Below are 143,092 nucleotides of genomic sequence, written 5' to 3'. Positions count from 1 at the left end.
GCCATCAGCTCACCCACCCACCACCCACCACAGCCAACAGCTCACCCACCCACCCACCCACCACCCATCACAGCCAACAACTCACCCATCCACCCACCACCACCACAGCCAACAGCTCACCCACCCTCCCACCACCACAGCCATCAGCTCACCCACCCACTTAGTCTCAAGCCTCACCTTACCATATTAATAATAAGTATGCGGCCCTTGCCCCACCACCTTCTCCAACCATTATATAAACGGAGTGGTAGCACCTGCAATCTCTCATTTACTTGATACAGCTGTCGTGGCTGTGACGGTACCACCTGAAGACGGAAGCTTGTGTTGCCTCCGAAACGTCGTGATTTTTATTTTATTTTTTAATGTTTTTTACCTACGTGACTTTATCGAAAAAACCTAAGAATATGAATCATTGCAGTCACGAAAGCTTCAAATCTAGAAACAATCACTTCCGGTAGGCACAAAGACAGTGGCAGATGAAAACATTGTCCATTGTCTACTGCCCATGCGTCTTGAGCCGCCAATGTATTTGTTAGAAACGAGGCAATTTGAAAGGGGTGACTCATTGTCTAATAATGCCACGAACACTCCGCGTTCTCACCGTCCCACTCCTGCGGTCCTCCCCATTCCCCTCCTCCTCTGCCTCACTCCTTATCCATCTCCTTCTCATTCGACGCCCCCGCTCGCTCATCTCAATAGGGGCCCTCTTGTGAGTCACGCAGCCTTGGGGCTTGAAGCGGGCCCATTGCTTCAAAGTTCTCCCTCCAGCACGTGCCAGTTCGGAGACCTCTCCTCGGCAGATTGATGTTGTTTAAAAAAGAAAAGCAAACTAAAGAACACCCCAAGCGATAAACAATCTCTGGACGGCTCGAGGGGCATCTTGCCAAGTCCCCGCTGAACGGACCATCAGCATTCCATGGATTTTTATTTGTCGGCCGGCGAAATAGCCCCCGAAATATTTGTGGACATCGCTGAAGGTGCCGCCGGTGCGCGCGCACGCGCGGGCGTGATCGTCGGCGTGGGGTCGCGCCGCGATGGTTCACGGCCCCCTCGTGCCGCTCTCCCCGCCGCTAAATCGATCGGCACTTCGGTCCCCGACTGTGCGAGTAGCCGGAGCGAGTGAACGCCGCGACGGAGGAGGCGGAGGAGGGAAGAACGCCGTGAAACTTTCCGATTGGCTCCACGCTGGGCGCTAACGGCGCCGCGTTCCGCGGGTCTCCACGGGCGTCTCGGGGCACTGCGCCAGCGCTCGGGAGCCCTTGGCGGGGTCGGAAGGCGTTCCTCTCAAACTGTTCTCGACAATGGCCCAGCGATAGTGAATCTTTCCGCTGGTTGTAGAGGGTCGTGGTTAGATTCCGGCTGGCTGCCCTGGTTAATACTGGGGACGGGTGTATTAACTGTACCGCCTACAAGAGGTGTACGGCCAGGCCTGGCGTGTGACCTGGCGTGCCGTGCGAGCTTTAGCATGAAATACATTTCTGTATTTTCCTCCCCACCCTCCCACACACCCACTCTCTCCTAACTTTCCTTGTTTGCCTTCAGTGGCCTCACACGAGGGTTATTAACATTGTAAAATGTGATTAGCGTTCGCGTTACCATCTGTCCACGCCGCAGCATCTCATCCGCCAACCATTAAACAAGCGGCACGTCTACTTTATTCCACCGACTGTAAACTGCACAAAGAAAACCATTATTAACCCGGCACCGCTGATTCTATCAAACGCTCCTTTGCGCAGTGGTAATAATTTGTCAATTTTAATGACTGCCCTCGGAGTGCACTCTGCGTGATTAGCAAAACACCGACAGCTCCGTGCCAGTTTAAATGTTGGTAGGAGAATCAATAACGGAATGGATCACCAAGGGAGGGAAGCGGGGACACGGGCCCGCCCGGCTCTCGTCACGGCGGCCGTCGGGAAGCGACGGGCGAGGGAATTCGGTTCGCCACGGGGAGGGTGTCAGACCCAAGCCGCCAGCTCTTTCTCAACGCTGTCATTTCCCACCTACAAACACCGCGGTCTGAAAGCGCAACACGAGATTTTTACTCGCCGCCGGTCACGATATCGCGCCGTCATTAGCGGGTCGAGGTGTGGATAGCTGCTCACATCTTCCTGAGCTGGCCGCAACCAGCTGAGGCAGCCGGGCGAATGGCCAACGGGTGAAGGGTTCTGCATGCACGCGGACACGTGCGACCCTAGCGAATGGCCTCCTCATACCGCGCAAGCTGTGGGGGTTACTGAGCGACCATACCTCACCACTCTGGTCACCGCAGCTGGGTGAAGGAGGAGTGGGCGGGCAGGGCTGGCTCAGGCTCCACTCGCTACTCATCGTATCCGTGGTTGGGAATCAAACGCAGTTCACCGGGTCACAGGCGCATTGCAGTGCTACCCACCGTGACAGCAGTGCACCCCAGATTATCCTGACAGCACATGGCAGGTAAAGGTGCAGCGCTGAAATGACTGACACCACTGCTGGTGGAAGGGCCTTCATGAGGGAGAGCTCTGGAGAGCTCCCTCAAGTTAGTATTTGGCCTACTATTCCATGCTGGTGATTCATCTTGGAAAAGGTGTAAGTGCGCACACCACGCGTGACTTGCCGAGTGACTGTGCTGAGCCTACTCACACCCCAACGGCCGTGCCGGAGATCAAATGAAACTGGCGACCTCTGGGTAACAAGTCCGGTGTGATAACCATTCTGAACTTGGCAGTTCTAGCAGTAAAACTAATTTGAGTGCGGACACTCAGAGGCACGCAGTCAAGCCCGTGGAGAATGGGGATAGAGAAAAAAGGCGATTTGCTAATTGCCGTAATGTCTCCAACAGCTGAGGGATCGTCCGTCTCGCTCGATGGAGACGAAGCAGCAATGTTGCCCACACAGCAGTGACGAACGCTTCCAGATCCCAGGCTCGCGTTCCTCACACGAACGCGAGCGCCGTTTTACGAGATGAATGCGGCGCTTGCGGGAACGTTGTTAACACAGCGATGCGTTCTTTAAGAGCCGTGCGTGTGCGACTGTGTTCGATCGAGCGAGCGATGCAGCAAAAACTTCAAAATCCGCAATATTGTAGAACGCCTGCACAAGCCACTCATCGTGGATTTTGCAAAAATTGGTTTTCTGTCAAGTTGAGAAAAATTGCGTTTTTTCCCCTCTCTTCTCACTGTCATCATGCGTTGCCTATTTATTTATTTGTTTTCCTTGAGCAATACCGCTCACCGCGCATCCATAATTTTCAATCGTGGGTCGCGAGCTGTGAGCGTGTGTGTGCCACCGTGTGTGCCAGCGTGTGTTCCAGCGTGTGTGTCACCGTGTGTGCCACCGTGTGTGCCACCGTGTGTGCCAGCGTGTGTGTGCCACCGTGTGTGCCACCGTGTGTGCCACCGTGTGTGCCAGCGTGTGTTCCAGCGTGTGTGTCACCGTGTGTGCCACCGTGTGTGCCACCGTGTGTGCCAGCGTGTGTGTGCCACCGTGTGTGTCACCGTGTGTGCCAGCGTGTGTGCCACCGTGTGTGCCACCGTGTATTCCACCGTGTGTGTCACCGTGTGCGCCAGCGTGTGTGCCAGCGTGTGTTCCACCGTGTGTGTGTCACCGTGTGTGCCACCGTGTATGCCACCGTGTGTGTGCCACCGTGTGTTCCAGCGTGTGTGCCACCGTGTGTGCCACCGTGTGTGTGTCACCGTGTGTGCCACCGTGTGTGCCACCGTGTGTGCCACCGTGTGTGTGTCACCGTGTGTGCCATCGTGTGTGCCATCGTGTGTGCCAGCGTGTGTGCCACCGTGTGTGTGTCACCGTGTGTGCCAGCGTGTGTGCCACCGTGTGTGCCACCGTGTGTGCCACCGTGTGCCACCGTGTGTGCCACCGTGTGTGCCATCGTGTGTGCCAGCGTGTGTGCCACCGTGTGTGCCACCGTGTGTGCCAGCGTGTGTGCCAGCCGCTCGCAATGACCTGGCACACGTCTGCAGGCGAGTTTCGCGTCTCCTCTTGCACTATTCTTGGGAGAGAGAAAAAAAATCAATGTTTACAATAACAATCCAAGGCATGTGTCAATACAACCGTGGCCATAAAAGGTAAAAAAATATTTAGTGAACAACGTTTTGGGCAATGAGAGAGAAATTGCGCAAATAATAATTGGAGACTGCACTCTACGCCATGTACACCAGTGGGTCTTCATAGAAGTCGAAGTTTAATGTTTCCAGATAAACAGTCTTATAATGGTATATACGCAGTTACCCTCCAGTAGATATTTGTTAACAGCTCCTTTAAAAGTAAAAAGATGAATGCATACACTCTTTATTAACATGGTCAATGGTGGCTTTACCTCTGACCGTTCTATTCCGGTCTGACCTACGAACCGAGCGGCTCTGCAATGAGGTTATCAGCCACCACGCGCCCCCCTCTCCATTCATCAAGGGTCGCCCAAACGCGCACGGACACACTGTCACACGGACAGACACACGGACACACTGTGACACGGACACACTGACACACGGACAGACACTATCACACGGACACACTGTCACACGGACAGACACACGGACAGACACACGGACAGACTGTCACACGGACAGACTGACACACGGACCGACACACTGTGACACGGACACACTGACACACGGACAGACACACTGTCACACGGACAGACACACGGACAGACTGTCACACGGACACACTGTCACACGGACACACTGTGACACTGACACGCGGACAGACACACTGTCACATGGACACACTGCCACACGGACAGACACACTGTCACACTGTCACACTGCCACGCGGACAGACACACGGACACACGGACGAGGGAGCTGGACCCTTGTAAAATGAAGACCCACCCACCCCGCTCCCCCGTGTGGGAAACTGCCGTGGATTTTATACAACTTCAGCCCAGGCAAGACAACGCGTTCTTGTCCGAGTGGCCTGCTGCCGTAGCACGGACAATATTTAACATTTTCTGATGAGCTATTTTGCCATTAATCATTTGGCTGAGCATGGCGCGGGGCGGCTGCTGCTGCTGCTGGTGTGTGTGACGGGCGGGTGTGGAATTTGCCCGATTTGCTGGATGAGTAATTGCGAGCCGTGAGGCATGGCGATCCCATCTGCCGAGCCCGAGTGGGGAGGAAGCCTCGGAGCGGCGTGGGGCGGAGGGGGGCTGATGAAGGGGGCTGTAGCTTTCAGCTCATCACAAATCCTGCATAAAAATATATATTTACATTAAAAAAAATGCAAAATGATTCCTACGTTTAGAATGTTGATGCCACATTTTTAAGAGATCTCCCGTCCTGTCTAATCTCATTGCATGTTCAATTAGATTTGCTGAACCCCATGGCTGCTGTTGTTTTATTTGCGCTAAGCGCGCTCTTGCGCCCTCCCCGACGGCCCTGCATATAAATAACAGTCTTGTTACATCCAAAAGATCATCCGTGCTTTATTTACCCATGAGTTCATAGCATTAACCTTTTACGATATTTTTATTCAAATTGATGACATTTCATAATTGCACCAAAACAAAGTGGCTGGTTTTTTTAATGTCCCCGCGAACAATTCGCCGTCGGCGCTGCATGTTAGAGATTTAGGACGGCGCGTGCACGTCTCTCTCCTGCTGCACCGCGCACCTCCGTCGCGTTTACAAGATCAACAACAACAACAACACACACATATATTTAATTATAACCACAACTCGTATACATTAAAACGACGACACGGCGAGGAGGATTAGGCGAGGCGGGGCGTGCGTGGCGGCCCCTTTGGTCCGCTCCGCGGACACGGCGAGAGGGAGACAGAGGGACGCGAACCGCGGCCGCTTCTTTCGTGGTTACGACGTCCGCGGCACATTTAGGCTCAATTAAGCGAAGCAGATCGGGCGTAAGCACACAGCCGCCGACATCGAGTTCCGCGAGGGAGGGGGCGAGGGAGGGAGGGAGGGACGGGGGAAGGAGGGAGGGAGGTCGTCCCAATTTGTTGCGCTACAGATGGATTACCGCCTAAAATGATGGAGTTTTCGGCGAGCGACGTGTCTCGGAGCTAATTGTACAGAGAGCATGAAAGCCGCCGCGTTTTTTTTACTTCACAGAATCGTTTGGCCGGGAGTTTTTTTTTGTAAATCAATCCGACAAAAAAATTGAACATGATTGGATTGGCAGCATGCCAGAGGATCCATTTCTAAATAGCTTTCCCACCAAACAGCAATCTCTGGCCTCGGAGAAGACGGGTTATCGCTCGTCCCGGTCCCAGGTAAATCAGCACGGATCGATGACAAAGCCGCAACGGTATCATGCGGTCTCGCGTCAGTGTCCTGGGCAATTAAATCAAACTTCACTGATGCGATGGCATCCTTTTTATGAAACCGCCAAAATTACACACATCGCAGAAATGTGCTGAACCCGTGCAACGAACAATTTTATATTTATCAGCCACTTTAATCTCTCAAGGCTGAGGCTTTGAACGAGGATAAGAGTGAGGCATTAACATTCCAATTTATGAAGTGCATCCAATTTTGATGCGTATGTAAATTGTATTTACGGCTTTCTCGGGTCAGCGTACGAAGCCACGCAAAAGCAGATTACCGCGGCAGATAGATAAATGATGGCACGCTAGTAAAACCACCATTCCTGCATCACACGCCTCTTAAATCTAGCCTGTCAATGTAAACACAGATAATGCTAGTCCTTGAGCTGCACAATGCTTCATTTACAGGAGAGGGGGAGGGAGGTAAATCATAATTACACATCGAGCTGTGGCAATTACATGTTTCCTTGACTGCAAACTCAAAAACACCCAAACACAAAAGACCGATTCAAGAGATCTTTCCGCAACGGTAGCAATTACTGCGACAATATTGCTCGTCTCGCGACCCAGGAATGAGGCCCCTTTTGTTCCGTGCGTCGCGTGTAGCGGGGAGGGATTCGATGGCTATTTGTTGCGATACAGCGCGATGGAGGGGCCGGTGCACGGCACATCAGCGCAGGGAAGCCTCCACGCATGGGCCAACGGCCACCGAGGCCACACGCGCGAAACTAGTAATACAAATAATAACAAATATATTTGTACCGCGAGCACATTCATCTAGAAGGACACACCGCGGTTCGATGGTGGACTCGGAGGCACGGATCGCAGGGGTCACGGTCCCTCGTGTGCCACGCAGAGCGAGCGTGTGGCCGGTCTCCAACGCACCGCCGGAGGCGGGGAGGGTTTGAACGCCTCGCGTGCGGAGCGGGGGAGAGTTCCAGGTGACGCGAGCGGGAGAGGAGAATCGCCGCCCAGCAAGCACGGCCCCGCCTCTGGGGACGTTCAAGAGACATTGAGACGAGCTCCGAGGAACACGACGCTGCTCGGTGTGGTCAGAGGCTCAAGGAGAGCGAAGAGACCAGGCAGCCCACGGCACGAGGGACGACAAGAGCCGCGTCCTCCTTGACGCTCCCAGTACCACGCGTCCACCCGCTGCCCAGAGACCTCGCACGGTGGTGTTGTGCTGGCACACTGCGGGACCAAAGCAGAACTTGTCTTTGGAGGCACCCCTTCCGATTTGTAAATTACAAGTGAGACGAATAGAGAGAGAGAGATAGACAAGATGAAGACGAGGCAAAGAGATGTCGCGAGATGAGAGCGGTGCAGGAAGATGAAAGGTGAAGGAAAAGGTGATTGCAGTGAGATAACGGTGAGATGTAAATGGGAGATTTGAGGAGTGTAGGCGAGACAATGATGGCGAGAGAGGCGTGAGAGTGTTGGCAAGCGAGATGGTTTCTGATGCATTCCGATGTTTGTCGCACAGTGGTGGTGCCAGTCCATTGAGTGCCCTGAGCAAACTTTGTTTTGGGGGGGAGGGGGGGGGAGTTCTAATTCATAAGATGTAGTGAGAAGTGAGAAATATAGACAAGAAACATATATATATGATTGGTGTTTGTATATTCATTTCCATGTTGTGTTTATTAATGTTACAATTTGAGCTGATGTTGATGCAGCCCTCGACGTGGCATGAATCCGGAGCCCCTCGAGTCCCTTGGGGCCCTGAGCTCCTGGGTCTGCTGGCGCCTCGCCCCCCCCCCCCCTCAGCAGGGAAGCGTCCAGGTCGCTGTTTTTCCCCCAGCCGCATGTGGGACGCGACGCAGCGGCGGAATGTCCACACCTCAAGACATTCTTTCTAAGTAAATTTCGTCCGCCCGCAATTGAGGGGTGTTTTGGAAAACCTGATAACCAACCACATCTCGTTCCCCTGGAAGTGTTTGGCGTTTGCAAAGAGTAGTCGGATTACGTGGATAACAAACAAAACGTGGATAACAAAAAAAACGTGAACTGTAAAGTTCACTCGTGCGGCTGCGCATGTGCGGAGATGGTTCGATAGCAACACGGCAAGCTGGAGTGGGATGGTACATGTGTTCTCAGCTTTTCCCAGGACACCCCTCAAGTATATTCCAGCTGAGCACGACGAGGCGAGACCAAGACGCCTCCATTCAGACCCCCGCAGCTAGCAGTGCACCAGGCTGTGCCAGAAAGAGGGCACGGGAGAGGCGTCACACAGCGACGACTTTTGTAGTCACCTCAACAGGCCTGTTCAGCCACAACCGGGCTACACGCGCTCTCTGTGTCTGGAAAAGGGTGTTCCCCAAGTGTCAAAGAGTGTTCAACACATGTCAGACAGTGTTCACCGAATGTTAATGAGACCAATATATTAAATTCTCAAAGATGACACTTTGGCAATGTCGTGAAAAACTGAAGCAGCAGCGCCATATTTCAAGGATCCTCCATTCTGCTGCCCCTCCTCTACCCCCACAGCCCTCCCCTCCAGCCCTCTCTACCCCCACCCCCTTTACCCTCACCCCCCTCTACCCCCACCCCCACCTCCTCTCCCCCCACCCCCTCTACCGTCACCCTCCTTTCTCCCCGCCCTACTCTCCCCTAACCTCCCCCCAGAAAATAATAATTAATTTGGTTATATTCAGCCTTTGATGATGAGAAGATGAGAAATCAGCCACTGTTGTAAATCTGCCTCTCCCTTGCTGGCCGCGCGCGACGAGGGCGCCGTGGCCAGGCCCGCTCGCTGCGAGCCACCAGCGCGGCGCCCTGGATCCCGCGGAGACAAACACCGCCCCGCGCAGCCTCCCGCACCGCCCCGCGCAGCCTCCCGCACCGCCCCGCGCAGCCTCCCGCACCGCCGCCCCGAGCGAGCGAGCGAGCACCCTCACCCAGGTGGGCAAGGCCCTCCTCACCCAGGTGGGCAAGGCCCCCCTGGGTGAGGAGGGCACGGGGCTGCCGGCGTGGGGCGGGGGGGGTGTCTTCACTTTCCCGGTGCTCGCGTTCGCCTACACACTCTACCGATTGCTCATTTTAGGCTGAGCTAACCTCGCGGAAGGTTTAGGCCAAGTACCAATCTCCACGATTTGCGCATACAAACACACGAGCAAGCTGCAGCGCGAACAACATTCATCCGACTCGCGTCATGACGGGTACCGCGATGGCCTCCGATTGACGAGCGAATACGTTGTAAGGTCGCGCTCGTTACACACAAAGTGCTCGACACAAATCAGCCACAGTACCTTGCCGATTTAGACAAACCACCATCACGCCAACTCCGGGCAATGCATCGCACGCTTTCAAATGCCCCCTGTAGCCGCCTGGAACGCTCTTCCTTGCGATATTAGGATGCCACTGGAGCTATACACTGTTCAAGTCCAGATTGCAAACTAATTTATTTAGAACGGATGTTAGTCTTTAGTTTGCTCTCCTTACCTGCACCTCCGATTAGCACGGTTGGCAAAAGACGTTCAACATACTGTGTGTGAATAATCCTTTGTGAATCCACTGATGCATGAGGGCCTTTCCATGCCGTGCGGATCGCTGGGGTTATTTGACCATACTTCACCACGCTGGTCAGTGCCAGTTGATAAAGGCGGAGAGGGTAGAGCGTAGAAGTACAGTACAATGGAATTTCTTGAACTGCTCTCTGCTGTCCCCCAGGTAGCCTCGACAGCTTGTACCGCCTGCTGTGCGTGGCGAACATCCACCTCGGCACTATGCAGGTTCCACCCCGCTTAGCTTCCGAGATCTGGCGGTGGTGCTTGCCTGTAGCCCAGCGCCGTGGAGGCGAGGGTTGGTGGGCCACACGCAGACGCTGCTCCCTTCCCGTGGGCGCCGAGGAGGTTCGCCGGACAGTGGCTCGCCCGGAGATGGCGGCACGGCACTACAGCGCCGTGCCGAGTCGCCTCATCTGTCCCGTCCCCACGGGGAAGAGGTCTCACCCCCCACACGCGCGTGGGTGCCCTCCAGCGGCTCTCATTTCCTCCCCCATGTAGAAACACTCATTAGTTGTGTAAAAATACCCGAATATATAGAGGACCGCAGAACTTGCGCGTGTGGGTAGCACCGTCTCACCGCCTGGCTGCCATCCAGCTTGCAATTTGCATGGACGACGACGACGCGATGTAAAACTAAATGTTATAATTAGTATTATATTATTAGTATTATATTATTAGTATTATATTATTAGTAATATATTATTAGTATTATATTATTAGTATTATATTATTAGTATTATTTTATTAGTATTATATTATTAGTATATTATTAGTATTATGTTATTAGTATTATAATATTAGTATTATATTATTAGTATTATATTATTAGTATTGTATTATTAGTATTATATTATTAGTATTATACTATTAGTATTATAGTATTATTATACTATTAATATTATATCATTAGTATTATATTATTAGTATTATACTGTTACTATTATATTATTAGTATTATATTAGTATAGTATTATATTATTAATATTATATTATAATATTAGTATTATATTATTAGTATTATATTATTAGTATTATATAATCTGACCACAGCAGGCGCATTTCGGGCGATTGTTCGCAGGGCCGGGAAATGCACCCCGGTCACCAGAGTGGTGCTAAGCGCTGCGCCGTCTCTCTCTCTCTGCCCGTGTCACGGCGCGTGCGTGTGGCCGCTGTAATGACTCCCGTGGCCCCTGAGTGATGCGCGGGGAGCGTCAGGCCGAGGCTAAACTAAGCCGAGGGATGATTGCACAGGCACCAAATTGACTCTCTGACATTTCTCAAAAAAAAAAAACACGAGGCCGTCTCCATCATTTGTGGGGCGTGAGTTTTGTAAACAACGCTCGGAATCGGCTCCCCGCGTGGCCATCACGGCGGGCGAGACTGTTGTTGTCGTTGTCGCCTTGGTTGTTCCCGCCGCGTGTCCCGTTGCTGAGCTACCGCGACCGATGGTCGACACCGCAGCACTGAGCGCTCCCGTCAGGGCCGGGTGACGAGTGCACCATCGCGGTAAACTCCACGTTCGTATGGCATTATTAGCCGCTGTTGGCTTCCCACCAAGTCGTGCGGCCTCACCAAGTGGTGCTCAGCTTGCTCCTGCCAGAGGGATGATGGTGATGATGATGATGATAAGAATAGCATTCAATGATGAAGGTGATGACGGTTTTGATGACAAGAGATGGATTATGATCGAGGCAATAGACGATGGTGATGATGACCAACGTTGCGTTGGGGGATGATGGATATTTGCATGACAATGGATCAATAGTTGATTACAAGAACCATGATGATAATGATGGTGATAATGATGGGAATGCACAGATCCCGGCAGGGATTTGAGCTCCCGTGAATTTCACATTTGCAGGCTCCGCTGCTTTGACAACCCAGTCACACCTGGCTGGACACGTGCCTGCACGTGGCCGGAATGTTACAGAATGTGTACATTCCGTAATCGTTTTACATCGAAACACAGAAACAACATCCTCCAATTGCTTTAACGCAATTATCTTGACGGCAAGTTGGCTGCTGTCACGGACTTGTAACTCATTACGCGTAGATGCGCCACCAGACAGTGTTATGAATGAGGCATCAGACACCCCTCCACCCCTGGCCCCCTGCCGTGCGCCGCAGTTGTTGAGTAATTGTGGATTCCGCCCCCGCTGGTGACGTCTTCCGAAAACTAATTCGGCCGCATCGGCTGCCGTGCGGCGGCTCCCTCTCCGCTCGGCGTCAAAACTTTGGGCGCTTCAACTTCCATTTCACCTTCGCTGCTGCCGTCCACGGCGACCGAGATGCCGCGTGACGGTGCGAGCTCGGCGGACGCGGGGCGCTGCGCTAAATTGGACGGCACGCCAAGGTAAACACGGCCAATTACATAATGGCCTGCATTGTAAAGGCACGCTACGCACGGTTGTCTGCCCGTCTGGCGGGGAAACGGTGTAAATAATGTACGCACCTTTACAGGAAACAGAAACGTGTAGCCCAGAAATGACTCGAGCCCCTCTAGAGGGTGCGAATAAATTCCTCGTCAGTTGCAATACGGCACAACCCAGGGAAATGAATATCACAACTCGGCAGATTTTACAACCGTGCGTACTTCACACGCGACGCTGCTCGTTTGCTTCCAATATTAAATTTGGTGATTTCTCTCCCGTCTCGCGCCCATGTGCGGACAGGCCTGACGGAGGCATGGCGCTTCGTTTATGTGCACGGCACTCGCAGGACATATTTCGCTGGGAGGAACGATATTAAACATTCATCTTCGTACAACGGCACCGGAGAAAAAGAGAAAAAACAGCGTGGGGTTCATTCTTGTTTCATTGTGGTCGAGAACCGGGAACTTTTATCTTAGACTGTAGAAGCTGAGAATGCACTGAAATCCCAAGACATCAGGCGTTCGTCTGGCATGTATTTTTTAATCGACTTGGTGAGCCTCTGAGATTGCTTGATCTTCTCTTTATTCTCGTGTCCGTCCGCCAAAGTCAAAAGTCCTTCCAGTGGCGAGTACATCCCAGCACATCGCAGTTCGCCCACTGAGAGATCGCGCACAGTGCAGGAGCCATGGGCACAGAGGAGGTGGCAAGCGGCCGCCTCTCGCTACAGCATCCCGGGCAGCAGCTCGCTGGGTTTGTGGCACACCGCCACGTGACCAGGTTGGACCTTGAGCCTCCGACTTGGGTGCCAAGTCGGTTCAGAGTCGTCCACGCGGTCGACCCCGCGATTGCCCCCGTGGGGAGTTGTCCCCTCGCCTCGATGCCCACGCTGATCTCAGCACCGAGGCGTCCGAGTGGCTTCCGCCACATCTCCTCGCCTGTGGTCGCAGGAGTGTCGGTCGGTGCCCGTGCTGGTGTCAGAGAGGTTCCGCGTGACTGCACCGCAAATTACTGACTTGGAATAACCAAGACCAATGTCGCCCCCTACTTGCAGACTAACACCTCATGGATTGAAGTTCCTGAAGAAACTCCCAGCACGTGGAGCAAAATGTTTGACACCATTCCGACAACATGGGGTGCAACCTACAACCGACAATATGGAGTGCAACCTAAAAACAAATCAGAGGACCGCACCCCGGCACTGGCTGAGCACTATTGAGCCACAGAATAGTCATCCAAGCAACGTGTGCTCCTGACAGAATCTAGTTGAAGCCAGCGTTCAAGCAGCGCAGAAAACGAGACGACGGCACCATTGGGCGAGCTTCGTGCGCGTGTCACACGGCTGGGATTGTCGGCCACAACCCCGGCAAGCGATGGACACTCGCGCCAAGCAGCTGGGCACCGGACAGCTGGGCACCGGACATGGGCCCACTCGCCGAGCGAGATGGCACTCAACGCTACGAAGCGCGAGCGGCTGACCTTCGGGCTCAGACGCAGGGTGCCCCCTTGAGCGCCCCTACGCTGCCCTGTGCCACTTGTGCATTCACGAGCTGTCCAAAGCCTATTAGCTCCGTAAGCCAATAGCACCCGAGGCGGCCGGTAATAATGATGAGCCGAGCAGTCAGTAGCTCATGCGCCACTTCATTAAAAATACGCCACGGCCCCGAGGCCTCTCTGTCCTCGGATAATCCGGCACGACCGCAGGGACTCCCTGCTTACTCGTGAAAATACCACGCCGCCTTTACTGCGCTCCGACTACCGCTGTCACTGCTGGGTCAAAGAACGCTGTGAGGCCCATTGCCTCCAAAGCGGTGAACTCGCCAGGCTGTGGAATTTGTAACGTCGAAGGTTGTGCCATTGGTCGAGGGGTCACAGGCTAGAGGGGTCACCGGGTTGCTGAACGGTCGGAGTGCCGAGCCAGTGCCGGTGAGATCCTGGGCCACAGCTGGGTTTCAGCCGGCCCTGATTAAACCCGATTCTCAGGTGCAGCGAGTTGATAGTGGTCTATGCCCGGTCACCAATGACTGCACAAAAAGGCCATCAAATTAAATTGAGTTTTCACTTATTTTGCCAAAATTGTAGCTGTGATATTAAAAAAATATATAAATTGGTTTAACTGCCGTGCAATGACAATTTGTCCGTGCAGGGTATGTGGAAAAGTGGAGCCCCTCTCGTTTAGATGAAAGATGCCACTTGAAGGGCTCTCTGAAGTAATGCTGTAATAACTTTCACTGGCAGTTCTCTAACACGGGTGATCCATTGTATTTCATGTCTTTATTTCTGACAGCACAAGAGGAATTATAAGTGGGAATAAGGCAAAGATACGTTTTTGCTCTTGGGGAACGTAACCAGAGGGAGAAATGGCACGGACTGGAAATGTATTCGTAAGAGACATTTCATAGTTAAGCGCCGTTGAACGGTGCTGCTCCATCAGCTGTCTATGGGTCTCAGTCAGACGCAGTTCATTTTTTCTCCTGCGCAGGTTTTTGCAGTTGTGCTGTGTAGCTCTCCGATGTGTTTTCTGTTTACACCGCGTGTTGTTCAGCACGGTGTCCGACGTTTGACTCCACCAAGCTTCCGTCACACGGAGCGACCGGTCTGACATCGTGTCGAACGACACGTGGTACGACCCGAAAATGTACCGGAGAGCCGTGTTCCATTCTGATAGACACCCCCTCATATCAACCACCCACTGGCTGTTTCCCAGCAGCTGTGCCACCCATTAGGAATTAGAGTTGAACACGATTATGAGCTTAAGTAAACATTAATACCACTGCACTCACCGCAAGGCAATTGACACGAGTCCACAGGTGTCCACATCCCATGGGAACCGATGCTGCTGGAATTACCAATTGGGAGTTTTTGAGGCGGGCTTTATGTAAAAGAAAGAAAAGCAAAGTGTGCGTTGGCCAATTCTTATTTTAGTCTGGAAGCTGCCGCTGATTGTTCGATGAGGCTCAGCCTCGCGGCGAAGCTCCCTCACCGCGCACTTTGTGACTCGCCCCGCGGGCGCGTGGGGCCCGGCACGCAGTCACACGGCGCGTGGCAGCCCCGGTCCTCCAACGATCTCGAGGATTAATCTGCAAGACGAAGGTTAGCGCCCGTCTCTGTTGTTAAACGGTAATGATGACACTTTAAAGAAAATTAAACGATGGGCTCAAAAAAAATGAAACAATTCTGTGGGGGAGCGGGGAGGGGGGTGGCAAAGTGGTGGTGGGAGGGGGGGGGGGTTAAACGCGAGTTCATTTTTCTCACCTCGTTCGATGCTGGGGGCCCGCAGGGGCCATCAAGGCACCCACGCAGAAAATGAGCTTCTCGTCGCGGACGAGGGAGCTCGAGATCGCGGGCGGACGCGAAGGGGACGCGCGCTCACCTGAGCCCCCGCCCTCCGTCGCACCTGCGCAACAAAAAGCCTCAACAAAGAGACGAGCGAACCCTTAACTATGGGACGCGTTGGCCGACGAGGGAGCGAGGCTGGCACTCCGGCAAAACAAACGAGCAAGCGACGGGGGGCAAAACGGCCACCGCCGCCAGGCGACGCGTTTAGAGAGCGGGGCGCATGAGCGCGTACATAATCAAGAGAATTATTATCATTTTCATTCTCCGGGTTTAAATCTGCAACCCGCAATCTCGCAAATGCACGTGGCAGATGATGTCACGGTGAATACGAGCGCGCGCCCTTTAATCCACGTCACTTACACTTACGCGATTTCAGTCTTTGCAAATGGAAATGTATAATCACCTCTCAAAACAAGTTTCACATCGTGACTCCGCATTCCCATCAACCGTGCTCCAATGGCAGGTTCCCTGCGTAGATTTGCGCCCGCGCGCATATGTGTGCGCTTCCATAATTTAATTCCTGCCTTTGGTTTTCATTCACTTGAATTTACATTCACGTAACACGTCAAAAGTTTACTGCCGAGCGACGGAGGCGCCTGTCACGCGCGGTGGCAGTGACGTCTCTGTAATTCTCCGCAGAATTCGACGCTCTTGTCGCATTGACCACGCCGACGGGTTTTTTCCTCGCTTTTAAATCCATACCCTTCAATGCGAGGCCATAACGCTCGATCCATCAAGTCGTTGAGCAATCCCTTCCTCAGGCACGGTGCCAACTTGCTGCCTCTCGCGCCGCGTTATTTACCAGTCCAGGGAGACATGCGGTCGGAGCGCTTGACTCGTGATCGCAAGAGCGCGAGTTCACATCCTGGTCAGGGTTCGCCCAGCCAGATCGCTCCCGCTGCGATCGGAATTGTGAGCGCCGCTTTGTTATTGGAAGTAAAAAGTGGTTGTCCTATGGGTATCCCACTGCCGTGAGAAGGTGGAATTCCCACCGCTTGCTCAGTCATTGAAATCGTAAATGGAAACTTAATAAATTTCGATTTAAAGTCACGTAGAATGGAAACAATAAAATAATAAAAAGAAAGCATAATAAAATATTTATTTTTAAATAAAATAAATTTATTTTTAAATAAAATAAATATTTTGAAATAAAATAATTACTTTATTATGTTTTAATTTTATTATTTTATTATTTCCATTCTACGTGACTTTACCGAAAGAACCAAGAAGAGGAAACTTAATAGTTTTATAAAACATTGTGCATTTGGTATCAGCGCCGTTGTTATGTCGCAGGGCTATCGTGAAGGCGCCACGCGTCACGTGGTGGCTACAGCCTGCCAGCACGTGGCGCTGCTGCGATGTGCTTTTACCCACTTAGGTAATTCGGTCATTTATGGGTACTTTTTGTAAAATGTGGGTCGTAACTAGGGGGGAGTGTGTAACTAGGAGGGAGTGTGTAACTAGGGGGGAGTGTATAACTAGGAGGGAGTGTGTAATGAGGAGGGGAGTGTGTAACTGAGAGAGGAGTGTGTAACGAGGAGGGAGTGTGTAACTAGGGGGGAGTGTGCAACTAGGAGAGTGTGTAACTAGGGGAGTGTGTAACTAGGGGAGTGTGTAACTAGGGGGGGAGTGTGTAACTAGGGGAGTGTGTAACTAGTGTGTAACTAGGGGAGTGTGTAACTAGGGGAGTGTGTAACTAGGGGAGTGTGTAACTAGGAGTGTGTAACTAGGGGGGAGTGTGTAACTAGGGGAGTGTGTAACTAGGGGAGTGTGTAACTAGGGGAGTGTGTAACTAGGGGAGTGTGTAACTAGGAGTGTGTAACTAGGGGAGTGTGTAACTAGGGGGGAGTGTGTAACTAGGAGTGTGTAACTAGGAGTGTGTAACTAGGGGAGTGTGTAACTAGGGGAGTGTGTAACTAGGAGTGTGTAACTAGGGGAGTGTGTAACTAGGGGAGTGTCTAACTAGAAGAGTGTGTAACTAGGAGTGTGTAACTAGGGGAGTGTGTAACTAGGAGTGTGTAACTAGGGGAGTGTGTAACTAGGGGAGTGTGTAACTGAGAGAGGAGTGTGTAACTAGGGGTAGTGTGTAACTAGAGGAGTGTGTAACTAGGGGGAGTGTGTATCTAGGAGTGTGTAACTAGGGGAGTGTGTAACTAGGGGAGTGTGTAACTGAGAGAGGAGTGTGTAACTAGGGGGGAGTGTGTAACTAGAGGAGTGTGTAACTAGGAGTGTGTAACTAGGGGAGTGTGTAACTAGGAGTGTGTAACTAGGGGAGTATGTAACTAGGAGTGTGTAACTAGGGGAGTGTGTAACTAGGGGAGTGTGTAACTGAGAGAGGAGTGTGTAACCGGGCTCTCGTCGCACTTCCCGACCGGCGCTCCGAGCACTCGCGCTCGGTTTGCGAGAGCAGCGCTGGCGTGTCCGTGGGTTTTAATTCACCACCTGGGCGACTGCGCGTGATTAGCTGTTGAACGTAGCGTGAAAGGGGTGTGAAGACCGCGCACGGAACGGGGATTTGTTCCCAGGAGCGCGGTTCTGATGAAAAACCCCGCGTAATCGTCATCATTACCGCGGTAATTGCCGTCTCGGCGCGCCTGCGTTGTTGTGCCTGCGCCTCGCCTCGTGTTCGGCGTGCCATTCGTATGCCGCTCCTGCCCGTGCGGTCCTGACAGTTTCCTCGAGAGCCGCCCAACAACACTGACAAGGCGATACCACCCACGTGCGTGTGTGTGTGTGTATGTTGAACTTCGTTTGCACGGTCCCCAGCCAAGCGTGCCGATCACAGGTGCGGGGGGAAGGACAACAAAGTAAACACAAAAAGCAGTTATTCATATTCTTAGGTTTTTTCGGTAAAGTCACGTAGGTAAAAATTTCAGATTAAAATTAATAAAAGTAAAATAAAAATAAAATAAAAAATCACCAAAATTAATAAAAATAAAATAAATATAAAGTAAAAATAAAAATCACGACGTTTCGGAGGCAACACAAGCTTCCGTCTTCAGGTGAAGACTGAAGCAGCACAAGACGGAAGCAACACAAACTTCCGTCTTCACCTGAAGACGGAAGCTTGTGTTGCCTCCGAAACGTCGTGATTTTTTTTTTATTTTACTTTTATTCATTTTAGTGATTTTTATTTTTATTTTACTTTTATGAATTTTAATTTTTTACCTACGTGACTTTACCGAAAAAACCTAAGAATATGAATCCTTGCAGTCACGAAAGCTTCAAATCTAGAACAAAAAGCAGTTCTCAAGAAATTAGTTTTCAATCTAGATTTAACAGCGCATAGCTCCTGTGGCTTCTTAATATCGGAAGGAAGATCGTTCCAGACGGCCACAGACGCGCATCTGACCGACGTTGTTCAATGGCCAGCCAAAAGCCGATAGATACGGGCAGGCATCCAGCTGAACACTGCCCTGTGCACTTCTAGATGAGGCCTTCTCAAGTTGAACACTGCTGATTCAGAGGCAACTGGATGACTCGAGACAATGTGACCGTGTTTTGATTGTTTTGGATTTCCGTTCGTCTCGCTCGCACACCCACGCCACCACTAAACTTGCTGCATCCACAGAAAAAAATATCCGGGCAGATTCATCCTCCCTTCCACGCAACAATAGCTCACTTAGAAATCAGCGACTTAAATATAACTGAACTTGCAGCCATGCATTTTTAATGCAGTTCGCATTATCCCCACTCACGCGTGCGTGCAGCTGAATACACAGAGCAGGCTGGCACTGCCACACAGGAGGCATTCGCTTTCATGTCCATAACTCGCGAGTCAGTCGGCGAGCCGGCTCGCTTGTGGCGTGCACCGCATTGAGTAGCACCTCCCCACCCCCCCACCCACCCACCCCGCCTCCCACGCCCTCACTTTGATTTGTGAATCAAAAGGCCTTCAGCGGAAGGGGCCTGCGGTAAATATAACCGATCAGATCCTCGGCTCCTTTTTAAATCACGACCGCGCTTTCAATAACGGCGGCGCTGCCGAGCGGCCCGCGATGGGCCCGGCCGCCGCGGGTCGATTCTATCTCTGCCGCTTAGATTTGTTACAGCCCCACTCATTTTTCTTCCTGCCCGCGAAATGCATCATCCGCCTGCAGCGCAGATCATGATTTGGGACTGGTTAACCCCCCGCGGGCCCCACGCCACTCAACAAATGACCCTCGTCAGCCCGAGTGCAGCGGTGTGAAAGGTGAGTAAGCGGCGAGAGGGAGAGAGCGAGAGGGGGAGACAGCGGTGGGAGGAGGTGGAGGACGTGGGGTGAGAAGATGTGGGGAGGAGGGGGGCGAGCGGGCACCCGCCTCCCTCCCTCCACCGGGAGGTGTGGGGGCTAGTGGAGGAAACGGCGCCCCAATCATCGCTCGCTTGTGTTCAAATTGGATTGTCAATTTTTGGTCCGATATCAATTGGATCTGAAAATAATTGTGTCGCTGCTGCTACGGGGGGGGGGGGGGGGGGGGGCTCGTGTGGCAGGTTAATGGTCGGTGGTCTCCAGTTGGGGCCACGGCGGTCCCGGGAGGAGACGCCGCGGGCTCGCCCGACTCGCTCGCTGCCGGCGCCATCCGGCCGCGTCCGGGGACCCCTTCGTCGTTCTACTAAGAGACGATCAGCCTTCAGCTCAAGCCAGCCACACACACACACACGCGTGTAGTCGCCACACACACACACACACGCGCGTCTAGCCCCCGCGCGATTTGAAGGGGGGCTTACGGCTGATGATGTGTGTCAGTTCCGTGAAGAGCATGGCTAAAGGAGAATAGCTATTTTCACCAGGAATTTTAAAGCCTTTTGAATTATTAGCGTGTTCAACCCTGCCAGCATCAAGACACTTAGAATTAAATCCTGCAGATGATGGGTGCTCCCAGAGGACAGCTTCATTTAGCCAAGTCGGACATTTAAAAATGTCTTTCTCCTGCAAGGGTCTCGGCGCACGAAGAGTTAATCAAGCAGCTGGCCATCCCTCGTGGTAAATCAATATCGTGACGATCTGCGCACGATTTGTCGCCGTCCATTTCCAGACAGCGCTCTCCACGCCGTCGCAGCGGCCCTGGGCACGGGGCGGCCGCGATGAAGGCTGTCGGGCGGCCGCGTCCGTGCGTGAGCGTAGCCGGCCAACGCGAGCGAGCGGCGAGCATCGGGAATTTTTATTGTATTATGATTATATACATATACTATGATTGTTTACACAGGAAAGCCTCACTAGGCCTCAAGACTCCTTTTCATGAGGGTCCTGTCAAGGGGTGATGTTGCCGCTGCTGTGTGTGTAATCCCAATTGAGTACATTTGCAGGTAATCTTTCAGCGTTGGGATGTTCGCCCAAGACTGGTTACATTGCATATATATACAAGTATATATTTATATATATACATATATATTTAGCTATGGGAGGAAACCGGAGAACATGTTTTACCTGCGGAGAGAGAACATACAAACTCCGCACAGTACATGGCACTATGCTCAGGGATTGAACCCAGGTGCTAGTTGCTGTGATGCGCAAGCGTTACTACTGCACCACCCTTCCGCCCTTTTAGCGCCCTATGAAGACCTGGGAGATGTTTCAGGACAGCGGCTGCCTCAACAAGGACACGACCCTCGGATATCCGGGACGGGTGGCAACCCGAGCGCGACCCCCACGGCTCGTGGCCTCGCGTCACCCAGTGCTGCGTGACGCGTCGTCACGTGGTCCGCACCGTGCATCACCGCCTCGCTTGGCAGGGGACGTGAGCTTTTTTTTACCCCAATTGATTGAATCCCAATTGTTCTGTCGCCGTCATATCAAGAGACAGAGAATCCGTTCAAACTCTCCTAGAGGTGTGCGCCAACCCGTGTCGGAAAATGGTCCGCAGAAGCAGATATCACAAAGCTACTGCTCAGATGCTTCGGGTGACCTCTTATCCATATTATGTGGCAGTGCTTTCGCACTCATCCTGCTAGATAGAGAAATTTTCGTCACATGACGGTAAAATAGGAATGTTTAATTGTTGTAACTTGAATTCAGCCAAATTGAATGCAGAAACAAATGTATCACGGTGTGTTATGCAAAGGTGGCTGAGCTGAGACCATCAATTCGTGACAGTTGAGAACCTGGTTGAATCGAAGATTGTGAAACCTGGGTTCGAGCACTTTGACCTCTGACCCAGCCGGCCAGTTGTAAAGAGGGATTTGAGCAGCAGATGTGATGGGTCATTGAGAAGCGCTCATCCAATGGACAAGCAGCAAGGGGATTATCGTGAGGCCGGTGTGCACGGCCAAACTGAAGAATACTCGGAGAGAGGACAGCCGACAGAGGTGGAAGGGAACTGGTGACACATCCATGCCGCGTCACAAGTGCAATGGAGGCGTGATTAGCCAGGTCTGAGAGTTGCCGCAGTTAGCAGGAACAAGCGTCTTGCTATGTGCTCCTCTTTGCGATGCAAGGCAAAGGTAGAGGCCTGCAATTGCTTGCTCACACCGCTGCTGCCGGAAGCTGTAGAGAGCCCCTCGAGAAGTGATTTTACCTCCTCTTCCACGTGGCACAGACACCGTGGACGAGGTGGAAGCCCTCACACTCTACCCCACACCACACGCGACCTGCCCGATCGACTATCTACGGCGCACCCAATTAGACCACTGGGGAGACAGAGGTGGCAGGGAATTAGGAAACCTGCCCCGTCGTTTCAACTGCCGCGATGAGCGATCGAACCGGCGACCTCTGGATTGCAAGTCCAGTGCCGTGAATCATGACACCACTGTGGCAGCAGCAGACCCACCCTGGAGGTCCCCGGTAAAGCCTCAGGTCTCAGCCTTCAGTTTACTACGAAGGCTTTCGCGACCAATGTCATTCACAATAGAGGTTTTTTTTGGGTTAGATCGTGTAAATATACAAATGTGTCGTTAAACCCGCCACCACCCGACACGGACAACTAGTAGGGGTTGTCACGTAAACAGAACATGCCAATTCGTCACTCGTACAGCACACCGGTGTGTTGAAGAGCCAAGCCACAACATTAACAATCTGTACGAAAAAAAACCTCTTTTATGGATCTAAACGTTTCCAACACCATTACCAAGCCCTGCCCACGATTGCAAGGGCAGGTTCACCACCCATCAGCCAGCCCTGCCACCCTGAGCTGCCAGATATCCAGGCTTTCCTAAGCCCGTTAGGATTTACCAAACGGATAAAAGTTGAGCGCACGCCGTTAGCGGGGCAGGTGGTCAATATTTTCCTTTCAGACACCGCTGTAAACACGGCCGGCGATGAGCAGCTGCCCTTTGCACAGAAATTGTTCTCTTATCTCTTGCCCACAGACACCGGCGCGAGAAGCCACGGTGCGTTTAGCGCACAATCCCCCGCGGACCGTATCTGGCACGTTTTGGGGCCGGCAACAACACGCTTGGACTAAATAAATGTTCCAGTGATGAATTTCACACTTATTTGTCCAATGTGCCAGGGCCGCTTCCTACAATTGACGCTAATTCACATCGAGTGGATAAACCGAGAATAATGATAAAGTGGGCCACGATGTTCTTGCATGCAGGGCATGACTCCAATGCCTGCCCAAGATTACTTTGTCAAAGAAACAGATTACTTCACAAAAATAACCCCTTTCGTTTACAAGAGCCATTAACCCCTGTAGACTTCACGACGGCTTGAGAATTTGCCAGACGAATGGCGACTCGAGTTGTGTCCACATTATGAAAATGTTTTACTTATGCGACTTATGCATAATGTGTTTTAAAGTCTAAACGTCAAAGTGGCTTCCTGCTCAAACGAGCATCGAGGCAGTGGTCGTCTCCTGTTCACAGCCCCGAGTCGTTAGTAGACATTCTGCATTCTCATGGCCAGATTTAATACAACAAATAATTTGTGAGTCAAAATAAAACACTTCCCACACGTAAAAACCAGGCAGCTGGGCAGCCCAGCTCCCTGTGCGTTTAGCTTGTGAAGTTGCTATAGTTTGGCATTGGATAGCTCATGGCTGATGATGGTGATGGCGGCGATGATGATGATGATGATGGCACACTTGGACGAGGAAGTATGGAAAAGAGAAAAATGCACGTCTGCAATTGCTTGCTCACGGCATTGCTCCAGTAGGGCGAACTCGAAATGGTATTTGGTCTGCTCTTTCACGCTGGCCAGATGTCTTGGAGGTGAGGGTAGCCACATTCAACCCCACCACACACGACCTGCTGATCGACTGCGGTGGACTGATCGACACCGGAGGTCGCACAGAGGCAGTGGAGGGATTTGAGAAACTCGCCCCGTCCTTTCTACTGCTGCGCCGGAAGATGGAATCTAACCGCAGCCATCTGGGTCGCAAGTCCAGAGGGCTGCCGACACACCGCTGGGGCAGCTTCCGAGACACAGCCGATGACAGCAGCGCCAATCGGTTCGTCGCGAGAACTCCCCTCCCGGGGAGCAACGGCGGGGAGATGCTGAGCGGCTGAGCATCTGAGCGACAAAGGCACCCACAGCCACGAGCCGCAGGAGTCCCGCGAATCGTAGCGATCGTCTGGTGGCGGCGCTCGCTGCCGCGCACTCGGCTGAATATTGATGCGAAAGCAATACGAGCATTAAGCGAAGGGCTGTTGCTATTTTCTGCTTTTAATTCCAATTTCAGCCTGTGGGATTGATTTGAATTAATGTATTTTCTATTTCACCGAAATGGATTAACATCTGTGGAATTCGTTTGGTAATAAACCGCAGACATCATAGACCTTTCACCATTTCCCCTGAGGTTTCCGATCTGAAATAAATGCACATTCCCGCAATCATCAGTCGTTACTAAGTCTACATTTTTTCCGCACAATTTTGCAGCTAGATGGAGCATATTGAAATTGAATTAGCTAATGAGATCGCATGAATACAATTAAAAATGATTTACGCCGCTCTGTCCACAGCTAAAGGTCCTGGAGCAGATTCCGTAGGTTGGCTAGTGACCTGTTTTGCCCAGAGCCCTTTAATCAGACACGGGGGCTGTGGAATTGCGCGCGTAGGCCATCATTCTTGCAATTAACTCCATTAATCACACCTGCGGTGAAGGCTGCGATGAACTTTAGCAGAGCTTCTCCTCCAGCCGGGGAGGACAACTCGCACTGGCTGTGTTCCACTCGCTCGCTCCCCAGCCTCGCCCACTCACACCTGGCGAGGTGGGGGTGGGCGAGGTGGGGGTGGGGAAAGTGGGGGTGGGGGAGGTGGGGGTGGGCGAGGTGGGGGTGGGGGAGGTGAGGGTGGGGGAGGTGAGGGTGGGGGAGGTGAGGGTGGGGGAGGTGAGGGTGGGGGAGGTGGGGGTGGGCAAGGTGAGGGTGGGCAAGGTGAGGGTGGGGAGGTGAGGGTGGGGGAGGTGGGGGTGGGGGAGGTGAGGGTGGGGGAGGTGAGGGTGGGGGAGGTGAGGGTAAGCGAGGTGGGGGTGGGCAAGGTGAGGGTGGGCAAGGTGAGGGTGGGGAGGTGAGGGTGGGGGAGGTGGGGGTGGGGGAGGTGAGGGTGGGGGTGGTGGGGGTGGGGGAGGTGGGGGTGGGGGAGTGGGGGTGGGCGAGGTGGGGGTGGGCGAGGTGGGGGGGGGGGGCGAGGTGAGGGTGGGCGAGGTGAGGGTGGGCGAGGTGAGGGGGGGCGAGGTGCGTGACGCGTCGCCACGGGGGGACGAGACGAGTTAAACACACGCGCAATCTCCGTCAGGAAGAGGATTCCTCGAGAAGAGGGGAAGCGAGGAAGAGCGAGGAAACGGGTGAGTTGGTGGCACGGTGCGGGACGCTGAAGATGGAACGCGCCTGTCACGGACGTCAACTCGCACCTAAGGGGACGACACCGGGCAGATAGAATAGGCGCGCGCATCGCTTTCTCTCTTTGTTCACGAAACGAGAGCGCGAATGACGTTAATTAAAGACGACGACGCCGTCTAATTAACGCCGCAGCGTCACACTCGGACGGTGACATGGAGCCAAACTCCCGCTCGGGCAGCTCGGCGTGCAGACCCCCCCCCCCCCGGCGGGTTCGTCAAGTCCCCGTCCAACCGGCCGACGCCGAGGGCGCAGCGGCCGTGGCACGCGCGGCGTGTCGCCTCGCAGGGGGGGCACGGGCGCGCGTGATTGTGCGCGTGATTGTGCGCGTGATTGTGCGCGTGCACGCGACGAGTCCAGGCATCGTTCGCCCTGACGGCGGCTGTCTGCGAGGCTCGGGGCTTGGGGTCAGTGCCGCAGTTTCCCCAGCGTCGTTTATGCCCTAAATGCCCTCGGGTTCGCGCTTTCCGTGAGGAGCCTGCAGCCGCGAGGCCGGGCCGCAGCCTCCTTCAGGGACGGCACCCAGACCCGTGCCTCACCTTTCACCCCGCAAGGGTCGATATTGACTCTTGCCTCCCCAACGGGAAACGTTTGCTGAACAGATCGCTCTGTTGCGGACACCCCACAGAGCAGATCGTCACGGTCAGTTCCACGCTGATGGAATAGCAGTATGGGACACAAGCCGGATACAAGGACATTACTGGTATAAGCAGCACGTGACACTGAGGGGGAAAGGCAGAGCGCAGCTTCTGATCACAGGCCGGTTACTGCGGATAAGAAGCACAGGTGGACCTGCTACTAAGAGCCTTGCTCATATCCAACTTCTGCAATCACAACATTGAATGCTCCTGCATGCCGCGCATGTCATTCCATGGCCGTGCCGACGGTGGGTCCGTGCAGCATACCTCTCGCATTGATGTTGGGGATCGCGCCGTGCGCTGCTCTTCCTTTCCTGAAGAAGCTCCCAGGACGTGGAGTGAAACGTCGTACATGCCAAGCAGAAAACTCAGTCGGAGAGTTAAACAGCATAGCCGTGAAGACTCGCGTCATCGTGCAGCTTAGGAATGTGTTCACGATTTTCTGACTTTCGAAAAATCTGAAAATCAGATCTCGACATTAAATGTTGGGTCCGAATTTGTGTTTTCCATGACAATAACAGCTCCAGTGTGACGTCACTTCCGCTGTTTCCCCAGTGTGATGTCACAAGATGCGGACTACGAATCGTGGATATGATGCGAAAATATGAAAGCGATCACAAATTGCGTTTAAAAAAATCCGATAATTGAAACAATTTCACCCCAAACTCATCTCTGGCGCAGCATCAAGTACGTGACGCAAGGTCGCCTCGTCAGAGAAGAGCGGCGTCGGAGACGGGCAAACCGCTGAAGGCTCGTGGGCGCGAGCACAGCCAGCCAGCCCGCTTCGTGCTGAGACCGCTCCCTCCGCTTCAATGTTGTCCAAAGTGGCGGTGACATTTTGGGATTTCCAGGCGTGAACCGGTGGACCGGGCATCAGCCCTGCGGAGGCTGCAGATGAGATGCGGTGTTCTCGCCCCTCTCGTGTTTAAAGTTCGAGTTCCGTGTTGGTTTGTTTATCCAGATAATAACTGAACTCTCTGCCAGCCCCAACCGAACCCAATTTTATTTAGTGTTACAAAATAAAATAGTGGCGCTTCCGGAGCACATGTTTCGTTATTTACACCTCACAAACCGTAGCACGCCTCTACCGCACCGGGCGACATTCTGTCGCGTGGGATTTCAAAAGTGGGGCGATGTGCGCCACTGCGCGGACCGCGGCGACGACGTTTGGGCACCGCACACGAGCGGAGCGTCGCCTCCGATGGAGATCGTCGCGCACGACTCTGGGTGAGAAAACGCGCTAGGGGAAACTCCCAAACTCGTCGGTGTTCGCTTAAGCATCGTTAACGAGAGTCAAGCAGTTAGGACATCTTGTGGAAAGTGGAACTTGTACACCGATTAAGTCATCTCTAACGTGATAGCATAATCACTGCTCGTTCTAAACTCCAGCACAATCTCTGTTCTGCGAACACCAACGCGAGCAGGAGCAGGGTTCTCCACGCCGATCGTGTAACCCAGAGCTCTCTCTCTCTCTCTCTAACAGCCCATCTTGGTCGGCTGTCTCTCCATCCCTCTCAACTACCGTCGCTCAGACGTCTTCAGTCTCGTGGGCCGCACACTCCTGGCATGCCGCTATTTTATATCGGTGCGTTCATGCCCCTGGCGTGTGCAGAGCGCGTGCGTTCTACGCCAATCAGAGGCTATCGCAGCAACCTTGTAAACGCGTGAAAAGTGTTGATAACCAGTAAGGGTCGAGCACTGCAATTTGGTACAAATCTCAACAGACTTTGATTGGTGGATTGAGATCGGCTTCTCATTAGCTCGTGCCTATCCTCAAGGGGACTCTGGCATAATGATGATGATGATATTGATGATGTCCATCTGCCGCCACGCCCCGTGCCCAGCGCGTCCACCGGTCAGCTCGACGTGGGGACCTCACAAAACCGGCGCGGCGTCGTCGTCAATGACGTCACGAATTATTATCACGCCCCGGGGGGCTCCGACTCCTCCGGTGTCGCGGAGAACGCAGACTCGCCCCCCCCCCCCCACCGCGACCTCTCCTTCCCTGCTGAGGCAAAATGTTCCTAATGGGGAGAAGCCGAAGGGCGCCAGTCCAGGGCGTCACTCGTCAGTCGAGTGCGGGAGCCGTCAAGAGGCAGCGTTGAACAACATTGAAATCCGCTTCATCGTGAACAAGCTCCATCAACTCTCAAAAAATGTTCATGAGAGCGGGCTCTATAAACTTACGTAGACAGATTAAAGCAGCCCTCTAATGACTTGGGAAACATCTTTTTGTTTCAATTTACCCTGCAAACAATGATCTGTGTCGAACCACATGACGGATGCGACTATCTCCTACAGCGATGATGGATAATTACGACTCGCAGTGCCGCAAATATGAATCTCCACGTGAGTCGACATCTCACCCGACGGCCTGCACAGCAACGCCACTGCCCACTTGGTTCACTCACTTTCAGAGCTCCCGATGTTCACCGCGTGGCTGCTCCTGTAGCCGACCGCTGGCTCACTCGCAGCCTCTCGCACGAACGCAGAAGCGCTGCTCCTCAACTCTCCCAGCGTGCCAAATAAGGAGCAGAAGCGCGTCTGTATGTATGTTGAACACCCGTGCTAATGGGAGGTGCAGAGAAAGGACAACAAACTAAAGACAATAAGCAGTTCTAAAGAAATGAGCGTAGCCATTGCAATCCCTTGCTGGTACCTTGTGAGTGCGACAAATCGGTCCGCTTCCTCCAGCCCGATTATCGCGTTGAGGGGGAAAATAATCAGTGTAAGGTCCTTGAGGCCTGGATGGGCGAGCGTCTTGGGCAGGCGATGCCACGAAGGGCAAAGGAGGCTCTGGTTCGGGCCCGGTTGTGCGGCGGTGCTGGTCACAGATCGCCCCCACGCAGACGCTCTCAGACACGGGAGGGGTCAGGCCCGGTCAAGGGATGAGCCGCTAGCCCCTCGCCCGCAGCTGCGAGCCTGGCTTTAATCAGGGCGAGGCTCACTTTGAGTGGATCTTAATTCGCAAACTCCAAAAGTGGTGATTCATTTATCAGATAATTAAATTGCTTGTGCATCTCTTCATGCATATGCATGTGGATGTATTTTTTAATCAGACGCAAGGCTGAGATGTAACACCCTCTTTAACAGTCGCTGTTGTTGGTGCTGTCAAAGAGCGGAGGAACGTTTACAATATTAATCTCTCTAATTAAAAACAGGTCTTTAATTTAAACTGCTGCTACATATTGCTCTTCTCTGGAAAAACAGAAATAAAAAAAATCCCCGCGACATAAATCCCACACAATAACACTTAGCACACAGCACAGGGCGCAGCATCTCACACATCCCACGTGGCCCGAGATTCCACGTGCCTGGCGCGCGACTGAACATCGCGTACACGAAACGCCACGGGTAGATGAGACACCGCGTGATGGGGATGAGGCATCGCGTGATGGGGATGAGGCAGGAGGAGGAGGAAGTGGGGGGGGGCGTGTGAGGCAGGTGAACGCGAAACGGAGCGGGCAGCCCGGTCAAGCTGGCGCAGACCCCCTGACCATGACAGCCGAATGCAGGGTAGGGCGCATTCCGCGGGTTATTTAGACATCAATGATTTTCTGCGAGAACCGAGAACAGGGGCCATTAATAACGAAGTGGTCCGGTCCAGCGTGGCCCGGACAAAATTGCTTCCCGCACCCGAGAGGTGGTGCGGGGCTATTTGTCCACGTCACCGAGCCGCGGAGAAATCGGCAGAGTCCTCTCTGACGTCGCGCGCAGCTACCGCGAGTTCCACAGCGCGGGCTCAAAGTCAGAGCCCATTTATCGCCACGTTAACGGCGCGAGGCGGGGACGGCCAATCTCCCCAGAAACGCTACATTCGATACGCGATCTTTCTAAGGGGAGAATCGATTTCGGAAAAGGCGTTATCCCGCAGAATTTTGACAGCCGCCAGCCGTCAACACGTTTAGAAATTCAAATCTAAAAACGATCACGTCCGTGCGTCTGTGGCGCCCAGCGGCCTGGAGTCGCACCCAGAGCACCTCGCAGGGGTCGGCGGGTCAACAGCTGAACCCGCGAGAGGAAGAGGCGGCGGCGCGGTCCGCACGCGGGAGCCCCGCTCCGTGGACGCTGACGGACGCGATCCGGGGCACAACCCCGCCCGGGGACGCCAGCCTCCTGCCAGCGCCGCGATGACTTTGACAAATAAAATAAACGAACGGACTCGACGTGTATCGCAAAGGGTTGTACCACCCTCCACGCATTGCTGATTAGTTCTGCGGTCGCCGAGTGGCTGGGGGCTGCTGTCGTGTCGGAGGTCTGAAGCTGCGCCGTGAATATCTGTGCGACGTTCAGCCGATGGCCGTGGTCACGATTCTCATAGCGTCAGATTGTTATCGGTGTTCACTCTGACCGGGAAACGTTATTGTCTCGTCTCTGCTCCGTTGGTCGATACGATTGCAATGCTCTCTGTTTTTCTGCGTATTTCGTGCGGAAAAAGAGAGAGCATTTTTGTAATGCACTTTGGTTGCAGCTTTGGTTGCAAAAGAAATGTTCGTCTCAATGGCCTCGGCGCGCGCCCTTCGCGCGGCGAATCGTCGCGATTCAACATTGATGTTGGGGTCTCAAGGCGTGAGAGTAAAATGCGTGTCGCACACCGCCCTCCACCTGACGCAGCCAATCAACAAAGTTGTCACGGGAACAAACGTGGCCAATTTATTTCGGCTTCAGCAGCAGCACCGGTAATGCGGGAGAGCGATCCCCGGCCACGTTTAACAATTGGCTACACGGACCTTTCTTTACACGTGGCATCTTGCATACAAACCTTACCCCGATGTTTTTCCCCGTACCTCTCAAAGGCCTCTCTCCCTTGTAAATGACGCATCGCCTCTGGGCTCTCGTCGCGTTATGAATTATAACGATCCGGCAGTCCTAACGAAAACAGCAACAAAAATAGCAGAAATTAATAACTCCGCCGTCTCTCGTGGCTACTCCGTCTGACGCCGCCACGCTGCGCCTCGCCTCTGCTTGGCATTCCTGGGCTAATGTGGGAATATCGAGCCCATCATGTCACGGGAGTCTCATTTGTTCAACACTAGAGGCTGATGGACGAGCGTGCCTCCGCTAATGCAGCATAGCGGCGTAATGGCAACCTCATCGCGCACCGCCAACCTCGCTTTAATGTCGTAAAGAGAGCAGGCAGTCTGTCGCAACCGTAACATTTAATTTTTCTCATTTTAAATTGCTGCGTCGTTTACAAGATCGCACAATCACGGGGTGGTTTTTTTTTTCTCCACCCCGGAATACGCAGGTGGCCAGGTGCCATTAAAGCACGAATTCGAATCGAGGCTACTTGCTGTAAAAATGCAGAATACGCGGCCGGAGGAGAAAGCGACCGATTTCCGATGACCGAGCGAGAGTCTATGAGGCGCGGGATTGATTGCCAATAAAACATTTCTGTTTAGTGCGACCGACAGATTCCCAAACACCGACACCGGTGCCACAGTGCTGCGGATTTGGCCGAGCGATGACAGCGCCGTCACGTCCCAGGCACGCCGGTCGCTCTCACCCGCACCCCCCCCCCCCCCCCCCCCACTGCTGATGGCTCAGCACCCCTTGAGAAGATGTCATTTGCCAAGCCAATGAATGTTGGCACCATATTTATTAACACCGGCGAAGAGGCATTGAAAGTGCTCGTGCGCACTGGGGGTGAGCGCCCGGGCCGAACGCGCGATAGGCGCGAGCCGATCACGCATCGGTGCTCTTCGGTGGTTCGCGTCTTGTTCCACTTTGTAACATTGTGGTAACCCACGTGAGCTTTTGTATCATCACCAGCAGTAGCAGCCATGTTCAATCCACTGCTGGATGAAGACCCCCGTGAGCCATGACCGCTCACCGTGATGCCGCGATGTAATAATCCATCGCCTGCCCACGAGCCGATTGCCATTGCTCGGTGGACGTGCTCTTGGACCATCCTTGTCCAGTACTTCTATGTGCCCTTTAAACAAGGTCAAGACGCAGGGCTGTCTCGCACTGAGGAGGGGGCACCCCCCCCCCCCCAAACCTGCACGGCCTCAAGTGACCGCCGCCAGAGGAATCCGGCTCTTTACCTCCCCCATTCAGCTCGGCATCAAGACTCTTTCTCATTGAGCAATGCCTCCTGTTTTCTCTCAACAGCTTGTATTGAACTGATACTGAATTGTGGCATTACATGGTGTAATGGTCATCACGCTGAACTCGCAATCCAGATGATCGATTCCATCTCCGAGCGTGGTGTTTAAAGGGCAAGTTTCTTAAATGCCCCCGACGCCTCCGTCCATCCGCCCAGCACGACAATAAATAAATAATTAAATGGGTTCACTGCAGCTGATCGGCAGGTGCTCGTGTGGTAGGGTAAGGTGTGGGTACACCCCCACCTCTTACAAATTGTCTTCCCGGAATGAAAGAGGAGGCCACAATGTCCTCGAGAGGTCGCTCGCTAGGGCTGCCTCTCGCATTACTGATTAGAAACAAGAGCCATTCAACTCGAGGTATTCCCCACACGTTCTATTTTTGCTGAACGTTTTGTCGCATTAGCAACTTGGGAGAGTTTTAATGGTGCAAGAAAGAGTTGCTGTGAATGCTCCCTGCAGTGAAGGGACGGCACAAATATCCGCAATTAATTTCTATCCGCTGAAAGTTATTTTTTTCCCGAGACAAGACTCCATTTAAATGGACACTCGTTTCAGTAACCAGAGCTGGCCATGCTTCTACTGTGACAGGCAACGTACAAATGCCATCCCTCTGGGCTAGAGAGCCCGAGGTTTTATTTACACTCTTTGCTCAATCCACTACTGGGTTAAGTCCTCCCTAAGGGGTCGGCTCTACTTCACCGAGCTGGCCAGAGCAGATTTGTTAAAGTGGCCAGGGCCAGTCCCGATGTCAACAGCCACTGGCGTTAGCCAGGGATGGATATCGAACTGGGATGCCGGGCGGGTATCGACCCCAACACGAGAACGGCTTTGTGAAAAGCCAGCCACGGTTTTCTTGTGTGTGAACCGCCTCCCGTCATGGCAATGTGGAATTTCCATCACCGACAGAGAACGTCCACGGGGCTCGTTTCGGCATGGAGACGCAGTCAAGAGAGAGAGTGGGCAGCGCAGAGTGGCTGTCCGAAGCTGCCCCCCCCACGCCACCCAGAGCCGCGGGTGTCGCGACACTCGCCGCGGGACGGTGGCGTCAAGGCGCCGCGTCGCGGAAGGGCGGCGCGGCCGTGAGAGGGCGAGGCGGCGTCCCGGCTAATGGAGACGACGAACGTTCCCGACAGCCATTGTCCCAAGCTGCGTTTGCCGCCTTCACTCATTACCCTTTTCATCAGCGCCGCTATTTCATTTTTTCTCGCAGCCTCCGGCACGCCGCTCCATCGGACGGCTCTATAAAGCAAATTGAGGGCCCATCCGAATATTTATTTATTTAGTTAGTCTCTTCATCTCCCTTTTTTTTTACGGCGGTGCAAAATGTGTTTTTTTTATTGTTGTCTGAAATGCAGAGAGTGGATGTGTCGTAGCTTCGGGGTAACGAGGCTGCTGCTGCTGCCGCTGAGTTTTTTTCTTCTGAAAGTGAGCAGTGCCGCTGGTTATCCGATTTCTGCTTAACCCCGCTCCTCGCAGGTCAAGGGGTTAACAAACGCCAGCACGATCCTGCAGGGGTGGTTCCGTGGGGGAAGGCCTCCCTGTAATGAACCGAGCCTCTTGCGGCGGGCATTATTTAGCCCAAATAAAAAGCACAAAAGGTCAAGTGGTGGGAGGAATTAGCACGGGAGGGGGGGGGGGGGTCAGCTTGGGTCAAGGTCGTCCCTGCTAATAACGAAAAAGGTGTTTTTGTGTGAAAATAATTATTTCGGGAGAACAAAGATGCATATTCACGTGTGTCCATTGCCCCCTTCAAAGCAAACGCCGGGGCATCGCGGATCAATTCGTGGGAATGAAAAGAAAGACATCTCACGCTCGGGCATCATCAGACGGCGCTGAACTCGTTTCAAATCAGCGAGCGTGTGCATGTGAACTCGCACCATTATGAGATGTATTTCCTTCCAACTTCACGTTCCGCGCTTCTTAAAGTAGAATGTTTTAAATATCCTGCAGAGTACAGACACAGTGGGCATTAGCACATGAAACGTTTCAAACGCCGCTAGCTCGATCCTCGGTGTCATGCAGGCAGGCCCGGCAATTTCTCAGACAGATACACTCCATAACGCGAGGATAACCGACACACAGATTCCGTGCGCACGGACGTTTCGGCTCTCGCGCCACTGCCAGCGCCAGGCCGCGTGCAGCCGCAGCAGGCCGCGGAGTCGCGTGCACATCGCGGCCCTACAGACGCCGCTTCTCCCACCCATGAGCGCCGCACGAGCGACACCGCGACCCTCTCAAGCGGAGCGAAGGCGGCGTTTGGCGAGAGGAATTGGCGAGTGACTGCCACTATTCTGGATTCACCCAGGGTCATCCTCTTCTCGAGGAGGTTTGTCGTCCTGGGGAACATCTCTCAGTCTTTCCGACACGTGATGCTCAAGATGTCAAAGTAGTCGATGACTCGGTCGCACCTCGCCAATGTTTTGTACCCTCCGGCAGATCCCGCCCGAGATCAACTCTCACAGTCTCCCAGCGTTGGCTCTTTGGTCTTCTCTTCCCCTTGGTCGCCAGGCTCCCACACCTTTCCTCTTCAAGGCAACGCACGTGCATGCAGTGCTCCCCTCTTCAAGACAAACTATCACGGGAAGATGTTTTCTTCCCGTGATAGGTTCCGGCTTTTTGCAGCTCAGAGGTGGCCTCACACCCGCCGCTCGCCCGCACGCCGCGACTGCAGCCGGGCTCCGCGCACAAACAGTTAAATCGCAGCTGTTTGGGAAAATTGCTTTTCGCTTCAGCTGGGAATATGTTAATTGCACCGCGGTTAAGCAAGCTGCAATATAAACGGCCTTTGCAGGAAAATTAGCAAAATATAGCGATGCACGTTATCCACGAGCGCGGGAATTGTCCCGGCAATGTTGACGAGCCCTTGGATCGGCAGTGGGAGCCCACGTGGGTGAATCCCGTGCGGGAGTCGCGCGTGCGGCATCGGCGGCGCCACTGAGCGGCGCGCCGCGGCTCCGCGTGGGCCCCGCAAGGCGCCTCCGAGCGCGTGCGGCTCGCTCACACGCGCCGCCTACCCAGCCGCGTCGCCTTATCCTGGAGCCGGTGCCTGTCACACCCGGTTGTCAACAAATTGACCACGCAGATTCCGGGCACGATAGCGGAATTCATTTTGGTGAGGCAAGATACTGCGAGAACAATCGCGGAACAAAATCATCTCCTCGGGCGCGAATTCTGCGAGACGTCAGCGACACGAGTGCGGGTCGGCGAGAGGAGGCGGCTATCGGGGCCCGACTCTTCAGGTCACGCGACCCCGAGTGCGGTACAACCGGCGAAGGCAGATAGATGATCCTCCAGCAGTGACGATGGTTAGCGAGACGGTGAATAAAATGTATTTGTTCTAAAATCATGGTCATTAAGAGCGAGTCGAGAGCCTCAAAATGCCAAGCGTCCAGCAACAAACGGCACGATCGAAGTTGTAATCGATAAGAGTGGAAGACGCGTCTTGAAGTGAGCATGGTGCTTTCGTGACTGCAGGGATTCGTCTTCTTGGTTCTTTCGGTAAAGTCACGTAGAAGGGATATAATAAAATAATAAAAATAAAACATTATAAAATAATTATTACGTCGTGAGAATTATTGTATTATGTTTTATTTTTCTAATTTTATTATTTCCCTTCTATGTGACTTTACGGAAAAAACCAAGAAGGTGAGCAAGGTGATTGTAAGAGCCGTGCGAGGGAAGGCGCAGAAAGCGACGAGTGGCGATTTGGTGTGTACGTGAGTCAGTGGGCGCGTGTGTGGTCGTGAGAGGGTCAGTGCGTGGTTGTGAGTGGGTGAGTGTGTTGTGAGTGGGTGAGTGTGTTGTGAGTGGGTGAGTGTGTTGTTGTGAGTGGGTGAGTGTGTTGTGAGTGGGTGAGTGTGTGATTGTGAGTGGGTGAGTGTGTTGTTGTGAGTGGGTGAGTGTGTGGTTGTGAGTGGGTGAGTGTGTTGTGAGTGGGTGAGTGTGTGGTCGTGAGAGGGTCAGTGCGTGGTTGTGAGTGGGTGAGTGTGTTGTTGTGAGTGGGTGAGTGTGTTGTTGTGAGTGGGTGAGTGTGTTGTGAGTGGGTGAGTGTGTGGTCGTGAGAGGGTCAGTGCGTGGTTGTGAGTGGGTGAGTGTGTTGTGAGTGGGTGAGTGTGTTGTGAGTGGGTGAGTGTGTTGTGAGTGGGTGAGTGTGTTGTGAGTGGGTGAGTGTGTGGTCGTGAGAGGGTCAGTGCGTGGTTGTGAGTGGGTGAGTGTGTTGTGAGTGGGTGAGTGTGTGGTTGTGAGTGGGTGAGTGTGTTGTGAGTGGGTGAGTGTGTGGTCGTGAGAGGGTCAGTGCGTGGTTGTGAGTGGGTGAGTGTGTTGTTGTGAGTGGGTGAGTGTGTTGTGAGTGTTGTTGTGAGTGGGTGAGTGTGTGATTGTGAGTGGGTGAGTGTGTTGTGAGTGGGTGAGTGTGTTGTTGTGAGTGGGTGAGTGTGTTGTGAGTGGGTGAGTGTGTGGTCGTGAGAGGGTCAGTGCGTGGTTGTGAGTGGGTGAGTGTGTTGTGAGTGGGTGAGTGTGTGGTTGTGAGTGGGTGAGTGTGTTGTGAGTGGGTGAGTGTGTGGTCGTGAGAGGGTCAGTGCGTGGTTGTGAGTGGGTGAGTGTGTTGTTGTGAGTGGGTGAGTGTGTTGTGAGTGTGTTGTTGTGAGTGGGTGAGTGTGTGATTGTGAGTGGGTGAGTGTGTTGTTGTGAGTGGGTGAGTGTGTGGTTGTGAGTGGGTGAGTGTGTTGTTGTGAGTGGGTGAGTGTGTGGTTGTGAGTGGGTGAGTGTGTTGTTGTGAGTGGGTGAGAGTGTGATTGTGAGTGGGTGAGTGTGTTATTGTGAGTGGGTGAGTGTGTGGTTGTGAGTGGGTGAGTGTGTTGTAAGTGGGGTGAGTGTGTGGTCGTGAGAGGGTCAGTGCGTGGTTGTGAGTGGGTGAGTGTGTTGTTGTGAGTGGGTGAGTGTGTTGTGAGTGGGTGAGTGTGTTGTTGTGAGTGGGTGAGTGTGTGGTTGTGAGTGGGTGAGTGTGTTGTTGTGAGTGGGTGAGTGTTGTTGTGAGTGGTTGTGAGTGTGTTGTGAGTGGTTGTGAGTGTGTTGTGAGTGGTTGTGAGTGTGTTGTTGTGAGTGGTTGTGAGTGTGTGGTTGTGAGTGGGTGACACGGTAAGTGATGGTGCTTTAAGTGGCAGATTTGTGCTAGAAAGGCGCCACGTGTTTAAGCAAAAACAAAACTGACTTGCTTTGAGACGATGGCAGCAGCCATGGTCCTAGTGATAGCAGAGTGAAGGGCATTACCCAAAGAAATGGAAAGTCTCTCGTATTCAATGGAAGCGCAGGGATTGGGAGAGAAGTAGCTGCTGTTGAGTGTCATCCGAGCCACCAGGAGCCCGCGTGCTCGAGGCACACAGAGGTCGGTGACGAGGGGAAGCCAGACGGCCAGGGACTGTTTCTGTTGTTGAAATGTGTATTTGCAGCTCAACACCAACATGAAAAACAACACTGTGGATAACTCGTCACAGTGTGTCCCTCCGAGTGCCCACGCGCAGTGGATGCAGTGACCACGTGCTCATCGCTGTCGCGCGGACCCGTGGCGGTAGGGCGCTCTGACGTCAGATCACAGAGGGCGCGTGTCCACCTGGACGAGCGAGTCGGCGGCAGCAGCTGAATCCGAAGGGATACCCCGGAGTGGCAGATTCCACACGGAGGAGGCGGTTAGAAGGAAGAGACGGCGCCCTGGACGAGGTGCCGAGAGCAGGTCGCCTCCACCCCCATCGGCTCCGCTGGGGCCACAAGCGTCGCGCCAAACAACACGAATTCATTCAATTCATCATTCATGCCCAGTGTCATTTGCATCATCTATCCTCTCACCTCGCTTTGAATAGCTCACAACTGTGGACTGAATATGTCAAAGAAAGGGGGAAAAATCAATATTGGATTACCATTCATGGGCGAGCCATTTGTTGTGGCGTTGTGTGTGGGCGGTTCTATTCTCCCAAGCGCTGTCTGGCTTTGTTCAGATTCGATTTTAGTTTTTGTCGTTGACTAGTTTTGACAAAAAGACGGTTTCACACGAGGTTTTTTTTTTCATCACTCAATTTTAATGCAACCTGAATCGATACTACAGCATCGTGATCATATAGGTTTTTTTGTTAAACATGATATAAATAAATAAACCACACAGAACATCGAAAACAATACATTTCAAGAATAAAAATAATGAATAAACACCCCTAAAAAAGGTTAATCGAGTCTTCGGCGATGCGGCTGTTCGGGATGACCGAACGAGAGGCCGCTCCGATCGGCACAATCACGAGGTCAGCTGACCTCTGCCCCGACCGATGCTGCGGCGTGAACGGAGCAAGGGCTCCCTCGTCCCGCCGCACGGCGTGACCGCCGACCCCGACAGCTCGACAGCTCGTGGCCCCGCTGCAAGGAGCTCGGATTCCACCAACTCTCGACGTCCGTGCAGCCTCTCGCGTCGTGCCGCGTCCTGCCGGATACCGTGCCGAACGGCACACGGACACGGAGCGACCCGGTGCATTCATCGCATACTCAACCGGGATGTCCTCCATTCACTGGACTTTCGCAGCCGTGAATTGAAAGTGACATCGCCAGCATTCCCTTGTATTTATTTATTTATTCCCAAATGGCCCTGACTCGGATCTCAGTGTGGAGTTGAAGGTCACCGTCAGACAAAACATTCAATGGAAAGCAGCGGAGGTCTCGTCACCATCACGCGGTGGAATGCGATAGACGTCACTTGAGAGCATTCGTGGGAGCGAGCGCCGCAGACACAGGTCACATCGTGTCCCTGCTCCAACGAGCAAAGGAGCAACGCTTTGTCGCCACTGGGCCAGTGGGTGGCAATTCCATATTCCCATGGCAAGGGTCAGGCTTTACATATGACTGACTGCCAAGTCTTAAGATGTTTTCACGAGGGTCCTGCATTGGGGACGTTTGATCATCACCATTCACGGGTGTTTGCTTTTGTGGGAGTAAACCAGAGGACCCGGAGAAAGCCCATTCTACGAGCCGGCGACACGCCGCGCTGCCATATCCCGCTGACCCCATACAAACGACACAGTAAACACGGGACAAAATGAGAATCGATTATTATTGAATATAACCGTGACCCGCAAATGTTGACAATTAATGGAATTGCCATGGCTGTGAAGCGTTGCACGCGTTCTCGCCAGAATTAGCCGGTGCGGAATGGTGGGGCCCTCCGTGGAGGCGTGGGCCCGTTTGGTGGCAGTCTCTTACCCCGATGGACAAGTGGGAACGTCCCACAGCGCAACCCCTGCGACTTCTCTCAAACTTTGGGCCACGCACCAGAGCACACCACTGCCAGCTCCCGTCAGTCGCTGGCAGCGCTGCAGACATTGACCAGGCCGCTCCTGAGCTGTCCCGTTGCTCACGCGTCACCCTCCACGATTCAAGAGCCGAATGGCTCACAGGGCTACACCTAATAAATGAAACTGAAATGAAATGAAAACTGAAACTGAACGCAATCGCGACCGCACGGAAGAAGGGGAGGAAGAGCCGGGTGCCTCCTCCTCCTCTTCTTGCACGAGAGGCGGGCCCTGGCCGCGAGTCTTCTGCCAGGTGCTCACGACGCAGAACGGCGCAGTGGCACAGATGGCATCTTGCTGGGGCGCGGCCTCAACCCGCGGGCTCCCCGCGATTAACGGGCTCGTTACAAATCGTAAAGAGCACCGGTGACTGCCGACGCCCGCTCGGGAGCCGTGTAATTGCGCCGCGAGAGAGGCCGCCGCGTAATTGCACCTCGCTTCATTTTGCCCGCACGCAACGCGTCGCGGCGTTGTGTGCTGAACGCGGCTGAGCCGTGAACACGCGCAGCCGAGTCGAGCTGCTGGCAGCGCCCACACGAGGGGGGGGGGGACACACTGGGGCCGTTTGACCGAGAGACGAAGCATGCCAGGATCTGGTGATGTTTTTATAAGTCTAGTTTGGAATCCATACAATCGTAGCAATGGCATCATTGTAAAGCTCTTTGATGTCATTATCATTGGCTGTGATTTATCCGCTGCTGGATGAAGGCCTTCCAAATCTGTCGCCATCTCCCGCAGACCTCCACCAAAGTAATCCACCCATCAGCTAGGCAAGTGCTGACTTCATCTCCACGGTGGACATCGTTGATGTATCTAATTATTTATATAGTTGTCTTGTAGAACAACTCCTTCACAGATTGAGAAAAATCACCTCCACCACACAATCATCAACACTTACTTCCTTACTCCTCTCCGCTCCCTGCGGAGCATCAGGCCGCGACAAGCCCACGCCATGCAGGACGCTCTTCAGCAGCCTTCTCTGCTGCCCCCAAGACAGCCACCCCCCCCCTCGTGGTCTCTGGTTCGTCTTGAACGGTGCCGTCGCCAGGTGCTCTACGGCCGGCCCCGTGGTCTCGTCCCTTGCGCTGTCCACCGTCGGGCAGCTCTCGCTACGGACTCGGGTTCCACTCTGAGCACGTGTCCAAGCCACCTGAGTCTTCTCTCTGCTGTGCCCCGAGTGACGCATCTTGAATTAGTCTCGATATACAGATCCCGGCTTGAGCTCTTGTTTACCCAGAAGATGCAACAGATTGTCATCAGGCTGTTGTTGTCGAAGGTTGACAGTGAGTTCACGTCTGTCGTGGTGGTTCCCCAACTTTCATTATTGTACAGGAACACAAAGTATAGATTCGTACCTGTGTCTTTAAACGGTATTGATCAGACTCCCAGATGTTTCTCAGTTGGAAGAAGGTGCGTCTCGCCTTGTTTAGCCTGGACTTGATGGAGTTTTCTTTGCTTATTACAGCGCCAATGTATTACAACTCTACACCTGTTCCAGTGGCTTCTCCTTGATTGTTGTATTTGTTGTGTTGACACACAATCATCAATAATTCAACTCTAATGAGGAAAACGTACGTGGCGGGAGACGTTTCGGGAAATGCCCCTTCTTCACAAGAGAGGGGATCAAACTCGGGAGGAAACGAGGCCCCCCGATTATCGTCGCTCGCTCTGGGCCAGCGCAGAAGGCGCGCGGACAGCGGCGCTCGACCGCCCCCGAACCGCCCCCCAGCCGCCCCCAACCGCCCCCCAGCCGCCCCCCAGCCGCCCCCAACCACCCCCCAACCGCCCCCAACCGCCCCCCAGCCGCCCCCAGCCGCCCCCAACCACCCCCCAACCGCCCCCAACCGCCCCCCAGCCGCCCCCAGCCGCCCCCAACCACCCCCCAACCGCCCCCCAGCCGCCCCCAGCCGCCCCCAACCACCCCCCAACCGCCCCCAACCGCCCCCCAGCCGCCCCCAGCCGCCCCCAACCACCCCCCAACCGCCCCCAACCGCCCCCAGCCGCCCCCCCAACCGCCCCCAACCGCCCCCCAGCCGCCCCCGAACCGCCCCCCAGCCGCCCCCCAGCCGCTCCCCAGCCGCCCCCAACCGCCCCCCAACCGCCCCCCAACCGCCCCCCAACCGCCCCCCAGCCGCCCCCCAGCCGCCCCCCAACCGCCCCCCAGCAGACCCCAACCGCCCCCCAACCGCCCCCCAGCCGCCCCCAACCGCCCCCAGCCGCCCCCCAACCACCCCCCAGCCGACCCCAACCGCCACCCAACCGCCCCCCAGCCGCCCCCAACCACCCCCCAACCGCCCCCAACCACCCCCCAACCGCCCCCAACCGCCCCCAACCGCCCCCCAGCCGACCCCAACCGCCCCCCAACCGCCCCCCAGCCGCCCCCAACCGCCCCCAGCCGCCCCCCAGCCGACCCCAACCGCCCCCCAACCGCCACCCAGCCGACCCCAACCGCCCCCCAGCCGCCCCCCAGCCGCCCCCCAACCCCCAGCCCCCAGCCGCCCCCAACCGCCACCCAACCGCCCCTAACCGCCCCCCAGCCACCGCCGCCACCGTAGCAGCGGTGGCGGACGCCGGCGGTGCTCGTCCGGCACGAGGCGACGAGCAGAGCGACAGCGACCTCTGCCGGAGGGCCTCTCTCTGTGCTCATCACTCTGCTCCGCTTGTGTCGTTACTGTTACTGCTACGATCGTTGAACTACTCCGCTCCTTTCACGACTACTAACTCGGATTGTTCACACGGGAAAGCCTCGCCGAGTCTCAAAGCTCGTTTTCAGGAGGGTCTTGCCAAGTTTTCGCAGTACCGCGTTGCTCGTGTAATCCCAAGTCATTTATCAGTGTTTGGCCAAGTCCAACACCGATCTCCATGGCATGGTTTGTTTCCAGACGTGAGAATGAATCGGAGAATCCCGGAGGAAGCCCATACGCAATGGGGGTAGAGCACACAAACTCCACGCGGAGAGGCGCCCGAGTCAGTAATGGAACCGAGACGGCGTTGCTGCGAGGCACATCGTTACCGCGGCGCCAGCCGCGTGCGGGAGAGACCCCTGGGTGGGAGTGTGCCGGACACGTCCAGCCGGCACGGACGTCCGTGCCGCGAGTGCAGGAGCGCGTTTGCCACTTGTTGCGGGAGATCTGCGGTTTGAGCCCAGCAGCCGCCCTGGTTAATACTGTACCGTATTACTGCCATGTGTACTGTACCGCGTTTGCCGCTGCGCGTGGTGTGCGTGTCACGGTGGTGGGGAGGGAAGGACCCCGTGAGGGGACCCCAAACAAACTGGGCCAAGGGTGTCGTCGTCACGGCTCCATTAGGTAAAGCCTCACGCAGCACCAGCAGCACCAGCAGCAGCAGCGCCCTTTGCTGACTGACCTCTGGGCCAACCGGGCCGCCTCTGCCACACGTAATATCAAAGAGACTTCGTGTAAATGTTCCACTGGAAATATCGAGCATTATCGGGACGGGAAAATCTAGAATTTTTGTTTCCCGTAAGAAAGTTTCCATCGTCACTTCACGTGGCGGCGACGAAGCGGCGTCAAGCGCGGAGAGCCGCAGCCGCAGCCGCGCGGCGTACACAGCGCAACGCGCACGGCGGCGAGTCGCACTCGCAAACCGCGTTCTGTGCCCCCCGCGTGACGTCTGGGCAAGGGGGGCTCCGCTCTCGGCGGTATTTTATCCGGCAGATGTGAGCCTCGTCAGAAAAATTATAAGTGACAAACGCCACCCCGAAGCTCTTTCGTTAAAGTCGATCCTCTCTCTCGTTAGCACCGCAGCCCGTTCGCTCGCTGTGGCCAAGGCGCCCCGCAGTGGTGGACTCACCGCGGCCCGCTCACTCGCTGGAGCCAAGGCGCCCTGCGGTGGTGGACTAACCACGGGGCGCTCGTTCGCTGCGGCCAAGGCGCCCCGCGGTGGTGGACTGACCACGGCCTGCTCGCTTGCACGGCGCGAGCAGGGCCGGGGGGACGGCGCTGCACCCGTGCGAAGTGGCGGCCGGTCGCTAACGTCGTGGGGGAGGGAGGGAGGCACGGAAGCCGCGGTGGGAGAAGGGGCGAGAAGGGGGACCTCCCCACGCTCTAACCTCGACAACGAGCAGCTCGCATTGTTCAGCTTTAGTTCGGAGCGCCGTTTTCTCTCGTGCGGCCTCTGCTGATGGCTCCCGCTGGCCGGCACACAGACGCACGGCGCGGTAACGCAGCTCGTTTTAAATAAAACTGACGCTCATTTGTTCTCCATTTAATTGTACGCATTTTGTATTTTTTCTCCCAGTTTTATTCCAATTGTGCTGCGGCGTGTTAAAGAATGGCCCACGGAAGTAGATATCCCAGAGCTACCTCTGAGGTCCCTCCAAATGGCGTCTGGTCCTTGCATATTAGAGGGCTGCACTAAACCACCGCGTCGCGTGACCTTGAACCCGATATTTTAACTGTCAGAGATGGAATTTAAACAAGTTAAGCGCAGAACCAAATTTAATGCGATGGGATTTTTTTGGTGGCGTCATCGGTGACCAGCCTGAGAGTCGAATCCAAGATCCTTAACCGGTGCTGGTTCAACGTGTCTGACCCGCGAACCATAAGGCCACCTCGACGCTGATTGGGGCTCATCTTCAAACCGATCAACCAAATACCGTGAAATGAGACCACTGTGGTGCCTCTTTAAACATTGGCAACTGAAATGGCCAAAGCTGAAGAGGCAATCGACAGCAGCCTGCCAAACTAAGGCGACGACCATGAAGCCACGAAGATACGAATCAACGGAACCTCGCACGGAGCCCTCACCGCCCACAAGCTGTGGCGGTGGCGGTGGTCACGACGCTGGAGATTGGGGCCAGGCTGCGCACGCGACGTGGCTAAAGCCCTCAGCGAAGGTGCGACCACCCCCGTGGTGTGTCGACGTGGGAGCTGCATCGGACGTCTGTTTGGTTCTGCACACTTCGTCCATTACGGACCCTTGCGTGGCGAGAGACGCTGAAGCACGCGTTCACTCTTGGCCAGGCCAGCGTGGCTCGTAAGCCATGCTTACTAAGAATCACAATGAGACACGCGTGCCGTATACTGGAGCAGCACACCGGGTTACAGGCGCAGGCGAGACATCTTCCCTTTGAGGTGCTCGTCGTCTGGGACCTTCGCGAGCCCTCAAATCGGCCCGCGTTGTTACGTGACGATCGTAACGAGGTAAGTTCGACATCCGTGCACCTGGCACGCATCGGCACCACGATTGACCACACGGAGCTGTTGCGGAAACCGCAACAGCTTGGGCGCCGCTGTGCGTCAGAGTGTGCATCGCGCCACGTGGCTGGTGCAGGAAAAGGCCGCGTGCTACCTGCGGGCACCACGAAGGCAGCCCCAGATTACATCTCTCCACGCCTTCCCACAACACCGTTGCGGGGAACGAGACCAGGTTTTCTTTCCATTTTGGTTTGATTTGTGTACACGTGAGAGCGTTTATCGATTCAACACCTGCAGCTGTGCTCATTGTAAAGAGATTCGGTGCAAAGCTAAAGGTGCAGTCGTGAGAAAGGCGCGTCCACTAAACGTGTCACTTGTCTATCCAGGAGAGCCACGCTGAGTCGCCTGACTCGTTTTCAGGGCGGTCGAGCATTCGGTTTTCATGTTAAGGCGTTTTCAGCCAATTAATGATGAATGTTTACTATGCGAGTGGGACGAAACCGGTGGACGCAGACAAAACTCACGCACACGGGGGGGCAACGCTCTATCTCCGTACAGATGGAAACCGATGGTTATTAGTCCAATTGCTGTACCGCCTTCTCCTGGCGAGCCAGGGTATGTGGCACCTCGACGCCCACGGGAAGGGACCGACCCTCGATGCTGCCTCCACAGTTCCGGGCTAGAGGCGCGCGCAGCCACCACTGCCAAGTAGGGAGAGAGCCCCCCCCCCCCCCCACACGAGGAATTTGAGCTTTGACTCTTTCTCCATGCTGACTGGATAACCTGAGAGAGTTGGGAGCTCCCACGCTTGACCCCACCGCACTCGACCTGCTCACTGACTGTGCTGGACCCATTCATGATGCAATGGCGCCAGGTGGACAGAGGTGGTGGGGGCGGGGGGCATTGAAACCCTGGCACCGAAGTGTCGAGCCAGGAGATGGAATCGGAGCGGCGACCTCTGGATTGCAAATCCGGTGCACTGACTACTGCTGCACCGCAGCAGCATGGAAGTGATTAGAATTGTTTGTAAATTATATTGGCTGCTCAAGAGATGGATTATGCTGCGAGTAAAGAGCCTAGGCGCAGAGTAAACTTAATGATTTAGTCGAACTACGTGCCCGACGATTATCCACCTGGAGACGATCGTAAACAATGACGATTGTCTACTCGATGAAGGTGATATAGTGTTTACGTGCCCATTGCCAAACTAGAAGTTTCTAAAACTTAACGACTACATTAATGACCAGACTAGTGTTGTGTCGCTCGAAGCACAAATCGTGCGGTACATTCGTTTCCCCTGCTTGGGCAGAGCCCTGGTACTCAGCCAATTTTAGCAACATTTTCACAAAGGTACAATTTTGAAATGTCAAGACTTAGTTTTTCATATGTTTCAAAAGCTCCTGCCATTGTGTTTCCAACATTAGAGATATTAGATTCTGAAATATTCAAGAGGTGCTCCAGAGGTCAGAGCGCTGGGCCGCCACTGCCAGAGTCGTGGGTTGAGATCCAACAGGCGCCCGTGATTACACCAGGTGGTTCTCAAGTGTAGCGAGTTCTGAGAATTAAAAAATATCGATCTGACGGTCATGCAATTGATATTTCTCTCTGTAGCAGGGTGTATGAGTAAGTAGAGTGGCTGTCGTATGGAAATTGGCCATTTGAAGATAGTTTACGAGCAACTCTGTAATTTCTCTGCTAATATGAACTGATGCCATTCTCTCTCTGTAAGCATATCTCAATGGATTCTTAGGGTAACAGCGGGAGGAAAAGACAAAACAAAAATGTATTTTTTAAATATTCCTCTTTAACATTCGCCAATGATAAAGTCCTAGAATGTCCTGCTTGTGATACTGATGGTGGGAGGGCTTTCACTCGAAGGGAGCTCAAGAGATCCCCTCGAGTTGGTATTTGGCCTACTCTTCCACGATGGCCACACTTTGCCCCATCACACGCAACCTCTCGATCAACATCTCCGCCGGGCTAAGTATCGGCCTGGCGCGGAACTTTTCGGCCTAAAATAGGAGGCAAAAAAAGTTTTAAAATTTACACTTTTCGGGAAATTTATTGTGACCATTTGGGGTGTCGGTAAAGATCGTGCAATTGGCCAAACACACAGCGGGCAACAGTGCGCGTTGGGTATTTCCTTGTGGGTTACTGCCGGAAGCGAGCATTTTAAGCGTGTCCCTCACTCGAGGCGTGTAACCTGCGTGCTGACACACAGGAGCGTGCTGACACCCAGGAGCGTGCTGACACCCAGGAGCGTGCTGACACAGCGACCCACGACCCAGCAACCCGACGACTCGCGGCCGGGACCGCTCTGCGGCAGCATGACAGGCTCGGCGCCCTCGCGGCCCATGCCGCTGCTCGCCTACGCGCACACGGTGCCGTGGGACGCCCTGCCGCGCTTCGCCGAAGTCACGTCGGGCGTGTACATCGGAGGTACCGTCACGGAACGCCATCACCTGTCGTCACCTTACATTCATTAACTCATGCTAATTATTTACCCAGAAAAGACTCACCGAGTGTCACGGATTGTGCTGTCATGGCAGGGACGCTGCTGTGGTGTCACGGTCAGCACGTAGACTTGCAATCCAGACGTCACGGGTTCCATCTACCGGTGCGGCGGAGAAAAAATGGGCAACATTCCCATATCCCCTGACCCCTTCCCCAACAGCAATATTAATGGGTCCGCCAATCTCTTCCAAGACATTAGACCAGCGTGGAAGAGTAGGCCAAATACACTCTAGAGGGGCTCTTTCGAGCTTCCCCTCGTGGAGGCCCTCCCGCCAGCAATGGTGTGAGCGAGCAATTGTAGCGCTGCACCTTTCCCTGTCATCCGGGTTGGGGTGTTTCGCCAACTTGCCTCGTATTTGGCCACCAAACCTACGGCGCATACAAGGACAAAACACTCAGAGGTCCGCACAGACGGCTGTATGTGCCCACTTGTTGTATTGCCATCCGTGGTGGGACATCTCGCCACCCCGCGGCTCCAGAAGCTTCACAAACCCGCTGGATCCGTGCGCCACCACCCCTGGCTGTGAGCACTGCGGCATCACCTCGAGGCTGGTGGGACCGCTCCACGCTCGTGGTGATGGCGATTCACGAGCGCTCTAGGGGACAGCGTTGTAGACTCAAGGAATGTGATGTTTTTCTCACACGTAAACAAATCAAAGTGGAGTAGATAACAACGTTTCCAATTCAGGTTTAGCAATTTACTTTGCGGCTCACGAGAGCATCGCCGAAATAGTTTTAGAAAAATGTTGGGCTCCCTTGGAAATTCATCTCCGTTGCAATCAACCGCTCCATTGCGGCAAACGAACGCGTCGTCGATGCTGCGACGAGTCCGATGTCGTCTTGATGTAAAATTAATGCCCAGAGCACGCTGCGCAATTCACAGACTCGCACGTTTTCAATCGGATTTGGGGAATGTTTATTTGAGGTAACAGAGCGGCGCGCTACGTCGACGGGCGAGAGGGATTCACGGCGGCGGCCGCGACGTTCATAGAGGAAACCTGCGGAGCTGGAACTCGCGGAGATTAATTTTCACGCAGCCATCGTAACGTGAGGCCCGAGCGGGTTTTCGCGTTCAGTAAATTCAGATCCCTTCAAACAACCTTCCGTAAAAATCCATAACAAATTAAATGAGATCACGAAAGCCAGACTTTGACAAACTGTTCAGAAAAATGTAAATTCTTAAAGCCGTTTGAGAACCTACTGCTGAACGATGGCCTCCCTAAGTAGCGTCTCTCACGGGGGATGTTGGAGCACGGCGGAAACAAACTCGTCGGTGCGGGTCGGCGAAGGTGGCCATCACTGGCTCAGGTGTTACTCGCCGCTGATGTTAGCCGTGGCCGGGAACTGAACTCACCGGGTTCGGGCACCAGGTTTGTAGCACGGTGCTATAACCATTGCATTCTATATTGATATCGTACTTTACATTTGAAAGCGATCTCGCATTCTGATGGGGACACGCCGTACGAGGGGGGAGGGGACTAGGAGTCACGAAATGCCGAGGAAACGCACACGATGTATTTAGCAAGCCACTTCACTGCATCAATATGAAATACATTTTTATCATTATTTAAATAATTAGGTTTAATATACTGCAGAGTAACAACAAATAATTCGGAGAATGTTGCGAGCTCCAGCTTAAGTTCGTATGGACTATGCTGTTCACACTACAAATAGCAAAAATCGCAGCAAACTTTTGGCAGCGGTAGATCCGAGTGCTGCATTATTAAACGTCGAACTGCGGACGCGGTCGCGCTCAGACAGAGCCACGCTCTTGTACCTCTTTTCCACTGCACAACCGAACCGTGCTCCAGGGTTGTTTTTCCACCGCAGAAGCCGTGCCACTGACGTCACAGGCGGGGTGACGCCATGTCGCGTCACGGTGTCGAGACGCGGCTCTCACGACCAACGCGTCGTGAGCCCTGCGCCTGCATGACGCTGAGAGCCAGGAGCAGGTGCCTCGCGAGGCCATCCTATCACGGTTTTGTTCCGGCTCGGCCATGAAGCCTTCGGGCTGGCTCGGCTCGGATGTGCCAGTGGAGAAGGGGTGTGGGAGCCCTGGCAGGGCAAGATAGAAACGCCGCTGATACCCCTCGCCCCTCCCCCGCGTGCTCCGTTCCAAGGATCCATCTACGACATGGGAGGCAGCGAAATCACTCTGTCCAACGGCGACGTGATAAGGATCACCAAGATCAAACTCGATAAGATTCTGGCGAAAGTGGTGGCCAACGACGGCAAAGAGTGCATCATCCCTCGCGGCATCATCATGGAAATCCCAATCGATTACACAGGTATGGATTTCAACTTCTGTTAAAACACGTTTAAAGTTCTCCATGCAAGCCGTGCAAAACAGGCCTTGCAGCCTTGCTAAATTCTCTGTTCAATACGATAATTATTTGACGCTTTCAAAGTGCAGTTTGTTGCTGGCTGCTTCACATTTTGGGGCTTTGGATCTGTACCCGGCAATCAAAATAAAGGGCAAAGATCCACCACGCCCTACGTCGCCCAACTGCTTAGCGAACTCGTACACAATCTCGGTCAAACCTACATCGCTGTAAATCACACACCACGGCTGGGAGTGGGACGCGGTTGGGCGTGAGGGGAGAAAATGCAACAACTCCAGTCACTGTGCCCGCGTGCTTTTGCTTTGACGTGACGCGGCGGCCGTCGCAGGCCTCTTCCAGATCCAGCCGAGCCAGCGCAAGTACGCCACCTTCGAGGACATCGCCGAGTGCTACAAGCTGGCCCGGCGCGGCGGCTGGCACCTGGCGTTCCATGCCTCCGTGGAGATCCGCGCCGGCGACGTCACCATCAAGGCCGGGGAGCGGCTGGTGCCGCTGGCGCTGGAGGAGCGGCAGGGCGAGGGGGGGCACCGCGACGACCACGACGACGCCGACCCCCCGTGCGTCCGCTGGCGCTACGAGCGCAAGGGCCGCGGCGGCGGCGCGGGGGCGACGCTGCTGCTGCCGCTGCGTTTCAAGGGCGACTTCTACGAGGCGCGGGACAACGGCCACTACACGCTGCTCGAGGTGGTGCACTGGCGGCTGCTGCAGGACGGCACGCGGATGGTGCGGCCGCTCACGTCCACGCAGGGGGTGCAGCACCTGCCCAGCGGCTTCCAGGGCGTGCTCAAGCTCACGGCCAGAAGCTCCATCGTGGGCTTTGTCAACGGTCAGTTCGCCGCTCTCCGCCGTCTCGGTCTCGAGCTGCCGTCAAACACTGCCGCGGTCGCTTCACGGAAATTGGGGTGAACAGCGCAGTTGGGGTGAGACTGGGGACGATGGAACAATCGTAGACCAAACACTTTGACAAGGAGTGCTGCCGCGGTCGACTTGCAGTTCACTGGTCGCCGGTTTGATTTGTTACTGAAGCAACGGTGCAGGTTTCTTACACACAGCAGTACACGTGGCTTAAATCACAGTTCATTGATCAGCAGGCCGCGTGTGGTGGGGTAAAGAGTGGGAACTCCTACCTCTTCTAAGACGTCTGATCAGCACGAAGGAGTAGGACAAAATACCCTCCAGAGTACCTTCCCTATCGTGGAGGCCCTTCCATCGGCAGTGGCGTGAGCTAGAAATTGCAGTGCTGCACCTTTTCCTTTTGTATCGCCACGCAAGTAGAGAATGTAATTGTCAGTGAGTGAAGTTTTTGAGGTGAAAGCCACTGAGAAATAAACCATCTGATGTCCCTAACAGGGCTGAACTCGGGGAAACAATCTTATTAGGATAATTAAAAGACATATAAGCAACGCGGTGTTTGTGCTGCTTATTTTGAGACGCACGATGATAACGCCCCGGCCAAGGTTTCATATTATCCGAGCAGCGTTATCAGAATGATTAATCTCCTTGCCTACTGCTGCTAAGCTACGCTCATTCAGGCCAGATCTCATCTGGGAATGGGACTTGTTGAATAGCGGCGAGCTTTAGGATGATTGACAATGAACACACGAGAGGGAGAATTGATCAACCTAATGAACCCTGGTGGAAACGGCAGGGGTGCATCAAGAAACAGCCACGATCACGCTGCGTCTCTTTCCGATGCGTTCTCGGTTTGTACCGGATGTCGTTTGGTATCATGTCCGACGTTTCGCTCCACACCCTCTGTTCTAACGAAGCACCGCTCCTCTATTCTGTGCACCCTGTTCATCAGATGCCATGGGAGAGGTCATCATTCCATCCAACCTGGACGTCGAGGTCAGAGATGTCACCGAAGAGTACAGGCAGAAGACATTCGTCATGCCAGTCACGCTGGTGGAGATCTTCAAATACCCGGCCGACCGCTTCCCGTTGTCCGTGCTTGTGCTGGAGGCGCAGCGGTGCTACTCGTCCTGCCCGAAGGTCAAGTTCGAGGTCGGCGCTCAGTTCACGGTCCACCGGGCTAAGGAGGTGCGCAAGGTGCTGGTGACGCGCGAGCGCCTCGCCCTGCCGCCACAGAACTTCCTCGTGCCGCTGTTCTACCGCGGCCTGGTGACCAAGCGGCCCCGGGTCTTCTGCTCGACGTTCGACATCGACGCCGCGTGGGCCAAAGGCGACGAGGATCTGGAGGTGCGGGCCACGATGGACTACCAGGCCGACCATGAGGAGCTCGGTTCGCTGGCGCAAGGGGACCGGCTGATCATCCGGGGCCGGGAGTTGCTCCGCATCAAAAGCAACGACCGTTACGAGGAGCTGGAGACCCTGCGGTGCCTGCGCAGCGCCCCCTCGGACGCCCCCCACGCCGCCGCCGCCGCCGTCGTCAACCTGCCCCTCTACGTGCAGGGCAGCTTCGTGGAGGTGGTGAAGGAGCAACGGCGATTGTCGCTGGCGCAGGTGGTGGAGCGGGGCCCCATCCCCGTCAACGTCAAGGTGGTGGCGGGCGACCCGCTCCTGCCCGACGATCCGCTCGCATCCTCCTCCATCACGGTGGAGGGGCGCTTCGAGGACCCCTGCTTGATCGTGAGCGGGGAGATCGCCGCCGGCTGCTTCGAGATCCCCATCAACAGGGTGCACATGAAGGTGCAAGTGTTGGAGAAGGGCAGCACGTGGCCCGTGCCCCCGCCGCAGATGATCCTGGAAAAGGTGCCGTCGTATTTCTGAGCAACCTCAGGGGAATTAATTCTGCGAGCAAGGGCTGCCCGGCGGTGCCCATGAGGTTCACCAGAGACAACGCCGTTTCGATGAAGAGAGGGCCAGCGACGTCAGGAAAGGTGACTACGCCGGGAATTCGAATGACCCCCCCCCCCTCCCCCATTTTGATACGAATCCGAAAAAAATCTGCACATCTGAAAATCAGCTCTTGATATAAGGTGTTGCGTTATCTGAAAATGTCACAGCAATGACGTCAATTCCATAAGATCGCAGCGAGTGATGCGATGTCGTCACGTTCGTGCTTCGTCCGCCAACAGTGGCGTCATGAGGCATCTGATGACGCGATGATAATTTTTTAAAATCCTCAACTCCTTCGTAATCTACAGTCGGACTAGGGTCAACTTGAGTAGACTAGCCACACGTGAGTACAACATCACCACGACACGTGTTTACATGCACGAGCGTGCAGCTGAAACAGAGCAAGTGCTCACCGCTCGCATCTGGCAGTTAGGATTAAACATGCATGAGTGTAAAAAAAACAACCACACAATTGTGCCCCCAAATGAGCCATCCATAAATGTAGTTTTTTCTTGTTCCCCAAACCAGGATGGCCAATCGTCTCCTATGGAATTGCCGACGCCGAATATTGCTGAGCGGTCGTGCAGCCTGCAAATCCCGACCACGGCAGGGGAAGACATGGGGAGAGGTACGGCCGTTTCGCCGACGCGAATTAGCATTCTGAAACTTCTGCGCGGTACTTCGTCATTCCCTGAGCGTCGTCCTGTGTCATTGTTTTATAAAAATTGCAGAGCGATTTTCATATTTCAGCCTGTAAGAGTCGTGTTATTGCCATCAATTTAAACCTGCACGTCGTCATCAGCTCGTGACTGTGGGCATGCTGAATATTTCAGGAGAAAGATTTTAATAAACTTTAAATAAACGATGACACGGGTTTGTTTTATAGCAGACGCCTCGGGCAGCGATGATGATGACAACGACTACGAAGATGTCTATGTGGAGGAGCCCTCTCAGTCCGGTACAGACGCCACACCGACATGCACCACCCAAGTTTCAGCAGGAGCATTCGCAGTGCGGAGGAACTTCTGCCGGTAGTGTAATGAATTTTGTTTTTTGCAGAAGCATCTCGGGACAGTGACGACAGTTACACCGACGTTGGCCTGCCGTCGGAGACGACGGAGTTCATTATTGCCCAGGAAGCGGCCAGCAGAGCACAAGAAGGTGAGGTGGAGTGGCTCAACAGGAGCTGCTGTGGGCCCAAGTATGCGGTGGGACAATGCCGGCGCCATGACTGACGAGGCGCTGGGGTGGCTGTCCCCGTGAAGATAGCCTTGTCATTGGCCAGGGGCAGAATTACTTGGGCCCTCTCTGCTTCATTTTCTTCAAGGGGTGGCAGCACTAAGTGGGAGTAAATTAATTCGGCCAATAAGATTGCAGAATATACATCTCATTGGAGCGGACAAACCGGGCTCCCAAATGTCGATTATTTTGTACTCGGTTCTGTCAGCAGGTCATAAAATACATTCATTTTCTCCCGTAAGAATTGTTTTTCATAATGTTACATCAACATCTCGCATTTCCTCGTAGATCCTAACCGAAGTGATTCGAAATGCCCTCCAAAAATGAGAACTCAAATTAGCCACTTATTATAAACGAACTTTTATTAACTTAAATTGTTCTTATATTAAATTATAGAAGTATATATTTGAAATAATAGGTGGGGCGCTGCCCCAACGCCCCATTGTGCTGCCATTGGGCAACAGCGTAGCAGATGGTGGTGCCAATGTGGTCGCCACGTGCCATTTCAAAGCCGCTCAACACACACGTTGAACAATCCAAAGGCATCTTCTTGGTTCTTTCGGTAAAGTCACGTAGAAGGGAAATAATAAAATAATAAAACTATTTTCTTTTATTATATTGATGTAGGTTCACAATCCTGCTTGTTGAATCTGTTATTGGATGCGGCAGGCTTGAGGGTTTTGGAGCACATTTAAGCACCGTGCAGCTCAACGTTGGCTGTCAGTGAATGTTTATTTTTTTCTCGTGGCGAGCTGCAGCACACCAGCCGATTTAAACAAAAGATTCTACGACAGCAAGGTCATCGTTATATATCAGTGTGAGTCTCCCACTGTTGCAATTCGGCACAGAGGCCATCTCAAGGACAGGCAGATAATGGATAAAGAGTTGCACAGTTTTGTATGCGTCTTCATTTCCAATCAGACACCGATTTGCAAATACGAATGCAAATGAGTTTTTAGCAAGATTTTTTTTCTTTCTGGCAGATATTAAGTCTGCCCTGGAGAACGCTCGCATGAGCGGCTGCCATCGTGATCTGCGCGGGGAGCACTGCTCACGATCTTCTCGCACCGCCGATCAGCACGGTTGGTGACGTAGGGCGCGATCGAAGTTCAACCTACCTACTTCTTTCCATTTCAGATTCTCGCGAAGACGGCAAAAACATCTACACCAACATCGTGACGATCGGCGGCAAGAAAGGGCCGTGCAAGTAGCGACCTGCCGCTTGACAGCCGCTCATCGCTAGTGACCACAGCGCGGCTCATCCGATCCGGCTCAAAGGAACAACAGAAGGCGATTGCTTGTGTTGCGATCGGAACGTCTTGATATTGTTATTATTTTGATGATTTTTTCATTCCACGTGGCTTTACCGAAAGACCCAAAGCAACAGAGTCCAGGGAACTTCGCGCAGCACGCAGAAGGAGTGCGTGGGTCCCCGGCAGGCAACCGATTCGCTCTTTCGCCATTCCAATTAGGAGCCTCCACACCACTACCACCAGTTACTCGCTTTCCGGATTATAAGACGCACTTTCTGTGCCTGTGTTTAAAAGCAATAGTTGGGGTTGCGTCTTATAATCCACTATTGCGTGCGCGGGACCAGATTTGTCTAAGTTCATTGACGCCAGGCCAAAATGTGGGGTGCGTCTTACTTTCCGAATGGTGTGACGGTCTCGAGGACGCGGCACGCGAAGTTGTGGAGAGTGGGGAGACCCCCAGATGCTCCATGCCCGTCGGGTACCGTCTCTCACCTGTGCTACAGCGCTACCTGCAGGCGGCTGCTGGAAGCCTCACTCCGCCGATGATACCCAATATACCCAATTGGCCAAGTGTTTGCTTAAACGTAACTGATTAAAGTCTAAAGGCATTCTTTCTCGTGTATTAACATTCTCCACAACGCCTCTCAGTGGTTATATTATTATGTTGTGTGTGCAGAAACGTAGGTGATGTCTGGCTAGCGACGTTAGTCTACCCATTCACGAAGCTGCAGGGCTGAATGATCAATATACGTCAATACAGTACTAATATTATACAACTCATAGAAGGTATATAGTTATCAATTAAATGGCGTGGTCTGTGGCCGTGGGAATAAACGCCACCGACGGGTGAACAACTCGGAACCGAGCGAACTTCGTCTGTTTCACCGTGACGACGAAGATGCGTGTCCTGGAGCCTGTGATGGACGCACGCTCCCTCTGGACAAGAGTGGCACAGACGGCCCAGTGGAGGCGCAAGTAAAATCGCAATGACACCGAGGTCGTTCCCAGAGGTCGCCGGGAAGATTAGTGACACATGGGCAGGGTCACCAACCAGCCCTCGTCGGCGTCCTCCCCGGCAGTCCACCGCAGCCGATCGCAGTCTCGCGTGGTGGGGTCAAGTGCGGGCGCTCCCTACCGGCGTGGACGAGTAGGCCAAGTTACAGGGGCCCTCGAGAGTCCACGATCTGAGGGTCTCTTTCCGCTAGCGGTGGTGTGAGCCGGCATTGCAGGGCTGCGCCTTTACCGTGCGCCGTGCCTCGCTACAGCTGCGCCCGACGGATTGGATCTCCTGCCAGGATTCGAAGCTTTTAGATTTACAATTTATGACATTTCATGCGAATGTTAAACGTCAACAGATGCGATTGGTTAATTTCTACAATGTTTAGTAATGCAATATATATTGTAACTTATATGAACACATGGAAAACAAAGACTGCAAATAAGCCGGACAGAGGTTTATGCTTGGAATCACGTGTCAGTAACACCTCCGATTAACACGCGTGGCTACGTACGGTGCGAAGGAGATGCATGTGTACATAGAGAGAGATGAGCACGTAGACTACTGTGGACAGCCGCCCGGGAGACGGATCGATGATTGTTGTATCGCGGATGTCGACGGCTTGGGGATGATTTCATCCAGCAGTGGATTGACCATGGCTACCGACAATACGCACGCAGACAACAGTGGGTAATTAAACGTATCCATGTGTGCCCCCTACCGCTAAAGTGCACCACTGGGGAGCAGTGACGTGCGGTGAGGTCGATGGCTGGGAGGCACTGGCTCGTGTCAGAGCCAGGTTCACACACTGAGGGGCGTGGCCTTACTGAGGGGGGCGTGTTAGACACGTCACCCTCAGTGAGGCAGATGTGATAGCTGCCTCCCCTGGTGCTTTTTCATTGCAGTTTCATGACGAGACCAGCGAGCCTAAATATCTTTATACACATACGTGAAATGAGTTACCTGGAGTATGGAAGGCAAGGACATGAAATGAAGGGGTCTACAAACATTACATTGGTGACATACTAAGATAGTAACAGGCACGCGCTGATTGCCCGCGCTCCATCTAGTTACTGAGGGGTTGCGCAATCAGAGGGGAGGCTGAGCTCGTCGCTGCCTCCTCGCCTCTCATCTCTTCCTGTATTTGCAGCGGAGCTCCACAAATTTGGCGATTTTGACTATAACAATGATTGGAATCGTACAGAAATTACATTTATAACACAGTTCAGTGGAAATATCTTAATATTTATTTTATTTTATTTTCTTTTTTCGTAACAGCTATTTTCATTGTAGTATGATAGGTGAGGCTCTGCCTCCCCTGACCGCACGTCCCTGCTGGGGAGACAAAGGCGGCCGGGCGTGGTGCTGGGGGGGGGGCTCGCTCAGAGCCGCCCCCCCCCAGAGCGCCACGCACGGGGGGGCACGGGGGGGCACGGGGGGGCCCGGGGGGGGGGGGCCCGGGCCTCTGATTGGCAGCGGCAGCCGCCGGGTCCGGGCGGCACCGCCCCCCGGATGTGACGCGGCTCAAGGTCGGCTCAGTGCGCGGGTGCCGCTGCCTCTCCACTCGCGCAAGGCCCACGACGACTCCTTCTCCTGCCCCCACGACTCCTCCTGTCCCCGCACTCCTCCTGCCCCGCTACCCACGCAGCTCGGGGCCCCGAGTTCCCGTCCCCTTCGCGCGGCCGTCCCCACGACGACCGCACCGAGGCCGCGTGCGTCGACCCCCACGCAGAAGTAAGCTCGGCCCCCAGGCGCTTCCTGCGCGTGTGGCCGCCAGGGCCCCGGGGCCACTGCCCCCCCCCCCTATCGGTGCACGTTCATCACCAGGTCCACCACCACGTCCACCACCACGTGCACCACCACGTGCACACTCTAGAGGGAGCAGGAGAGAGCCCCCCCCCGCCGCCTTGTCGCGCTCCACGCGTGGGAAGACGGTGACACTCACAGCCGCTTGCTTCCGTGGCAGACCAGCGGGTTCTCCCTCTACTCATAAACATTACTCACGAGCGCCGTTGTGGATAGTGTACATGACAGAATAGATGAAGCAGACTTTGTCTGACTCAGCCCGTCGGCCCCACGGCCTTCTGTGAGAGTATCATTTCAGCAGCGTTGATTCAGTACGAGCAAACTCTGGACTGGTTTCGACACAGCGTCTCATCATCAGGCTCGCTTGAACCAACGCTGGTGAACGGTCAGATGTTATGGGCAAGGACGTGGGTCCCAACACACTTCTACTGTGTAACACAATCATAGATTTGTGTACAGTTCCCAATCTGTCGTGGCATCTCAAAACGCTGTACGCCTGAACAACTCAATGTTGTTGTTGCGGCACAGCAACAACAACAACGAGCCCCAGGGACAGCCTGGCCACCACCAACAACAACAACAACGAGCCCCAGGGACAGCCTGGCCACCACCAACAACAACAACAACGAGCCCCAGGGACAGCCTGGCCACCACCAACAACAACAACAACGAGCCCCAGGGACAGCCTGGCCACCACCAACAACAACAACAACGAGCCCCAGGCACCCCCTAGTGGAGCCACGCAGGATACTCGGATCCGTTGACCTATGAGAGCGACGCTTCAAATAACACACAAGCGATGTTCTTGAGAGTGTGATGTTATTGGGATCTATCACACCTTTATTAAAGCCTTCACGCGGGAATTTAGTAGGCCTGAGCTCAAAAGCGAATCGGTCAAAATGTTTGCCCTCACACTTTTGTGAAGTCAAAATGGAAAATGTCATGCTGACTCCAGCAAACCTGACTCAAACAAACCTGACTCCAGCACTCGGGAGTCCTGCTTTGATGTCTTCTGCATCCCGATCATTTGTTTTAAGGGAGGGGGTGGGGGCATAATGGAACATGTTGGTTTGTGGATTCACATTTCATTTAAATATTATTTGACCCTTTGTCTTTACCAATTGTGCTCATGGCACGGCACAATTTGTATGTAGGATTTCCTGTAGTGTCCCTGATAGCAATATAACTTTATAAAACATATATTAATATTTACAAGGGTTATGCCTCCCCCCCCCCGTTACACATGGACAGCGCTGACGCATTCACGTTTTTTGACTGAGTTGGAGAGCGCTAACAAGAATGTAGCCGTGAGTCTCCGCTGGGCACGGGGTGACGACGCGTCCTGTGGCCGTGCCGTGGCAGGAGGCCCCGCCGCGGGCCCGCGCGGGATGGCGCTCCGGCTCTCCGCCGCGGTGCCGCTCGCCACGAGGCGGTTGCCGGCCGCGGTGCGCGGCGTGCACGACGCGGCGCACGGGTTCCACGAGGCGGAGATCCGCGACCAGCTGCTGCGCTTCCCCGGGGGATCCGTGGACTTGCGCAAGGAGGAGGAGGGCGGCATCGCCGTCGTGACCGTCAACAACCCGGGCCGCATGAACGCCTTCACGGGTACGTGGGGCGAGGGGGGGGGAGCGCGGCCACTGCCGCTACGCAGCTGCGGACCGCAGGATCCGGCGCCGACGCGGGCGGCGTTCGCGGTTCGAACACCGGCCACCCTGGTTAATTCTGCGGGTTTATCAACCGCGGAGAAGATAAAGATAGTGGGCCAAGTCGACTCCTGACCGGATTTGAACTCGCAACTTACAGATTGCAAGTCTCGCGCTGAATACATTGCCAGTTGTACACTGTATGTCTGTGCAATATACAGTAGAAGAGTGAACATAAAGCAGTCAACATTGCATCCATACACCAGTTGTGTATGTTGGAGTATGAGCTGGCTGCCGCTGCCGGTAATATTGTGTGATGTCCTGCCGGTGTGCTGAGACGTGGTACACCCCTCCCCTCTCATTTTCTATCCTTGGTTGCCCCTTCCGTTCTAGTGTGGCTGAAACAGCGTCCACGACCTTTGCCCTCTGCTGTTGTGGCCTCTGCCTGTAGTGAAACGTCTGCTTACATCAGGGTTCCAGCATCGTGTTCGTAGTTGCCTCGTTAATACATTAACCGCACACAGTCGTTGGAACACATTTGCAGAATATACATTGAGCCAACGGTGCACACTCCGCCTTTCACTTCGCATCGTTTCACCACCTTCACTCGTGGTCAATCCACTGCTGGATGAAAAGTATAATAATTCACGTAGTTTGACACCGCTGTAAATTTGTGAAAACTTTGATTGAAACTCGGTGGTCCGTGGGAACGTTGAGTCTCTGGTGCACGGAGACATCGCGTCCTCTCGTGCGAACACGGTGCTTGTCAGCGTGCTCATGAGCTGGCCGAGTGGCCGCGGGGGTCACAAGCCTCAGCCGGCATTGCCGAGAGCCTGCGTTCCAGTCCGGGTTTCAGACGCTCGTGATGAAACCTGGTCCTCAAGTGAAGTGAGTTGTTGGTCATTGCCTGGTCACCTTTTCATGTAAGTTGGCCAAGTTATAGCTCCGAGATTTGAGAATATCAGTATGTGTATGTATGTTGAACTTCTTTCGCATTATACGTAGCCAACCTTGCTAATCGGAGGATCAGGGGAAGATATGACGAACATTTCTCTGTAGCAGGGCGTGTGTATGTGTCTCAACATGCGTGCGTGCATATTTGTGTGTGCACACGTGCTTGCTTTTACGTGCCCGCGGATGTATACCTGCCTGCATAAGCACACTTCGTTTGTGCATCCAGTTCCGTGTGCGTGTGTTCGCGCGTCTGTACTCGCGCGCGTGGGTGCAGGCTCCATGATGGTGGATCTGCACGACGCTGTGCAGCAGCTGGAGCGCTGGCCCGAGGGGAAGGGGCTGCTCCTGTACGGAGCCAACTCCACATTCTGCTCGGGCTCCGACCTCAACGCCGTGCGGGCCCTTAAAGCGTCGCAGGCACGGCGCCCCCGGCCCCCAGGGCCTCTTCACCCCTAGCTGTGAACGCGGCTCGGGTTGACCCTCACGCACCCTCGCACGTTCGTCTCCTTGTGCTCAAGTCAAACAGTCAGAGTGATTTCCTGCTCGGATGAAATTCCACGTTCCCATGGTGAGGGCGAGTCTATTCATAGGACCACCACTGTTGGCTATTCAGAAAAGTGGTGTTCATTTTATGGACCCCATTGGGATGATGGGCTGATTCAACCCCATCCAGAATTATAGCTCGCAGTGTTCGGTCAGTTTGAGCTCGGTGATACGAGCGGTCACGTGGTGGGCAGCAGAGGGCAGTGCAGTAACATCCATTATTGTACTGTACTTCTATGCTCACGTGTCTACGCTCTCCACCTTCACCAACCGACACTGACCAGCGTGGTGAAGTATGGTCGGATAACCAACACATGCCCCGCACGGCTTGGGGATGCCCTCATCCAGTCGTGGATTGACAAACATGCTCCTCCACAAACGGGAAGGCATCTGGAGTGATGCAACCCCAAGTGCAGTACAACTGCCACAACACTGGGGCCTCTGGTACTGTAGTGGCATTGACAGCCAGAGCAAGGCACTGCGCTATCATCACGTGACCCAGCGATTAATTTCAGCCGTGTCTGAGCCGCCCAATCGGCGGCTCAGAAAATGTTTCCACACATGGCACACCGCACCCAGTATAGCTCTCGTTACTACGACCGTGGCTACTGCCAGTTACGTGCCACTTACGCTTGTCTATCAGCGACTGGAATTACCAAGGGCAGCTGAGCCTCCAGTATGTCGTCAGTGGTACCTGCAAAAAAATATTTGAATTCCGGGGAATTGTGGTGCTGCCAAATGCAGTGGGCCGTAGGACCACATTAGGCAACGGGACCACTCAGTACTCAATGTACTGGTGATTTTTCTATTGTTTAACAATTTTGTTTCAAACTGGCTGTTGCCTGACGAAGCTAGTTGTAATTACTGGCGATATGTCGTACTCAGATTGTAAATGTTGTGGCTTTGCTCTCCAACACACCGGTGTGCTGTACTAGTAACGAATTGGCATGTTCTGTTTACGTGACAAACCTTACTAATTGGCTGTGTTCGGTGGTGGCGGGTTTAACGACACATTTATATTTACGTGATCTAACCCATAAAAAACTGTATTTTGGATGATATTGATCGCGAAAGTCAACATGTAAAACTTTGTTTCACCCTTGTAGGATGGGCTAAAGATGTGCATGTACATGCAGAACACTCTGACGAGGCTGATGAGGTGAGTGCTGGCCCACGATTTTTGTTTTGATCTTTCCCCAAAATGTTATCCCGGTTCCGCTATCGGCGTCGGATCACGAGACGAAGACTCCGGATCTCTCACTGAGCAGAATTGCCCACTGAAGTGGATGTCACAGAGCTACCTCTGAGATTCATTCAAGTGCCCTCTGGTCCATACAGTATAGTGCAACGTTAGTGAGGTGCCATGTTAGAGTGAGGTTCTTCACACGACAGTCGAGTTAATATTTTAAATGCAGCCAAGTTAAGTGCAGAACCAATTTTAACGTGTTTTTTTTTTGTACGGTCACTGGTGACTGCGCTGATATCAGCTCTCTTTACTTGACCTGGTTAACCACAGGCAGCTGCTTGGATTCGAACCCATCATCTCAGCTGTGCCAGTTCTAACCTCTGACCTCAGCCACCATCTCCTTGCTGGTGGCCCAGACTGAGGAATCAAGTTGTGTTCACCAGGCACTCGGGAGGCTTTGCCACGTGTGCACGTACAGACAAGATGCGATTCCTCTGCATGTGCTCACGCCCTCATTTCGAATCTCAGTTGGAACCCTTGTTTGATGAGACGACTTCACATGACTGGGTTCTGCGCTCCATACCGTGTGTCTCTCGGCACAAATATCTCTCTGTGGGAGGTGCCAACCCTTTTCATTTTTGTATAAAATTCTCTTTACATTTCACCGACAAAGCCTTTCAGGGAGGGCGCAGGCTGTGTCATGGATTGCACAACAACGTGAAACGCATACCTTCCCAACACGACGTTCACTCGAGGCGTGGACTTGTGATCTCCCTATCTTGCGGCCTTGGTAATCTGGTGGAGGAGTGGGGGGAGGCATGGGGGAGTGGAGACCCGTGGTCTTGATTGGGAGACTGTCTTAGCAAAATGTTGAGAACCACTGAACTAACGTGATGTTACTCAGACAAACTAGAACAACCTGGTCTGTTGGGTTCTCGCCTGGTGAGACGCACACACACGAGTGACCTTCCCAAAGCAGCTTCACTGGGTGAGGACCACCTGCTGAAATGGCGCCACCTTGACAGCACTGCTCACCTCCGACCCTTCGCTCCGCAGGCTGCCCCTGATCAGCGTGGCGCTGGTGGAAGGGAAGGCCTTGGGAGGGGGCGCTGAACTGACCACTGCCTGTGATTTCAGGTGAGGCTCTTGGTGCGTAAAAGAAACCATGCGACGTCAATAGCGGGGTCCGTACAGGCATTGAATGGTGATCGCTAAATTCCAGAGAACAAAACATCAAAGGCTGCCTTATTTGCTTTAAGTAAGATGCAACCAATAAACTAAACTGACTACAGTTGTAAAACTTAATAAGTGGACAAAAGAAACCACGGCGCTGCGGTGGTGAGATGTCATCTCCCTTGCCTGGTACACGGGAGGTTGTGGCTTCCATTCACCGTGGTCGCATGGATTTTTCTCCGGGTTCTCTGTTTTTTCCATCCACGTTTAGAAATATGCGTTTAGATTATTTGGTTACTCATATATATTCCCACATGATATGAGGCACTTCAATGAGATATCAGGTATCGGCAGGTCGCGTCTGGAAAAGAGCTCATAGCTCAGTGGGCTTTACCTGGTAACATAAAATAGTGGTAGTTTGTAGTATTCACAAACACGGTAGGACATACTTTATTGAAACTACTGCATGAGCACTCGTGATTCTGCTCGACAGTTCTCTGATGCATTTTCAGAACTAAATATTAAGTTTTTTTTAAAAGCTCCAAGCACGTGGAGCGAAACGTCGAACATCATACCGAGCAGCACTCGGTACGTTCGCTCCCCCTACCAAACGCCCAATCGGTGGCGAGTCGCACACACGACAGCGGCGATCGCGACTCCGGCGTCTCCCCAGGCTGATGGCGCCGGGGAGCCAGATCCGCTTCGTGCACCGGCACATGGGGCTGGTGCCGGGCTGGGGCGGCGCCGCTCGCCTCGTGCGCCTCGTGGGCTACCGCCACGCGCTGCGGCTGCTGAGCGGCGCGGAGGCCGCCGGGCCGCAAGAAGCGCTGGCGCTGGGTCTCGCTGATGCCCTCTTGGAACCGGTCTCCTCGCCGTCATCCTTGCCGTCCGACGACGACGGCGGCAGGGCCGCGCTGCGCGCCGCCCTTAATTGGCTGGAGCCCTGGGTGGCCGGCGCCCCCGAGGTGGTGCGAGCCGCCAAGAAGGTGGCGTTGTCCGGCGCCGAGCTTCCCCTGGAGGAGGCGCTGCGCGCCGAGAGGGACGTTTTCGGCACGTTGTGGGGCGCGCCGGCGAACCGTCGGGCGCTGGCGCGGAGCGCCAAGCACAAGTGAGGGCAGGCGCGACGGCACGAGCCACGGACGCGCCGCTCCGCTTGATGGACGCGTTTGACGATTGAAGTAGATTTTTTGACAAATTTCAGAAAAAGTCAAATCGGTCGGATTGGAATTGCGAGCGCAAGGCTTTAATGAAATCGGGAGTTGCCGGTGATGATGCGCGCGTCGCCCGTGCCATGTTTACCCGTGAGACTGTGGCTGACGCAAATTAACCGTGATGCCCATGAACCGCGACGTGCGTGTCCTGTGATTTATTACACGCGAGCCGTGGCATTTGCTAAATAAAAGCAAGGAATCAAACTGCCAATCACTTGTCGAGATCGTGGTTTATTTTCACCAGATGAGCTGCTTGTTCGACTCACGCTGGCCAACACACAGAACTACAATAACAGTCAAGGAAACACCATCGTCATTTCACAACACCATGGACTACGTTTTCGCGGTTGTGCTGCGTAGTTCTCGGACGTATTTTCGGGTTGGGCCGCGTGTCGTTCAACATGATGTCCGACGTTTCACTCTTTGTGCTGGGAGCTTCTTTCAGGAACTAAATATTCAGAATGATTTCACACCGAATAAATCGATACTCGGTGGTAATGTAACCTTTATCGGTGCAGATGCCATCATAAGTAAGTCACGCACAAATCGGTAAAGTTCACAAATTAGCTACCCTTGATATGCAGAGTTGTGGTCACAGTTGAGTAAGAATGAGCGGACTTTGTCCACGTGTTATCGTTTGTATTGACCACCCGTGTCATTTGGACTCAGATATAACTGGGAAAATGGCTAGAAGTGCAACGTTGTGTGCGGTAGAAACTGAGTGAGGAAGACGTAAGAGGACTTGAAAGCCTTGAAGAGTGGGTTTTGGCATCGAATGGAGAGAGATGGATAGAGAGAGATGAGCTGTTGAGCAGGTTAGGGAGGAGAGATGAGCTGTAGAGCAGGTTAGGGAGGAGAGATGAGCTGTAGAGCAGGTTAAGGAAGAGAAAAGTAAAATCATCTCAACAAAAAGGCAATAGATGTGGATCAGATCGTTGGAGGCGAGAGCTCGAAGGACGTTCTGGAAGGGCGAGAGACGTTGGGAAAGAGGCCAAGAGGCAGGACACGGACGATGCTGCTCGGGGAAGCAAAAGGGGCATGCGGAGAATCGGAGAGAATTCGAGAGCGGACAGGATGGAGGCCACTTGAGCTAAAGGCCCACCACTGGGTAAGGGACTCGAGGGATTTGACACCATGAGCCGTTTAAATCCGGTTTTGATTCGGCTGGTACCATGCATGACCTTCCGACATCGTCTCTACGTGGCGTGGGGTCCCGTGTGACGAGTGTGAGGGTCTGGGTGGAGAGCTGTGGTGTTGAGTCCGTGTGTGAGGAGTGTGTGTGTCTGGGTGGAGAGTTGTAGTGACGAGTCCGTGTGTGAGGAGTGTGTGGGTCTGGGTGGAGAGCCGTGGTGTGTGGTTCAGGATGGAGGCAGGTTGAGCCACAGGGACAGACTAGTCGAGAAAACGACTTTTGCGAGAGTCATGCCGAAATAAATTTAATGTCGCCTTTGTCATGTTGGTGACCCGGGTCACTGCTGGTCTTGTTGAGTTCTCAGCTGGTTAACGAAAATCGATTTCAAGTGCAACGCACCGTACATGACGTCCACGTTATCTTTCTGAAGTTAATTTGTAACACTTTATGGATCTGAACAGGCCTCTTTTGCGTTCAAGGACCGCACTATACTGTGCACCTATTTACCCATTACGATATGTTGTTCTTTTGCATCGGACTTTGCCTCGAGGCAGGCTCCTTTGCAGCAGGCAGGCAGCAGGGGGTCGAGACACACCGCAAAGGGGCGGGGGAGGGTGACAACATTTCAAGCATCTTAAATCGGGCCCTAGTCATACAAACTAAATCAATATGTTTGCCTCAGGTGATATCAATGAAATGTCGATAGACAGCGTGTCTTGAGAAGGGGGTGGTGTTCGCCCCGATGGTAGCAGGGTGGCAGCACAGTGATTCACCTTCGTGCCTCACAGCAAAGAGCGCCTGGGTTGGAGACCCGACTCGGGTGTCTTTCTGGATGACGCTTGCATGCCCCCCCCCCCCCTATTCTGAGCGGGTTTCCTCTGGGTTCTCCAGTTTCCTCCAATAACAAAAATGTGTATATATATGTACAATATAACGCGTATTGGCCAAATTTCCCAGTGCAAAAAATACCTGCAAGTTATTCGATTGAGATCGCACACAGCAACATCTCGCCTCCGATTAGCAGGGTCGGGTACGTACGGTGCGAAAGAAGTTCAACATCCCGCGCATCGCCCCCCTAATTTGAAAATTCATCAGGGCCCCCTTGAACAAGAGTCTTGAGACTCAATGAGGCTTTAATAAGAATAATGATTCAAGAGAACCACCCCACCCACCCCACCCGCCCCACGAGGCAGACCGCGTGCGCCTTGCGGTTGGACCGAGCAGCTGCCGGAGCCAATCGCGTGGCGACGGCTCTGAGCCCCCCCCCCAGCCCCCACCGCGTGCCCTCAGGTGCGGTGGTCGCAGTTCGACTCCAGTCGAGGCGCCGCTGGCGGCAGAGGAGGCGGAGGAGCTCTCGGCGCCCGGTAAGCGGCTCCACTTACAATGTGGCACGCCGATTTTAACACCGTTCATACACAAAACTCAACACAGTGGTCAACACCGCCTTTAAAGTAAATATATAAGAGGCGGACATGTGGCCCAGCGGTCTGGCGGCGTAGGTTAATTATATATTTATTTTAGCAAATCACTGGGTCGAGGCGTTTACGTTGCAGGACGAAAACGTGCGTTCTGGTGCGGCTCAGAGTTTGTACTCTCCGTAGCTTGGCAGTCGATCAGTGTCGGGCCGTCGATGCTGGAGCTGTAGTAGGTGTGCGTGCAGTGTTTAGTACGAGACTGCTGCCTCGCTCTGTGAGACGAGGTGTTCGCGCGGTGTTCGGCGTCTTGCCGTGTGAACGCACAGCGTCTTGTATTTGCGGGCGACTGGATGACGCAGGCTGATGTGGATGCTCCGCTGTACCTCAGTTGTTTCGCGAGAAGATGTAACCATCGCACTCTACGGTCATCCCATCCGTGTGCAGCCGCGGTGGCTCACGTTGGCGGAGGTGACCCCGGGCAGTTCAAAGGTCCGAGCGCTGAGCCTGAAGCACCGCTGAGAGGCTGGGTTCGAATCCGGGTTTCAGCTGCCCAGAATGCCATCGAGGTTTATCCAGTACAATGGAGTTGATGGTTTCAGCCTGGTCATCAGAGTCCCATACAGAGACTCGTTGACTCGCATAGTGACTCATGGACTCGCGTAAAAAAAATGCACTTCTTTTTTTGATCTCATCCATTTGTTGGCAAGCGCTGTACAGTCGAGAGGAAGCGGGGACGTTCACCGGGCGGAGCGGGGCGCCCCTTGTGACGCAACCCGTCGTGACGTTCCAGGGCCGGCATCGCTGAGCGGCTGGCACCGTGACCAGGGGGTGATTGAAATCCGCTTGCTCGGCACATCGGGGCGGCCGGCGTCCGAACCAACAGAGAAAAATGCGATCTGCGGGGATCTCTCTCGTCCTCCTGCTGACTGCAGTCATCCCTGGAGTTCACCTTCAGACAGGTACAAGTTCAGGCAGCGATGGGGAGCTCTCTCCTTAATGGGCATCGAATAGGACCTTCAGATGCTCTTGGTGGGAAACCACACGTGACTTGATACTAATCTTTGATTGCACTCGGATTGTGCCAATTGATCGTGTGCTGAGAACTGCTTTTGGCCTGCTACTAATTAAACACGGTGATTATTGTGGTGAACATTAGTGTGGTCAATATTGCTTGCAGTCTTTGGTAAATATTTGTTGGCCGTTTCAAAGTGGTAGGATGAATTTCTTCCGCACCGTACGTAGACAACTGTGCTAATCGGAGGTGCGGTAGGCCTCCAGTGGCCCCGCAAGCAACGTGAAGCGAGGCGGTGGGCCGCGTTCAGCGGCTCCCACCGCTGGGTCAGGTCCACGGAGGTAGCGGACGACCAAGTGGTCTCGAATACGCTGCGACGTCATCACTTCTCGGACGGGAAGCAGCGTTAAGCCCGGTTGGTAGGGAGGGATGTCACCTTTTATATAAACGAGGTGTCTCTGCTTACTGTGCGTGTTCGTGCGTGCGTCTGTAGCCGGTAAGTTCTGGCACATCACGGACCTGCACGTGGACCCGGCGTACCAAGTGACAGATAACCCGACGGCCGTGTGCCCCTCGTCCAGCGATCCCGTGCTCAACCCTGGCCCACTGGGCCACTACCAATGTGACGCGCCATGGGCCCTCATCCATTCGGCGCTCAACAACATGAAGAGGCTCCTCAAAAATCCCGACTTCATCCTGTGGACCGGGTACGCCTCGGCCATCGCTCACCGACCACCGGCGGCATGCCGGACGCAGCCGCCGGCACCTGCCACCTGACACGAGAGGTCACGCCGACTACGGCTAGACACGTACTGGGTCAAGCACTGACCAGCAACCTCAAGCAGGTGTCCAACCAGGGCGGAGGGTCTCGAGGAGAGCTCGAGTATGAGGCGGTGGGGCTTGTTGTCTCAAAACTCCGGGTGGAGTTTTGATTTAGATGGCTCCTGCCATCTAAATCACTGAATTTTTGTTTACGCTTTTTAGTCTATGCAAAGCGCCTTGATCTGAGGCACGCCATAAATTTCCAACAAGATAAATGTCAACTGCATCCTGGACGCGTCAGCAAGAGGCAGGGCTTGAGCTGTTTCCCTATTGGGTACAGCCACGAGGCCGACGTCAGACTTGTGGCACTGTTAGGGTTGAGGTGAGCTGCAAGCTGTAGCTTTCAGTATCAGAATTCGCAGCTGTAGAGTTGAGTGAGAGTGGAGGTTGTGCTGCTGTGCCGCTCTTCGATGAGCTTTTCTAGTCGTATCGCGTGTTGTTCGGCACAATGTCCGACGTTCCGTGCCACGTGCCGGCAGCCTCTTCCTTCGCCGGACTTCATGCCAAACAACACGCGGGCGGTGACGGGGCCCAGCGGTAGCGCCGTTCGTTGCAGAAGTTCACGGTTCGACTCCAGCTGCCGCCCTGGTTAATATGGCGGCGGTGTGTAGTAAATGTAATCACACTACGCACCACCTGCTTCGGAGCGGTCGTTAAAGATCCCCTGACGTTATTCACAATTCACAAGAGTAGGCTGTTGTGTGCTGGCTTCAGGGTCCAAATTTGCGAAATTCGAAAATGACCCCGAAAGTTCCTTCATTGGGGCTATACACACAGCAGCAGCAGCAGCACCAATCATCACCCCTGCTGATGGACCAGTGCCCCCCCGGTCGCTCTTGCATTATCCTCAGTCCTCGCCTGGGTTTAATGAAATAAACTTGAAACTTGAACTATGCGGTACAACCCAAAACAAACGCGACGGAGTGAGTTGACTGGAGTTGAGAACACGCTTCAGCACGATGCAGTTAATGTCACAGGTGCGCGACGGCCAGTAACTGCACTGGGACGCGTTCACGTCACCTGCTGGGGCTCTTATCTGGCGTCAAAGGGGAGGAGGCTCGCTGGGAACCGCTGGGCGTGCACTGCCCGCTTCCTCCACCAGGCAGGGTTTGAGGGGCAATCTCACACAGCAGAAGCCATAAACCTACAGGGTGTGTCCCTATTCTAGACAACAAAGGAGATAGTTAAGCTCACAAACTCAATGGATGACGCAAGTTTGTAATGTCAGCGTTTATTTAATTACTTTCTTATCGTGTTGATCAGAGAGCCGTCGACGTGAAAACAACTCAAATTTTTTACGTTTTACGTTTTTTTGGCATGTGAACCTTATGGCGATACCCCGGGATACCATAGTACCCCGGCTCTCGCATCATGTCCGCGATGCAGTCATTTTCTGTCTGCTGATGGTCGGCGATGGGGCAACCGACTCATCTCGACGAGCTGTACACGATGCACCAATACGGTGCGTATAGCGAGCGTTCAGGGTTTCAGCGCAATCGTCCTCGCTGCGTTTCGACATCGCGGAATGGCACTGATTGGTACCCCAGTCGCAGAGTTAAGTACACCCCTGGAAAATATAGTGTCCCAGAAATAAAGTATTTAATTTCCTCGGCCATTTTGTATTATTTTGACAATACTTCACCGCGCTGGGTCACTGTGGGTTAGTGAAGAAGATGGAGCCGTCAAGTACTCTGTCTAAAATAGATTCCGTGAAATATTATTGAATCTTACCTTGATGGTTAGAACACTGGCGCGTAAGTTTAAACGATGGTGCAAATATCTTAAAAACCTTCCCTCTGTGCACCCCGCAGTGCACATGGGTTCGTCACAGTTGATTGGCAGGTCACATGTGGTGGGGTGAATTGTGGGTCGCTCCCACCTCTTCCAAAATGTCTGGCCAGCTTGGAAGAGCAGGCCAAAGTACCGTCCAGAAGGCCTCTCTAGAGCTGCCTCGAGTGGAGGCCCTTCTAGCAGTAGTGTCACAAGTGAGAGATTGCAGGGCTGCACCTTGATCTTTAATCCGCATTGTACGAGAGGCACCCACGAACCTGGCTTTCATTCTCCCATTTGTTTCGTTTGTCTGAATTTCAGAGATGACACTCCACACGTGCCTGACAGTGCACTGGGAGAAGAAGCCGTCCTGGAAATTATCAAAAACTTAACCGACGTCATCACGGCAGCCTTCCCTGGTGAGTGATCGACACCGCCACTTTCACGTTCGAGTTCAACTCAATACAACTCTAAAGTCGAGTGATATTCTGCCGCTCAAATGAGCATCGAGGCGGTGCAAATTTCCTGTTTACAGCCCTGAGCCAGTGGTGGGAATCACTCGCTCCTATGGTGGAGGCGAGTTTATCCATAGGACGACCACCGTTGACTTCACCGCAAAGTGGTACTATTTTATCGACTCCAGAGGAATGATAGGCTGAGTGAACCCCCAAACATGAGTTGACCTCATAACCCTACAATTGAGAGTCCCTGGCTCTCCTGGTGAGCCACCGGGCCGGATAATAAAGGTCAGCAATGAGTGTAATTTCAAGAATGTTCAAACGCCAGAAATTAAATCCATATTTTCAAAGCCTGTGGAATTTCCTCTACCAGCGGCTTAGGGCCACTGCCTGGGCAGTGGCGTAGCTACGGAGTGTGCAGGCGGTGCAGCTGTTCTGGGCTACGAAGACAGAGAAAACTGGACAGAGGGGCCCATTTCATTCCTTGCACCACCAGGGCCCATTCCTTGCACCAAGGTTCATTCAGACCACGCCAAATACGCCACCGTGCACAGGATAACATTTTGAGAAAATAAAATTTTTGACTTGACTCTGTCGCAGGCCTAACACCCTCTAGAGGGCACTTGCAGAGCTGCGCATTTACCTTACCTATGGTGTTTAGTCTATTGTCATGCAGTCGAGTGCTGCATACTCACAGCTGTGGGGCGAGTAAAAAAAAAACGGTGATAATTTTTTTGGCTAAACCTGTGCTACTATACAACTATTTAGATGGATCGTTTTACAGTAAATATATGCATGACTATTTATACAACACCTACTACTTTATAGTGTTACATGTAAGCCAACTGTTCGCTTAGCGAAGCCTTCAGCTGGCAGTGGAATGACCATGGCTGATGAGGATGGCTCCTAGCTCCCCGTCAGGACACACTTTAGCAGGGGACTAAAATTCGTTGCCTGCACCCGACCCAAAGTCTCCCAGGTGGCGTGGGGGCGAGCTACCTGCCCCCGTGTGGTGCCACCTCTGCGAGCCAGTGGGTTCCAACATGTTGGCAATGGGGTGGCCCCCAACCCCTCCCTGGGTCCCCATGCCCCTCCAGGTTCTAAGGCCACAGGGGCACAGAGAGATCACTTGTCCACACCTCTTGGTCATTGCGGTGTTTGCGAGGCATTTGCGTCACGTTGTGTAATTAGCATTCCTGACGTTCGACGTAAAACGTTCCGAACGTCTCCTCCACGGTATCCATGCCGCAGCCTGTTGTAAGCGCAGGGCCGTGTCGCCGTGTTGCCACGCAGGCGTGACCGTGTACTCCGCCCTGGGCAACCACGACTTCCACCCAAAGAACCAGCTGCCTCCGCACAACAACACCATCTACTCCCGAGTGGGAAGCATGTGGCAGCACTGGATGGCGCCAGAGTCCCTGGGCACCTTCCACAAGGGTAGCGGCAGCAGCAGCACAACCACCCCGCAGCAACCACGCACCAGCCGCACGGAGACGCGCCAGTGGAGGCGCTGCTGCCGCGTGGAGTGACATCATCGCAGGCCCACGGGCTTGGCATGGGGGGTGCTCAGGCCCTGCGCTGATGCAGAGAAAGCTTTTTGGGGACAGTCGCCGAGTGGCGGTGCCCACAAAGATCGTGCTAAATGTACTGAATGACACCATCCTGTGGACGCTGGCAACGCCAACAAAATAGTTATTGTTTCATAACGAGTTTTTTTTTATCGTAAGACCCTCCACCACCTGACACAGCCAAAGGAAATAAATTGTTCATCGGTGTTCAAGCATTTTAAGCGACGGCTACTGTTGTGCCAGCTCGCTCACCCCTGAGCTGAAGACAATCCTCTCAGCCACATTTAGCAGCAATTGGGTACGACGTTTCGCTTGCAACTATGTCGGGCATCTTCAGAAAATTCCACAAAGTCAGCTTAAAATCCAGGATTTTGACTCATAAATCTATTAGGAATCATAATATTGGCTGCAAAGCCCTACTACGTGTTAAACGTATGTTTAGCGTTGAGTATAGAGAAGGCAAGCTACTGCTGCGGTTATTTCTGTTGATGTTTTACAGGAGCCTACTACTCCGAGAAACTGGTGGGCAGGGCGGGCCAGCGCATCGTGGTGCTGAACACGAACTTGTACTACGCCAGCAACGCACAGACCGCCGGCCTCGCCGATCCTGCCGGGCAGTTCGACTGGCTCGACAAAGTCTTGACCAACGCCAGCGTCAACAAGGAGAAGGTAGTGGTCCAAACAGCACCGCGCAACACATTACTACCATCAGCACGGTTGGCTACATACGGTGTGGAATAAGCTCAACATGTATACATATATAACAATAGGCTTTACCCTTTCTGGAAATAAAACAGGTGTCAAGGTGTTAAAACACCAAACAGAATTCTTATTCAAGGAATCCTGTCTGCATTAGCCACACATGTACTTGTGGTGAGATACAGATTATCGAGATGTAGTACAATTAGAGAGTAATGTTGAGAACAAAGATGGAGACATGGAGCCAATATAGAGTTGCGAGATATGAAGTCACATGTTTTATGTTCATTATGTTTGAATGTTTATTAGTATCTGAATGTGAGCTGATATTTTAACGAATTCAGGGTCCCTTGAGCTCATTGGGGCCATGAGCCTTTGCTCCGTTTACTTGTGCCTGGGGCCGCCACTGGAGGAGTCATAGTGACCCGCTTCCCTGGCACACGTTCACACTCACACAGGCCCTGTCTTGTCCACCATTGGAAACGCCAATCCTGTTCATGGCCACGATACTCGCGCGACGTCGCGTTATCCAACGCTTCTGCATGCTACGCCGGGTTCTGTCCGTAGAGGGCACAGGGACATAGGCTCTGAACTCCGCGTTGAAGCCGTGCTCAGGACAAGGTTTGGCATGTGGTGGAGGCTTAAATGTCACAGCGTCTCAAAGCGTTTCACATCAAAATAAAAACAATGCAACAACTGCCAAGTGGGTTGAAAGAGATTTAAAAAATATATATATATCACGAAATTAAAACCAATTTAAATTCTGGGTTGCAAATCCATGAACAATTACAGACTAATCTGAATAATGGTGTCAAATATGAATTTATAGCCCTTTCTCAATCCACTGCTGGATTGAAGGCCACCCCAGGCCGTGTCGGTCATGTCGGCTGTCGTGCTTCAGCACCCTGGTGAAGTGGGGGGGGGGGGGGGGGTCCCAGGGCCGAATCAGATATCACTCGCCACTGATGTGAGCTTGGCCAGGAATCGTACTCAGGCCGCCAGATTCGCAGTGCAGTGCGAGAACCACGGGACATTTAGCACTGGACATGCAGATTAAGTTTGTCATTTGGTTACGGCAAATGGCTTCATGTACCTGTTTTGGCACGCAGTGGTTAATGATACATCCAATGTTTAAGAATACGTCTGCATAACGGGGTCATTAGCAATTGCATGCTTTTATTTTTAGCAGGTTAGAACTCCCGAACAACAAAGCTTTCAAGGCCGCAATCACTTTGACAGCCTTCACCCCAACTGCCAGGCACAAGAGCCAGGACCCAGCCCACGCACTCCATCCAGACGCGCGTCTCAATGTCACGCCAGGGGGCACCCGCCCCCAAAGGTTGTCATTATGTTAGACATATCATCAAGAAGGGGGGCAGAATCTGCCAGATGGTCATGAGCCTTTAAATTTAGCACAGGGGCGGTGGAAAACCCACAATCATGGGCTAAGCGTGGTTGACTAACGCGTTGTGATGGAGTGGCGAGAAGCTCGCTGATGAAACGCACAAGAGACACACGATAACTTTTATTTTATTTTACCAGGTAAGGCCCCACTAAGCTATATGACTCTATTTTTTTAGCAGCGACCTAGCCAGAAACGGTAGCTCAACGAAGTGGCTTATCACGTGGAAATGTAGAGTAGCCAAATACTAGAAACACATGTTTCTAAACGTGGAGGGAAAAACCAGAGGACCCGGAGAAAAATTCACACAACCACAGGGAGAACACACAAACACAATATACAGCAGGCGTCAGGTTCGGGATCGAACCCATGACCTGTATACCAGGCGAGGTAGTTAACATCTCACTACTGTGGCGCCCGCACACCCTGGCCACACAACACGAAGCCACAGCGAGACGTAGCACGCACGGGCAGCGGCGGTGGTGCAAACTGGGTGAGGGCAGGCAGCCAGGGAGCCAGGCAGAGGTTTCTTCAGGAAGAAGTAGGTGTCGTGTCAAGCCCAGACGTCGCATAATACAGACGATTGCTCTGGGGCTAAACGCGGTACAGTACGAGCTTGGGTGGAGCGGTGGAGAAGCGGTGCCATGCACCCGGAGGCCCGAGTTACATTTCTGGCCACAGCACGCGTCAGTGGCGAGTGATATTGGAACCGGTTCTGGAAGCTCACCCCCCTTCACTCACCCGCACTGACCAGCGTGGTGAAGTATGGTCAACAACCCCCACGACTGACATGGCATTGGGAGGCATTCATCAGAGAGACTGTACATCTGCAAACGACACTCCCTTGCAGTGATGTCATAATTATTGAACACAGCGAGTTAAGACATTCCATCAAGACATTACAGCAAGCTGAGCAACAATTACATTCACCTCTGTAGTCATGAACTTTCTCTATACAGCAGCAACAGTACGGTAGATCTATATTTATTTTATTTGTATTTTCAGACAGAGAGAACCAGGGGAAACAACCTTCAAATGATCGTCGCGAAACAGCGTATCAATGGCAGCCCCTGCCAGGGGCGGATCTAGAAAGTCCCCGAGGAGAGGCTTCCAAAATATAGAGCATCTTAAAAAGGGCCCGACGTGAATAATGCAAACGTTCAATGTACTTTATCTGGTAACTATCAATACAGTACCGAGTTTCGGGCTCTCAAGGGGAGGGAGGAGGGTGATTGCCTCCATCCCCCCACCTTGGATCCGCATCGCAGCGGTCGAGACGAGATGTTACCGAGAGGCGTTTTGGGGTGTGCGGAGGCATGCCAGCGCCCCACCAATCCAGAGGCTGAGATTCCTCTCCCACCGAGCGGACCGTGTGCACCGACTCGCCGCCAGGTGTTCATCATCGGCCACGTGCCCCCCGGCATGTTTGAGAAACTCCGCGACAAGGCGTGGTTCACGGAGGAGTCCAACCGGCGCTACGTGCAGCTGGTGCTCAAGCACCACGCCGTGATCGCCGGGCAGTTCTTCGGGCACCACCACACGGACAGCTTCCGCCTTTTCCGGGACGAGCGGGGTCAGTGAGACGCGGGAGGGGTCGGGGAGACGCGGGGTCAGTGAGACGCGGGAGGGGTCAGAGACGCGGCCGGTCGCGGCACTGGGGGTGGGTTGGAGGAGGAACTTCAGATATGGCCCCAAAACCGCCCTCCCCATATGAGAAAATTCAACACATTTGTCAAGAACACCGTGGATTTTAATAAATAAATAAAAGCTTTATCATAGGAGACGTTTCTGGCAATGGCCTTCAGGGCACGTAGAGAGGCCAGACGGGTAGAGTCACTCTTACCTGAAACGTCGCATACCATATACACTGTGTACACTTTCAGGTAAATACTCGCGTCAAGGAGGCATGGGCTTAGATGCAGATAGGCGCCTGTGATTAAACCGGCTTCTCAAGCGTAGTGAAGTTGGATTCAGCCCGGTCACCAATGACTGCTAAAAAATACCCGATCGCATTAAATGTAGTCCCGCACTCGATTTGGTTGTTATTGTGACAAACATGACTCCGTGGCACGGCTGGTGGGAAGGTGCTGCCACCTCCTGCCTACCAACAACAGTCACTTGAAGGGATCTCAGACGTGGCTCTGTGAAATCCGCTTCCCTGGGCCGTTCTCCAACGCGACGGGGTTGCGTCGCTGCGCGAGAGATCCGTCTAGATGCGTGGCCTCATCGCGTGACAACGAGCGCACGATCGGGATACACTCGGGGGGGGGAAGGGGCGAACTGAGTGCGAAGGGACATTCAAGGGCGTGCGGTGAGAGGCAGGGATGACGTGACGAGCCTCAGTCGGCCCGGCGACTCGTCAGCGTGCGTGCCGTGTGGCTTGTGAGGGGTGCAGGCAACGCCGTGAGCTCCATGCTCATCGCCCCGGGAATAACGCCCTGGAAGACCACGCTGCCTGGCGTGGACGATGGCGCCAACAACCCCGGCATCCGAGTGTTCGAATACGACAAAGCCACTCTGCAGCTCCAGGTGGAGCGACTCACGACGGCCAGGGACATCGTTCCTGCCGCACAAACACGACAGTGCGCGTGCAAATATTTCACTTGTCGGTATCACCCGAGCTGGCAAAATTTAATAAACATTTGTTGACAAACAATCACCATGATCAAACTCCTGAAGGATAAAGGCCTTCCCAATAACACCAATACTCGACTCGTTTGAAAATTATACCACATGACTCTTATTGGCCATGAGAATTGATATAACATTGTTTAAATGCATGCCTATACATGCATTTTAGTACACACAATGAACAGGGAGTACAAGATCAATGGGCTTGCATAATGTGCATGCATAATGTACGTTCACTCATTAATCCCCCCACCCCCCCACTTTGCGCAAGAGCGCAGAAGTGTGGTCACCACATCTACGCCTCGAAATAAGGAACGAAACGGGTGGACTTCTCCACAAACCTGGCTGTCGCCTGATTTAGCTAGTTGTAACTACTGGCGAAACGTCGTACTCAGATTGTAAATGTTGTGGCTTGGCTCTCCAACACACCGGTTAGTGCTGTACTAGTATACTACACTATACACTACACACTGGTGCTGTACTAGTGACGAATTGGCACGTTCTGTTTACGTGACAACCCTTACTAGTTGGCTGTGTCGGGTGGTGGCGAGTTTAACGACACATTTATATATTTACGCGATCGAACCCAAAAAAAAACCTCTATGATGGATGATATTGGTCGCGAAAGCCTCCTGCGTGTTAAACCGGTTTGTACCTTGGCGCATGAACGAGCATTGTGAAACGAAACTTCAGATGCGCTCGACTGCCCCACGCTCGGGTGCCAGGGACCAAGCCTTGCCCGTCGGACAGCCGCTGGTGAATTTCTAACAAAGTGGTGAAATCTTAGATACTATCGGCTGGATGCAAGAGCAGTGCCTAATTTCATCCGGGCCAGCAACCCAGGCCACATGTCCACACCCACACAACACGGACGGCTGCCTGCCACGTGCCCAGTCGCACTGATCGCCCCTTGGAACTCTCTCCCGCCGTTTCTTATCCCAAGTTCGTAATTACCCCTCTCTAAATTCAAGAAGCGTATTCACACTTTAAAGTTACACATTAAATACTGATTTTTTTGGTTGCTGGCCACTTAGCTTATTGAGCTTTTGCTAAGCAAATTTGATGTAAAAAAGTGTGTCAGTGAGCCTAGAAATATTCCAGAATACTGTACAAGCATAAAAAGCAGTTGAACACGAAGACTTTCGCGACCCATATTATTCGTAATACTGTCCAACACAACCGGTGTGCTGAAGCAGTAATTGGCACGTTTTGTTTATGTGCCAAACCTTACTGATTGGCTGTCGGTTGATGGGTTAACGACGCATTGTTATTTACGCGATCTGACTCACAAAACCTTGATTGTGAAGCGAACGCAGGTGGCGTTAGTCTCATCTGACGCTGTGCAATGTGCGTGCAGGATATGCTCACGCACTACATCGACCTGCAGACGGTAAACAGCGGCAACTCGGATCCCGCGTGGAGCCAGGAGTACAGCCTTCGCCGGGACTTCTCGGTGCCAGACGCGTCCACTGCCGCGCTCGACTCCCTGCTGCAGAAGATGAACGCAGACTCGGACTTGTTCCAAAAGTACTACGACTTCAACTCGGTGAGCTACGACAAGAGGGCAGTGCGACGCGGCGTGCCGGGACGACCACTACTGCGCCATCGGGGAGGTGGACTTTGATGCCTACGAGAGGTGCTTTGACCTCCGGAGCGCGGCGCCTCCTCGCTGCGCCCCTTGGCCCCGCGATCACGCTCCTCGTGCTGTCTCTCACCACCCTGGGTTAGTCAATTCAGAGAACCGGTGCACGTGATTGAAATGCTAGGATTAAAACCCTCACCACCGGTAGAATTCTTCTTTCGTACGGCCTATGAAGGGCAACTATTTGGAGATTCAGATGAAAGCGATTTAGCGAACCAATCACGTTGACTGGGTGAATTGTCGATGCAACCGCCCACTGCTCGCCGTCTGTTTGGGGTACTGGGAGGTGTTGTGGTTCATGGGTTGGAGTCCGAAGCAGCAGTCGCACGCAGGACGTGTTCGATTTGCCACTCGTGCATCAGGTTTTTGTTTTATTGGCACTGGTAAAACCCATTGGGCAATGAGTAACTTGCACGGGGAACTGGTTTCACCATATACATCTGTTTACAGCATCTCCCATGGTTTGTGGTTCCGGTGAAGCGGCCCAAATCTTTGCCAGTGACACCGCCGTATAACATTTCTATTAGAGGCTGCACACTGCCGCCAAACATAAAACAGTACATTGCATATCGGACTCGCAGCCCAAGGTATCGCTAGATGTGCGAACGTACATTAACCGTCACGGTGCAGGCTCCTGGCCAAAGAAAAAAAATGCTTGAAGCAAGATGCAGTTTAGAAGCGAATGTACGCGAGATTATAAAACTATAAAAAAAATAATCTTTAACATCTAAGAGTTGCGCCACAAAATGACTGGGTGTGGGTGGATAATTGGTTCGGGCGGATGTGTGACGTACTGTGCGCACAACACGCCAGATGGGTGCTTTTGAAGAATTAACTTAAGTGCCATTGCCCGCAAGGTTAATGAAGGTAGCGAGTTTTTATAAATCGTAGTTGTACACCACCGCCTATGCAAGGTCTTAAATTGTTTTTTATTTAAATATGAAATGCCTTGTAAATGTAACTTGATTCTTCAGAATTTAAGTCGTCGGTTTCCAGACCAAACATGGATTTGCATAGTTTCACTATTGGGTTGTTTGTAGCATCTTACAAAGCAACTTTATAACCCAGGAAATGCTTACCTTCTATAATTATAATGGGCGAAACTTAACATTGACAGTGTACCAAATCCATTTCTGGTAATAAGTGGGTAGAAAATATTTGCCCATGTCTGTCATCGCTAACCAACACTTGAATGTAATTAAGGGAAATAATATGAATACAAAACACGTAAGACATTCTAATGAGCTACTTTTCCACAGCACGTGGTCAATAAAGGCACGCGAGACGAAGTGTTATTTTCTTTGCGTGACTGCAACTTAATGGTCACTTGACAAGCTTTCTGAACGCATGGAACAGTGTAAAGACAAGCAGGTTTTGGCTTTATTGGAAAAATGTGAGTGGATTGGCATACAGAACAAATGCAAAAATGAACTACACTGCATCGAAAACAACACAGCACCATGCGGCCCGCCCAGTTACAGAAGCAAGAGACTGAGTTTAGGGAAACTCGATCAAAAGCAAATGGCTTCTTGAGTGGCTAAAACTGCTTCAACCTACAACACAAGGTGGGATCTGATATTCAAGTCTCTCCAGTATTGTATTCAGATATAGATTCTCATCTCGTATACTGGTCACAGCTATACATTTTAGCTGGCCAAATTAGTTCAGATGTATAAATATAATTTGGTGAAACTCGCTTATCCGAAATGCCAGTTAGATGGTGTTACGATGTACTCCTGTATACGGTAAGCATCCGTACGAAGGTTTGCTTCAAGATGAACACCTTTCAGCACAACAGTATTTCCAAAATCCAATCATCCAAACAGCTGTGTGGTATTGTCACCATTGAATACTACAACGGCTTGTTAAAAAATAAGTCCAATCCACACAGCTGCAATTACACAGATGTCAGGACAGCAAATCAGCACTTCAGAAATGCTATTACGGCTAGTGCATCTGCCCAATATGAATGTGACACGTGAGCTTGTAACTCAAGAGCCATTTAAAAATGTAGCGACCTGCTGACAGTTCGCAAATTCTGTTAGTCATGTAATTAGCAACTGAATAAAAAGTCAAAAACTGCAAAATGTACGAATATTCAATAATCAATTCATATAGAATGCTCTGCAAAGCAAGAGGAACAATGTATCCATTTTCACGCGTGCTCGATTTTATAAAGATAAACTTTTGGTTAGTTCCAAACAGTCACACAAAGTGAAACCAGTCGATCACCCTCGCCATGCAAAATACTCAAATCCACCCACATAAGTTCAATCAAGAATGTTATCAACATTTCCCTAAGCAGCAAATGAATACATTAATAATGAACTCTAGAAAGCACAGTATTAGCATCACACCAAAAGGAGTTAAACGGTATCACTATGTTAGTAAATAAGAGCAATTTATCGATAGCCACCAAAATGTGAAATGTACTGAGCAGCCGAGACGACCTGGAGCAGGCCAAGGAAACACTGCAAAGGCGCTGCTTGGTCCACAACACAGGCGCCCCCCCCCCTCTCCAAACACGGTTTACATTCGATGCACGCCACGCACTGTCCTCAGATAACTTTAACAGATGCAGTGGTGGAACAGATCATGCTCAGGTTTGAAGATAAAATTAGTCCAGACCGTCTGTAGCTATTAGTAACACATTGGCATACATGTGTTGTACACTGCTGAGACCCAAATTTGTGTTCATTCGTTACTGTAAATATATACGTTATAAGAGAGTTACGCTTCCGACGTTTAACTGCATCAGTTTGGGAAATAACACTTTAAATTGGCTCGATGTGGAACCCATGTGTACTGGGCATAAAGGGCACAGCAACACTCTTGGTCTCCACAAGGCAGACACAGTAGAGACCAGCAAACTGAGGTTGTAAAATATTGGACCCCAATCATTGAAATTGTCCATTTGTCTTGAAAAGATAGCAAAACAAATACCACAAACATGCATAAAATAGTTACCATTTACTAGCCATCAAATTAAATATTTTAATTAGAATTGAGAAAGTTAAAGTACTTATTACTACAAGTATATTGATGCATGCTATAGGCTCGAGTGAGCTACTGCAATTTGACACGATGTGCTTACTTAAAATGTGATTCAAATGTTAACATCGGCACGATATTATAAAATGATTAGCCAAAAATGTGTTCCAGAAAGGCTTTATTATAGTTGTGTTTATGATTGTATAAATCTGTCCCGAAAAGTTTCATTATACAGGATACAAAAACATCCAGAGAAACCAGCTGGTGACCTGAGACTACATCTCAAGATCTCCAGCATCCTGTTTTCTAGATTATCAATCGCACCACAGGACACATGCTACTCAAACACCAACCTCATAATAGGTACATACACTCATCTGAAGAGAATACATACTGTGATCATTACATAGCAAAAACAATGGGATTTAAGTGTTAAGGACAGTTTAACAGAAGCTAAATAATGCAATGGGCTTTAATAACTATCATGGTAACAAGCTAGGTGCTATCCATGCCTTTCCTTCATAGACATCATGACAGGCATTGCTTTCTCTGGCTTCAGCTCTGCAACACACAAAAAACAATTTTACCAACGTCATCAAAAAGTGTTACACAAAATGACACATTGCCATGTTGTACATCATTACATTCGAAAAGCATGTAACTTACCCCACATAGCAAACTTTAATTTTATTACAGAAAGTTCTACCTATCCATGATTCCCAAACCACCCTGAACACATGTGATCTTAAGTCAATAGTTATAATTTGGCTTTTGGAATGAACAGCATAGTTTTTATCAGTTTAATAAAATGGCACATTTATTAAATACCCCTGCCCGCCCAGCAGTAAAAATGGGTACACCTCAGCTCGCCAAGTGGCAGGTCTGTGCGGTGTCTAGTCAACATTCAAGATACCTGGCCAAGAAGTGCAGTGAATGTGGGAGTACATCTCAAAATACACTCTAGTGGAGAGTTCTACTCAGTGGCATGAGCAAGAAATTTGCAGGGCTGCAGATTGACCTAGTTTTTTTTGTCTCATGAATGAAATAAAAACATTTTATAAACCCCAAGGGTGGCTGTATCAAATGATTTACCAGGGAGCGGGTGACCATCCTACTCCAGCCTGAGAAGCTCCACATCAAACAAGAGTGTGGCATTGGGTGGGATCACTCCAGGATGCCCAATGGCACCGTACGCAAAATCAGGCGAGCACGTGAGTCGTGCTCGCTGCCCAACGCTCATCTAGGCAAAGAGAGAGAACACAGCATTCAATTTCTGCATTGCGGCAATCCAACGTGGCCAAAGTCAATGCAACTTCTCATTAAGATTCACATTCATAGTTTGACAAAACGAGACGACACACACAGTTTATTTTTTACCATAAAGCAAAAATTATGCATTTGATAAAAAAACATTTAGCCATCTAATCTGCAAATGCTACAAAATGTTTACTGAATTAGTGAGTTACAGCAGTCACAACCAAAAGTCAACATTTTATTTGTTCCAACATTTTGGTTACTCATGGATTTGTTGAATAATCCTCAATGTTTAATAGCATTTATTTAAATGTTTAAGAAGGTTTTTTTTTCATTAGCGCTTGCCTAAAAACACGGTGGTGAAACAGGGGTGCACCAAATAGCATCTTTTACGATCCTGCCAAATAATGAATACGTAGTTAGGCATCTGGCTGTATCGGCATTCAAAGCCTCACCCACTTCACCGAGCAGCCAGGCCTACTCCAGTGAGACACCCACCACCCCCTTTGTGCGAGTGGCCACATTCAAACCATTAAAAGGAAAGCATAATTCTTAACGAAAGTCGAGGCTAAAAGTGTTTGTTAATGTATTCACTAGCACTTTCTAAATGTTGTGGGTGTTTGCCTCCATGCTTAAAATGGTTCCTTGTCTGCATATTTGTTTACCTGGGCCACGCCTTCCTCCCAGCCACGAATCACTTCCTGCTTGCCGATCTTAAACTTGAATGGCTTATCTCGGTCACGAGACGAGTCAAACTTCTTGCCATCCTCAAGAGTGCCTGGGAAAGCAAAGCAGTGTAGAATTACAAATGTAAATTACTAATCCAATAAAATGAGTGTGTTGCATGTGGGATACAATGACAATCACTGGTAAGATTAGTATTTGCAATATAATAAGAGCAAGGCCTTTAAAATAACAAGCGATTATCGTTTGCTTGCACATTTAGGTGCATGAACAAATTGATGAACCCATCTGGTTTACTACAATCTCCTGGCCACCTCGCAGTCTCGAGAATGTTTGGCAATTCCACAAACCTTTGTTTCCAATGCTCTGGATTAAAAAGGTTCATTCTACAGCACTCCATACATATTTATGTGAATGTTTTGTAATATTTGTCATCTTTGAATTTACAAACTCTCCTCCAAAAGGGCACTTGAAATATTATTTTATTAAAATACTTCAGTTAAAATTATGAGCATGTCGGAAAGCTGATAGGATCTAAGAGAATAAGAGCACTCCATTATTAAACGCATGCAGCAATCCATTTACAAATGTTTTACATTCCACATATTGCATTACAAGTACTGTCTGCCACAGCAGTGGGTATGTTTCTAGGCACAACTGTGATGAATAGTGGCCTCCAACAGCAGATGTCACGTGAACCCATTACATGCAAGGTAAACAAATAAAATATCGTAGATGCACAATTCGAGTAATTTATCCTGAGCGCAAGAAATTATTCTATTATCAATTAACTGAAGCACTGCCACAATCCTAGTAAGTTATTGATGACAATTTTGCAAGTTATTTAACCATGCGAGTGCTAAAATACCATACACAGGATTATAAAAGCAACAATAATACATTGCCAGCCACTGGTACCAAAAGCATTCACATCAGGACATGTTAAAAATAATACTGGTAGGAACCTCCTGGTTACACCAGCCCACAGGGGATTATTGTGTCCGTCGTGCAGGGAGGGGCTGGGAGGGTGGGGAGAGGCTCGGTGGGGAAGGGCTGGTCACTCCGTGGTGCCCTTATAAAACTCAACGTTTAACCTACTCACGCCGGCTTGTGCCCGCCCTCACAGTCGGGCATACTTCCGGAATACACCACGCCGCCATTGACCCTGGTCATTGACCGAGCAACCTAACGTTACTACCAGCTCCCTCTGCAGGAATGTGTTATACATGTATCCAAGGCCGAGATATGGATAATCAAGAACACTGTAGCCAAAATTTTCAATTTTACGTTTCTATCCATTTGTAACGTATAACAGGTTAATGTACAGTCTGGACATCTTGACAAACATCACATGCTGTTCGAGGCTCATCACTCGTATGAGAAGCACCGAGTGGCTAGCTCTGCATTCCCTTATAAAAACATTGGTTTAACTTGGCAACTTATGAACATGAAACACCCACACTTTTCTTTTCTCTCTGTCAACAGTACATTTCAATATGCAGCTCCAATGGAATATTAAAATATTCGTGAGAAATTGAGCCAAACAGGACTAATAATAAAGCCCTTTACACTGTGCCGAGCAAGAACATGTAATTATAACGGGGACTCACAGCACCATGCTTCAATTTCTGGCAGGTTACCCCCATTTTTAGACCACAATGGCCTTCATATTTAGGCTCGATTAGCATTTATGCTTAAGATAAAATGGTTAAATTTCAAGAAAAATAACTGGTGGGTGTGAAATTACAAACTGACAAACAGTAGTCTGCTTGAATTAGCCATTTGCTAGCATTGAACAGTTTATGATCAAGATGTCGAGACCAAGTTTAGACGCAGCCACACCTCGCCAACGCTGTGTACCCTTTGCCATCTGTTGCTTAGTAGAGACGCCCACCAAGAACTGCTCTAACACCATCTCACCATCTTCCCCCGTTGTCGCCGGACAAGCAGTCAATCAAGGGTGAACTGGACCTTACGACTAACAGCAGCATCACCCACAACATCTCCTTGTTGAGCCCCGTGTGTGATCACCATTGCCAACTGGGAGGCACACACTATCGACTGCTCTTCACCACTTCCCCACGTGACTATTTATAGCCGACCCACGCGGCCATCCCTCGTCAAACCGATGATGCCTTCGTCAGTTTTCCATGCGTTCCGTTGGATGCACGCTCACGGATTGCCATTGGTATTTTTTTAGCTTCACATGTTACCACTACAGTTGGTTAACTTGAGCATTACGATGCAGAGATTATAGTTTATATATATATAAAAAAAGGATTTCCTTACATGTGTATTAGTATGGCTAATATGTATGTTACCAACCATGCGTGCACTTACCCTGCAACGAGATGAATTGTCATGATTCAGCGTATAAATTCGTTTCAAGCATCCATTTATTTTAAACCGTTTGATTTGTATGACCGTCTAGTAATTCTATCTCATTTGTATTGTCCGTCTAGTCTGCACCACGTCATTTATTGACTTGCTCATTCTATCAGGACAACTGTATATTATTATTTAATGTGCTCAGAGATGACATAACATTCCCGCTCGCAAGAATATCATAAATGCAATCAGTGATTGTAATTGATGCATCGTTATGTCGCCCAGTAATTGCCGGCATGCCGGCGTCATCACCCCACACTGACGGCCACACTTGCTGTTGCTAAATGGCGCACATGTCTGGAGGCAAACATCGCATCAATGACATCTGAACCGATGCTGGCCCACCATCCACCACCCATAGAGAATAGTGGTACAGTATGGTCAAATCTCCATATGTATAAAAGGAAAAGTTGTGAATGTGTCTGTTCAAAATGTTTAGCGTACTTCCCGACATGCAACAAACTTGAAATTTGCCATGTGGGTACTTTCCAGACTGTACGCCATGCAAAAATTATAAAAATACACTTTTGTTTTTTTTTGGGGAGGGGGGGGCCCAATAATGCAGATATTTTTTGCACGGCAAGTGAGCTGTGACGCCAAATCTGTCACGTGCCCCGCGCATGTGGAAGCGTAACGCATTGTAGTGTAGCAGGTAGCGCACCGCGCTACGAACCCCGCGACCCGAGTTCGATTCCCGCTAACGGCCACCACCGGTGACAATTTCAACCGGTCCTGGGCCTCCCCTAGGTCGACTCAGCCACAAACTAGTAACTGCTGTGCTGTGAACATCGCCACTGGGGAGACAAAGGCGGCCGGGCGTGGTGGATCCAAGTCCCGGGGCAAAGCTGGGCAGTTCAGATAGTAACCCATACGACTGACACGGGAGTGAGGAGGCCTTCATTCAGCAGTGGAGTGATGTGTGCATTATTGAACCACACCCCCCCCCCACAACCGGGTCAGCGATGCCGGCTCGATTGCTTCAAAGCCGGCCATTACTGGGGGTGTCAAATGCATGACCTCTGTTGAGATGAATTCCTTGAGGCTTTTTATGAACGTGCGTTACTCAGTGCTGCGCGCTGCAGCCAGGCGCAACATCCACTAGAGTTCTAACCACCACCACGATTCTACCCCCCATTCTACATCACATATCCACCATCCCTCCCATCACCGCCCCCACCTCCCAAGGCTTGGTGGGCGGATGCTGCCTGCAATGCGGCCATGTCGGTCTGTGCGCAACCACGCAACGACCGCCCTCCCCCTCCCTTCCCCGTGGCCCTGCCGACACCTGCCCTGCCCACCATGCCCTGCCTGCCCACCCTGCATGCCCTGCCTGCCCTCACTGCCTGCCCACCCTGCCCACCCTGCTCGCCCTGCCTGCCCTCACTGCCTGCCCACCCTGCAGGCCCACCCAACCGCTCAGGGTGGGGGAGGGGCAGCAGCTGCTGCGAAAGCCTCTTGGTCGTGAAGCAGACGGGGGTTGATGGTCGGCGAGATGGTGGAATGGTTTGCGGAGCACACGTTGATGTATCGGGAAACAATTCCCTATACCCCTTCACCGCTATAGGTCCATTTAATGGGTGCGAGCGTCGTGAAAGCAGCAGCGAAAGCAGAAGTCACGCGAAGTCGCCAGTCGGGCGTTGGGGACTTCAAGGCAACCGATGAATCGTGATCAGCAACGGCACAATCACCACCACGGTTACCACCATGGCCACCAGCATCGACATCATCACAGCACTACCATAAACACCGCCATTCACGACAACTATCGTAACCACTACCGCCGCCATCACGATCACCGTCACCACCAAAACAACCACCACCACCCTCACCACCGCCATCGTTACCACTCCCCACCGCAGGCGTCCTCAACGCAGCCACGAACACGGCCGCCGCCGCCGCGCCCGAGCCCACGAGGCGCGGCTCCGCTCCATTTTAATCGGGGAGGCACCGCGCCCCGCTCCTCACGCCCACCACCATCATCATCACCACCACCACCACCATCACCACCATCACTACCACCACCACCATCACTACCACCATCACGCCCACCACCATCACTACCACCATTACTACCATCACGCCCACCACCATCACTACCACCATCACGCCCACCACCATCACTACCACCACCATCACGCCCACCACCATCATCACCATCACCACCACCATCACTACCACCACCATCACGCCCACCACCATCATCACCACCACCATCACTACCACCACCATCACCACCATCACGCCCACCACCATCATCACCATCACCACCACCATCACTACCACCACCATCACGCCCACCACCATCATCACCACCACCATCACTACCACCACCATCATCACCACCACCATCACTACCACCACCATCATCATCACCACCATCACTACCACCACCACCATCACGCCCACCATCATCACCACCACCACCATCATTATCATCATCACCACCATCACTACCACCACCACCATCACGCCCACCACCATCATCACCACCACCACCATCATCACCACCACCATCACACGGCCCGACTAGCCGCCAGTATATCCGCACAAATCAACGGCACATTCGCTACGCCACGAAAACGATAACACCGCCATTATCGCCGAACGCAAAGCGAGTCTTTGAATGCGCATGTTACAATTATACCGACGGCGCTAAAACTCCGCAAGATAAACCGCAATGGAACCCGAGCCGCTCACCCGTATAGTGCACCACCACGGTCTGCCCTTTCTTGGGAAACGTCTGGCCTGTGGGCGCACACCGACAACAACCATCGTCATTGCACCACACAACACCACCGCCAAAATCAAAGCTCGCCCACCGTGATTGTTTATAAATCCGAGGTGAAATCTTTATAAAATGCCTGTCGCTGACCGTCGCCAGGGGTGATGGTCTCCACTTGAACGCCCATGGCAGCCGCGCGCCTCGGCCTCCGCCTCGAGACTCGCGAGGGGAGAGAGGGAGGGGCGCCGCGTGACCACGCCCCCTCCTGCTGCTGCTGCAAGCCACGCCCTCCGGGGGCGGGGACCCGCCTTTATTTTCACGTAGTAGCCAATCAGCAGCAACAGGGCAGCGCGCCCATCTCCCGCGGCCACTCCGCTGAAGACAATTCGCGAGAACCGTGGTTCACGCCCACCCGGGGATTTAGCCGACCAATCAGCAAGTGATGTGGATATAAACCCCGCCTCCTCCCCGTAACCCCCTCCCCCCCACCCACGCGCCCCAGATACGTAGTTCCGCCCGGGGGCGCGCGACGCGGGCGCGAGCTGCCTCGACCCCCACCCACCCTTCTCACCCACCAGCCAATCCACATCGCCCCCGTCAACCCAACAGCCAATCAGCAGGCGGAACTCGGCCACCGGTTTAAATTTCTCCACCCACCTCGTGGCGCGCGTCAACGGCCGTCGCCTCCACCCCAGCGCGGCAAGATGGCTCTGTCTGGTTGTGCCCAGTCTCGGTGGAGGAGGTTCGTCGACTGATTATATTTGTTGACACCCGGGTAAGAAACATTGCACATGAAAGTAGTTTCCCAAGAATGACCCGCTGAGTTCGTTGGTGTCAAAAAGAAAGAAAGTTACAACGTAATAAGCATAACGTTGCAGACGCTGAGTAGCATTCAGGGAAAACAACATTCAACTGACGCACGACTGGCCGCAGGTAACACAGGAATATAACCCCGCTCCAGCAGGGATTTCTTACCACATGAACAAGAAAATGCATACCTGAAATTTGAAAAAACCGTGCTGCATGGTTTCTCCCCTTTCATGCTGAATGAGTGCTGAAATTCCCAAAGCTGCAAACATTCCAAGGGGCAGAATAGACTGCAGTGGCAGGGAGACGAGGCCACACGCTGTGTGTGTAACACGTCTATAGACGTTGACGCGGTTCTCACCAACGTCATCCAATCGAACTTTGGCATTGGGGAAACAAAGACGTCAAGGTCGATGTAGAGAATATCAACCACCTCATCGGATGAGCTGATGACGGTTATTATTTACAATCTGTAGAAATTAACTCCAGGGCCATGATTGAATAACTTTAGGTCGCAAACTTGGGCTAAAGATACATTTGAGCAAAACAGGTAATGCACCACAAGTTTCTGTAACACGTATTTACGCGATCTGACTAAAAAAAAAACCTGGATTATGGGTACCACAAGTTTGCTGAACAATTGAAGATGCCCTCCATATATTGGTGAGAGCCCCTTGGAAGAAGAGGTGGGAGTAGCCACTCTTCACTCAATCTACTGGACATTAGTGGAACTGCTGGACATCTGTGCAAAAATCTATTTAAAGCTCATCGGATTCCTCCAACATAAATCAATATTCTGACAAGCCACCTGCCGATCAGCTCACTGTCGCACACGTGTATACAGCTGATGATGGGTGGGCACATGACGGGATTCGGGACACGTTATCGTTTTAATGTGCCGCGCTGGGAGATCTGCAAGTCCAGCGTTTCAACAATACGTGGCCCCCAAAACAGATTTTGTTTCGTTTTCAACGTGAAATTGATCAAATTAATCAAATAGCACACACGTAAGAACACCCTCACCACCGCGTTCATGACTGCGTGTGTGCGGGCACGTCACGACAGAGCCTCGTGTGGTGGAAAGACATGGAGAGGTGCATGCTCGGGTCAGGGGGGACCATCTCATTGGACGTGTTGACTTGGGAGTCGTGAACTTGGGCAGGGCACGTCATGGCTATCAGGGCAATGGACGAGACTGGTGACGGAATGGCAGCCAAGGGTGGGAATCTGCCCAAGAGGACGACCACCGCAGATGGAACTACGAGATCAGCTCATGTGCAGCAGCGAGATGGATTGTGGCATAGCAGGACGATGAGGCATGGCATGTTGGAGGTGACTTCATCCAGCAGTTGATAGTGTTTCCTGAGTGTGTGGATAGGCTATCATCTCGTGTGGATAAGATGATGTTCATGAGGGTGCCTTCATTCAGCAATGGATAGAATTGGTTTATCATGATGTCGGTGAGATGCCTTCATCCAGCATTGGGAAGACAGTTTAACACAGGGGTCGGGAACCTTTTTGACTGGGAGAGCCATAAAAGCCAAATATTTCTAAATATATTGCATTGAGAGCCATATAGTATTTTAACGTATAATAAATTAAATATGTCTTACTTTTAATGCAACTTCTGGTGCTGCGTGGTTTTGCTGATGGCCTTGTAGTCTGGTTCGTACGTGGTGAGGTTGAGCTTCGTGCAGGCGTGACCCTGTGAAATTTATCTTCAAAACAAATTTCTGTTTACTTTAAAATGACACAGTATTATTAAGCAATATCACATGTATTTTAAAATCAGTTCCAAACTGATTTTTTTTATTTTTTTTTCAACTCAAATTTGTCTGGGAGCCATATGCCGTCACCAGAAGAGCCATATATGGCTCGCGAGCCATAGGTTCCCGACCGCTGGTTTAACACGTAGGCTTTTGCGACCAATATCATCCATAAGAGGTTTGGGGTTTTTTGGGTTAGATTGTGTAAATGTATGGTTAAACCCGCCACCACCCGACAGCCAATTAGTAAGGTTTGTCACGTAAACAGAAAATGCTAATTCGTTATTAGTACAGCACACCGGTGTGTTGGAGAGCAAATCCACAAGATTTGTTTAATGACATTCATATTTACGCGATCTAACCCCCCCAAAAAAACCTGTATTGCAAAGACAACAACTCACGATGATGATGATGATGCTCTTGAGCGAGATGGATTGTGGCATTGGAGGACGCGGAGTGTTGGCATGGGGAGGGGACTTCAACAATGGATAGATGATCATGAATTGCCCAACTCCTGCCAATGCAGCGAGCCGTTCTAAAAATGTGACTCTTAAGAAAAGAGTTTAGTTCACGCGTTGCGATGTAAACTTTACTTAGTAGAGCTATCAACCCCCCTGGAATGTGCCCGATCTCGGAAGCTAAGCAGTGACGAGCCTGGCCAGTGCTTGGATGGGTGAGCAGCAGCATGCGCTGAAGACGGGTGTAGTAATTCTAGATCTGAAGCTTTCGTGACTGCAAGGATTCATACTCTTAGGTTTTTCGGTAAAGTCACGTAGGTAAAAAATAATAATAGAAATAAAATATAATAATGTTTATTTTTTACCTACGTGACTACCGAAAAACCTAAGAGTGCGAGTGTAGTAGTAGACGTATCTCCACAATGACCAGCGTGGTGAAGTATGTTTAACAAATGAATAGCTGCCCACAAGTGCATTGCTGCAATCGCGATCTCCAAGACGTCAGCGGCACAATCACGAAGGCGCATGACCGTGCGTCAGCAGCAGCAGCAGCGGCAGAGGCAACCCAGAGTCAGGCAGAAGTCGGTGTTTCTACCCCCTGAGTGTGTGACGTGCCTCCTCCCAGGCCAATGGGAAAGACGAGCCTCGCCTCCGGAACTCTCTCGGCTTCCTCACTTCGTCTGCGAGCTCCTGTCCGCATCCGCTCCTTGCTCTGGACGCTGCTTCGTTACAAGCGGCCGCTGAACATCACCGACCTCCTCCTGCCGCTGCCGTCCCGTCCCCCCCAGTCTGCTCCAGTTTCGAGACACTTGCCAAGCGCGATTTGAAGGTGAGAGTGATTTCACCACGCACACGTGTTTTACTCCGTCTCGTGAAAGTGTTCACGCTCAGCCTGCTACGTCGCAGCTCTCGCCAAATGTCTCCCAAGATACGCGAGAGGGAGGAAGAGAAATGGCCCCAAAATGGCCAAGCCGTGGCGTTGTGTTTTTCGAGTGTGACCCTGCCTGACGAAGAGACTGGCTTCGTCCCAGATGTCTCGGTGTTTCAGTGTACCAAGAGGGTTGTTTTGCCGGTTCTGCGATGACGGAGAAGCGGGCTTGGGGCTGGGACACGCAGCTAGAGAGGCTTGGTGATGGCCAGTGGGTCAAGAATAGGGACGGAGCGGCAGGCAAGGGATGGAATTCTACCACCCAATGGAGGTGGAGTGATGAAATCAGCTCGGTTGTAGGTGCCAGGTGGATTATTACATTTTTATTCAGCAGTGGATTGACCAGAGCTGATGATGATTTCAGTCAATAACTTTGAAAGATGTGGGTGATTATTCGTGTAATCAATGAGGGGCTGTTTGCCAATGGGTATAGTGTGTCAAACCAATCACTGACGCCTTGTTATTTGGAGAGAAACAATTTGTCCGCTTGGTTTGATACGGGAGAGATGTTAAAGTTCGCTACTGTGGTGTTGGACTGGACTGAGACAAAGCGAACTTTCATCCACGGCGGGACGTGATGGTACATCCAAGTTCGCGTGCGTGTCAAACCGTTGACCTATTCCATAAATGACCCATATGTTGATAATTGGGTTTTTACCCTTTTATCTGGCAACAAAACTGACACCTTTTTTACGAGGAGTCATGTTTGCATAGACCACAATACCTGCAGTCAGATGACGCCTTTTGACGTCATCTGGTCCAACACCATGTGAGACTAGGCTCTAAGGAAAGCTGTCTCGGGCGTGGACCAATCAACTTCAAGGGCAGTGCATATACATTATCATAGTTGTGTTTTTTGTTTGCATTATGACTGCAGGTATTGTGGTCTATGCAAACATGACTCCTCGTAAAAAAAGGTGTCGGTTTTGTTGCCAGATAAAAGGGTAAAAAACAATTCTCATATATTTTACTGGCAAATGAGGTTCCAATGACCAATATGTTTTGAAACGATCGGTATTAACATTGAAAACGGCACCCCCAGTATGTGCGACGAGCATGTGCTTGCTACGTGGACTGTGTCGGGTTTGCTCAATTGTGGAAATGCCCTCTCGGGTGGGCATGGCCAAATTCCCGGAGTTCACGCGCGACCTCGTCACGTCGGGGAAGCGAAGCAGGGTCGAGCCTGGATGGTGGCTGCATGGGTGACCACCGTGCCCGCTGGGTTGCCATGGGTGGCCTCGGAGCTGTGGGGTGCTAGGGTCAGCAGAGGACGGTGCAGCATCATCACCTGCCGCTGAGCTGCCCTTTGGTGCCTCCACGGTTGTGTTTGATGCCTTCTCCAAGCACGGGCGTGTGAGCTGTGATGGGGGTTGTTTGGACCATTCTTACCCGTTGCTGAAGTTGATGGGTGGTCACCCAGGACGAGTTCAGATATCAATGGCCACTGATGTGCGCCGTGGTAAGGATACAAACTGGGGTCGCGAGTAGTGCACAACGATAACCACCGCAACACCGAACTATAACAGACAAACTAGTTTGTATAATTGCACGATAATACAATCCTGTACAATGTAGATGTATTCAGACCAATTCGTGATGTCACGACGCTTGAACAACTGCACTCTAATATTAGCCCGGTCACATGATCACGTGAGTGGGTGACGAGACCCACGGCATCTGGGGTTGGCGTACACGCCCCATGATTTCACAACGCTTGACTCGACCTGACCATAGTGGAGTCTTTATTGCAAGTGGCGCAAGTTCCATGACCCTTGCGCCCACAATTGATCACAACGTTTATGGTACAATTTTCTGCCAGTTAGATACATGACCTTTATTTGTGACCATGTGAATAGTAATGATGATTTAAATTGGCTGTCACCTGGTTAAATGTCACCTGCAATATGGAACTCCTTTCACCCAATCAGCCAGACTGTTGACTCCCTGCCCCTATCATTTGTGGTCAGGTCTCTTCTGAAAAATAAGTGAATACCTCAGTGGGCTTTGCCTGGTGGGATGGGGATGGTTTCATTTTATTTGTATGTGTTTGGGTGATTTGTTTACCTTTTTTGTACTTTCTGCTACGATCGTGTTCTTGTGCTGTTTGTTGTTGTAACATTCTTAGCCACCCCGACTAGACATCTGTGAAAAGGAGCGTTATCACTCCGCGGATTCCTCCTGCAGCAGTATAAATACATATTCTGATGCTGAAGTCTAGGCACATGCCTCTCTTCTCGTCTGACAGTCATCGGAAAAAGAACATACTGTACAGGATACAATATGTAAATTTCATGCGTTACCTTCTACATGATGCACGTCACACTGTTTACAGTGTCTTGAGGTGCAATTATGTTAAGATGCTACATACATTCAAATTGTGTTGAAAAAAAGTTCCAGCATACCAAATCTAAAAACTATATATATTCTGTCTTATTGGTTGTCACCTGGTTCTCAAGAGTCCCTGACCGAAGCTTGCTAACAGGGCGATCCCTTCTGCATGTTGAGGCTACAGTGGGTTCTGATGCCATCGTTATTAAATATTCAGTCTATTTTAAATGGCCCCTTGGTGAAAATGCGGCGTTGTGCTTCTTCTGAACTAATGGTGCATTATGTACAGATTATTTGCCTCGCGCCCTTCTGTTGCTCTTCGATAACAGCTACGGGGATCTTTTTTGCTTCCGATGCTGATCTGCATCACTATGTATACAATACTAATGCGTAGGTTTTTCACAGTTGCGCGCGTTGTTCGGCGTCATGCCCAACGTTTCCCCCCGTGTGCTGGGAGCAGTTCCTCAACAAGTTCCTAGCACGTGGAGCGAAACGTCGGACATCACGCGGAACGACACGCGGCACAAACCTAAAACACTTCTGAGAACTATGTACACTCCTGCAATGATGTGGTCATGTGCTTCTTGCGGCTAAGTCGGTGAGGTCAAGTATGAACATAGCCAAGGCAAATGAGCCAGTGGAATTCGTATTTAAAGTGGCTTATCGCTGATCTGAAGCATAGCCATTAAAACAACGCTGCTTTCATTTCCAGACTTCGCATGGTAACAGTTTAAATGGTGATGGTCATTGTGTCCCTCTGTCAAGGCACTACCGGAGAAGGCCTCCCCATGTTGCGTCGGTCGTGGAAGTTGTTTGGCCATACTTCCCGCGTGTCAACACGGCTTGGTGAAGGGTGGACTGGCTGAGAATGAACTCGCCGCTAATGTTAGCCATGGCCGGGAAGCTACGCTCAGGTCGCTAGACAGCGTGTGACCTACTGCGCTCGCCACTGCTCCAGCCCAAGAAGACAATTACTGAGCAATGAATAGAAAAACTAATGAAGAGGCTCTCAACTCCGTCATATCCGTTCCTAGGCCAACGTTGCCAACACAAACGCCTATAGGGACTTAGGTCTGCAGAGTGGCACTATTACTGTATTTGCATTGGGTATTTATATTCGTGTGTATTCATACACAAGCCCACCAAAACAGCAAGGCACACCTTGCAAAGCTTACCACATGCGTCACTCCTGCTTGCTTTGTATCCCTACCAAAGAATGTTCTTAGTAAAGACTTAGTCCACTGCATACATTAATCATGTGACGAAGCCGATGGCCCATCACCCGGAATGTGCGCGAGCTCGGAAGCTGAGCAGATTTGAGCCTAGATCGTGCTTTGGATGGATGACCGCCATGGTGCATAACAGGTGCTATAGGTTTTACTGGGCTTTCTGATGGCAGAAGGTAGCGCAGTCAAAGCGATTTCCTGCTCCAACAAGCATTGAGCCAATGCTTGTCTCCTGTATACAGCACTGAGCCAGTGCTGGACATTCCTCCTTCCTATGACAGGGATGAGTCTATCCATAGGAAAACCACTGTTCACTTCCCCAGAATGTGGTACTATTTTATCGACGCTGGACGGAGGGATGATGGGACTGAATCAACTCCCAGCCAGGATTTGAACTCGCGACCTTCCGATTGCAAGCCGACTGCTCTACCGCTGAGCCACCGGTGGCGATGTAGTGCAGTGGTAATGCCGTATCTCGTGCGCAGGTCGTCCGCTCGTGGAGTTAAAAAGAAGCCAAAATGTCTCTCTACCCATCTCTGGAGGACATGAAGGTGGACAAGGTGATCCAGGTACGTTCCTCCATGTTCCACCAACGCTGGTCGCTGTCCCGTCTTCACACACTTGCGGTTTAGCGGTGTTCTGTTCTCATGTAGGCGCACTTCATTCCTTGAAACAGCTTTGGTGTGTTTTATGTAGACCCCCCCGACTCTCGCCAATGTTGGCATTTGAGAATAGGAAAAAAAATTAAACAGGAAATTCCTTTCCCGAATCTTTACACGGGTTGAGCTGAGTCAAGGCAAACTTGACCTGTGTGTGGGTTTTGTGGGTACAGTACGATTTGAGGGAAAAGGAGCATTCATGGTACACTGCATCGAAGAGTGTTGCTTTATCCCTACAATGTGTTCCAACTAAATGCGTCACAATTAGCCAGCCCTCGTCAGTGGGGGATAGTGACATTTATTCTTGAATTGTATCACGAATGCTGTAGAGAACCCGACATATAAAAATAATCATAACTCGGTACAAAATAATAACAGACACCTCACTTGTTTATTTATTATTGGGTGGGGATTTTTTTTATTAAGTGCACAAATTAAACACACACCCACGGATTGAGCTTCTCGGAATGTTTTTTGTTCGGAGCGACAACTCGATCCTAAGTGACGTCAGCACTTGACCACAAGTCGCGAACCAAATCAGACAAGGGGCCCTATCACGTGCTCCTGTTGCGTGCGTGATGTTGCCGTCACGAGGTCGCACTGTGACTCATGGGCGTGTTCCTCCGGTTTCCTGAGAAGCAGGTTTTACTGCTCGGAGTGCTGTGCGTGCGAACAAACGCACACACTCACCGCACACCACACACACTCACTGCACACAAACACCGCACACACACACACCGTACACACACCGCACACCACACACACTCACTGCACACATACACTGCACACAAACACACCGCACACACACACACCGCACACAAACACACACTGCACACACACATCGCCCACACACACTGCACACACACATCGCCCACACACACAACGCACACTGCACACACCGCACACTGCACACAACACACACACCGCACACACCGCACACACAACACACACATCACGTGCTCTTGCAGCGCCGCGCAAGGCAGCCACCGACTGCTGCCTCGATCTTTGCGCTTGTTTTGCACAGTCCTGCGGAGCATTTTCGGTTGGTGCGGCGCGTAGTTCACCGTTATACCCGACGTTTCACTCCGCATCTTGCGAGCTACTTGAGGGAATGGTTCGGTGCAAGAAACACTCAGTTGCTAAAGAAGCTCCCCAGCAGGTCGTCCTTTCGGTTTTCTTCGTGAGCTTTTCGGGACACGATGTCCGACATTTCCGTTCTAATTTCCTCTGAGCTTCAGGAAACAGTTCAGTTCGGGAACCATTTGGTTTCTGCAGAAGCTTGTCTGTGCGTGGAGCGGAACGTCGGACACTGTGCCGAACAGCAAGTGGCTTGAGCAGAATGCGCATCGGAGAGATGAAACGGCCGTGGCTTTCCGCGACCGTGAACAGGGGCGGCCACCGCCATCAATATTTCAGGATGCCCCCCAACTTGAAGAGCAGACGCAGTGCACATTTGCGACATTTGGCCCAGTTGTGCGAGACACGATGCATGTTAACACAATGGTCACGTGCACTGCTGTGTAAACACAAGCGGTGGCTTTGTGTACCCACAACAGTGCTCTGAACCAGCCTGAAGGCTTAATAACTCTGGGCGTAGTGCGCACACGTAGTAGACATTGTTCTCGCATTCAGAGCCTACACAGACACATCCTGCTCAGTCTAAATTATTAAAGTTCCCTCTGAGTAGCGGCAGCATTCCCTGAAGTCATCCCGCGGTACCGCTTGCATCGGATCCATCGTTCACCACGTTTGGTGAATGTAATTCAACTATTGTCATCATATGCTGTTATGATGGCACGAGATTTTCCTGTACCGATAATAGGTTTACGTTGAAAAAAATTAAATGCATTTTAAAAACAATTAAAACAATGGTTGGTCATGTAGCTCGGATTGCTAAATTGACCCTGCTGAGATCCTGGTCTCAAATCTAAGCAGCCACTTATCATTAAGTCAGATGTCAACTGCAGTGCATTGACGGAGTCAGCCTGCACATTTTATAGAATGGATGAATGTGAGCTCTATGAATTAAAGATTGGTTTGGCTATGATGCAATGAACATTAATCTGTCACTGGGGTATGCAGGAAAGTTCTGCACAAACCAGAGGTCACTTGAAGGGGTCTCAGAAGTAGTTCTGTGATATCTGCTTCTGAGAGCCATTCTCTAACTAGGTCGAATGACATGATACCCACAGAACTATCAAGATAAAATTGGAGTTAAAAACACAGATTTACAAGAGGCCACATGATTCTAAAAGATGATGACCCCCAGAGTCTGCTGAGCAGCATGTGAGTGCTGGGAGCTGCCAAATGGTGCATGGCTAGGTTAAAGATTAACCAGGACTCTACCGAATGTAACCAGTCACTTCTGAAGCTGGCAATGCATCAACCTATTCTGGGGGCCAGCCCCCTGGATTGGGGTCGGTGTGTAACGAACTTTCCCGTATTGTGCACACAAGACAAGGAGCTCATTGCCAGGACGACAGCCGGTCACGGGTTAAGTGTGTTATCGAGGCTCTGGGTGCGTTATCGAGGCTCTGCGTGCGTGTGTGCATGTGTGCATGTGTGCGTGTGTGCGTGGAGAGCGGTAGTGTAATGGTTAGCATCCTTCGCTACGAACCCAGCGACCCGAGTTTGATTCCTGCTCACGGTCAACACCAGTGATGATTATCTGAACTGGTCTTGGGCTTCCCCTAGGTTGTCTCAGCTTCAAATGAGTACCTAGTGCGGTGTGTAAACGTTTCCACTCGGAAGACAAAGGTAGTCGGGCTTGATGCTGGCAACCCACCCCCTTGTATGCCGTGCCGGGCTTCATAGATGCTCACTAACAGACCTTGCCCCAGCAGTCTGTTAAAGCTATACGGGGGATCTTTGTCTTTGTGTGCGTGCATGCAGGCTCAGACTCAGCTGGCAGAGCAGCAGGGCTACATGGGGGCGGTGGCCATCGCCGCGTCGACGGACCCCATGGCCAGCGGTACGAAACGCTCGGGCAGCTTCCCTCTCGCGGTCACCGCCACTCCATCCAACACGCAGCGCGCGCTGCCGCACCGAGGCCGTCCTGAGCCAGCACGGCTCGGGAGGTGCCCGGGTTGTTGTTCCACAACAGGAAACTGAGCCGTGCCGCCGACCTTACACGCAACTAGCGTGTGATATCGGCGTCTACTTATGCAACAATTGACAAAAAATATATCAATCCTGCCCCTGGACCTGCTTGACCCCGAGCCAATTCCACATCTTGTGAGACGCGAGAGTATCACGGTTTGGGTCCCTTGCTGGCTCGGCACAGCTGTGGCAGTGGAAAAGGAGTAGTCTAGTAAATTGCATGAATTGGCTAAAATCAGTGGCTCATGGCCCGATTTTGCAGATTTCAGTTTTATGAATTGTGTGAGATGGTGATATTTACAAATACAGTTTTAAACAACGAGCTTGTTGTAGGAACAGTCATAACCACAGCCACGGACCCAACCACCACCACAGGCAAATGCATCAACCATAACTATGGTCCCAACAACATCCACACGCATTTGTGCACCCTTGAAATGCGATGATAGTTAAAAAAACATCTTCCAATCACAAGCCCAGTCTGTAACAGTATGCTTGTGCAAACTCTAACCTTGCCTTAAATGTATTTGTATAACTTAGCCTCCCAGAATGCTGCAGAAAAACAAGGGGACCATGTGATGTCATTTACGCCAAAACTTTAAATCTTGTTGTTGCAACACGCGCTCACTCTGACCCTGTGGGATGGAACGCAATGCTGTGCACTGATGTAATTGGCGTTGACCTTGTTTTGTGTTACAGAGGCAGCCTCGCCATGCAATTTCCTGTCTGCAAATGTTTTCTCTTATTTTGTTTCATTTTCTCATTGTTTTGCTCGTGAATGTGTAGTCGGTGTCGAGGTAGGGATGGCGCAGGATGGTTGTCGCTGCCTGTGGTTTCTGTTTTCTAGGCAGTGCTGCTGAGGTTCATTTGACAGGCAGGCGACTGCACATGTTGACTCTATATAGCTGCTCATGGCACCTATATTGAGTCTCATTAATTGCATATTTTTCAACTGAGTCTAGGGAACCGGTTGCATAATATGTTCATACCCTTAAGGCACTGGTAATTTTCACATTCATCATTGGTGCCCTAATACACACAACAGCCTACCTCTCCAACACCTATTAGCGGATGGTTAATGCTTGAGGGAGAGCGTGGCAGTGTGATCATCTATCAGCTGAGTACATCGGCGTGCTGCCACGGTGTCATGGTTGCAATGGAGAAGTCGCCAGTTCAATCTCCTGGTGCGGCAGTTGGCACTGCTCAATATTTCTTAAACGCCCCCCACCCCTGGCCATCCGCTTCTAACTAACAACCTTTTAACTACCTTCTCATGGTGCTGCCTGTGGCCTAGGCTTACCGAATGGCTAAAGTTGACAAAATTGTACCAGTCGGGTAAAGTCGCGAATCGCCGATCTTCTCCAAGGCGCCTGGCCAGTGTGTAGAAGTCGGTGTAAACACCCTCTGGCGGGGCTCTGTAGAACTCACTCGAGTGGGGAGACACTTCTGCCAGCAGTTTTGTGAGCAGAGCGATTCTTTAACCCTTTGAACACTTCAGTCTATCTCAAGGCACTGAAAGGGACGTCAGTGATGCTGATTTTGTGAATGTGGTTTCGGGTGCTCGGGAATTCTAGGCTAATGTTTGCCCGTTTGCATTCGTGTGTGCCTGTGCGCGTGTGAGCCTGTGCGCGTGCATGCCTGTGCGTGCCTGTGTGCGTGTGTGTACCTGCGTGCCTGTGTGTGTGTGCCTGCGTGCCTGTGTGCGTGTGCAGGTGCCCTGTACCCGACGCCAAGCCTCTACCCCGAGCTGCGCGAGTACATGGGCCTCAGCCTCTCTGACGAGGAGATCCGCCTCAACATGCCCATGGTGGCGGCCTCAGCTTCCTCCGGGGTATGTTGGCCAACGATAGCTTTTTACATGCATCCAATTCCCTTGTTTACTTCCTCTCTAACCATATCCAACTACATGGTTATCATCGCTAATAGAATACTTTCAAGAATAACGCAAGTCATAAAGGATTTCAGTATCCGTGTATGTGCATTATTTTTCTTCCTTAGATTTTTGTTATGGCTCTCTGTGAATATGAGTGCATCTAATAACACAATTGGAGGTTATAAAATATATTAAATATCATTAGACTAAAAATAATACGTGATAAATATTGGTTTGCGTGCAATGGCAGTGGTGTACAAGGCCCCTGCAAGACCTTTGCTGAAAACAATAACAATAGTTGACAGCCTTATTTCAATTCATTGCTAGATGCAGGCTTCCCTGGGCCATATCGGTCATGGGGATTGTTTGGCCATCTTTGACCACGCTGCTCAGTGGGGGTTGGTGAAGAGGGGGGGGGTCCCAGGAACTGAAATGTGTAAGACAAGTGGTTGTTTCAAACTATGGCTCTACTTCAGATTCGAGGTTGGGATTGTAGCTTATTATATTTAAAGACCGTGTACATCCTTAAAGATGTTTACTGTTGAGTGTCACTCATGGTGTAAGTGCAAACAAGTTCCTCCTGTTGTCGTGAAATGCTTGCGCCACTGTGAGAGGGATGAGCGCAGGTGAGAGACCCTGGTCTGCGGTGACTAACTGTGGTGCGTAAGTCCACAGTTGTTCCCTGTCGCTGTACAGGAGAACACGTGGCCACAGCCAAACAAGGTCGATTACTGCTGCCTTCTTATGCACATTCATCGGGTACTAGAGGGAGTGGAATATTGTTAATATACCAACCACACCGTTTGTCATTTTAGCAGGCTTAGTCACCTTTAAAGGTGAGCCCTAAATATGAATTCCGGTGTGAGTGGATATCGCTGAGGTGTGTGGTAATGTGTTGTTGCCCACCCAAGCTACTTGAAAGTCCTACTCGGCCCCCAGCAAGGCGCACCCGCAATGCCGAGTGATGACGAGGGCGGTCTCATACCCCTTGGTTCACGCAGTCTGGCAGCGTGCTGTACAAAGTGTAATCCCCCGTCAACGTGTTGGACTTGGTGGACGACAAAAGCGTCTTGACGGCGGCCCTCCGCAGACGGCGGCGGCACATTGAGCTCTGTATCACCCGAGAGCAATGCCATCCTGGTAACTTATTGGAGCTGAACAATATTTTCCCGGTGCTGCTCGATAAAGTTTTTTCCAGTGTCGTGGATCCTATCGTGTTGATCGTTATCTCGGTTTTGCACGGGATGTAAACTGTCGATAGTTTCATGACGTCACAGTGTTATTGTGACCGAGATGGCCGAGTTTTTGTTGAACACAATTGCTGAGCACGGTGCCCAAAGGCCCAAAATGTCAAACGGCCAGCGACAAACAGCCCTGTCAAGATTGTAAAATATGAGTTAACACGTTTCTTGAATTGAGCAAGGTTGCAATTGCTTGGGAAGAGATGATGGGAGGGCATTTCAAAGCCATGCAGTGTGAGAGAAGAAGCAGAAGGAAAAGTGGTTTGACCTGTGGTGTGGTGAGTGGGTGGGCGAGTGAGCGAGCGAGTGGGTGAGGTGAGTGGGTGAGTGGTTGAGCGGTGGTTGAACACAGTGTGGATCAGACAAAACAGCATGGTAGACCAGGTCCTCAACATGGGCGGAGGACTGACTAAGTGGATTTCATAGGAATGGTAACCCATGGTAGTGGTGACAGAGTGATAAGGAGGTGATTGACCGCCAGTGAGCGAGAGGCAACGAGTGCCCGAGCAGCAATCGCCCCGAATGCTTCACATTGCGCCGTGTAAGGTGGCTGCCGTGGGTCACGACGCCGCCGGCGCGCGTAGAGATGCTGACCGGGCGGGTTGTCCCGTAGGCCCTGGTGGCTCGGCCGTCCGGCTCCAGCATGGCCTTGGGGCCCGTGACGGGCTCCGACGTGGGCGTGCGGCGCGCCGAGGTGAAGCAGGGTGTCCGCGAGGTCATCCTGTGCAAAGACCAGGACGGGAAGCTGGGCCTGCGCCTCAAGGCCGTTGACAAGGTAAGGTGAAGGGGGGGGGGGGGGTACGCTCACTTCTCCGGGATTCCCACGGTTTGCGCCGTACCGTCGCTCTCCGATCTGATGTGTTTTTGGGTCGTGGCGCGTGTTGCACGGCCATCGTGCCGAGCAACACGCGCTACGACCCAAAGCCTCGCTGGAAAGCTGCAAAGGGGTCAGTTGGTAGCACACACATTTACTGCAAGAGAGGTAAAATCTATTTCTATCTGGTGATGAAACTCAGAAAGTAGAGACCAATCCAGAGGATGCATGCTTGAAAAAATGCTGTTGGAAAACATTTGTGCATAACCTCATGAGGTGACGGACATAAATGATTTTATATTCACGCATTTTTAAAGTTGAGGTGTAACCAACTCTTAACAGTGATGTGAGTGTGGTTCGTGATTAAATCATGAGACCACATCATGGGTAAAACCCTGGCAATGCGCCTGTGTACTTGGGCACAACTTCGATGTTAGGTGAATTGAAGGATGAGCAAGTTGCAAAACCTGCGTCGGTGGTCACATTCTTACGAGACCTTGTGTCGTGCTTTATTACACACAAGTTTCGCTCCACGATTACGTATATGACGACGTAAACACGCCCACCGTTTCCGCACCGCGGTCTCGTCCAGATGCTTGACAAACCCACATCGTGATTGCGCCGACTTTAACGAAGAGGAATCGGCCGCTGGCGCCACAGTTGACTGTTTTTTTTCCGATGGCTGCGCCGCACCGCTCGCGCAGGGCATCTTTGTGCAGCTGGTGCAGGGGGGCTCGCCGGCCTCGTTGGCCGGGCTTCGCTTCGGCGACCAGGTGCTGCAGATCAACGGCGAGAACTGCGCCGCGTGGGACACGGACAAGGCGCACAAAGTGCTGAAGAAGGCGGCGCCAGAAAGGATCGTGATGGCCGTGCGTGACAGGTGAGTCGGCTGGCGCCTGGTGACATTCCGTTTTCTATTTCAGGTAGGGCGGTTGGCAAGGGCCCTGGTGCATGGAGTTAAATGTCCTCCCACCCCATCCTATCCAGTTTCTCTCAACCCTCTTAATCTCTCGGCACCTGGGCGCCTCCGGCCGTGAGCCACAGTGCAGTTGCACTGCCTGCTGCTCGATAGCTATAGGGCATTCACAATAATAATGTCAATTGAACGGTAACGAAACTAACAGTTTGCTTGCTTAATGCTGCTGAATATTTTTACTTCTAGAAAGCCAATAGGCCGATGGACTGAGAAAATTTGCATTTATGTGCAGACACTGAAAGGATTTCTCGGATCATGTTGTTGATAAGTGAAATACTGCTGCATAATACTGCTCTTGAAAGCCAGTAGGCCAGGCTGATGGCCGAACAAATATTTTACGTTTTAATTGTAGGCGCACAATAGAGTTCTACTTGTCTGTGTCGTTGATGTGCCGCGTTTCTTCCCGTCAGGCCGTTTGAGCGCACCATCACCATGCACAAGGACAGCCTGGGCTACGTGGGCTTCGTGTTCAAAAACGGCCGCATTGTGTCCATCACCAAGGATAGCTCGGCCGCGCGCAATGGCCTGCTCACGGAGCACAATGTGTGCGAGCTCAACGGGCAGAACGTCGTGGGCCTCAAGGTGAGGCATGCCCGCTGTGGGTGCACACGTGGGTTTGCGGGATCTGATCAAGGAGAGGTCGGCAGGATTTTGAGTGGGGATTGGGACGAGCAGATGTAGTGGTCGTGGTGTCGAGGGTTTTTGGGAATTCAGTAGTAACCACTAATGAAGGACACCAGCTGCTTGTTCATACTCCAAAGTAGAGCCGGGGCCATTAATCAATGAAGTCGATCAACCGATTCAATTTGTCATTGACTACTTTTTATGGTCGATTACTCGGACGCCTTTAAAAATGGTGGCCGCCCCTCTCATCGTGTCTCCCGAAGGTGGGAAACCCCCTACAATCCGTATCCTTTGTGATGCGGTCGACAATGCCGATGTCACAAAAAATCCACCCATCACCTCCCGTCCATTAGCACACGTGGAAACAGGCGAGACTTTTCTTCTAACAATTTCCATGTTATCCGATTTAGTCGAGTAAAATTTAACCGATAATCGATAGTCATCGATTATTTCAATATTCAGATATCTCCAATTTAGTCCATAGTAAATCCATGTTAACAATACGGAAACATCCATAGTTTAAAACCTCAACTCCACCTCTAATCAAGGTCCAGAATCTTGACGGCTTGAGCATATCATGCTGGAAAGCTTTGGTCCTGAAGATCCATTAGCTTGTGGATGAGTGTTATTTAATTTTCACATCATCCAACCTTAATTCATGATGTTTTTACCAGTGAAGGTATGTATTTTAGCAGTGTCGATAGCAGGACTGCAGAAAAAACTCCACTAATTTCAAACGCAGGAAGCTGAGTGCACATTTAATTGTTTTCTCTTTCTTTCAGGACTCGCAAGTCAGCGACATTCTGACAGCTTCTGGCTCAACCATCACCTTGACCATCATGCCCTCCTTCATCTATGACCACATCATCAAAAGGTGATTCATGGCAAGGCTCAGCATATGTAGTTTTAAGTTTATTTTGTTAAACCAGGTGAGAACTCAAGAGACCAGGATAGTGACATTTGCAAGTGACCTTGGGGCTTTAGTCTGCCATGTATAGTCCCAATTGAGTAATTTAAGAGTAATTTTTATTTTGGCGAATCTAGACCCTGACACACAATGGCCTACTTTTGGAAATTATATCAGGGAGATCCAAAAGAGGTTTTTTGGGTTAGATTCTGTGTACGTGACAAACTTTACTAATTGGTAGTGTCGGGTGGTGGCGGGTTTGACACATTTATATATTTACGATATCTAACCCAAAAAATTACTAATATGGATATTGGACGCGAAAGCCTACGTGTTCAGCTGATATCTTTTATTTATGTTATACCTACGTGACTTTACCGAAAGAACCAAAGAGTATGATGTCAGGGGATCTTTTAACGTCCACTGAAGCAGACGGCGCGTAATGTTTTCACGGTTACTACACCGAGTTGTCATCAGGGTGGCCACTTGATTTGAACCGTGAACCTCTACAATAAAACCTGAACGTGTGGCCACGTCACACATCTTAATGCAAAATGTAGTGCTTTGCTTAATGCGTCTCTAATTATGCAGAAACCTACCCAGACTGTGTCACAGGCTGTGCCATTTATTCAATTTGATCGTCAAGATGGATCGCCAAGAAGGCCGAGCAGTAGCGCATGTCTCTTGTTGCAAGTTTTCAAATCAAGACCCATGGCCGCCCTGGTTAATACCGCTGGGTGTATTAATCGTGCAAAAACACACTGTCCACCTCACAATGGACATTAAACGTCTACGTGCTTTATTTAAAAAAAAGCCGCATGTGCCATCGTCATGGGTCAAATTTACCAAATAAAAAAATCTGCAAATGACTCAGTTGGCAATATCACCCTATAATGTTAAACAAACTTACGACCTTTCTGAAAGTCTTGAAACTGATGAGGCTTTTCTGGGTAAATAAGAAATGTTACAATGATAAAGATTATTTCAAGTCGATAGTTGTGGCTGTAATAGAAAAAAGTTATTTTGGGCTGGCAGTGTCCGTGCTATTGGGCATCACTCACACGTGGCGTTTCCATGTGCTGCAGGATGGCTTCCAGCGTTCTCAAGAACCAGATGGATCATTCCATCCCAGAAGTGTGAAACTGGGAGTCGTTTACAGGAAGAAGAAACTCCTCATTTGACTTTGAACTTTGCATCCACCATTTACTCATTTCTCGGCCGTATGCATGTGAACATGGCAATTGTCGTGCTATATAACATAACCTATTAACAGGCTAGCTATTCATTCCTACTCTATTTAGTGTTAATTTTATTATTTGTATTTAGTCAGTTTGTTTAAATAGTATTATTTGATTTTCAATGCTCAATTAAAAATATCCTAATGTAATCTAGCACCAAATACATGTTTTCCTTGCCTGACACTTCCTGTTCAAAGGCTAAATTAAACTTGTTAATTTTCATGTGTTTTTTTGTTTAGCAGTTTTGTTGAAAGTTAAACATTGCCTGTTGCTTATACTGTATTGTAATTTGCTTATTGCATAACTAGCAAGACTATCCATAGGGATTTCTACTGCAGGAAGACATGACCTGTGCATTCCAACTTTGGTTTATTTTATACAACTTATGATGAAAAATTTGCATGAGAAAATGAACGTCGGCTTATCCCAGAGGCAATCAAAAGGTAGAATGGCTTGGTGATGTTTACAGTTTCAGGAATGCTTGTATTTTGCATCGCCGGTCAGTGTGAAATAAACTTACACATTTAATGAAAGTTGTTTTGATCTGCTCAAGAAACTCCCATCAGACCGAGTTTATTGGAGAACAAACAATGCTTGAGCGGAAAACATCAGATCACACACAGGCAGCTTCGTTTTTAAACTTCTGAATTGCATTATACAGCATAGTACTCAAAGGGTGGGCTGCCCCAGTATATACGCTTTATTAACTATGCTAATCGTGCAAACCAAATTATTTCCCGCTTTACAGCTTGCAATGTTCTTTAGTGTAAACAAGTTTAATCAATAAAAAGGAAGATAAAGACCAGAACACAAGCCGATCGTGGATGCACGAACTGTAGTAGCCATACGGTACAATAAAAGCAGGACACGGTAAACTCGTCCGTTGTGCAGAATTGTGGGTAAACACAAACAAGCATACGATTGTGCACAAATAACACATACCAATACAGTACCGTTTTGGATATTGGTCTGGCTAATGGGACTTTGTTTATAGGTGCAGACAGTTGTGGTGTGCTTAATTAATCTGCATTGCTTTGCAAACGAAGTTGCAAGCTTTGAGTGCAATTTGGTATGTTTATGTCCCTCCAAGAAAGTCCGTCAAATGAAAGATGCTGGATCATAGCTGGCAGAAACTCTCCAGTGACCATAACATAATCGCAGGTAATAAACCTCTGCAGAATGGATTAGAATTTGTGTTATTTTTACAATTGACATTTTTCGGATTTAGTAATGTACAACCATTGCTGTAGAGGTGAAGGGTGGGTGGGGGGTGGTGTGACCTCAACAAGCACAAGTGACACTGACACGAGGGTGACATCGCCGCCGCCACCACCCCCTTACCTGCGCTGTGCACCAACCAGCAAAGCTTTTTTTTATACCAGGAAATACTTTTTGCTTTGTACATTGTGAAAATAAAAAATGCTAGTAAAAATGTAGCAAACCAGTTAGATATACATTTCTTATTATAAAAATAGTTTATAAACCAATTCGTATTTAAAATGTTTAAGCATGTCCTTCTTGAGCACATAAATAAATGTAAAAAATTATGCTTTCAGAAAGCACTGCAAATATCGAAAAAAATGTTTGTAGTTAAAAGTATTTTTTTTGTTTCATTTATACTTCTTGACGAGACAGACATTTCCCAAGGGCCAACTGTCAAGCTTGTCGATTACACATGTCTGTACACTTACAACTACACTACGCCTACCATCTCATTTTGCTAAACGCGTTTAATCCAGGGACTGCAATTTTAATTGAGTCTAACACATTTGTGGCCAGTCGCTACCTGAGATGCACTTTACAATCATTTGAAGCTCCAGGTAACTATGCATCGTCACCACTCAAGTGGCAAACATGTGGTACATCTTCTTTGCCATTTTCGTAAAAAGTTGCTTTGCCGTGGTAACACTTGCCTGGCCATGAAGCGAACATTCTTAAACTGGAAAAATAACAGCAATGCAATGGCCTAGTGCAGGGTCTTCTACACAAAAACAAGCTCAAAAATTACAAGTGTCTTAAGGAAGTCTTGCACACGGATGTTCCATACAGTCAGTTGTGTGCACAACACATTTTGATGTGTACTCTGGTTTTTTCGGTAAAGTCACGTAGGTACATTTTTAAATAAATCACGAGGTTTCGGAGGCAACACAAGCTTCCGTCTTCAGGTGGAACCGTCACAGCTTGTGTTGCCTCCGAAACGTGATTTAATTTATTTCATTAGATTTTTTACCTACGTGACTTTACCGAAAAAAAGCCAAAGAGTATGAATTCTTGGAGTCACGAAAACTTCAAACCTAGAATTAACATTTTGATGTTGATTCTCCGCTGGTGATGGCTATGCATGAGCATCATCACTTCAGTCACTGTCACCAGGCAGCCCCAGTGTGTGACGCTGGCACGTGCGCTACATTCAGCTCTCGTCATCTGTGCTCTATTTCGTCACTCGCCTGATGCGCAGCTTTGAATGGCAGGGTTGTCTGGCCCCGCAGGGGGTCGTCCAGCTTGAGGATCTTTACGAGCCGGTTCACTGGTAGGCTGCTGCTGAATGGCAGAGTCAGAACAGCAGCAGCTCAGTTGCTCTACGATTTCATGTTACAACCGGAGAACATTCAACATTGTGCACTATTTTATTTGTGTTTGATTTGCGGTGTGATGCTCATATGGGCTGCCTCAGCCATCTTGTTCCTTTTCTTAATTCTCAATTAATGTATCCGACATCCTATGTGTAGTGTAATAGCGCCGGCTGGTGGGCAGCAGTGGCAACTGGTGGACAGACAGTACACAGGCAGGTGAGCGTGTGCACGGGTGTGTCGGCAGGGCGGAGGAACTGGGGCAAGGGTCACGGAGGATGCCATCTGGAAGCCCCTGGAACCTGCTAGTGGGTTCGAGAAGGGAGGCACGGCCAGGGCAGAGTTAGGCCGCACTGGTAGGATAAAAGGAGCTGAGAGCGGGAGCTCGAGGCTGCTGGTTCTGGGATTGGTTCGTCTCGTCATTGCTGTCATCCCGTCGCCGTCGTGGCTGCCACCTTCGCTCGATAGCGCGCTGCTAGATAGTTGTTAGCTGTCTGTCAGCGCCGTCAGTTTTAGACGACTAGTGTTGTGTATCGGCTAGACTAAGCGACTGTAGAGTGTGCAGGCGAGACTGAATGTTCTAAATAAAAGGTGCCTCCTACAAACCTCGTCTCCGAATCGTTGACACAACAAATGTATATTGCATAAGCTGTAGATTATCACTTTACACCCAGGAAACCCTTGAAAATTAGATGTTCCACTTCAATGGCTTTTCCAGGTAAAATATTTGTAACAAGTCAAAGTGTAAAACTCATTATGAACATAAGTAGTTCATTGCACACTGTGTGGTTACGATGAACGTAGCCTCAATAGGACGGCAAAGTTGACTGCAGGCCCCCTCGTCTCCGAAATGGGCAATTTGGAGGTGGCAGCCACATTGGCGTGAAAAGATGTATTGAGTAAATTCGACTCTTACGACATGTAAAAAAAACTACACGTTGAAGAAATTACTAAAACTTACGCAGTTTACATGAAAATGTTATCTTGAACTACTGAAATTAACAAGATTATGAGACTGAACAAATTACAAATTATACCAAAAATGTGATTCATTAATCAATATGCGTCCTCCAAAACAGGACAATTCACAGAACCATTAGGGGGTGGGTGGGAAGATAAATCATCGCATGTCGAACATTCATCCAATTAGTCCACCTCACCACCTCTCTTCATCAATCTAGCATTGCAGTAAACTATAAAAATACACAGCTAACATTTGTGCCTTTCATGACTACATGTTTACAATATTTCAATATGTAATGTGTGCGTGTGTAGAGGAGTATTGTGAGTAACCAATGAGGGGGCGGCCAGGAGGAGGTGCGAGCGGATTGACAGTCAAGAATGTTGTCACGGGTTACGCAAGGGGCTTTGGAGAGCACGTTCGGGAACATGGGCGGAGCCGAGCCGGGGGGAGGAGCCGCCCAAAGAATTTTTAAGGGGGGGGGCCCCCCATGACGGAGGCGAGGTCGTCGTAGGGAGCCAGGGTAAGGATCGGCTGGAAGAGGGTCTCTCTCTCTCCTCGTTGCGGAACGGTATTGGCTTAACCCCCGCTCCAGGCAGACGAGTGAGAGAACCCATAGGGTAGCCGAGGTTAGGACGCAAATAGTATTCAGTGTCCGGGGTAAAGGACCGAGACAGAGTGCACCAACACTGGTGTGAGCCTAGGATGTCGAGTGTGACAGTGCTTTATTAAACAGCAACAGCCCTTATAGAATTCCTCATCTCCGCATGGTTCTACTGCACTACACATGTACAAAGACACATTGTTTCCGAGTCATGTGAGGATTTAGTGTGCAGTGTGCCTCACCTCATTTTCTGTGGGGTGAGGAAGATGAACTGGCGGTACTGCTGGGTTTTGGCGACTTTCAGCATCATGTCCATGGATACGCGCCTGTTCACCATGTCCTGCACAGTCAAATACAACTCAGTGCTTTGATCGTCGGTTCTTGAGTCACTCGAAAAGATGGGCAAATACATTTAAATTACAAAAGGAGGAAATATAATGCAGATACAAATGACCAATTAGCTATTTATTGTGCAATTAAAAAACAAATGATCAATTTGATAATTAAAATTTTAAAGAATGCGCTGTCATGTCAAAACATCTCAAGCATGCTGCATAGCTGCGATGTAAAAGGTGAGTTTTCAGTTCAAGTTAAAATTTTGAGAGAGATGTCTTTGTCCTTCTGTTCCTTCAGCTGCAAGTTCTGGGCCATGTGTCCAGTGAATTAAAATGTAGTTTTCTTGCTTGGTGTCCACGAGATATCCAGGTGTGCAGCAACCTGCGATTAATACTCTAAAGTGTGTAATTTGGTACCAATTACAGATCATATATGGAGGCTCAACAGAACGAGCAGCTCGCAATCGGAATGTTGTGAATTCAAATCTTGGTTGGCGGTTGACTTGGCACATCATCCCTCTAGGCTCGATAAGAATGACTTTGTGGCGGTGTCAACAAAGGTCATCTTATGGATAGACTTTAACCCGACCATAGGAATGTGTAATGCCCACCACTGGCTCAAGTATGTAAACTAAAGAGCACCACCTCAATGCTCATTTGAGCAGGAAATCATTAACTCTTTCTGAGGTGCGCAATTTAATTAACAATTAGATATTCAAAATGAAACGAAATTCTGTGGTTTACACTGCAAGGCAGTGTACGCTGCAGCGGGCACTCACCATAAACACGTCGAACTCGTCGAGGCAGCGAAAGGGTGACTCCATGGCATTCCAGAGTGAGAGGAGGAAGCACACGGTAGAGAAGGACCTCTCCCCGCCGGACAGCAAGCGCATGTCATCTGCAGCTGCGTCTCCGTCGTCTCGCGACGTTTGCACCTGTACGCGCGCACCCATGCCACCATCAGCTCGGTACTCCTCCCATCCACTGCAGCTAAATCCCAAGTTGCATGAATCACATTAGCTGAGAAATCCCTTCATTCACACCGATCTAGGCACCAAGGAAATTTTCTTAGTTTTTTACAACACAACCGTGAGCCTGAAGGCTCAGAGTCTTACCCATGTACATCATTGCATATGTTTTTGTAGTTGTGCTAAAACTGCTTTATAGTTCTGCCATGTATTTTATGGTTGTGCTGCATGTTGTTCAGCACAATGTCTGATGTTTTTTATGGGGAAAATGCAGGAAAAACCCCAAGAACAAGCCCGCACACATCCACACCGACTGGGACCCAAACTTCAACAATCCTCAAGAAATAATTCAGTTGACAAAAATGGGATAGAAGATCGATCCAAGCCCACCATCCAAGTTAATTATGCACCCCATCCTCACAAATGAGCCACTAATGATGCCGTCTTACTGAGGAGGACGAGGAATCCCACCGCCTGCTTGGCTGGGGGGTTAATGAGCCAAGAAAAACTGAGAAACAGTGCCCACTGTTGCTGCTCGTGCTGTATTTGTTCTTTCGTATGGGAATATATCAACTATAGATTGATACAAAAGGTGTGAATCCTAGCTACTGGCTTCAGAAGACATCAAGTCGGCTCGGAAAATGCTCGTAGTGGATGTAAGTTCATGATACATTGCACTGTTGACTGCGGTGCGCCGCACTGGCATTTTGGACTATGCCTTTAATTTCTACTGCCGTAGCCAGGTTGGATAGGATTTAAGGTAGCCCACTGCTTGGGGGGGAAGTGAGAGCCTCCCGATGGCTCGGCCTTGCTCACCGTGATTTGCAACGTCTTTTTCTCATGGTCGAACGTCATCTTCCCCCGGTACATCAACTTGGCGAGCATCATGTCAAAGTTGTACTTACACCGGCACGAAATATATCTACGGAAGCGACAATACAAAATACCATCAAAAGCTGAAAACTAAAATGGGCCCTCCAAAAATATGTGAGTGCAAATAGTGTCCCGCACGTGACAAAATCTTTCTTTGGGGTGGGAGAGAGTAAAAATGTCAGAAAAAAAGTGTTGCAACTATAAAGTTGAATTCATGAAGCTCAAAAATGTAACGGCTTCTAAAGGCTAACTTGACGCACATAAACATCACACAACAGGGTGTCCCACTGTAAAACTATACGATGATAGCACTGGATTTTGCATTCCAGAATTGACTTGTGATTTCAGTGAAGTTCAATAACCTAATATTTTGTATTGCTCTTTCCATTTTTATAATACATAATTATATATTTAGCCTGGTATTAAGTACACGATTTTTCTTCAACAACAAAAAAAATCAACCATAATACAGTTTTGTGGGTTAGAAAACAATCTAACCCAAAACACTGTATTCAGGATATTGGTCGCAAAAGCCGACGTGTTAAACCAAAAAAATCTATATGCAGTCGTGGTAAAACCGGTTTAACAAATACTGCCGACTAACATTTGTCCAGGTGTGTAGGCCGATAAAAAAATGTTCATGTGGAATCTGTTTAATCCAACACAATTAAATGTAATGTACTCAAAAATATAGTAAGGGGCATCTTAATCTTATGTATAAAATATACAATCCAGAAAATAGCTCTTCTCGTGCAGATAAAACACCTTGGCTATTTTCCAGGCTCTGAAATGTCCGAAGGTTTTTTGCTCACGAAAAAAATACATTTTAAAATCAATAACAGGTGTGCTGTCAGAGGGCTAGTGGTCCCACTGTATTAACATAAATGTACGAGTTATGTTGCAGTGGTGTCACTCCAGTGCTACAATTGTATACCTGACCAGGACTTTAAAATCTTTTTGCTCAACATCATTCAAAGTGGCGTTAGACAGCCCAGTACAGAGCCAAGATGCTGATCTTCAATCGTTATTTGTTTTACGGATGAGTTATATTTGCAGATTAGCACATCAGTGTTTTAACAAGTTTGTTTTTGTGAATGGGAGATATATAGCTGTGCCATTTGAATTACATTTTCATTGCAATTAAACCCAGGTCACTATGGCAAATCAGACTATTCTGGTCACTGGAGTTCTCACCTGGTTAAACAAAACAAACTCGAACCTGAAACCGCTTACATCAGGAAAACACTGCTGCTGGAGATGCCACTCACCTCATGAACTGACTGTAGTTATGTTGTCTCTCATCCATAATTTTATCTAAGATATTAACAAAATACCGAATTGTCTTCAACTGCTTTTTGGAATTTTCATATTTTTTAACAGCATCGTGGTACTCCCTGTGAAAACAAGAGAAGCAACATCTAATTAAATAGGAGTTCACCACTCATCATCAATCTAATCAGGGCTCACTTTCAAAGGCTTATAACAAGACAAATTGTTCCTTATGAATCAGTACATGGTCTGAGAAAATGCATCCTAAAAAACGAAATGATACTCGATGCAGCAAAACACATTTGATATGTTGGAGGTTCTTCTAAAAAAATGCATGAAATTAAGTGCATTTAACATTACAGGGATGTGAAACTATTGTGCTTAGGTTTTTCTAGAATTGTATTTGGGAACATCTTCACAACTAATGCAAGAACTTGACATGGCTGCCCAATCTTCAGGCATACCTGTTGAACTGTTACAGCAACAAGACAGAAACATTGTTATTGAGTAACAGTGAAGAACACACTCCACATTTCACTTATTGAACATTTTGCTTGTTGTGGAATAGTGTGTTTGCACAAGTAAAATCCTCACAAAAAGAATAAAAACATATACTCATATTTTCGTAACATTCTCAGTAAACTGTATGGAAGTGAAAAGAATTGGGAGTTAAAATTAAAGGACAATCCAAAATTGCAGATGCATATTGAAACAAATGGTGCAATGCGAAGCAAGGACTTCTTGCAAAGAGTGATAGTTGTGGTCATGTTTATGTTGGCTTGACACACGCATTGGGCGCCACGAGCCAGGGTTAGCCAACTTTGAAGGTGTGTGCTGTATGCTGCCTGACGCACTGAGTGACGGCCTCAGCGTCTTCAATCACATCCAGCTCCTGATTAACCATGTCCTGCTTGGTCTTCAACTCCAGGACGATGGCTTTTGTGGTTTTCGTCACTTTCACACGTTGCGGGCAAATCCTCTGTGCCATCTCCACGACCTCCTGGCTCACAGGAAGACAGATCCAGCTTCATTAACACGTACAGGACAACAATATCTCACCTGAACAAGTGTACAATTAGGTATGTGTGTTGGGAACTGTGAATTATAAAAAATAATGCCTGATGAATGATACAGATATCTGGGATGTAATTCATCTTCTAAATGTAAAATGTTATTTTGTCAAAATGTATTGTGCAGAATCCAGCTGTAGCTGACAGGTATATTCCCTGGGTGTCCAGTCTTTCTTCTCTGGAAGGCTGCCCCACCTCTTTCCACACCACTAAAAGAGGGCAGAGCCTTGCCTCCCATACTTCATATGCAAAGTCAACATTTTACATAAAATCAACTATGCAATTATCTGTGGTCTAGATTAGAAACCAATTAAATGCACTGTAATTATAACCACAAAGGGCTCCCTTATTAATACATTGTTTGATCTTGTCCCATGTGTGACTCACAGTAATGGTTTTCTCAACTTTGTCCAGTTCTGCCTTCTTTTCTGCAATCTTCCTCAGGTGCTCCATGCGCTTGCCCTCGTAGTGCCTTAGGTTGTGACTGTGCTCTTCCACATCATTGCTGGCTGGAGTCAAATTATGCTAAAGAGGTAGAAGCATAGCACTCGCAGTCAGTGACGTCACTGCTACAGCACGAGAAGTTGCAAACATTTATTTGAGTTTATTTTGTTACATGGATGATCCCATTTAGCCAGTTGCCTGGCTAATTTACAAGGGAGATCTTCTTGGTGCATGAGCACAGCAGCAACAGAAACAACATTGCAGAGAATGAGCGCAGGGTCCTTAAGGAATATTGTACGAGAAACCAACTATTTAATGGTCGTAAATTAAATACACGCAAATCATAAGTGCAAATAAATTAGCAAGAGGTGCCTGAAAAAGTTAGGTACAGGTTCAAGTAAGCTCTATAGTTTAGTCTGTGACATAAAAACGCAAATAAAAAAAATACAGTGCAAATGCACTCACCCAGTAAATAAACCTGCGAAAGCACAATCATGACTTTACCGAAAGACCCAAAGAATATAAAAAGCACAACCAGTTTAGTTGCAAAATGTTTAACAGAATTCTCAAGATACCTTTATGGGTCCAGCCTTGTCCCTCATTGCATCCATTTTGTCTCTGATGTCTTTGTAGGCACTGGTCGCGGTCTGCAGCTCGGAGGTGGCCTCCTGGTTCCGAACCAAAGCCTCTTTCAGCGATGCCTCCACGCTCTCCTTGCGCTCAGAATACTCCCGCATCTCCTCCTCCTGATGTCCCATCATACAATGCAGTGCCCTAATTAAGTGGGGACATGGCTCAGCAGTAGTGCATCCGCAGCTTGTTGCAGAGGTTCGCGGTTCTAATCTGGCAGACCGCCTTGGTTATTGTTGCGGGTGTATTAACCATAAAGCAAGCGGAATCTGCTTCACAGTGGATATGAAACATCCCCTGATGTCATTCAAGCAATAGGACATCGTATATTGGTGTCATGGTCAAAATTTGAAAAATAACCTGCAGATTATTCCATTGGATTGCACACGGTAACATTAACAGCTACTGTGAAACTACTGACATCTCTGCAACATAGTGCCTTTGTGATCAACTTGTGCTTTTAGAATGGCGTGAATACCAAATGTATTAAATTATTAAGACATCCTACTGAGAATGTGGAGATGCCTTTAATAGACAGTCTTTCTTCCCCTGGATATGGAAAAATGCAGGTCTGGTCCTTATTGAATGCCTATGGGGAAACTACTACTGTATGTATATTACATGAATGTTTGTTTTTGTATCATAAAAGAGAAAGTAAGACGAGAATTCTCACCGAATAGTGAACATGCGTGTGTAATAATATAATAAACGTTACATTTACAGCACCATTCATGCAAAACACCCCAAAGTGCTAAACATACATAAATACAAAAAACATTATATAGGGAAGTAATAACCAAACTACAGATGCAAAGCTATATTTTTAAAACAACGAAAATTATTGAACAAAAGAAAAACATTAAACATAGAAATTCTAATCATGTTAAAAGGCTATTTTATGTGTTTAAACTGTATTTAAAAACATCCAGTGAAGGAGTACCTCTGATAAAGGAAGGTAAGAGAGGTGCATGTAATGTGTCTAGAAACAATGGAGTATTTATTCCACTGAGATGTAACAACATCTTACCAAGGCACTGATATCCAAGGGAGGAGGCTCTTCCATGTTTTCTATTTGCACGATCTGCAAATTGAGTTTATTGATATTTCCCTGTAGAAACACACACACATTTCAAATATGGCAAACTTGACACTGCCGTGGTGTAGCGGTTAGCACACGCTGGACTTGCAATCCAAAGGTTGTTGGCTCGACTCAAATCTCCCGGTGTGGCAGTTCTGAAAAATGGGAAAGTTTATTTAATCCTTCCGCCTGTCCAACCAGCAGTATAAATGGGTACAGCAACCAGTTAGTCGACCAGGTCACATTTGGTGATCGTGGAAGAGTAGGCCAAATACCTTCTAGAGGGCGGTCTTGACAGCTTCTCATGAAGGCCCTTTTACCAGCAGTGGCATGAGCAAGCAATTGAAGGACCGTACTTTCCTTTAACCGCTGATAGCAGGTGTGCTACCTTTACAACTGGATGTACATACATAAATGTAAGCTGATATACATTACCTGAATTATCATTTGTTGTTGAACTTTACTGGTCAGCTGACTCTCATTTTTGCGGTTCTCTTCCTGGTTTAACTTGATACTCTCCAATGCATTCTGGAGCTGCACTTGTCTGTGCACTTTCTCTGTCTGAAGCTGCCTTTAAGCACAAGAAGGATTAAAGAAACAAGTAAGCATGTGACACAACAGCATACCAACGGCATGTGTCACAACATAGAGACCACTCAAAGCATCCAAAGTAATCTCTATAAAACAGAACATACATCGACAAAGTCAAATACCAAGTGTAAACTATGGTTGTTGCAACATAGCTAGACAAAAATATATTGCACGATATACAGTCCACGATAACCGTATTGTCTGTTGAGCAAAATATAGTTATATAAGTTGTCATTTTTTATCCTATTTCCTGATTAAATATTTGTTAATTCATGCTATATTACTCATTATACATGCTCGTTTTCTTGCATCACAAATATTATGGTTGAAGACTATTTTAGTGATGTAATTAATCAATTATTATGTAACGAGCAGCATGTACGTGACAAGATTGCACAATTATTTAACGTGTCGGTTTGAGTAATTTTTGAAGACACTACAGTTGTAATTACTGGCGAAACGTCGTACTCAGATTGTAAATGTTGTGGCTTTGCTCTCCAACACACCGGTGTGCTGTACTAATAAGGAATTCGCATGTTTTGTTTTCGTGACAAACCTTACTAATTGGCTATGTCAGATGGTGGCGGGTTTAACGACACCTTTATATATTTATGCGATCTAACCCAAAACACCTGTATCATGAGTAAACTGCAGTTGAACTTTTAAGTAAATATTTATTCTGGAAGAAAACAGCAAAAATACATTAAAAAATTAAAATGTAACTAAGTTATGGGATATCGTAGCAACCCTAGTGGAAACCCTTTATAGATGGTGTTGTGTAAGCACAAATACAGTAAAACCTTGGATTGCAAGCATAATTCGTTCCGGAAACGTGTTTGTAATCCAAAGCACTCGTATATCAAAGCACTCGTATATCAGTTGTGAACACGTGACGCTCGGCAGAAAAAGGGTATACACATACTACTCGTATTGCAAGACCTCGCTCGTTTATCAAATTAATATTTATTTTAAAAATGTGTTCGTCTTGCAAAACACTCGCAGACCAAGTTACTCGCAATCCAAGGTTTTACTGTAATGCATTTCAAGGATAAACAAATACACAGGCTAGTTTAAATATTTCAAAGAAGCCTAGCATATTCTTTGGGTCTTTTGTCCCGATGACGATCGCTTGTGTTGCGATCGAAACGTCGTAGTTTTATGTTATTTTTTTTCAACCTGTCTAAGTGACTTTACCGAAAGACCCAAAGAACATGAATTCCTGCAGTCACGAAAGCTTTAAGTCAAGTTTTACGCCTAGCATACTTGGTGCCACTGTGCACTCTGCAAGCAATGAAGTGACACTTGGGAAACAATACCCCGACCGCAAGCATACGTACCTGACCTCCTCTTCAATGTCTTCGTGGAGGTATTTTGGATGAAAAAAAGCGCACGAGTAGTATCGGTTGGCGAACACATGGTCACCGTTCTTGGTGAAGGCTTCCCGGCAATTCTTGGGTGGCACTTCACTTTGCATCACTTGGCGGGCGGTGGCGTTTTCCTGCAAAGTGGAGCATGTGACTAACTGATATTGCTGGTAATTATGTCATTCACTCAGGTAAGCTTCACTGGGTCTCAATACCATTTTCAGGATATTGGTTCCTTTCTATAAATGTGTGGCACAAGGGAAGTAACGGAGCAACCGGATAAAATCCACAAATACGAGGGAATGACACTCAAAAGTCCATAATGAAAGGATCACAAAGCCACTTAATGTACTGCCACCTAATGGCCACCTGACAGCCAGTGGGCTTTCAAGTGGAAGCAAATTATGAAATACGTTTCAGCAATCTTCACGTATGCATGATCACTTCATGCTGCATTGCACATCGGCTCTGTGCTAAGTCTAAGCCTACATTCAGCCAAACACTTCCAGGAAATCGGAAAAATGTAATAAGGTGTAAACATGTTTGAAGTCCAATACATTCTACAAACAGTGATAAAGTCGAGAATGTAGCCTATTTATTTTAATGAGGCATTTTTCAAATAAACTAAACTACAAAGTTTAGGTGGATTAAATATTACTCACACATTGAATTTTAACCTTGAAGCATTTCGGAATTGGTTAGCTTTTCTCCTTAATTTAATAAAGGGATGACGATGTGTTCATTCTGTTCCAAAACTGACGTGTACAAAAGATTAATATCTTCAAAAGAAAAATACAAGCCCTTTGATCACCATATCTACATCTCTATATAAGGAACGAAACAGGTGGAATTCTCCACAAATCTAGCTGTCGCCTGATGAAGCTAGTTGTAATTACTGGCGAAATGTCGTACTCAGATTGTAAATGTTGTGGCTTGGCTCTCCAACACACCGGTGCGCTGTACTCGTGACGAATTGGCTTGTTCTGTTTACGTGACAACCCTTACTAGTTGGTTGTGTCGGGTGGTGGCAGGTTTTAACGACACATTTATATATTTATGCGTTCTAAACAAAAAAAACCCTCTATTATGGATATTGGTCGTGAAAGCCTACATGTTAAAATGCTTAAAAGAACTGGTGTATAATAATGTACTCATCAAATGGGGCTCACATATTTTAAGTGAGAAAATGGGACTGCAACACACTCCCCAAAGGTTTGAAAAAAGCGATGGTAAAAAAAGGCAGTGCCGGCCTTTACAGATGCTACTTGCGAACTGCACTTGCCCCTAGTTAAAGGCTGCAGGGAGATCTTTGTCTTTGGTGCAGTGGTTAGCGCACTGCGCTACGAACCGGGCTGACCTGAGATGAATTCTCAAACAAGTTTAAACTCAACGCATTTGTTAATGATACAAACCGTGTGTGGCCTGAAAAGAAAACTATATCAGAGATGTTTCGGGTAATAGCCCTTTATCATAGCACACACTGGTGAGGGTTAACCTAAACTAACCTTTTCCAGACGTATAGCTACAGTTAATCAGCAGTGTTATTATTACATTTTCTACTAAATATGTACGTGAAGAAAGTTTATTATGTTATGTGTGATAGGAAATTTCTCAGGAACATAACCTCCCCTATTGTTTCTTATGGGGAAATCAGTTTCGCTTAACGTTGATCACTTAAAGTCGCATTTTCCAGGAATGCAACCGAAATGTTAAGCCACGAGTGACTGTATAATAAACATACTTTATACATTGACATTAACTCACTTAAATAATTAATTATACGGGTAGTAACCTCCTGGTTACACCAGCCCACAGGGGATTATTTTGTCCGTATGTCATGCAGGGAGGAGCTGGGTGGGGAGGGAGGGGCTGGGCGCGGAAGGGTGGGGAGGGGCTGGGTGGGGAGGGTGGGGAGGGGCTGGGTGGGGAGGGTGGGGCTGGGTGGGGAGGGGCTGCTCACCCCGTGGTGCCCTTATCAATGTTTAACCTACTCACGCCGGCTTGTGCCCGCCCTCAGTCGGGCATATTTGCAGAATACACCACGCCACCGTTGACCCTGGCCATTGACCGAGCAACCCAACGTTACTACCAGCTCCCTCAGCAGGAATGTTTTTGGCAGATATCTAAATTCTATTGCCCCAGCTTTATTTGACAAGGCAAAAACTTTTAAGTGACCATTCTCCACATTTTAAAATGCAGGCCTCTGACCTTTATGAGTAGAATGGACTCGATTCCACGATCGTCTATCAGGATGTTTGCCACGACTGGTTTCTCTATTTCCAGGCTCTCCAACACAGAAGGGTAGATGGGATGCCTCACAGCACTGCGGTAAAACCCCACCACATGGGCATTGCATTAAAACCACAACTGCATATCGCTGGCAAGGATAGTTTGCTGCGGTATAGCGATACAAAATATCGTACAATATCAAATTCATAATTGTATCATCCATTTTGTTAAATATTATTAAATGGTGATTTATGCTCATTTAATGTCCTAAATAAGTTATTGCTGAGTAAAATATTCATGAACTATCAAACTCTACAATTAAAAGTTAGTGCTTTGCTAAACATATTTTGGAGTAATGAACGGCATTGACACAGTAAATTTAATCATTTTCACATGTTAGTATAACTGACAGTATGTGTTAAAAGCATTATATATGATAACGATTATAAATAATAATGGCAGGTATACGTTCAGTGAACTGCAGTTGCGTAGTTTTAAGTCATCTATTTGTATTAGAAGTACAGCAATGCACAACAACAATAAAATATGGAATACAATTACATGGTTATGTGAAACAAATATTTGTGAAAAGAGCTTCAGAGCTCATCAGATTCCTCCAGTCTAAAACAATATTCTTATTCTGATAAAGATAGAGAAATAATTGCTATATTGTGAAAATGGATAACGCACCCTGCCATAAAAAAGTTAAGTTGCGGCAATCCTAGTGGCAAGCAAGCACCACGAAGCTCATCTGCCAGAGCGTTTGTGAGAATGGTATAACGGCACCTGGCTCTGATGTCATGGAGCTGGTCTTGGAATTTCACGCAGATGATTTGTGGTCGCCAACCCCGGAAAAGGCCTTGCATGAGCTTCTCCAAAATGACCACGTCAGATGAGTGCCCGCAACAGAAGGCCAACAGTAACCCCTTGAGGCAGCTCTCCAAGGCCAGTGCCAGCTCCGGGTCTCGAGCCTTAATATAGGCACCTGTCCCGTGTCAGGCAAAAAAAATAGTGTATCAGGCACTGTACTCTGACCTCTCTCAGGCAGCAGTGGCTGACAGGAATGGGGGAGAAATGCTTTGGCACAATGAGTAGTGAGATTTCAAGAATGTCAGGGGTAAATTAGCTAGGCTGTAGAGATTAACCAATTTCCAACATCAATATAGGACAGTTTAATTTTAAAACTTGATCATTATGGGCAGGATTGCAAATTTCCGCATGTATTTTTTTTCTTTAAATGCATCGACATGAACAGATAATTGTTCCTGATGAGCATCCACCCAAATTAACTGAAGTGCAAATAGCGGGCAACAATTGTAGTAGTAAATTCGTTAATTTATCTCGGTTGTAATTTGCAACATACTGGAAGTAGTGAGGCAGAAATAAAAATGCGAGTCAATTACACCCGAGTGTATAAAACAGCTCAACAAAATACATCTGGTGCTTCAGCATTAAAACAGCATCAACAACGATCCACCTCTACAATGTGTACATCCTTCCCGTACTACTCTGTGGCTCAGAGACGTGGTCAACGACAGCATCCATGAGCTAGAAACTGGGCCCCTTCGACCTGTGATCCCAGCGACAGATACTCCGCATTCACTTCAGCGAGCACATCACCAACGCCGAGGTCTGCCTTTCCACAGGGTGCCCATCAGTATCTGACACGGTCAGACCCAGAAGACTTTGGTTCTTCAGACACACTCAACGGGCGAATGCCTCTGCAGGTCACACCAGAAACCTGCGCACGATCATCGACGGCCCACCACGGGATTGAAGACGACCCCGGTTGTAACGGACACGAACTCCTGAGGTTGATTTTCACCACCATGGCCTTGGCCTGCACTCAGCGTGGTGGCGAACGCAGGGTAGGATAACCTGGTGGTATCTCATGGGGGTCACTATGCCCCAAGGCATTTGCGCCTCATGATGATTAACTCTCCATCATGTGTGAATGCATTCTGCTAGGAGTGGTCTAGTGACAGGCAATGTGAGGATCAGTTGTATGTTGCTTACCGATGGGGCCAATGGGCTTTTGATGGAACTTCCCAGCCTGATATGCATTCTCGATCTTCTGTAGCAGCTCTGGGAACTTCGTGTTGAAGCGACTGAGGTTCTCTGTGCGACTGGCGGCCAGCTGCTGCAGTCGCTTTTCTGCAGCGTCAAAGCTACGCTTTATGTCCTGGTGCTCTCGTCTGTAAATGCACACAAAAATATTCAGACAATCCCTTTTGCAGCCTACATAGAATGTTCGGGGCAAGTGCTGTATGCAAGCACCTATTAAGGCTCGTACAGTACAGAGGTAACCAGGTGGCTCAGTGGTCAGAATGCTGAGCTGCCAGCTGCCAGCCCTGAGATCTTGGGTTCATATTCAGGAAACCACACCTGATTAAATTATGAACTTACAAAAAAAACATAGTATGGAAATTGGTTTGGCACTTAATATGGCTAAATCCTAGCTTTGGAAATAATATAGATTTGACCATCATGTAATGGCATTACTGTGGTCCTGGTCACTTTCAATAGCAGTCCTTGGTGTACAAACTCTTCTACGTATTCCAGTCACGTCCCTTCAACAGATTTCTCATTTTGTTTAGCAAACGTGTTCAACGTTAACATTCGTTTGCCATGCCTTTTGGCGTCCTCTGGTCTAACACCGTTTTGAGACTTCGCTCACAAGAAAGCCGTCTCTGGTGTGGACCAATCAGTTTTAAAGACAATGCATTATCAGTATGTTTTTGTTTGCATTCTGACCACAAGTATTGTAGTTAATGCAGACATGATTGCTTGTAAAATATTTCAGTATTGTGTTTTTAACATCTTAACACCTGTTTTGTTGCCAGAAAAAACGGGAAAACCTATTCTCATTTGTTTTTCTCATTTCTATTTTGAGCTCAATTTTGCAGTAGTCTTTATTAAGTTCCTCCAACATTCTCTGTAGGTTGTGCCCACAAGATGTTACAATGTCTTTGTCATCAGAAAATCTGAGTTCTTTCAAAATGAATTTCTGTCGAGAAACATCGATGTTAACTTCTCCAACATACAATCTATAAACAATGCAAAGCTGCACATGAGCCATTCCCATCTCGCAAGATCCTGCAATGGAACAATCCAACTAGAACCTGTACATGAGCCAAATTGTGATAAAGTATCCATATATGGCATCAACTGAGATGCTGATTAATTCTTGATATAATTACTAAAGCAAAAACAGAAACAAACTGATAAAATAACACCAATGCACCAACACACACAACACCAATGGTAATTATTCAGCCAAGCAGGAGAAAATGTAGCGAGTAAGAATCCACTCCCGTTGTATGCACGCTATTGTAACAATCCTGCAAACACAACGGTCACCACCGAAGAACCACAGCACTCACCGGAGCTTGTACGAGTCCTCCTTCTGCTTGTTGATGGCCTGCTTAAAGTGCTCGATTTGCTGGATCAGCGTGTCATCCTGGGCCTTCAAGTCTGTCAGCTCCTCCTTGAGTGATAGCACACTCCAGGCCCTTTCCACTCGCTCCGCTTCCGTCAACTGCTGCTCCGTACTGGCAAAGAGAGACATGCACGTCTAACAGCCATGTCTCGACAAGGTGTGCTAGCACTGTGCCGTCTGCACAATTCTGTTTGTCTTACAAGACAGGTGCTGATATAAATTACCATTTCTAGACAATGACGTTGAACACAACAAGGTCACTGTTTTATAAGTGCAGTTGATCATTGATTATCTGGCGTGTGATTATACGGCTTTCAACATGATCCGGCGGCCCTGGGCTGATTCCGGCGAAACCGGCAAAACCACTCCAAAGGCTTTACCAGTCCGGCGATTGCCACCATGTGCATGACAAAAAAAGTAGCAATGCTTGATTTTAGTGTCAAATATTTTCCACAGTACATTATACAATACATACAACTTAAACGATGAAAATAGTGCACGTACATACATTTTTCATGACTAATAACTACAGTAATAAAAACTGAAAATATACAGTGTGATCCACCGAAAAGTGTCATACGGCATTCGCTGGCGCACCGGTCTAAAGGCTGTATCAGTCCGGCGATCATCAAACACATGTTGTTGAAACAAGAGCGTACGTACATCACCCCATGCAGTCTTCGAGATTGGAGTGGTAGGTACAGTAAATATAGTAACTTTTTCAATATATTTATTTTTAGTCTATTTGTATGTTTATTTAAGCCAATTTCATATAGTAAACAAATGTGAAAGACGAAAAAAAACACACACGCCTATAAACATATGATACAATAATGCGCAAAAATAAGATATTTTAAATAATTACGTGATTATTCGCCATTTTGGAAAACCTGGCGCCCCCTTCACCCCCGGTTATAATCGATGATCCACTGTACTTGATTGGGAAAAATTCCGATGGCAGTTGTAAAGCATACTTTTTACACATGCGTGTTTCTAACATACTAGCCTTTTGCCCATGCAAGGACGGGTGTATTGCAGTAAATCTCAAACTTGCAAACGAAAATCGGACCGCGGCGTGATATTCATTGCATTAGTGCGTGTGCAGTTTGTAAGGATGCGGTGAAACAGACCTATTTAATTTTAAGGTTATAATCCCTTGCTCATCATGACGTCCTTTTTACTTTGATGTCTCAATAGCTTTACGGAGATCGCGTGACGCGAGGGTTCTGCCTTTGTAGTGAGGGTTGTAAGTTGACGCTGAGGAGGGGGGAGGAGCTTCGACCAGGGGCCTGGTCGACGTGGAGTGACGTCACGAGCCTTGCACACAGACATTCTTGGCTCATTATAGTAGCTAATAATAATGGAGGGGGAGGGTGCTCCATGTGCAGGACATAACCTGTTCATGATTATTAATGAGGGGGGCTGGTCGATGTGGAGTGACGTCACGAGCGTTAAGGACATTCCTTGGTGATTATCGTAGGTGTAGAGGTGATACGCGCTGGGATTAGAGATCGTATGCCAGCGCGTAATGATTGGCTGTGTAGGTGGTGACGTGCGCTGACGGTGGAGGATCAGGGGTCAGCGCGGGGTCGTGGGTTACGGGGTACTGATTGGCTGTGGACGGGTGACGTGCTGAGAGGGAGTGATCGGGTGGCAGCGCGGTGTGATTGGTGGAGGAGTGTTAACACGCGCTGGGGAAAACGGATCGTAGAGAGAGTGCGTCGTGATTGGTTCATTAAGGAGCGATGCTCACGTTGAAGTACGCATCAGCTCCGCCTCTCGTGAGCAGGGGCTATAAAAGGGGATGCACACAGGCGTGAGGGCAGTGTGTAACCAGCGAAGAATGAAGACGGGGATGAAGACCTAGGGCCCTGCGGTACCTAGTCCCGCTGTCCTAACGGGACCGGGACTCTGTGTAACCCAGAGGCGAGTGTAGTGTGTGTAGCCATAGGCGTAAGGTCTACACGAGCCGAATGCAGTGTATTGTGTAGCCAGGGACATAGGGTCTACACGAGTCGAGTGTATTGTGTAGCCAGGGACATAGGGTCTACACGAGTCGAGTGTATTGTGTAGCCAGAGGCGTAGGGTCTACACGAGTGAAGGGTATCGTGTGTAGCCAGAGGCCTAGAGTTTACACGAGAGTAGTGGTGTGAAGTCGGAAGAAAGGAGACTACACGTTGTATTTTGATACGTAAAGATTTAATAAAAGTGTGTTCCCGTCAAGAAGTTCCTGCCGTCAATTCCCATACTTCATAGGTATGCACCACTTAGTGGTTTAACATCTGCATACACATGCGTGTTTTCTAGGTCGTGTTTCAAAGCGAGACGTTGTTGAGTGGGGTGCAAGCAACACATGTCCACCTGTTTTTGAGCTCATCGATGTGCTTGGCCAGTTTGTCACAATCCTTTTCAATAACCCTTAGCTGGTTCTGCAAAGAGTTCACCAATGCCTGAAACATATATGATTTCTCTGGGTTAAACACATGATTCTCAGCACATTGATTTTTGAACATATGCAGGCAACATCACATCAATCAAACAGTTAAGAAAAACAGCTTCGGCAAGGCACATCACAAGGCATGATGGCCGATGGTCAAGGACAGTGATGGAGTGGCCGTTAAGGAATATATGTTCAAGACAAGCAATGAATCAGTTGGTGTGTAGATATGAGCTGGATTATTACATCGCAGGATCATAAAAGATGGGAACAGCTTGGGGAATCCTTCATCCAGCAGTGATGAAACTTGAAATAAGGGTTTTGTTTATACTCTTTGGGTCTTTCGGTAAAGTCACGTAGATAGAAAAATAATTTTTAAAATCACGGCGTTTCGATCGCAACACAAGCAATCGTCTTCAGGTGAAAAAATACAGCAGGCGAACTGCTGAGGCAGGAGAAATATAGCAGGAGAGCTGCTGCAGCAAGGGGTTATAAAGGTTTGAGATGGGTGCAACCCAAGGGTAAGCGGGCAGGGCCAGAGATAGAATTTGCATGTAAATGTAAGATCGGAGAGCCTGAGTATGAATTCCTGCAGTCCCGAAAGCTTTAAGTCAACGTTTTGTTTATACCATAAGTAATTATCCAATTAATCTATGAGCATGTACACACAAAAACGTTTGATTGTTATGGTTTTAAATGGGATGGTATCCAAGAGGCAGATGCCCATTCACCTTCTTTATTTTCACAGCGCTCTTCTTTGCATCCAGGTTGCGTTTGCCTTCCACGTTCTGCTCCATGAACAGTTCAAGATCGTTTTTCAGCTGATTTAGCTGATCTTCAAAGCTTTTGTACTTCAACTCGGCTGCTTGAAGCTTTTTCTGTTGCCACATGAATGGACAAACAAAACAAAATTTAGAGTGACGTGAGGACATACCACGTGGCCTATTGTCTACTTGGAGCCACAGCTGGATCACATAAAGAATCCATTACCTTTCTGACTCTTTAGGCAGCGCACAAAATGTGGATTCTGTACACAAGCACACTGAGAATATTGACAATGTCCAATCATTTTCACACGGAGTAAAATTATGTGCTTTTGTAGCACATTAATTCACATGTTGAAGTTTACACGTGAAGGATTAATGATTGCTGCACCGTCAACCAGTGCCAGTTACCTGGTGTTCTTCCACATTCTGGTCAAATTTTACGGTTCGATTCTCCTCCGCCCTCAGCTGATCCTGCAGAGTCTTCAGGGTAACCTCTTTGTCCCGAACCTGCAAGTCAGAGTGATAAAGAGACAGTGTGTACCTTAGACATAATAGATTGTGTAGGTTGTTTACAATGGATCAATTCAAATTAACATGTGTCTAAACGCACTTATAAGGTGTAACTCAAGGTCTGCTTGTAACAGGCCTGCTTCATGCACTGCCTTAAAAATATGCAATGAGTGGGTACAAATAACAATAATTTGCAGGACTGGCCTCAGCCCAGGCAAGTTGATTCTGCAGTTCCATGATGTAACGCTCGAGATCCTGCATGTTGGCAATTCTCTGAAACTTCTTCTGCTTCTCCTTGACCACCTTTGATAGGTCACGTAAGCTCTAGACACCACACAGCAGTCGGAAACATGTCATCAGATAAGAAAAAAATAACTGTATAGCTAAAGGACATTAATGTTGAAAACTGGTTCAGGGGGCTAATACTGTGTTAAGAGCACAGAACCACCAGTGCCGAGATCCTGAAGTCAAATCTGTAATCAAATTGGCATTTTAAGTGTAGCGAGTTCATCTTCTCAGCCTGGTCACTTCCGAATGTACAAAGCACCATATTAAATGTCGCTATTCGCTGAATTATGGAATATTCTGCCTTATGAAGTACAGATTTGGTTTGATTGCCATGGGATGAACACTTCTGTAGCAAACTATGTTTAAAGGTGCACCATATTAAGAAACGTCTTAATTAGTTCTGTAATGTCATTTTCCAATGGTAATTTTCTCAAATAATACAGTTTGCTTTTATTTAGTGCTATGCATGCGGAGCATCGCAGGAGACTTTACAATAAAAACTCAAATTGAAAAATAAACTAACTAAAACACTTTTAAATTGTTATTATAAACATTTGATTTTTCCAACATTCCTTTACATAACACAGAAAATAGTTATAGAGGTAGGGAGCTAGTTCTAGAAGCCATTGCCCCTCTGATATTAGATGACTACTCAGAACTATAAAAAGTTTGGCATTCATTTGAGTGCCATTAGAGTTTACTACTAATTGGTACAATCAAATATACAATGGCAATAAAATTCCATCCGACTGGCTACAATCCATCTTTGTGGCCATACCAAAGAAAGCAACAAGCCGGAAATGCGAGGACTACAGACTGATAAGCTTGATGAGCCACGTGCTGAAAGTCTTCCTGAAGGTGATCCAACAGCGCATACGCTCCACATGCGAAAATGCATTGAAGAACACACAGTTTGGCTTCTGCAAAGGACTAGGCACAAGAGAAGCAATCTTCTGTCTACAGATACTACTACAGCGATGCTACGAACATCAGAAAGAAGTGTACATCTGCTTCATAGATTACGAGAAAGCCTATTCTTAGGTGTTTTCGGTAAAGTCACGTAGGTAAAACATCAAAATTAATAAAATAATAAAATAAAAATAAAGATCACGACGTTTCGGAGGCAACACAAGCCTCCTGTCATCAGGTGGGACAGTCACAGCCAGATCAGCTGCATCAAGTGAGGCAATGATTCAAGATGTAATCCCTTAAAAGCGAACTTGTGTATTGACTCAGTCGACCACGACCGACTAGCAGCTCTATTAAAACAACTGGGACTAGATAAAAACGACATCAACTTCATCATTGCTCTTTATTGGAAGCAAACAGCCCAACTCCGATATGACAACGAATTGACAGACCCAACACCAATACAAAAAGGTGTACGACAGGGCTGCCCACTTTCACCCAGTCTTTTCAACATCTACTCGGAGCAGATTTTTGATCGAACACTAGCAGATAAAAACATTGGTATTAAAGTCAATGGACAATACATCAACAACATCAGGTATGCCGACGACACTGCACTGCTGGCCGATTCAGAACAAGACCTACAACAAATCTTGGACGAGGTTGCCACAGAGAGTCAAATATGGGGCTTACGAATTAATAAAAAGAAAACAAAGGTTATGAAGGTCAGCCGAACTACAAGCGAAATAACAATCACGCTGGGCAGCGAAAAATTGGAACAAGTACACCGATTTAAATACCTTGGTGTAATCATTGACGATCAGTTGAACCATGAAGTCGAAATCAAGAGCAGAATTGAACAAGCAAGGCAAGCATTTATTAAATGGAAAACACTCCTTGCAGACCGCAACTTGAGTACATCACTGAAACTGCGCACACTGAAATGCTACATCTGGTCAATTTTGCTGTACGGAGTAGAGACGTGGACACTGACAACAACAGCAACAAAAAGGCTCGAAGCTTTCGAAATGTGGCTGTATCGAAGAATGCTGAAAATCCCATGGACAGCCAAAACCACCAATACACAAGTTCTGCAAGATATGGGCACTGACAGGCAACTGCTGAAGACCATCATTAGCAGGAAGTGTTACTACCTAGGCCACATTGCCCGAAACGACCACAAATACCAGCTATTAAAGCAAATCCTGGAAGGAAAAATCGAAGGGAAAAAACGACCAGGACGGCCAAAAACGACATGGCTCAGTAACATCAAAACATGGCTACAATTAACAACAGCACAAACTCTACACGCCGTGCTAGACCGGGACCAATATCATCGATAAGTCGCACACGCCGTTAGGCAGCACTAAAGAAGAAGAAGAGTTTACTACTAACATTGTGAATGAAAATATATTCATTTCATGACATAACATTGATAACACAATTGGAATATAATTTAGAAAAACGAAAAAAAGCATTTATCTCCACACCACGTAACCTGTTATTGTGTGCACATTTGTACATGTTAATAGGTAAATGAGGGCATTTGTATAACTGTGTGTATGTGTCGTAAACTTATTTTAACGCATGGGTTTAATGGTTACATACGCCTTCCTGCCGACACAGTTTTTCTTCGGTGATTTTCTTCGTTTCCATGATCTGCTGATAGTCATTTTGCATCTGCTCCAAATGAGTGGCCTTCATGAAAAACTGAAAATATAATTTACAAGATGTATTAAACCAATTACAGCAATTAGCAACTGCTCGAAATAAAAAATGTGGTTGAATACAACCACGGTTTTACCCATGTGTAACACGATACATGTTTTCCAGTAAAGAAAAACGTTTCGGTGCCAAAAATATCCCGCAGGTCGACTTCAAACACACAAATTACCTTGTACTTATCATGTTCATCCTTTGAATGAAGAAACTGCTTGCTCATTTCTTGGTTGAGTATGGAAACAGGATTATCCACCTAAATAAAACAGATTTTTTTTATTGTCACAGACAAACTAGACACCAAACATTTAATGCCAATAAATTATTCACAAGCTATTAGAATTTGAAAATCTGGTCCGGCTCTTGTCCTAAGACGATAATATCCCACAGCCGCTCTTTGTAATGGGAACAGTGACAGAATAATACATGCATTTACTGTTAACAAATTTTATTTTGTTCATTTTACTGACAAACCTGAATATTGAAATGATCCAAAATAGTGTTAAGATCTTCTTTTTTTGTGCTCACAATTCTTCCTGCAAAAAATAATCAAAAGTAAAATACATATTTTGGAGGTTCTGAAACATGTTCAATGATGTCAGTATTAAATCAAGTTTCATGAAGTTTATGGGGTTTCTCATGACGTTATAATGTAGAGTAGAAAATACATGCCAGCAAAGTAAAAAAATATGATTTGAAGCTTTCGTGACTGCAGGCATCCATACTCTTTGGTTCTTTCGGTAAAGTCGCAGCACAAGGCAGCAGACATCGTGCTGCTCACAGCAGACATCGTGGCTATCGCGATTTTCACCTGAAGACGGGCGCTTGTGTTGCGTTCGAAACGTCGTGATTTATTTTGTTTTATTTCTACCTACGTGACTTTACCGAAAGAGCCAAAGAGTATTAAAAAAATATGCCCAATTCTTATCCAGATGATTAATTATTAATATACATCCTTCCCAAAGGACAGGATTCAAGTCTGCTCGATGGAGTGAGACAGCTTGCTATAGACACTGCAGACAGAAGAAATGCATGATGTGAGGAGCGTACCAGATTTGCTCTTCAGTTTGTACCGCTGTCCGTCACAACTTATGTGATTGTCAATGATGATGGAGTCTCCATACTGGTCATGCTTATACGGGTCATCCCCAACATTTCGCAGTGTTATGGAGATGTCTGCAGAACTGTTTAACAAAGAAAAAACACAGCTCAACATGAACACGTCAATCCACTGTATAATATAACTGGTTGGACTCACCGCCTTATCTTACAAATAAACTATTCCACTCATCATTGTGAGCTTAACTATAAGGCTGGTTTTTCACCCTGTTTCAACTCAGAGGGAGACACATTTAACCAAGTTTGTCTTTATTGCACGCACACATAATTCAGTTCCTTGCCTATTCAGTTTATTCAGGACCAAAACCTTAAGACACCCCACAACACCCAAAGTGCATTGCATCAAGGCAATAAACCTCACATGGGTCCCACCCATTCTGTTTATGCTCCAAAACCTGGAAATATCCTTAGTTACTCTCAGATAAATCACGATTGTATGCTACATTTTCACTTCTTTATAACTTCATTTGCAATTACATTTAACTCGTATATACACGTCTGTTTAGATATTCATACAAGTCACTATTACTATTTTATGTTTCTGAAAGTTAATTGTAATTGTACTATGACCAGTCTTAAAAGATTTTGCCTAAATTACACTGCAAGGTATTATTCAACTCTAATTTGGGTGTGCAATATTTTCTATTTCTCACGTGACACCATTGCTTTGGGTCTCATTTCTATTTGCTTTCTTACTGAACTTTCGTCACTTTGGTGACCTCAGTCACCCTTGCAAATGAGGCTTATGTTGGTCTTTTGAGTTCTCACCTGGTTAAACTAATATTCTTGAAACTTGGCACATTGCTGTGCACCTTTTATGCGTTGTCAGCGATTCCCCTCCCCTGTTACTACTTTGCACCCTAGTCCATACCCATTTCCCCTGTGTTTATTGACGATTGAACAAATTGTTGGAAAAAGCGTAATCACAAATTAATGCTAAACATTCAAGTGCTTGGCTGGAATACCGAAATACAGGCAGAACTTGCCGTCAGGAACGCATCACCATATAGACAATAGTATAATGACTCCTTTTAGCACGGATTTGATGAGAGCTAACTTCTCCAGGAACACATCTTGTGCACTAAGCGAGGTCTAAGTGTATTTGACTAATTGTTGAAGACTACGTTACACAGTACAATTGTGAAATCAAGGTTTTATTATGGGTTGGTTAAGAACCATGTATTTCCATTTCATTGAGGGGGCATGCCAGTGGTGCAAGAGATGATGTATAAGTACCTCTGTCCATGCTTTATGAAGGTTTTCATGGAGGAGCCTCTGCTAGTGAGGAGCGCTTTGCCTCCCAGCCCCACGATAAGTGCTGTAAGAACAGCACTCTTACCACCTATGGATGTAGAAGTCAGAGAGCACGTCTCATCAACACTCACGTTACTTCAAACCACTTTGACTTACAGTAATACTTCTTATTGGGAAGAAAATCACACCAGTAATATAATTTCTTACCTCACTCTATTCTATAGATTTTGACATAATGCAGTGAGGGTGATTGATGATCCAGGGCTCATTAAATCACTCTAGTGAATCTCACCATCGGCCAGTCACCTCCTTACGATTCGTATATCACGACTACCATGGTTTCTGCTCTCATGAATTTCACTCGTGGATTCCTCCACCCGTACTGGATCCTTGGTCCACAAGACTGTTTTAATCTCATGCACTGCTGTGTTCAACCACCATAAAACTCGAGGCACTTTTATTTCTGCTTCTTCCCTCAATTAAAAAATGTGTTAACTCTTATCTATGACAACTGTGAGTGCTGTTTGTTGCTGGCTGCTTGATATTATTGGGCCTTTGGACCTGTGATTAGCAACAGTTAACAAAAAATCCTGCAATGCAGAGAATATTGCAGCAAGATACACTTGAAACATGTGCAAGGTGTCACGTTATACAAATCGGGTCACACGCCCCAACCAGATTTTAACAGACTCACAACTTATGTTTTACAATACTGGAAAAAGTGATGTATTTAATGCGGAGAATACAGTATATATCTGTTAATTTAAAGACGCTAAGCTTAAACTGATATTTCAAAATAAAATTTCAGCTTGAATTTTGTGAACTATTATTTGACTGAAGCACTCATCCTCTATCACTTGTATTTCGACACATTGATACTAATCATAATTATTTATATTCCAAATGTACCTTCTTTAATATAATAGGCCATGCTGCTGGATTACCTCAGCCACAATTACAAATGCTACAGCGAAATTATGTCCAAGGCAGTATATAGATTATATACATACATCTGACAGGGTTTTTTAGTTTTGATTTGTATTTAAGCACTATGTAATATTTATTCCGTTTGCAGTAAGTTTTGGCCTTTGTTTCATGTAAATACGTTTTTTTTCTCTTATTTGTTAGCAAATTTCTCCCTACAATGTCCTGTAACTGCCACCACTACTGACGGTCTAGGGCTGCGGTCATCCTTGTGAAAGAGCTGCTTAACTTAATGAACTTTACCAGCTGATATAGCCTGATAATTTATCTGCTGGAAATTTAAAAAATACATGATACAGATTCACTGAATGTGTGAAAATACTTACTGCCATTATTACCGGTGATAAAATTTAAATTGGGTCCAAATTTGAATGGACCAAGCAATGAATGGCACATGAAATTCTTCAGTGTTAATGATTCAATGATACCACAGTCTGGCTTCACCTGAAAACAAGATCGCCTTCGTTATTAGTTGGACACAAAATGGCACAATTTCTTACACTCTTGACACAAGCATCTATTCTTACTTATGATCAATACAACTCCCTTTTAGCAAATAGTCGACAGTTTAGGGTGTAATTTTGCAAATCACATTTTTAGACTTGCAGTTGTGCAGACACTTCAAGGATATGAATAATAAAGAGTTTAGCAACACAGTAAACATCAGACTTCTGCTCATTGTGAATGGTGTTGGACACATCACATTATTTTTCAGTACAATAAAAGCCCTCAAAGGTGGACTTATTTCAGGAAGAGCCTTTCTTTTTATGGGGGATGTCTGGCATACTCAAAAAATTAACACTATTACAAGTTCATATATCCCTCATAATATAGGTTTTTGGGTCATATATCCCTGTCATTCCCAATCCACCATTGAATAAAGGCCTCTCCATGCCATGACAGGTTTACAATTTAGGCTTTATCATGGGACCTCCCTTTGCCAGTACCAAAATATGAGAATAGGTTTTCCTCCTATTTTCTGGCAACAAAACAGGTGTTGAAATGTTAAATGCATTCTGACCACAAGTATTGTGGTTAATGCAGACATGATTCCTTGTAAAAAGGTTTCAGTTTGGTGTTTTAACATCTCAACACCTGTTTTGTTGCCAGAAAAAAGGGGAAAACCTATTCTCATATTTTAGGCTTTATGGTCATAGATTAAGGGCTAGCGATGTGATGTTGAGGGGTTGATTAAAAGTTAAGGAATAGGCTTTATACCAATAACTTTTCGCAGCCCACCTGTCACGTTTCATATTACCTTAAACACCATTAATACCATCCGGTGAAATGGACGTTATTAAAATTGGATCCAAATATAATCAGTTAAGTTAAATGCCGAAAAAGGCCTTAAGGGCTAGAACCCGATCAATATTGACATTTAGCTCCTGTACATATTGCCATATGCAAGTATAACATAGCATTTAGGGCAATGGTTCCCAACCTATGGTTTGCAGACCACTGGTAGTTGCACAACGCTGTGGGAAGTGGCCGAGGAACTGTTGCAGATACGATTGTTTTAATTAAAGGAATGTTATTGGATGGCGGCCAAGGAAAATAAATGGAGGGTTGACAGTCGTGCAAGAGTCAACAAAACTTGGGAACCACTGGTTTAGGTCGCCAGGTTTGGGAGTTACTATTCAGAATCAGAGGTTATGGTTTAGTGGAAGGCTTCGGTTATAGTTTAGGGATTATGCTAAGCGAATAAGCTTCAGAAGAGTTATGGTTAATGACTGAGAGATTCATCTTTGGGTTAGAGTTTCAGGTAGTGGTGGCCAATACACCAAGCACAGATTCATTGTTGTGGATCTCTACTGGCTCCGTGATCCACCTGATTTATGTATGTTAAACTTCTTTTGCACCATACATCGCCAACCGTGCTAATTGGAGGTGCGGGGGATGAACAAACTAAACACAAAGCAGTTCTAAAGAAATTCGTTTTCAATCCAGATTTAAAAGTGCATCGCTCCAGTGGCTTCCTAATAAATTACCATCAATTACCCAGATTTAACTCTGTAATGCCCAAGCATTTTTTTGTTATGAGGGAAGAAGCTACTTGAAATATGTAACTAGATAAACATTTATATTTTGCAATCCACATATTGGCCACTCCTGGTTTAGGGGCTATGCTTGAAGTTATGGGATGAGGGTTTAAGACCAGTGGTGCCGAGAACAGCTCTTGTCCCACACCTGCGTCTCAATGTGGGAAGAGGGTCCACGCGGCACGGCTGACTTTCCGTGGCTGACCACCCGCTCGACGTCGTCTTCATCGGCGTCTTCCTCCAGCACACGGCGGACCTTTCTGGCCCCATCTCCCTGACGGTCGCTGCTCGACTTCCGTTTCTGAGACATCGCCCGTCACACCTACGGCCAACAGCAACGACCAGGACATTACATTGAGTCACGCAAACGAATTCTGTCACGGAGCACATGAATGTGGTGTGGCCAGTGCTCGGCCGCCTTTGTCTCCCCAGCGCTGGTCTTTACAGCGCACTTGGTAAATGGTGAGTCGATTGATAGGAGAGGGCCCAGGACAGGTGTAATTTACAGCCCTTTGTGAATCAGCTGCCAGATGACGATCTCCTCAAGCTGTGTCAGTCATGGAGGTTGTTTTTTTGTCTAAATCATACATCACTATGCTGGTCAGTGCGGGATTGTGAAGCGGAAAACCCCAGGGCCGTTTCAGATATAACTCGCCACTGATGTTAGTCGTGCGCTTACTGCACGTAACACATCACCCTCCTGAAAATTAGTCTTAAGACTTCCGTGAAGCTTTCCAGGTTAATACATGATATTGCTGTTCTTAAAAGGATTATAGAGGACGATACTCATCAATATGTACAATAGTATGTAACTAGAGGCCTGAGAAATACATGCGTAGCGGGTCGCGCGCTGCGAACAGAGTTCGATTCCCGCTGACGGTCAATAGCAGTGACGAGTATCCGAACCGGTCCTGAGTACCTTGAGTACCTGAGTACCTTGAGTACCTGGTGTGGTGTGTAAACATCGCCACTGGGGGAGACAAAGGCGGCCGGGCGTGGTTCTGGCCACCCCACCGTCATAGGCGCTCGCTAATAGCACTTGTCCCATCAGTGTGTTAAGGCTATACGGGGGATCTTTATATGTACCGTACTAGACAACGCGGGGTTTGCCGCTCACAAACCATGACATTTAAAGTGTTGTTCTGTTAATATATCACCAAGTACTGTATAACAAGAGATAAATGCGCGCGAATGAGGAAGCAGACTAACTGGGGTTGCGCGCCGCCTCCATCGGACTCAACACCCCCCTCTCATAGTAGTTAACAGGCTGCAGCGGCAAGTGCTGTCAGTGAGCACCTATGACGGCCGAAACGGTACACGAGGCGGTGGGTGGTCAGCACCACGACCGCCTTTGTCTCCCTACTTGCTACGGCACTCACCACCACCACCACGACACGCACTTACCACGCGCGCCCACACTCAGGCGGTGAAACTTTACCCGCACACCCGATTAGCACGGCTGGCGACGTACGATGTCAAAAAAGACGTTCTACAGAATACAACCTCTAATAATTAAGGTGAATTGTGACGGAAAAAAAAAGGGCGGGAAAGGAAAATCCCGAGGCCACTTCGCGTCGCCTCAGCCTCACGCGGCCGCGCATTCAAACCCGAGACCGTTCTTCGCCGACAATCGATGGCAGCGATTCGGTTGCTATCTTAACATCGATTCGATTCCGCGTTGCGCTGAGCCGGTGGGGAATCGCTAAAACTGCCTCGCGCGAAGAATCGAATAAACAATCTAATAAAGCGGAGAGTCGGGGAATCGGGAAGTGGAAGTTTTGGTCACGTGGGTAGAGATGTGGCGCGCTATTGGCTGTCACGGTAAATCATCGCCCCAATGTTTATCATCGTCGCCGCGATACGATATTAGTCACTTATCGCGATATCGTCACTTATCGCGATACGATATTATTCACTTATCGCGATATCGTCACTTATCGCGATACGATATTAACCACTTATCGCGATATCGTCACTTATCGCGACTACGATATTATTCACTTATCGCTATATCGTCACTTATCGCGATATCGTCCCTCATGACGATACGATATTAATCACTTATCGCGATATAATCCCTCAAGGCGGCACGATATCGATCACTAATTCTATATGAATCACTTGACAGCGTTCAGTTGAGTATTGCTGGCTGCACAATAGTCGACCGGAGAGCATCCAAGCGCCCGGATGGCGACCCACAGACATCACGCCCCCCCCCACCACCTGCTTGGTAGTCGCTCGCGGCTGATGTTGTGCCGCCACTGCGTTGTTGTGGTTGTTGTTGTTGAGCCATCTTCTTCTTCCTCTTCCTCGCCTTGTGGAGGTGTTGGCGGTGTGGGCGAGGGGCCCCACGTCACACCCAGACGCCGTGGCTGGCTGGGGTGGTCTTGTGGGCAATCGTCTTCGCACAGCAATGCACGTTTCGGCAGCCTCCTCAGTCTCCAGACTCTCAGCCTCTCAGTTGCTAAGATTGTGAACGCTCGCAACCCAGAGTCGAATCTCTCATATTTGCCGAGTTGGAGTTGAGGGTGAATTGGCAATAGACAATGTTGGCCACGAGGTGGCACGAGCAGGAATGATGAATGAGAAGTCCTCGTTAACTCGCCCTGTGCTGCAGGTACGCCTCGGCAAGGTAATGTAATTCACCCTTTTTACCGGGTAACAGGGTGAAGGTTAAGGGTAACGGTGTCGACATGCCAAGGGGTGAGCTAAAGGGTACAGGGTAAAGGTAGCTCGGAAGAATTACCCGGTAAATACGGTGCCTTGTTTACCGCTAAAAGCTCAGTGGAGCAGTCCGTGGCCTCCATTTAATAACTAATATAAAAACAAACTTATTTTAAAACACGCTTTAATTAAATGAACTAGTAATAGCAGAACGCCACGACTCCAGGAAGTGGCCCCGAAGCTTGCCACAACGTAAGGGGCCGTGGCCAATTACAGCCAACGTCAGTTGAGCGTGGACAATTAGACCCAAGCCGAAACATAACATATACAAAATAATGTTTAAAAATATATATTTTCATGATATAATGTATTGTCATCAGTATGATATAAGTATACCAAGTTTTCAGTCAATACCACATTGGGAAGTGGGTTAAAATTGAGTTACAAGCGTGTAAAATTGAAATCATCGAGAGTATTCTATATGAGTAAAGCGCTCTACCTAGCATCTACCTGTTATAAACCTTGTTCAAGTGTAGTAGTACCCCAGTAATTACCCTGTAATCGGGTAGTTTGTATGGGGTAAGGGTAAAATGTAGGGTAAAAGGTAGGCTCGTTGTTTTTTTACCTTCCCTGCTGAAGGGTAAAAGGTAGGGTAGAGTGATTGTATGGGGTAAGGGTAAAATGTAGGGTAAAGGTAGGCTTCGTTGTTTTTACCTTTTAACTTTTACCTTACCTTGCCGAGGCCTAGCTGCAGGGTGTCTCCACTCTCCTACCCTCTGTTTAAATCGGCTGCAGTCTTCCGCTTTTACACGTTACAACGCCGTGAAGTTAGCATCCACGCGCCTGTATCGTGTATGCCATTCATTCCTTGCATCCACACAGCCCGGTACAACTCAGCGATAGACGTGAGTGACATGACGAGCTGTCCTAGTCGTCGTTATTCCATCAATGGGCCGTTTGGAATGTTCCCACGGGCATGGAGTACAATCGGTGAGCACCAGCTCGACACTGCGCCGCAGGGCAAGGCCAGCCAGAACGTCACACTGAAGACGAGTTGAGGTCGTCGACGTCAGAGAGCCCAGCGACATTTGTGACGAAGTGAGGCCACTTTCGATCCCAAGCTTGGTTCGAGGCTGACTCTGCCCTGTCGCCAGATGTCGATGCAAGGGGTGGAGCTGGAGGAGGCCATGACGATTTTTTGCTGGATATCTGCATCACATCGACTGCAGGAGCAAAACATACTGCCGAGACAAATAGATCTGTCCACATGGCCACGGTCTGCCCTTTGTGTTGGTATGTGGTGCACCTCGGTCTTGGCCGTCGAGAGATAAATCTGGAAGGCCTCCCCTTCTGTGTGGTCAATAGCAGGATTAGAGGTCCACCGGGTCGCAAGGGAGAAGTGCGACATCGTGGGTGCAGTCGCAGTCGGACAGTCCACGGTGGACTTTAACTCGACCCATCAACCAGCCCACAGCCTGGCAGGATGACGATGACACTGACACACGCACCCCTGGCAGACTCCAGACCTGCTGGCTCATCTTAGAGCCTCACCTTGGTGGATGAATCACCGTGCAGGTCAGCAGCTGTCAGGCGCTTTGGTGGCTCCAGCGCTGCACTTCCTCAAAGAGCCTCCCAGGTGCTGCCCTGGCCACCGAGTCGACCACCACCGTGAAGTCCACGTGAGCGGTGTTGGATGGACTCTCTCGGTGTAGTTCAGAGAGCGGGCAGAGTGCATGGACAGCATCCTCCGTGGGGTGACGCACTGTGAAGCCTCATTGCCAAGGGCTCCAGATGTGGTGCAGAAATGGAGACAAGCGAGCCAGTAGCACATTGGCAAATACTTTTTGCCAGGACAGAGAGAAGGGTGATAGGACGGAAGCTGCTACAATCAGCTGGCGAACCTTCTCATTTAGAAAGAGAGGCAATCGAACCATCTCTCCAGTCAGCTGGGAACTCGAGCCAGAGGTCCAGATGAGTGTGAACAAATGAAGCAACGTGATGCTAACCCCCTTCACGCCACATTTCAGGAACTCCGACAAGATGGGACCCAGCCCGGCAGCTTTTCCATTGCGTAGTCGCTCGATGGCTGTTGACCCAAGTCTGGGCAGGTCGTTGGCCGGCGACTGTTTTGTGCTCCCGCTAGCAACTGACTACTTCTTGAGTAGATCAAGAGGCTTGAGCATCTGCCTCCCTTATAATATTCCGTGGACCGGACTTTGCTGATGCCATGGTTTAAAATGTATGTTTTTTTATTAGCGCTGTCCTCTGTTCCCCTGCAGTGGAACGAGAGGAGTGGAGTGGCGAC

The 143,092-nt window shown here is 49.6% G+C and overlaps 6 protein-coding genes across 8 annotated transcripts; 4 read left to right on the top strand and 2 right to left on the bottom strand.

Moving 5' to 3' along the window:
* The first annotated feature begins 46,704 nt into the window (after positions 1-46,704).
* Positions 46,705-55,401, top strand: THEMIS (thymocyte selection associated). 2 transcript variants are annotated; one of them, XM_061568999.1, is made up of 8 exons: positions 46,705-46,917; positions 49,113-49,280; positions 49,663-50,160; positions 51,139-52,174; positions 52,662-52,761; positions 53,023-53,091; positions 53,193-53,294; positions 54,510-55,401. In XM_061568999.1, exons 1-4 carry the CDS (start codon positions 46,806-46,808, stop codon positions 52,062-52,064), a joined length of 1,704 nt encoding a protein of 567 aa, XP_061424983.1. In that variant the 5' UTR covers positions 46,705-46,805; the 3' UTR covers positions 52,065-52,174; positions 52,662-52,761; positions 53,023-53,091; positions 53,193-53,294; positions 54,510-55,401. The 2 variants fall into 2 exon arrangements, with proteins under 2 accessions (XP_061424983.1, XP_061424982.1); XM_061568998.1 differs by having other exon boundaries at positions 53,020-53,091.
* Positions 55,402-57,151: 1,750 nt separating this feature from the next.
* On the top strand, positions 57,152-64,349 carry ECHDC1 (ethylmalonyl-CoA decarboxylase 1). The gene is made up of 6 exons (XM_061569074.1): positions 57,152-57,356; positions 58,791-59,033; positions 60,300-60,442; positions 61,675-61,727; positions 62,811-62,891; positions 63,601-64,349. Exons 2-6 carry the CDS (start codon positions 58,817-58,819, stop codon positions 64,037-64,039), a joined length of 933 nt encoding a protein of 310 aa, XP_061425058.1. The 5' UTR covers positions 57,152-57,356; positions 58,791-58,816; the 3' UTR covers positions 64,040-64,349.
* Positions 64,350-66,490: 2,141 nt separating this feature from the next.
* Positions 66,491-79,984, top strand: SMPDL3B (sphingomyelin phosphodiesterase acid like 3B). The gene is given in 11 exon segments (XM_061569102.1): positions 66,491-66,634; positions 67,393-67,644; positions 68,191-68,404; positions 70,611-70,708; positions 72,041-72,184; positions 72,815-72,984; positions 75,809-75,989; positions 76,812-76,945; positions 78,405-78,614; positions 78,616-78,717; positions 78,719-79,984. Coding segments are annotated over 10 exon segments (1,380 nt in total). The 5' UTR covers positions 66,491-66,634; positions 67,393-67,574; the 3' UTR covers positions 78,776-79,984.
* Positions 79,985-80,047: 63 nt separating this feature from the next.
* LOC133353030 (peptidyl-prolyl cis-trans isomerase FKBP1A) lies at positions 80,048-89,013 on the bottom strand. Its single transcript, XM_061569103.1, has 5 exons — positions 88,879-89,013; positions 88,704-88,751; positions 83,600-83,712; positions 82,773-82,920; positions 80,048-82,241 (listed from the first exon to the last, which is right to left on the bottom strand). The coding sequence occupies exons 1-4, from the start codon at positions 88,913-88,915 to the stop codon at positions 82,792-82,794; spliced, it is 327 nt and encodes a 108-aa protein (XP_061425087.1). The 5' UTR covers positions 88,916-89,013; the 3' UTR covers positions 80,048-82,241; positions 82,773-82,791.
* Positions 89,014-89,349: 336 nt separating this feature from the next.
* Positions 89,350-108,228, top strand: SDCBP (syndecan binding protein). Of its 2 annotated transcripts, none has more exons than XM_061569056.1 (10): positions 89,350-89,503; positions 92,385-92,588; positions 96,727-96,810; positions 99,793-99,871; positions 101,712-101,830; positions 103,727-103,888; positions 104,632-104,807; positions 105,314-105,485; positions 106,310-106,401; positions 107,520-108,228. In XM_061569056.1, exons 3-10 carry the CDS (start codon positions 96,760-96,762, stop codon positions 107,572-107,574), a joined length of 906 nt encoding a protein of 301 aa, XP_061425040.1. In that variant the 5' UTR covers positions 89,350-89,503; positions 92,385-92,588; positions 96,727-96,759; the 3' UTR covers positions 107,575-108,228. The 2 variants fall into 2 exon arrangements, with proteins under 2 accessions (XP_061425040.1, XP_061425041.1); XM_061569057.1 differs by lacking the exon at positions 89,350-89,503 and adding an exon at positions 89,645-89,661.
* A 199-nt stretch (positions 108,229-108,427) lies between these two features.
* Positions 108,428-139,766, bottom strand: SMC6 (structural maintenance of chromosomes 6). Its single transcript, XM_061569055.1, has 27 exons — positions 139,528-139,766; positions 138,272-138,445; positions 136,411-136,528; positions 135,083-135,188; positions 133,778-133,911; positions 133,202-133,263; positions 132,903-132,983; positions 132,617-132,718; positions 130,016-130,135; positions 129,710-129,808; positions 129,266-129,412; positions 128,459-128,547; positions 126,042-126,209; positions 124,675-124,853; positions 123,445-123,643; positions 122,638-122,752; positions 120,403-120,563; positions 118,910-119,045; positions 118,424-118,504; positions 117,342-117,512; positions 116,710-116,847; positions 116,107-116,252; positions 115,252-115,377; positions 113,927-114,032; positions 112,922-113,077; positions 112,050-112,147; positions 108,428-110,210 (listed from the first exon to the last, which is right to left on the bottom strand). Exons 2-27 carry the CDS (start codon positions 138,431-138,433, stop codon positions 110,093-110,095), a joined length of 3,318 nt encoding a protein of 1,105 aa, XP_061425039.1. The 5' UTR covers positions 138,434-138,445; positions 139,528-139,766; the 3' UTR covers positions 108,428-110,092.
* Positions 139,767-143,092: the final 3,326 nt, after the last annotated feature.

This window comes from Lethenteron reissneri, chromosome 42 (assembly GCF_015708825.2).
Source record: "Lethenteron reissneri isolate LAM-NWPU_2019-01 chromosome 42, ASM1570882v1, whole genome shotgun sequence".
Classification (NCBI taxonomy): domain Eukaryota; kingdom Metazoa; phylum Chordata; class Hyperoartia; order Petromyzontiformes; family Petromyzontidae; genus Lethenteron; species Lethenteron reissneri.
This window is presented reverse-complemented; position numbering and strand designations above follow the sequence as displayed.

Bases quoted from the DNA above. Each gene is read 5' to 3' on its own strand.
- SMC6 (XM_061569055.1), bottom strand. From the start codon at position 138,433: ATGTCTCAGAAACGGAAGTCGAGCAGCGACCGTCAGGGAGATGGGGCC. The intron at 128,548-129,265 runs GTGAATGGGCAT...TATATGTTTCAG, and splicing joins GCGCTGTGAAAATAAAGAAG to GCATTGGTGAACTCTTTGCA. The intron at 116,848-117,341 runs GTATCTTGAGAA...CTACCTCTTTAG, and splicing joins ACAAGGCTGGACCCATAAAG to CATAATTTGACTCCAGCCAG.
- LOC133353030 (XM_061569103.1), bottom strand. From the start codon at position 88,915: ATGGGCGTTCAAGTGGAGACCATCACCCCTGGCGACG. The intron at 88,752-88,878 runs GTCAGCGACAGG...GTGCGCCCACAG, and splicing joins GACCATCACCCCTGGCGACG to GCCAGACGTTTCCCAAGAAA. The intron at 82,921-83,599 runs GTAAACAAATAT...CTCTTTGCCTAG, and splicing joins GGGAGGAAGGCGTGGCCCAG to ATGAGCGTTGGGCAGCGAGC.
- ECHDC1 (XM_061569074.1), top strand. From the start codon at position 58,817: ATGGCGCTCCGGCTCTCCGCCGCGGTGCCGCTCGCCACGAGGCGGTTG. The intron at 59,034-60,299 runs GTACGTGGGGCG...GCGTGGGTGCAG, and splicing joins CCGCATGAACGCCTTCACGG to GCTCCATGATGGTGGATCTG. The intron at 62,892-63,600 runs GTGAGGCTCTTG...GCGTCTCCCCAG, and splicing joins ACCACTGCCTGTGATTTCAG to GCTGATGGCGCCGGGGAGCC.
- THEMIS (XM_061568999.1), top strand. From the start codon at position 46,806: ATGACAGGCTCGGCGCCCTCGCGGCCCATGCCGCTGCTCGCCTACGCG. The intron at 49,281-49,662 runs GTATGGATTTCA...CGGCCGTCGCAG, and splicing joins AATCCCAATCGATTACACAG to GCCTCTTCCAGATCCAGCCG. The intron at 50,161-51,138 runs GTCAGTTCGCCG...CCTGTTCATCAG, and splicing joins CATCGTGGGCTTTGTCAACG to ATGCCATGGGAGAGGTCATC.
- SDCBP (XM_061569056.1), top strand. From the start codon at position 96,760: ATGTCTCTCTACCCATCTCTGGAGGACATGAAGGTGGACAAGGTGATC. The intron at 103,889-104,631 runs GTAAGGTGAAGG...CCGCTCGCGCAG, and splicing joins GCCTCAAGGCCGTTGACAAG to GGCATCTTTGTGCAGCTGGT. The intron at 106,402-107,519 runs GTGATTCATGGC...CATGTGCTGCAG, and splicing joins TATGACCACATCATCAAAAG to GATGGCTTCCAGCGTTCTCA.